The sequence below is a fragment of the Amphiprion ocellaris genome, chromosome 18 (assembly GCF_022539595.1).
Source record: "Amphiprion ocellaris isolate individual 3 ecotype Okinawa chromosome 18, ASM2253959v1, whole genome shotgun sequence".
Lineage (NCBI taxonomy): Eukaryota > Metazoa > Chordata > Actinopteri > Pomacentridae > Amphiprion > Amphiprion ocellaris.
Window position 1 is genome coordinate 21186111 of NC_072783.1, and position 141694 is coordinate 21327804.

The 141694-nt window shown below is 40.7% G+C and overlaps 10 protein-coding genes and 2 long non-coding RNA genes across 22 annotated transcripts in view; 6 read left to right on the forward strand and 6 right to left on the reverse strand.

Moving 5' to 3' along the window:
• Nucleotides 1-2907: 2907 nt before the first annotated feature.
• LOC111578316 (cAMP-dependent protein kinase type I-alpha regulatory subunit) lies at nt 2908-13818 on the reverse strand. The gene is made up of 11 exons (XM_023285003.3): nt 13664-13818; nt 11841-12049; nt 9374-9544; nt 9183-9274; nt 9031-9092; nt 8890-8936; nt 8634-8792; nt 8332-8392; nt 7990-8111; nt 6899-6980; nt 2908-5378 (listed from the first exon to the last, which is right to left on the reverse strand). Exons 2-11 carry the CDS (start codon nt 12012-12014, stop codon nt 5206-5208), a joined length of 1143 nt encoding a protein of 380 aa, XP_023140771.1. The 5' UTR covers nt 12015-12049; nt 13664-13818; the 3' UTR covers nt 2908-5205.
• Nucleotides 13819-17254: 3436 nt separating this feature from the next.
• On the forward strand, nt 17255-30505 carry LOC111578314 (WD repeat domain phosphoinositide-interacting protein 1). Its single transcript, XM_023284999.3, has 12 exons — nt 17255-17677; nt 19537-19619; nt 20621-20790; nt 20893-20989; nt 22667-22764; nt 22885-22977; nt 23055-23125; nt 24011-24118; nt 25665-25829; nt 25917-26024; nt 27303-27442; nt 29118-30505. Exons 1-12 carry the CDS (start codon nt 17601-17603, stop codon nt 29237-29239), a joined length of 1332 nt encoding a protein of 443 aa, XP_023140767.1. The 5' UTR covers nt 17255-17600; the 3' UTR covers nt 29240-30505.
• Nucleotides 29369-46504, reverse strand: arsg (arylsulfatase G). Of its 2 annotated transcripts, XM_023284996.3 has the most exons (11): nt 46349-46504; nt 41612-41845; nt 40718-40953; nt 38748-38862; nt 37768-37914; nt 34902-35110; nt 34746-34826; nt 34504-34612; nt 34190-34310; nt 33988-34078; nt 29369-32686 (listed from the first exon to the last, which is right to left on the reverse strand). In XM_023284996.3, the coding sequence occupies exons 2-11, from the start codon at nt 41830-41832 to the stop codon at nt 32406-32408; spliced, it is 1611 nt and encodes a 536-aa protein (XP_023140764.1). In that variant the 5' UTR covers nt 41833-41845; nt 46349-46504; the 3' UTR covers nt 29369-32405. The 2 variants fall into 2 exon arrangements, with proteins under 2 accessions (XP_023140764.1, XP_035810865.1); XM_035954972.2 differs by lacking the exon at nt 37768-37914.
• On the forward strand, nt 46023-53571 carry LOC111578310 (monocarboxylate transporter 7-like). 2 transcript variants are annotated; one of them, XM_023284994.3, is made up of 6 exons: nt 46023-46288; nt 48398-48638; nt 48765-48908; nt 48997-49125; nt 50129-51100; nt 52605-53571. In XM_023284994.3, the coding sequence occupies exons 2-6, from the start codon at nt 48401-48403 to the stop codon at nt 52892-52894; spliced, it is 1773 nt and encodes a 590-aa protein (XP_023140762.1). In that variant the 5' UTR covers nt 46023-46288; nt 48398-48400; the 3' UTR covers nt 52895-53571. The 2 variants fall into 2 exon arrangements, with proteins under 2 accessions (XP_023140762.1, XP_054860578.1); XM_055004603.1 differs by lacking the exon at nt 46023-46288 and adding an exon at nt 47936-48081.
• Nucleotides 53433-58747, reverse strand: LOC111578312 (archaemetzincin-2). The gene is made up of 7 exons (XM_023284997.3): nt 58609-58747; nt 56920-57208; nt 56541-56714; nt 56244-56372; nt 55870-56033; nt 55000-55176; nt 53433-54340 (listed from the first exon to the last, which is right to left on the reverse strand). Exons 2-7 carry the CDS (start codon nt 57206-57208, stop codon nt 54182-54184), a joined length of 1092 nt encoding a protein of 363 aa, XP_023140765.2. The 5' UTR covers nt 58609-58747; the 3' UTR covers nt 53433-54181.
• Nucleotides 58748-59247: 500 nt separating this feature from the next.
• si:dkey-21c1.1 (protein FAM104A-like) lies at nt 59248-62196 on the forward strand. The gene is made up of 3 exons (XM_023284998.3): nt 59248-59389; nt 59792-59897; nt 60879-62196. The coding sequence occupies exons 1-3, from the start codon at nt 59373-59375 to the stop codon at nt 61134-61136; spliced, it is 381 nt and encodes a 126-aa protein (XP_023140766.1). The 5' UTR covers nt 59248-59372; the 3' UTR covers nt 61137-62196.
• Nucleotides 62197-62244: 48 nt separating this feature from the next.
• tepsin (TEPSIN adaptor related protein complex 4 accessory protein) lies at nt 62245-71438 on the reverse strand. 4 transcript variants are annotated; one of them, XM_055004602.1, is made up of 13 exons: nt 71340-71438; nt 70826-70898; nt 69222-69313; nt 69020-69113; nt 68860-68927; nt 68679-68760; nt 66921-66992; nt 66644-66832; nt 66278-66461; nt 65501-65614; nt 65301-65379; nt 65085-65219; nt 62245-64968 (listed from the first exon to the last, which is right to left on the reverse strand). In XM_055004602.1, exons 1-13 carry the CDS (start codon nt 71376-71378, stop codon nt 64315-64317), a joined length of 1875 nt encoding a protein of 624 aa, XP_054860577.1. In that variant the 5' UTR covers nt 71379-71438; the 3' UTR covers nt 62245-64314. The 4 variants fall into 4 exon arrangements, with proteins under 4 accessions (XP_054860577.1, XP_035810864.2, XP_054860576.1 ...); XM_035954971.2 differs by having other exon boundaries at nt 66278-66464; nt 71340-71437; XM_055004601.1 differs by having other exon boundaries at nt 66644-66835; nt 71340-71437.
• On the forward strand, nt 66229-68484 carry LOC129347399 (uncharacterized). Its single transcript, XR_008599488.1, has 2 exons — nt 66229-66525; nt 66625-68484. It is a non-coding gene; the product is annotated as an uncharacterized LOC129347399 (long non-coding RNA).
• Nucleotides 71439-71609: 171 nt separating the features above from the next.
• On the forward strand, nt 71610-73610 carry ndufaf8 (NADH:ubiquinone oxidoreductase complex assembly factor 8). Its single transcript, XM_023285010.3, has 3 exons — nt 71610-71888; nt 73173-73283; nt 73363-73610. Exons 1-3 carry the CDS (start codon nt 71808-71810, stop codon nt 73381-73383), a joined length of 213 nt encoding a protein of 70 aa, XP_023140778.1. The 5' UTR covers nt 71610-71807; the 3' UTR covers nt 73384-73610.
• Nucleotides 73611-73633: 23 nt separating this feature from the next.
• slc38a10 (solute carrier family 38 member 10) lies at nt 73634-99741 on the reverse strand. 4 transcript variants are annotated; one of them, XM_023285006.3, is made up of 18 exons: nt 99546-99741; nt 99108-99354; nt 96352-96469; nt 95848-95893; nt 95513-95606; nt 94770-94913; nt 91031-91155; nt 85754-85856; nt 85165-85347; nt 83387-83498; nt 81231-81337; nt 80992-81142; nt 77994-78164; nt 77499-77912; nt 77320-77400; nt 76579-76599; nt 76010-76150; nt 73634-75905 (listed from the first exon to the last, which is right to left on the reverse strand). In XM_023285006.3, the coding sequence occupies exons 2-18, from the start codon at nt 99195-99197 to the stop codon at nt 74683-74685; spliced, it is 3324 nt and encodes a 1107-aa protein (XP_023140774.2). In that variant the 5' UTR covers nt 99198-99354; nt 99546-99741; the 3' UTR covers nt 73634-74682. The 4 variants fall into 4 exon arrangements, with proteins under 4 accessions (XP_023140774.2, XP_023140775.2, XP_035810862.2 ...); XM_023285007.3 differs by lacking the exon at nt 91031-91155 and adding an exon at nt 91928-92052 and having other exon boundaries at nt 99546-99740; XM_035954969.2 differs by lacking the exons at nt 76579-76599; nt 91031-91155 and adding an exon at nt 91928-92052 and having other exon boundaries at nt 99546-99740.
• A 15792-nt stretch (nt 99742-115533) lies between these two features.
• Nucleotides 115534-118786, reverse strand: LOC129347339 (uncharacterized). The gene is made up of 2 exons (XR_008599391.1): nt 117530-118786; nt 115534-116889 (listed from the first exon to the last, which is right to left on the reverse strand). It is a non-coding gene; the product is annotated as an uncharacterized LOC129347339 (long non-coding RNA).
• Nucleotides 118787-124565: 5779 nt separating this feature from the next.
• bahcc1b (BAH domain and coiled-coil containing 1b) overlaps nt 124566-141694 on the forward strand; it is a 68051-nt gene continuing 50922 nt past the window's right edge. Inside the window, exons 1-2 of one of the 3 annotated variants that reach the window (XM_055004294.1) lie at nt 124566-125914; nt 137224-137558. In XM_055004294.1, the coding sequence (XP_054860269.1) occupies nt 137387-137558 (172 nt within the window). In that variant the 5' untranslated portion in view covers nt 124566-125914; nt 137224-137386. Of the gene's footprint in view, nt 125915-133706; nt 133928-137223; nt 137559-141694 lie in introns of those variants that run through there. The other 2 variants (XM_035954976.2, XM_023285002.3) reach the window with 2 other exon arrangements.

A 141694-nucleotide genomic window follows, 5' to 3' on the forward strand; every position in this document is an offset into this window, starting at 1 on the left:
AAGCGCTGAAAAGCACTCACAAAAACAGCCAAACTTCTCTACAACTTGCCAAAATTGTTCTTCATGTGTTCAGTGGCGTTCGTGGGAGAGGAAACCACGAAAAAAAGAAAACATTGTTGCACATTTCAAGTTTGCAAAAGACCGCCTGGATGTTTCACAACATTTCTGGGACGGTGTTCTGTCGATTGATGAGACAAAGGTTTGGCAAAAATGCACAAGTCTATGTTTGGAGGGAAAATGGCGCCACACTGCAGCATTAAAGCTTCATCCCCAAACAGAAACACGGTGCAGAGAGCATCGTGGTTGGAGGCTGCTTTGGAATCATTGAGGGAACAATGAAATCAAACTTGTACGAGGAAATTTTACAGGAGAATGTCAGGGCGGCTGTCCATGACCTGGAGCTGAGGAGAGGCCACTAGAAGTGACTCATCAACAGCGGAGTGGAAAGTCAAGTTTTGGAAGAACCAAGTCAGAACCCTGAAGCAAACCCAATCAAGATGCTGTGGAATGACCTGAAGAGAGATGTTTAACCAAGATATCCCGGAAATATTGATGAGCTGAGTTTTGTCACGAGGCCCAGTCCAGAAATTTTCTGCATTGCTGTGAGAGTTCAATGGGGGTTGTTGTTGCTGAGGGAGGTTCTACAAATCCCTAAATTGAAGGTTCACCTACTTCTACCAGCCTGCAGTGAGTTAATACTCTGTGTTCAGACTGTAAATGAAGACAGATGTTGCCAAACAGTTTCTCACACCTAATAATGGCAAGAATAGATTTGAAACAACTGCTGATGGATTGACTGAAAAAAAAAAGCAACTGTTGTGATACAATTAAAAGCTGAAGTAATTTCTTCTTGTTATAGCTTCTCAGTTGTTAAGATATATTGTTATCCTGTGTTACATACACTACCATTTAAAAGTTTGGGCTTAGAAAGGTGCTTATTTTTGAAAGAAAAGCAGTTTTTTTTAATGAAGATCACATTAAATCAGGGGTCACCAACCTTTTTGAACCTGAGAGCAACTTCAAGGGTACTGAGTAGTACGAAGTTTGATACAAACTTCCTCAGTAGCAAACTTGTGCCATCATCTTTAAACAATAATAATAATAATGAAAATAATATGTAAAAAGACTGTCTGATCACATTTATGTTAATTATTCCGTACAATAATTATTAACAACGATTTCCACAACAATGATGGTAGGAAACACACACATACATGGAAATCTGTTCCAATATTTAATAGTCATAGGTATCCCATCTCTGAAACTTTGGTAAATATCTTTCTTGGCAGTTTTGTATGAATCAGCATATTTGCAGCATTTTGTTCAAAATCACACCAGTTACATTTCTTTGCAAATTATCACTTGTAACATTTATAGGAAATCATTAACTGTCATCAAATCAGGCTTCATTTGTGCAAACCACAAATCAACTCTTTCACATTTTGAAATGAATCCTATCACATTAGTACTAATCACCAGCATTTTTCACCAACATTGCAACATTTTTAACAGATCATAACAACAAATCATTACATGATTTCAACTAATTATTTTTCACATTTCTGTGTAATGGCACGGTGTTTTGAATGACAACATGTTACCTCTTTCTTTGTCTGTAAATGTGTGTTAGTGGGAAGCCTGGCATTGCAGAGCTTATCATGTCTTACCTTTACCTTGCAGCTCACAGTTCAGATGGTTCAGTTTCCCAGTGATGTCCGTTAAAAATGCAAGGGCAAGAATCCACTCAGTGTCCTCAAGCAGCGAGGTGTCTTCCCCTTTGGATTGCAGGAACTCTTCGATTTCGGCCAACAGTGACAAAAACGCTGCAAAACTGTTCCCCTGCTGATCCATGGGGTTTCTGTATGTAGTAACAGGTCACCATGTTCAGCTGTAAGCTCCTCCAGCAGCACCTTCAATGTCCTGGTTGTTTGGCTTTGGAGCCATTTATGATCTTCACGACACGAGTCATCACATGATCAAATCCGGCCACTTTTGTACATACATATGTCCTGCTGGTGAATGATGCAGTGGTAATGTAGGAATGTTGGGAAGTCTGGATCACCTCTGCATCGTACAATGAAGCCTGCATGGCGACCCGTCATGGAGGAGCCCCATCTGTCGTCAATGAAACAAGCTTTTCTAATGGTACATTTTTCTCCACGGAGAAACTTTTCGCCGCGTTGTAGATGTCAAAGCTGCCTTTAAGTCCCAGGCTTTTCCTGTCCGTAGTGCGCATACAGTCTATGTGCGCTACCAGGTGGCTAGTTAGCATGGAAGCTTTGTAGCGGCTAAAGTAGCATCTCTCCACATTGTGCCGCTTTGCCGACGCAATAGTCGCCCCGCAAATAGGACACACACATTTATCTTTCACTGTCGTGAAAACGAACTCTTCCTCCCAGTCATCGAGAAAATAATGTTTTCTCTTTCACTTGTCTGTCATGTTTTGGGGGTAAAAACCACATCTATCTTCCCAAAGTGTCTGCGTCCGGACGCATCAGCAGTGACGTGGTGGTTTGACATGCGCAGTGAACTTTGACTCGGACACGGTCAGAGTTCATTTACACCGAAGACATTTTTGTTAAAAAAAAAAAAAAAAATTATAATAAATATTGTAATTTAAAATCTGTATTAATGTAAGTATTTTTGATTTAAAAAGAACAGCAACTATAATTTTTTATAAGGAATTTCATGGTGACTAGTTATTTTTAGAATAGGTGTGGTGGGCAACTCACATGGTCTCTGCGGGCAACCAGGCGCCCGCGGGCACCGTGTTGACTACCCCTGCTCTATAGAGTCTGTTTGCACAACAAAAGGTTATGAATTGTGCTCAAGTCCCCTGTTCTACTTGACAAAGTGTTCCAAGTAAAATCCACTCAAGAAAAGAACGACGTCTGAGACAAAGCTGGATAATTTTTTACTTTTTTATTGCTTAAACTGCCATCTGGAACAATCTATACCAAAAGGATAAACATCTTTGCACATACAGGAGGTCAAACTAAATACAGGGTAGAATAGAAAAAGAATGGTCCTCTGATGGCCGCAGCTCTCTGCGCTGCAGGCCAAACAAACTCACTGAAGGTCGGGCTAGCAGGAGTGACTGACTACTACTGTAAGCCCAGGTTAGGTAAGCTAAGGCAAACCGGGACGATTGCAGTGTGGCTAGAAACATTTTGGACTAAAACCGATGACGCAGCTATTTACATGAAAACTTGACAAAGGTGAAACCCTCGCCCCTAACGGAGTCACGTCCTGTGGATCTGGATAAACAGGATGTGCTGTTAATGGACACAAATCCACATGTCACCACATCCACAAGGATAACCTGAGGGTTAGGGGGGAACAGATGATCAGTTTAAGTGTGAGGAAACGTATACTCATATCCATTAAGAAAAAGGTCTTCTCACCAACCTGACTACCCTGCAATCGGCACCAAAAATCAAACCTTTTTTGGGACGTACAAACGAACATCTCAATTCTAAGCGCATACAGGTGCTCTGAATGAGACGAAACAGATCATTTCTGATAACAGACAAGTGAGGCAGGAATGAAGAGTTAAGCCTATAATCCAGAACATTGTGTGATTTTGGTAAAGATCTTTTGTGGAAAAAAAAAGAATAAGAAAGAAAACATTTTATGCTATCTAAATAGTCATGAAGCAGTTAAGCGAGGGAGTAACAAATCAAATATCTGACAAAAGTTCCTGCTTCTGTACGAAGCTGCAGGCTTTTTAATACACGCTTCCATTCATACCAGATCACTGGATGCCTAAAACATCATGCCATGTAAGCATAGAGAACAGGTCACAAGCTACTCTGATGAAAAGACAGCCACCTTTTCAAATAGGCAATAAGCAATGACACTAGTTTGAAATAAATATCTGCTCGCTCTGCCCACCAGCTTGCCCACGTGAAGCTTTGATACATAAATACTTCAGATGTCCTGAAAATCCGTCTAGTTAAGTTTTTTTTTCTTCACTTCAATAAACCTGCAATTGACCCTTTTGATCTATTTTAAAAACCCATGACATTTTACACAATACAATTACATACTGTTTTGTCAGTTGACAAGAAGCATTTATTTACTTTGTGGCACTGGACACCTAAAATAGAATTTATGGAAAAATAAGTGTTTACAAAAGACAAACATATTTTTTTTAAAGATCACCATCACTCCAAACCATAAGTTTATCATTTAGTCAATGATAATAACTATGATCATTTTAACTATACTATGATAACATTTTAGATTACAAACCATAGCAGAAGAGTGACCAAGTTATTTGGTATATACTAAATAAACTGAATACTGAAATACACTTAATACTCTTTTTTTCCTTTCTTTTTATTTATATTTTTTCCTCAGAGTAGTCAAGGCAGTTCTTGTATGGTCGTTCTATCGAGTAAAAGGACAATAAGGGTGATAACTACCTCCCGCCAGAGCTCCGAATAGTCAGGGAACAGAACACGCACTGCATTTCCACGGCTATGCATCTTTGCATTGTGACATTAATCAACATTTGGCACTAGCCTGGTAGCTGCACAATAAAAAATCTTAAAGTTGTACAAGCTCTCTCAAACTAAGCAAAACAGACACGTCATTGTCTCATCATACCAATCAAAAGGTAACCGAAAAAAATGGAGCATCATATTACAGCTGAAACCTATGAACGGCTGCAATCCATATTCTTCCTGCCTTCTATGGTTTCTAGGTTCTGCTCTACTCTGTGTGTCTATTTATGCTAACTGATGTCAAAAAGGAAACTCGTAAACGGGGAATAAGCAGTCTTCACTTCAATCTACAACAGAAATCTGTAACAAATTCACCAAAAGCGCCATGTAAAGTCTGATTGTCTGTCTCATCAGTCTGAGACCCTAAAATCTTTCAGAATCTCCTGCTCTGTGTTTTAAAAGAAAGCATAACCAGCAAATACATTTATAACATAAGTAACATGTGATGTAACTGTGCCTACAAGGTAGCATACAGCAGCTGGTACAAGCGCTGGTGAATGGCTAAAAGTCACCTCTGCGTGACGTGTGGTAACAACAAAATGATCTGTGCATGGAAAAACAAAGAAGGGAGGGGGGGGAAGCAAACAGAACCAAGAAGAAAGTGACAAAAAGCAAATTGCATTGGTGGACCCTGGGTCTGAAAGGAGAGGAAGGTGAAGGGTGTGAGGAGAGGAAGAGGATGAGGAGGGCGGCTCCCTCAGACAGACAGCGACACGAAGCTGTTGTACTGTTGGATGTTACGTTTGAGTATGTCTGAGCAGGGGCCCAGAACACGCTCGAAGCGAGGCCGGTCGAGCTTGACGCACTTGAGGGGGCCGCGGGCGACCACAGTGGCAGCACGGGGGCGGTTCATCAGCAGAGCGATCTCACCTGGAAAACGCAGAAACAAAATCACATATTTGAATCTCAAAAACCAGAAATCCCCCAGTACCACAGATGCAGAATTCCTGCAAGGTATTCTTTTCTACATTCTGAAATACAACCTAAAACCTGAGGGTCTGAGACCCGAACTTGGACCTGTACAGGTTCAGATCCATGTCAGTTAGGTTCCTCTTCTATTATGACACGTTCCAGTTCCATTTAACATCATGTGTAGCTCAACACCAGAGTGGATCTAACAAGATCCAGCAGTGATCAGTTCAGAACATGACAGAAGTTCTGTGTAACGTTCAACAGTAGCCCTGTTTCTTCGGAGCTATGAAGTGAATTTGAAGTGAAATAAAATGCTTTGGAGTGGATAAGCTTGGCTGGGTAGCATCATCAGAAGGTGGTGGTATACAATACATTACACATGAGTGTAGCAAAACTAGCTGTGTGTGAAACACCTTGAAGAAGAAGAAGAATCAAATAAATTATTTCAATCAATTTCAATGCTGTTGGTGAATGAAGTGGAAAAAAAATCAGTGACGTGAATTAAATGAATTAAATGGTCACTATGGTACAGCGTATTTAAATGAAGGTGTTTCCATCTCTCATGATGTGCATTAACTCATTTTCTAAACAGTCCAAAGCAACCTCAAGTGAGTGTAAAGAGCTCTTTCAAAGTAGCTATTTCCAATCATGTTTTTTTAATAGGACCCTTCAAAAATATGCATGAAAATACACCATGGACACTAAAATAATAACAATAATAATGCTAGTAGCTGTAGCAATGAATAAGAAAATGCTATAGTTCAAAAGGCAAACGGATAAAGTTATCTTTACCATGCAAGATTCAGCAAAACTGCAAATCTGATTCTGTCATCTAGCACTGTGACAGTAAGCAGATTATTACTCTGGACTATGGGTTAGATTAGCCACGTTGTTTCAATCAGCTATTCATTCAGGAATAACAGAAAACACACAACCGGGTTACATTACATTACATGTAACGCTTTTGCATTTTGACAATTTGTAACTTAACATTAACTCATAATCATCTCGACAAATCAGTGTCTCCCAGCTGAGTTCAGATCCAACATGTCTCAGTTCTGCACATTTTTTAAATGACAGACAGGCTGGGTTCACTTCTGCATCGTACATTTCTGTTTCTTTTTAGGTTCAGGCAAATGTGAAGACTTCTGAAGTAGAGGAAAAAATTTCAAGAGCAATTCTTAAAAATTTAAAAAAAAAAAGAAAGAAAGAAAAAAAGGCTCTAATAATCTAATTCTGGTATGGCTGACCATTAATGCATTTTAACCTATATCCAAAACATAAAATAAATAAAATTCTGTAATATTTATTAACAATCACATTCTTTCAAATCATTTCTATAATGGGCCATAGACATAAAAAGCATTTTTTTGTCACATTAAATGGCGCTAGTCCACCTTCTTCCCTTTCTATTATTTAAAACAGAATAACATTAATGAATAGTGAATGAAATAAAAGACTACTGTGATAATCTTTACCAAAGTAGTCTGATGGTCCTAATCTCCCAACTTCCACAAACTCCTCGTTCTCTGAGCGACGCTGCAACACAGCTGCAGAACCCTAAAGAACACAAACACACACATCAGCTTCAGTTTCCTGAGCATTTCTAGCAGAAGTAAACATCATTTCAAATAAAAGTGCATTTTAGAAAAAGGAAATGAAGAAACAATGCATCTGATGATATCAAAATGGGCTTGAGGGAACTAGTAGCACTTTATAATATGGAATAATTTGATTTAAATTCTTGATCATTCATGACACATCCTGCATTAAGTCATTAAAGCATTACAAATTCTGCATTAGCTGCACATTATTTAAACTAAAAAAAAAGAAAATAACCAGGTTCTTGGCAAAAGTGCAAATATACTGATAATTTAGTGACATTTTAAATGTTAGTAGTTTAAAACCTTTAAGTGGGAGTAAATATAGTATTTTATTTTATGAATTTTGAATAATTTGATCAAATTAGGGTTGGAACTAACAATTGTTTCCATGATTGGTTAATCTGCTCATTATTTTCTTATTTTAATTTATTTTCTAAAATATCATAAAACTTAAACAAAAAACTTGGAGGTTCAGATGGCAGCGTTCACACTTGTTGAATTGAACAGCGCTAACAGAGCCATTCACAACCGGAGTTCATTTTAATTGAACCAAACCTGCCAAGTGTGAACATACCCTTAGAAACTGGAGCTGGAATACAGCATATTGTTACAATTTATTGTTTTTAACATCAAAATAATTAATTTTCTGTCGATAAAGAAATCTCTCATTGGACTAAACATGTCAGCTTGTTGGCAGGTAGGCAATATTTTAACATCACCACAAGAGGGCATGCATGTGTGGAAAATCATCCAACAATGAAAAGTCTGAAATAGTATTAAAGCATATGTAAATTAAAGAGATTGTAAACTCTTTCATATAACAGCCAATTACAGAGTTGATTAAATAATCAAACCAACAATGGAAAGCTTCAATTTAAAAAAAACAAACTCTTGCCTGTATGAAGACGTGTGTGTGTGTGTGTGTGTGTGTGTGAGAAAGACAGAGTTGTTAATCAAATGGATACCTCCAAAATGATGAAGAACTCATCTCCAGGTTCTCCCTGCACAACAATCTTCTGTCCGTCCTCAAACTGCACGGGCTCCAAGGCATCGGCGACTGTGAGACGCTCCCATTTGTCAAGAGACTCTGAGCAGGAGAACACAAGAAAGTTTTCAGCAGACAGACACCTTTGAAAAAAAGTCTCTTTTGAATGGTTGAACCTGCTACTGGCTCTGTTTGAAGTTGAGTTATTTTTACATGTGCTTGCAGACTATTTTAATCTCAGCACCAAACACAAATAATGAGCGTCTCTTTTTCTATTTTTAAGTTTTGGGATGAGGCAGATTTTTTTAAGAAATGAACCCACCTAAAATGGACACTTTCCTGAGGAATTCCTCGTACATCTTCCTCTTTCTCAAAGTGCTTCCCTGAAGAGAAAGACATTTTATTAGTAGTAAAAACTAATAAAATTAAACCAAACATTGCTACCTATTTGTTGACAAGTAAGAAAATAAGAAAGATGCCACGCCTAGGTATCACATTAAACGGAAATCAGACAACCACTTTGGGGTAATTAAGTTGTTACAGCAACAAAACTGTAATACAAGAACAGATTAAAAACATCCCATCAAACGTTATGAACAGAGCTACAGTAACACGTCTCCTCACCATAAGTATTCTCCTGTAGCTGTCTCTGTCGATGCCCCACAGTTTAACGTTGGTCTTGGCTCTGACTGTAGCTGCCCTCGGGGTGCCGTAGATCAGTGCCAGCTCTCCAAAGCTGCCTCCCTCCCCAATGCTGGTCACCCATTCATTGTTCACATACACCTGTCAGATTGAAAGGGTATAAAATATTACATTTCAAAGGGGACAAAAAAAGCTCAAATATTTTGTGGAAAAATATTATGTTTTTGTTAACACTCACATCCATCTCCCCTTGGTCGATAACATAGAAATTGTCACCTTCATCACCTGTGGGCAGAGAACAGTACTGTGAGAATCGCGCAAACACATGCTGCAATTTGGATTAATATTTGTCCAACTAAACTCAAAGATGTAATCCTACCCTGCAGAATGACTGTTTCCCCAGCAATATAGGTGACTGGAAACATTGCATCAAATATGTCACTGGAGAAGAACAGATTGGTGAGTTTATCAGCCGAACGTCCACATTTCATTTATAAAACTGTAAAAACAAACTCTATTTAAGACCGGTACCTCCTCTCATTGTCATCCAGGTGTGAGAAGAGCACATTCTTTTCAATAGCTTTGGCCAAGGCAGCCATTGTTTTGTAGTCTTTTGGAATGACCTTAGAAAAAAGGATGAAACAGGTGTGAAAATGGTCTTTAAAATATATCTTGGTGTAGAAACAAGTGTCACAGCTCTTCGCAGGCGTGTCTGTGTCTACCTTTCTGACATACGAGGCTGCATCCTCCTCCGTGTAAACCTCCGCACTGAAGGCTCCTCTCCGCCGGCGCCCCTTCACCACAGGGTTCATGGGCGGAGACACCTCCTCATCGCGTGAGTCTGAACGGGAACTGCTGGCCTTCTGCTGGTTCTGGATCTGCTTGGCCTCCTCCTAGAAAGGACAGAGGGGACAGAGTCAGGCTGGGAGAGGAGCACCGGCATCCCACAAAATTCCTACAGTCCAGATTGTATTTGGAAAATATTACTTGCTCTTAATGGAAAATAAAAGACAGTACATTAAGTCTTACTTTGAGTCGATTTACAAAACTACACAAAGAAACTGTCTGGGTGTCGTTGAAATCACACCATTTAGTCACAAACTCTGAAAATGGAAAGAATCCTGGGATTTTAAATTTCATGGCATCCTTGACCTAATCATGTGTGACACACAGCTCCACTAGAAAAATTAACCAAATCTAATCTTGAAATTTCATCAAAATAACTTTATTCTCACAATCACATTATTCTGCAGGCCGCATTGAAGGAAAATCGTCAAAAATAAACTATTTGCACCTATCAGATTTCATTTTTTTCAAAGTCTGCTCTCCTCATCGCAGTCAACAACGCAATAGATACTCAGCAGTGACCAAAACTTATTGGGACAAAATTCAGACACTCAACGTCAGGCTGCTTTTACATGAAGCAGGCAGGAGAAAAGTTTAGGATACAAATTAAAAATGCAATTAGTAAAATATCTATAGTATGTACAGCCACCACTTTATTCAGTATTGGTAACATGAGAAGGGATTTGGAAAAAATGAATGCTGATTCTAGATTTTACTCAATTTATTAAACAAATACCCACAGAAATTCAACTTAAATTCTTTTCTTTTCACAATTTATGGCATTTTAATTTTGTTGTACTGCACATAAGACATTTCTGAGTCCTCTCTTCTTCTAGCCATAATTGTACTGTTGCCACAGAGGTGCAGGGCATTATATGGAAGTGAAATATTAGCCTACAGTGAATAAAAATGTGACAGGACTAAATAAACACCCAGAAACTGCTTGGTGTTCAGAGGGTTAACTTGGAATGCAGCTCAGCTGAACTGAAATCAGGTGATTGACTCGGTAAATGAGCTCTGATAAATTTGGGTGAATCTAAACACACAGAAACCTCCTATGTACCTCTGCATTCATTCTGCTGCAACTGTCAGCAGGGAAATCATCAATAAATTCCATTGTTCCAGTTCCAGTGGCTGACATATGTCCGCAAGTCACATTTCTCTCTTGTTGTCATTTTGATAGAGGTTCATTTTTGCTTCATCGGCCCACAGAATGTTGTTCCTGAACTCTACTGGTTTCTCTTTGTAAACTGCAACCTACCATTTCTGTTTCTGAGGCTTGGGTTTGCATCTTGTAGTAAAACCTCTGAGCTTCAGGTCATGAAATATTATCTTCATCATTAACAAGGAAACACATTCCCCTATATCCTGCAAGGAAGTGTTGACTTGCTGTGCAGTCATGAATGTGTCTTTCGTCATCATGCACATGATTTTAATCACAAAGACTTTCTCAATCTACCTGGACATTTCCTGTTTTCTTGTTTCCCTGAGTGCACCTGCTTTCATAAAATGTACCCAACTGTCAATCATGGTAAACCATCAACCTAACAAACATTAAAACAACACACCTTAAGAAACTTTTAGAATCTAAGCCCAATTACTTTTGAATTCTTGCAATTCAGACACTATGTTTTAAAACAGCTATATTTCACACACAGTTCTTCCAGCAGTGACATAAACCTTCTCAAATCAAAGCTTAGACTTAGCATTTTGACAAAGGATCCATTTGTTTATTTAAAACCAAATGTGTTGAAACACAGTCCGAAGAATTTTTTAAAAAAGTGCAACTGTTGAAATACTTAATCTGGACTGCAGCTGCAGAAGACTAAAATGGAAAGAATAAAAGACTAAGTAGTTATGATTCAATGTTCTGGCTCCAGATACCACTTTTTTTGCAAACAATTCATAGTAACAGTAGAAACGTGACATTTCTATTGTTTATGCAGCTGTATGTTTCAATTGAAGGCATCATTTAAGTCAGGCATCACAGATTTTGCCTCATTTATAGATATTTATAGTAAATGTAGCATCCAGATTTGAACATGGCTTCTGCAAGCCCAATCCCAAGTGTATATTTACACTTTGCAAGTTCAAAATGTTGTGCAAAGCATGTGTATGTAGTGTTTGAGGAAACCATATAATTATCATCATCATATTAGTTTGACAGCTAATTACTTTGCTTTTAATGCTGCAATTTTCACCTTTTGCTACATATTTCTCAACCAAACCCTGTTCTAAGACACAAATATGTATAACAAAAATGTAGACACATGTTCATTTAAGACACAGTAAGCAAAATATACATACACACGCACACATATACACACACACACACACACTAACCTTCTCCAGCCTCTCGAAGTACTCCCTGAGGAAGGCCATGGGCCTGTCTGGCCTGGAAGTACACAGCTGGACAATGCAGTCCTTCAGCAGCTGTTGAATGTTGTGTTTCTGCACGTACTGCTCACACTCCCTCAGGCTCCGTTCCTCCTCGCTGCTCGTACTTCCAGATGCCATGACGACAACCGCAACCCTGCTCTGTGACCTCTAACCTTTGTGTTGGGGGGGGGAAAGGAGCATGACGTCAGACCATGTCCGTACAACATGAACTCGATGGGTGAACAGAGAGTGACATGGAGTAAAAGTGTCTGTGTGTCAGGATGAGAAATGGACAGACAGAAATGTGAGAAAAATAGAACCAGAGTGAGAAGGCACAGAGAGGTGGGGTGTTGTTTTGTCACTATGGAGCCTGGAGCTCCTAAATATCAGTAGCGAAAACTGGTCATATGATGTGATCACACATATCTGACAACAAACAACAAAACTAAGACAGGCATGCTGTCTGTCATGGGTTTGTTTACACAAAACTGTTTTCATTAGACTGAATAAAACCACCCATCACAGACAGAGCAGCTGGCTACAGTCAACCAATTATTACACACAAGGCCTAAATTTGGGCAAATGGTTAAATGAAGGCCAGTGAATCGATCCTCTGTAAAACAGGCCTAACCATAAAAGCAAGTGCACATGCTTGAGCTTTGAAAATTTTCAGGCCACAGTGCTGCTGCTGAGCAAAATCGCATAACGGATTTGACATCATCTGATCAGACCCTGTGATATGAATTTCTTCAGATAACACCGAGCTTGAACTAGCAGTGCAGTTTAAAACACGAAGGGCCTCTAATGCTTCTAATTCCCTGCTGCAGCCAATGTGTGCATTATAGAAGCGTAAATGAGTAAACAAGTCCTGTGGAGCAAAAACTGCAATCCATTCTGTGCCTTCAAGTGTATCATGCATCAGTATAATAGGATTCAGATAATTTCTAATCTGACAAGGCCCAAGGGAGATTACTAGCCATGTTATCGAAGATGAAGCTGGCACAGCCTTCATGCAACTAACTACCCTCGTGGTGGAAACTTGGCAGGCTGGGTTTAATCTAAACCTACCACAGGAATAACTTAGTGGTAAATGATACTGTTTTGGACCTGCTGGTATAATTTAAGAGCTACAGGCAAGAACCAGCAGGGCTCTTATGTCTTATGTAATAGGCAAGTCTTAATTAGTTCGAATGTCTTAGGTGGTTAAATATATACATAACACGTTAATTCTTCGGTGCAGCATCACCTCTGCTGTCTACTAAAAAAAAACAGGCTGTCAATTTAATTAGGGAAAACACCGCGATGCACGATGACCTTAGAGAACCGGAGACAAAAGAGTAGGTTGGAGAGTGGTTGGTAATAACGCATTAAAAGGTGTACAAATTGAGGAAATGCTGTCGCTTTTAGAGACAGTATGAAGGAAATGCCCTGTCTGTAACCGTCTAGGTCAGGAAGGCTTCACGAAAAGGCTGACGGCTACAGTCAAGTAACTTACGGCGAGCAAAATAACGCTAAAATGCCAGCTAACCAAAAATTTAACAGCTAGTAAACACCAGTTCAGATTAAAAAACACACGTTTTGTGTTTTTCGTAAACTATTTTCGGCCTGCGTAGTGTCAAACTGTGCGTCTGGTTTGATGCCTAGCTGGCTAGCTCCGTGCAAAGGCAAAGCTCTTCTCCAATGACGCCATCTTGAGTTCTATCATAAACAAACGAGAGACGGAGGAAACAAATTTCACCTATACAGAGGTCATATGTTCCACCAAACCGAACCGTGCAGGTACTTACAAGAAAGTGTAAATTCCTGCCGAGCCTCTCGATAAGCGACTCGGGATGTAGGATATTTCTCAAAACGCACCGTTACCAGATCCTCCTCCTCGCTTCGATTTTTTTCGCGAGCCCTGGACCGCTGCCCCACCGGATACAGCCGAGGACCAATCAGCGGCCGTCACTGACGTCAATTCTCCCCGTTCTGACATGTGAGCCCGTAACCCGTGGCAACCTTAAAGGAACCCGCATGCGCGGTGACGTCAAGGAAGTGGTTAAGAAATGAAAAAAAAAATCGATTCATATCTGATTTCGAAAAAAAGAAGTACGCTAACAGCAATCTCTCTGCTTATTTTGACAAACAGAAAATAAACTAACAGTTAAAGAAATCCGAACTTTATCATTAAGTAACAGCAAGCACGCCGGCCAACAAGTTCATTTATATAGTAAATAATTATTTACTGGCGTCATTCAAAGTGCTTCACAGGCCAAAGTAAAGAATGTAAAAGATAAAATGCAAAATACAGCCAAATTTAAATAAATAAATAAATTAAATTAAACCAACAAACAAAAACAACAACTGTACAGACAAGTTGAGTAAAGTGCACACATTTTTTTCAGAGAATAATCAAAACTTCTTGACTGAAACAATGGCAAAAGACAAAAGGTAAAACTATGCAAAAGATCGTGTGTATAATAAAATACAAAACACTAAAAGTTAAGAGGATAAAGGTGCAAACAGTTTTGACCAGGCTACTGTGTAATATATTTTAACACAGATTTTATTAAGTTTATTTTATCTACCTTATATTAGTTGATTTTTGAAAATATTTTTCTAACCTTTGCATTTATTAATTTTGAGTTACATTTCAGTCCATTTTATCTACATTTTATCACTTCCCTGCTGATTATTTTCTTGCTTTCCTTTTATCAAGTTTGACTGATCCTGCCTCTGGTGTTTGTTTATGATAGCCTCCCTCGGTGCCTGTTTTATCAAATTCTTTATTTACAACATTGTGTTTGTGCGGCAATATTTTATATATTGATTTTATTGCTTTTTTTTATTCATTTAATATGTAAGGCCCTTTGTGTACTTTTCATTTGTATAGATAAAGCCTGATTGATTGATTGATTGATTGATTGATAACATATAGATGTATGCACACACTGTTATGCATAAACATAACACACACACGACTACAACTTTTGACCAACGTACATTGCATTTTAGTTTCACAGTCTTCTCACTCCACATTAGTTATGACATTATTAAACAATGTTTTGAATCATGTCTTGCTCTTATTGCTCAGCCCTGGGAACAGTCACTTTGCATTTCACTGACTGTACTGTATTAGCATGTGACAAATAAAAACTCTTGAAAAACAGTGGAGCAATTAACTGCCTTTAACTTACTTTTCAAAATGGTTGCATTTGGGGTAAATCTATGTTTTGAGAGCGGGAGGCTACACAGTGGCTCGGTGGTTAGCACTGTTGCCTTGCAGCTAGAAAATAGCAGGTCCCCTGGGATCTTTCTGCATAAAGTTTGCATGTTCTCCCTGTGCATGAGTGAGTTTTCTCCGGGTTCTCCAGCTTCCTCCCACAGTCCAAAAACATACTGAGATTAACGGATAATTCTAAATTGTCCATAGGTGTAAATGTGAGTGTGATTGTTTGTCTCTATGTGTAGCTCTGTGATAGACTGGTGATCTATCCAGGGTGTCCCCTGCCTTCACCCTAAGTCAGCTGAGATAGACTCCAGCCCCCCATGACCCTAGTGAGGATTAAGCATTGTATGGGTAATGGATGGATGGATGGATGATTCTAGCAGCATGCAGCACAACAGACAGACATGATGAAATACCATTTCATCATGTCTGGCCTGAACTCTGGGCTCCACTGACTGACCAGTCTCTTCTGATCTGAGAGAAATACCAAGCATGTACTAAGCAAACATATAGTATCTCTGATACGTTTTGAGTCCAGACCATCAAGACAATTAGTAGGACCTTAAATTCAAATCTTTATTCACCTGGAAGCCGGTGCAGGGATTCAAGAATCAGAAAAATGTGTTGTCTTTTCTTGGTGTTTGTCAGTATTCTAGTGGCAACAAGTGTCTAATCGACTACTTGGAGAGGCCAATGATGAGTGCATTACAATAGTTAACTGTATAAATAATGAAAATATTAATGAATTTTTCTAAATCTTGCTTGGACACAAAGTTTCTCGGTTTAGCTTTGTTTTTAAGGTGTTGCTGACATTTAGATCCTCATCAATAATTTACACTGAAATTTTTAACATGAGTGTTAGTTTTTAGCTGCTTAAATTAAGCACTGAGCGCTAGATTTCCTTCTTAATTACCATATAATATATAGGATGAATTACAGATATGTTTTCTGTTTTCAGTGCAATAAGCCAAGTCAGGGGCGTTGTTAAACTCTTAATACGTTAGGGGCTCAGCCCAACCCAGAAATCTTTCGATTTTTAACCTGATAACTGCATCATTTTCAAATAAATTCATAGTAAAAAGAAAATGAAAAGTGAGATGCTGTGTTCTAGGCAACACAAGCTCATGCTTCTTTCTTTCTATCACAGCAAGATATGCATAGCTATACATGTAAAGAAGTGCTCTGGTGACACTTGTTTTCGAGAATTTAATTTATGGTAATTTTATTAACAGAGTCACCAACCATTTGCACAGAGAAAACATGCACATTAACTCTCAGGACCCAATACCCCAAATAACTAAAACAATAACAGCAAATATGCTGCCTGACAAGTTAAATCAATATGTAGTACAAAATAGTAGACATTAACCTTTCAAATTATGTGTAGGAAAGTACATGTAAATGTGTGTAGTTAGTGTGGATGCACAACTGCAATCACCAAACAATTCCATCTTCACTATTTTGAGGGGACACCGTTGCAGCATCCTTCACTTTGCTGCATCCAATACGATTGTTGGTTTAAAAATGTACAAACAAGCCAGAGCTGTTTCCCCCACTATAGCAGAATGATATTGAGGTGCAGTCATTCTGCACTAAACATTCATTAATATCGACAGTGTGTTTCGCATTTTTGCAAAACTGTAGACTATTGGTTTTAATCTCAGTTGTTGTTATATTGCCTTCTGGGTATCTTGCTTTTTCACTGTTAAAGCCCTTCTTTACTGAAGTACTATGTGAACCAAGTGATTATTATTATTGTTAAAAAAAGCTGTTAGATACATGTAGATGAGTAAATATACTATGTCTTTATGAAGGGTACTGGAGTATAATCCATTTTAGTTTGCTTTATACATAACAAGGTAAAATTCTTTAAAAAATCAAAACAAAACATTGGTCTAATACCACCAAAATATCTTTGTTCAGCAGCTGGACGTCCCCCTCAGGGTTGTTGATGTGTCGCTGCGCTTCATCCAATGAAATCATCAAAACAATTCCTCGTGACAAGACTGAAAGTACAACTGGCCAATCAGCAGTTTTTTCACTGAATAGGCGGGCCTTATTTGAGTGCTCGTTATTTTGCCCAATCAACCGCGGGCTATAAACAAGCTGACTAATAGAAATGCAGAATAGGCGGGCTTGACAAGTTGCTGTCAGCCAATGGCGAAGCAGCTGACAGTGACGCATCCACCCATCAGCTGTTTTTGTTTTGCTGTGTGAATATTGGAAGTTAATAACATAATAATAACAACAGAGTCGACTGACTAAAGTGAAGCGGCTCATTCCGGAGGTCTTTTCGTTTATCTCCCGCCCAGTTCGAGTCTGGGGGTTTCCCACTCGCCGTGTGATGCCCGCCAGCGGAGCCAGCCTGCCCGGACGTTCCTCTCCCTGAAGAGTGCGAGCGTGGCGCTTGGAGTCGGGGAGCAGAGGAGGGGAAGCGGGTTCCGGCGGGGATCGACCCGAGCCAAAGGCCTCCGACCTCGGCCGGCCAGAGCAGAGGGAATTCGGCGGCTCGGATGGAGTCCCAGGACGCATCGGAGGAGCCCGGAGTCCACCGAGGCTTCATCTGTGCCTCGTTTAACCAGGACACCACGTAAGCGACCTGCGGGCCCGGCCCAGCATGAACTCAATCTCTCTGATTCACCTGACTGTTGCATAATTATTTTCAGCCTGCTTTATTTTCTGGATTACGAGCAGGGAGTTGTACTAGAGCGTCCAAAATGCAGCTTCATATGCCTCCTGAAAAGTTCGAGATGAGTCACTGGGAGCTGAAAGTGAACTAGGCCACTGTGTTAATCTTCAAGGCCTGTTGAATTAAACTAGTCAGTCAGTCTTGTAGCCAGACTTCTGACTAAGACACAGTTTTAAACAATGCATTGAAAACAGGCCTGATCCAGTGTCCTGCTTCCTCACCCCTTGGATTCCTGACACCAGGCAGTATTCAATATTACATGTTAATAATTAACATACAACACTAACAAGCGATGTGCTGTTTTCTGAATGTTTCTCATTGTGCCATGTTATACACTAACAGAATGTACAAAAACCCCTACTTTTTTGCATGATTACAATCAAACACCCTCAATAAACTGATGAACCTCCAACTCAACAATGAAACTGTTAAATTTCACAGATTTGACCTAAACTATTACAATCAGACACTTTTATTTATGCCCTAATGTATGCTATGGGTTGTTAAATAACAGCCTTATTTTGGAAGAGAAATAAACTACACATGACTGTTGTGTCTGTAGTACTTTTGTTTTATTCATTCCCATGTACATTTACAATATTAACCTTTTTTACACGTAGAATTCTATAGAACCCCTCAGAGGAACTGAAAATAGCTCTTTTCTGTATTTGTGGGCTGCAGCAAACGTTTTTTTTCTAAAAATGAGAATCTACAAGACAAAGTGGAAGCTTATAAGCAGCCAGGGGAGCATTGTGAGGTCCAGCAGCAAGAATTTGGTGACAATAGACTCCTCAAGCCTTTTGTCCACTTTCTCTGACGTAGAAAATTAACTGTTAAGCTCATGTAGCACCTAAAAACTCCTGCACTGCTACTACAGAGAGGTGCAGCAAGTCTGAAAGATTCACTCTCAAGAACAATTCATCTTTGTTTGAAAAAGTCTATGCATTATGTTGGATGTAAGTTTGCCTAGTTTGTATTAAGAATTGCAGCGTTTCAGTGATGTGATGTTGTCTATCTGTTTCCTATTGTCCTGTGCTTGGAGATGATTTGAGTTTTAAATATAAGTTAACAAAGAATTCTCACACCTTGCTGGCTTCTTCAGTTACAGGTGTGCCTCCTTACATAAACATCCCCCTGAGCTCCGATTGTAAAACTAAGCAGGTGGCTAAACAGACAGCTCGGCCTTCTTATCGCTATCATGTTCTTTTCATCTTCAGCCAGATAAGATAAGGCAAGCTTCTTCAGGGCAAATGGCCATTTTTAATTGAGTTGTGTCAAACAAGATAAATCATGTTGGACGCAGCTGCCAAACACAAAAGCCTCGATCTGACCTGGCGTTCAGCTCCTCCTGACAGTTATGGCCTCATGTTGCTGTTATAGTTTGGTCAGTGATGGTTCAGTTATCAGTAGAGCTGTAAAGGAGTCACCTCAGCTCATATGAGCAAACAGGACGATCCTAAACTAGTTCCTTGATGGAAAATCGTACCATTATCATGATGTAATTCTGTGTGTTATCTGTGTGAAACCTCATCTGACTTCATGTGCTTCATAGTCATAATTTACCCTTAAAAACAGGGGTTTACAAAAGTGTTTGAAAGACAAAGCAAAAGCAGGATACTCAGAAGGCAGCAAGGGAAAATTACAGTCAACTTAAGATAAAGTTGAGTTATTTAAATCACAGTAATTGGAAATTGTAATTACAGTGTCATTAAGTTATTTTCACTTTTAAAATGGTGTGTTTGTGTGTGTTTTCACTCTAGTTCTCTGTCAGTGGGCACCAAGACCGGCTACCGGCTCTTCTCAGTCACAGCTGTGGACAAACTGGACTGCATCCATGAAGGAGGTACGATGGAAACTGTCAGAATATACGGGTTTTTGCTTATTTAAAGAAATCAGCAAGTGCATGACAACACACCAGCATCCCCTCCCTAAGATGACACAAGTCGAAGTCAACACAGCATCATCTGAGCTGTGGTCAGGATCATCTCGGTACCACAACAACTCAGACAAGCTGCAACACATTTCCTCTGCTGCACAAACAGAAGAAAGTTCAGTTAAGCAGCACTGAAAGCGAAAGTTAAGAGTCAGTTTGAGGAAATTTGAACCCACCAAACTTCTTGTTTGTCTGGCGACTGACAGTTTCTCTTCAGTAAAGTGAAGGACGCCAAGAGCTGGCAACAGCATATGATTTTACTGTAAATGCATTGTTTTTTTGTTTTTTCTTTCCCAATGTTTTTATTAGTTTTCAACTTTTATAATGAAAGGTGAACACGACAGGACAAATGATAATATACATAAAGAACATAGATCAAAACACAAATACCCATACACACCCATTCACACCTGGTAGACTTGCACCAAATGACACATATACACATATATATGTACACATACATAACCAAGTTACATGTACTTAGCATTAATAATTATAGAAAATAAAACAGTAATAGTTTGAATGTCATGTTCCTATTTTCCAAATACTATAACGTTCATATACGGTTCCCATAATTGTACAAATTCCTCCAGTTTTCCTTTGGTAATGTAAGTCAGTCTTTCCAATCCGATGCATTCTGATAGTTCTTTTCTCCATTGTTTTATAGAAGGAGCTTCCATGCTCTTCAAGTTCAAGGCGATGGCTCTTCTGGCATGCAACAGTCAAAGTCCAACACTTTAGTTTGTTTCTTAGTATATGCAAAAGCAAAATCTTTGGGATATATTCCCAGTATACAAAGTTTGGCACAAAAAGGAATCTTGACGTTAAATCTGTAAATGCATTATTAATATGAGGTTTAATGAAAGCTTCCGTATGAAATCCAGATCCAAACCCTTTCTGTTGTCTCTCAGTGGAGTGTCCCGACGTCTACATAGTGGAGCGACTGTTCTCCAGCAGTCTGGTGGTGGTGGTCAGTCTGTCCATGCCTCGGCGGATGAACGTCTACCACTTCAAGAAGGGCACAGAGATTTGTAACTACAGCTACTCCAACAACATCCTCTCAGTCAGACTCAACAGACAGGTGAGAACCTAAAGTGCAATCCTTCTTTTTTTGGGCTGTTAAATATATCACATGTTCATGTGCTGATCTCTCTCTGTCTGTTGCCGTCACGTTCCATGTCAGCGACTTGTGGTTTGCCTGGAGGAGTCCATCTACATCCACAATATCAAAGACATGAAACTACTCAAGACCCTGCTCAACACACCCACCAACCCCTCAGGTAACACTCGGGCTGTTCCACAAACATACAGGGGCAACAAAAAGTATTTGGGCACTTAAAGCCAATTTTCATACCATTTATAAGGTTGTTTCATTAAAATGATACAGAGAGAGGTGTCTGATCGATTGAAATACACATTTAGCTCAACTCTAAAGTCTTTTTTTTCCCGTTAAAATCAATAAATGTGGATGTCATTTAGGAAAGCATGAACACAAATACCCCTCTAAAATGGCACAAAAAAAGGTGATTAGGAATCATCCATTGTTAAAGTGAAGAACTGTACCCACTTTTCCAGGAGCAGCTGTGTAAACATAATGGTTTTCATGCCTCCACAATGTATTTCCCTGAATTAAAACCATTACTTTGCTGTATATTCGTCAGATCAAGAAAGAAAACTCAATCGTCCATCCTACACAGTTTGTCAAAAGGTTCTGAAAAAATGATCTTGTGACTGAGAACGGAAGGTGCAGACAGACAGCATCATAGTGCTGCTTCACCGATCAAGAATGTAAAAATACAACTGAGTTCACAAATCATTGCAGACCGGGTCAGTGAGTGTCAGTACAGAGGAAGCACTGGAAACCATTAATGGATCAAAGAATAAGACAACCAAGAATAAACCTGCAAAAAGACAAGAGCTGCTTTTTTCACGAGTCCAGATTCAACCTAAATGGATCTGATGGCAGACAGTCTGTGTGGAAAAAGCCAGGGGAGGAATTCCAACCAGATGCCAATAAGGGTTTGGTTAAAGAATGGAAGAATGGAATAAACTTGTCAGTGCTGTGGTGTGGATAAACTGAAAGCTTTGCTGTGTATAACATGAAGGAAATATTCACCACAGTCTCATCCCATGCCCAAACAGGTGGTTCTACCAGCAAAAGGATAGCAGACTAAATACTAAAACACTGTAATTGTAGTCTTTAGTGAGAGTGCTATCAGCTGTCCAAAGGCTTTTTTGTTATCATTTTGAACTATACATCATTTGATTCATAATTTCAAACCTAACAAACATCCTTATGTGGAATATTTCGCTTGACAAGTGTAATATCTCAGAAAAAAAGTTTCTCTTATCTAATTTGTTAGTGGTGGCTGAAAGGTTTTTGGGTTATTGTCTAGAATAATGTCTGTACATGTCTATTGGTTGTTAGAGTCTCTAACCAGAATCTTGGAAACAGCTACAGGTTCATCGTGAATGCTGAAGCAGAGTGTAACAATTGCACTAAAGGTTTGCTAATAGTAGCCACCAGAAGCTACTTGTCATAGAACACTCAGTACGTTTGTGGCAGATAACTGAGTTTAGCAGCTGAGCGCATTTTATTGTCTCGTGAACTCACCTTTGCATTTGCGTCACTGCTTCATACCCACTTGCCAGGAAGTACAATGCCAGTATAACCTTGTAAGAGAAAAACTCAATTAGAACTCATATGATACATTTACAAAGTATTGATAATCACTTTGTGACAAAGACAAAAAAAAAAGATTTGTGCATTTGAATGTCGGTAAAAAGTGGGCAGAAAACAAAGATGCAATGTTTCATCGGTGCAGCAAGACTGTTCTGCACAAATAACAGGCCCAGACAGATAATGTAACATAACATGAATACCACCGTGAGGAAGCAAATGGCAAAAAGAGGAAAAAAGACAGAAAACGTTCATTTTTCTCTTTACTCTCCCGTAGGTCTCTGTGCGCTCTCTGTCAACCACACTAACTCCTACCTGGCGTACCCTGGCAGCGCCACCATCGGAGAGATCACGGTCTACGACGCTAACAGCCTGGTGAGGCTTCACCAAACTCAAAAATTGCAGCTGTTGTCATGAAACTTTGAAACCCCATGGTGCTAAATGAACCCATTGTTGGTGCGGATGTCATTAAAAGCCCCTTGTTTGTCCCTTCAGAGCACTGTGACACTGATCCAGGCCCACGACAGTCCGCTGGCAGCCCTCACGTTCAATTCTTCTGGCTCTAAACTGGCCAGTGCGTCAGAGAAGGTGAGGACTTGATTCCCTTTGATCCCTCCTTCTGTTTCATCACCCAACAGTCTGTCTGACAGTGTTCTCCTCTACAGGGTACCGTCATCAGAGTGTTCAGCGTCCCAGAAGGACAGAGGCTGTTTGAATTTCGGCGAGGGATGAAAAGGTTAGCGCTCATATTTTCTTGGAGTTCAGTTGTAACTGTGGTAGACGAGATGAATTAGGACAGAGGTTAAACAAAGGTGTTGTGACAGGAAGGTTAACAGTTCAAATGACCCTCCTATTCCTTAACAGTTAAGAGCTGTGGTGAGTAAAATACTTTACTCCTTATCTGGTCAGTAGCTAATAAATGGCTGTGAATGTGCTGTTCAGCTTCCAATGTAAATGCGTGAGCATCAGTAATGTGAGTAGTAGATTCCTGGAAACATTAAACTGAAAGAAGATGATGAGCAGAGCCTGACTGATTCTGGATTTCTGGGGCCGATACCAATTTTGGAGAGTAAAAATGCCAATATTGATTTTCCCGTCGATATTAAGTTAGAGTAATATTAAGAGGGGTAAATGAGGGGGGCGTTGTTTATTATATTTCAAGCCATGTTTTTCACAAATGAGTCGGCAGCTTACTGTGAAGACACCACTTGACTCCGCACCACTGTCTGTGATCTGTACTTTGCTACATGTGCTGCAGACAGTGGTGAAAGTATTGTACACAATGAAGTCAACAAAACTGTGATCACACCATTCCTACATTATGTTCTGTACAAAAGAAGTTTTCATATCAGCACATGCTATGCCTGTACCTTTTTATCTATGACAGGCCAATATCGGCTGATAATATTATGCTCTGTTAAAGTCGTTGTCATACACACCATGCTAGCTCTCACAGTCTTGTGATCAGATTATCTAAAAAGATTGTCAGTCATTTCCGACATCAGCTAAATATTTTTAAAGTAACAGCATGCATGTCACTGAGTAATACATTACTGTGTTGTTTGTTTTTGATAAAGTGTACTGTGAAGATTTTTACTGTTTTGTCCTTTTCTTCCTCCAGATATGTTAGCATCAGTTCATTGTCCTTCAGTGCAGATGCACAGTTCCTGTGTGCCTCCAGTAACACAGAGACAGTCCATATCTTTAAACTGGAGCAACACAGTCCCAGGTAAACACACAAAGTCCTTGTTTCTTTTTTAAAAAAATTTTAAGTAACTGAAAAACCAAGTAAGACAAAATGTAAAGATAACGTTAATGCTATGCTATACAGTAACGTGGTAATACATACACTACCGTTCAAAAGTTTGGGGTCACCCAGGCAATGTCATGTTTTCCATGAAAATTCACACTTTTTTTCATGTACTAACAAAATTGCAAAAGGGTTTTCCAATCATCAATTAGCGTTTCAACACCATTAGCTAACACAATGTAGCATTAGAACACAGGAGTGATGGTTGCTGGAAATGTTCCTCTGTACCCCTATGGAGATATTCCATTAAAATCAGCTGTTTCCAGCTAGAATAGTCATTTACCACATTAACAATGTCTAGACTGCATTTCTGATTCATTTATTGTTATCTTCATTTCTTTCAAAAATAAGGACATTTCTAAGTGACTCCAAACTTTTGAACTGTAGTGTAAATGAGGTGTGATCAGAAGGTTCTGAGACTGTCTCTGGTGTGTATACATAAAAACATGCCATGTTCATGTGCGTGCAGCATACTAGAAAGAGAGCAATAACTGTCAAGAGTCAGCATGCTGCATGACATTGTGTGATCAACAGTGAAACCTGCAGGGTCTTATAACCACCGGTTAGTCCACGATTCCAGTATTGACCTCAAACTGGAGCAGCGAAGAAAATATGAATCTGTGTTAGTCAGAAACCTGGGATGAGCCTACTTTTCATTTTAAGGATCATCATTGGTGACAAGAGGTGGGTCTGTGGCTACAGCTCACAGACAAAACACTCATAATTACATTCACGAGCAGACAAAAAAAGAGGTGTGCCATGTCAGGAGTGCTGGGTGCTGTGCATGCTGTTTAGCTACAAAAATAACAATCATCACTCCCCACCTGCCTTACATACCAGATTTGGCTTTCTGCGACTTGTTCTCTTCCTCAAAATGACATCCAAGTTGAAAGGTGTTATTTTGACACTTTTTGGAACATTCAACACACATTGAAGATGGTGTATGTCATGGTTATGTGCATAAAACCACTTCTAGGTATCATTTAAATCGTCAATGACAGCAGCTGCATTGCTGTGCTAGATAATTACTTCAAACCACACAGTGGCCAAATTGAAATCAGGTGTGGTTTTTCATTTTTATTGTCACAGTCTCAAACCCTTTTGATCATACCTCATATACATAGATTGTGTAATAATTTGCAGTGACAATCAGTTGTTGTGATGAGTAGTATCCTGCCTCACTATTTGTATTCATTGTTCTCCGTTTGGATTCCCATTAACTTCCACCATGATGGCAGCTTCCCTTCCTCGGGTCCAAATGCAACAAAGCATATAAAATGAAACACAGCATATAACTCATGTAAAAAAAACAAACAAACACATTTTTATTTTGAGTCCAAATGTACATTGGTTCCAAATATTATCTTCCTTCTTGATTACAAATAATCTCTTTTCCCCATTTAGAACACAAAACTAATAATTTATTCACGTTAAACATTATCTTTTGCATCTTGTTTCATTCCAGTCGAGAGGAAGAGTCTCCAACATGGTCGGCATATGTGGGTAAAATGTTCACAGCAGCCAGCACCTACCTGCCTGCCCAGGTGTCCGACATGATGCATCAGGACCGAGCCTTCGCCACCGTACGACTCAACATGTTTGGCTTGAAGAACATATGTGCCCTGGCGACGTAAGGCAGCGCAACAGATCAGCAGCACAGGGATGTTTTTAGCAGTATCTGTGCAAGTTTGTTCACATTTTGTGTTTTGTTGATCAGGATTCAGAAACTTCCTCGTCTGCTCGTGGCGTCCTCGGATGGGTATCTTTACATCTATAATGTGGATCCACAAGATGGAGGCGAGTGTGTCCTTGTCCAAAAACACAGGTGTGTGTAGTGTAGTGCATGCTTCATAAATATCTCCATTCAAACCCTCTGAAACCCAAAATCTGTCAGCGGGTTTGAAAGGCATGTTATCTTTTTAAAAAATGACACCCATTTATCAGAATTTGTCAGTCAAAAACTGTGAAGACACAAAGAATTGTCAACTTTCCAGTGATGCTCAAACTTGTGTGTCGTTCCATTGGAAAACATAACAAAATCTCAGCATAAAATTGTAATATTTAATCAAAAATAATGTTATTCTACATTTCTCATTTTAATACTTGCCAATAAGAAACAGTCTACACTAATCAGACTCTAAAAAATTCTTGAAACAATCATGACACCATGAGGGACTCAGCTGTGAACAAAAATCAGGGGGCAAAAGTTCAGGATCCTTTTGGCTGAACTGGGTTAACTGCATACAAGTAAGAATAAAAATTTTAAAAAGTGAAATATCCATACTATATACAGTTTCCATTTTTCCAGTATTGGCAGCATTTGGAAGAATATTGTATGTTTTGATTTCAGGTTTTTCCAACAATTGCAAATTAAATAATTGAAGAAATTCAGTTTTATTTTTCTTCCTGTACGCTATTTATGGCTTTAGGCACTTAAAAGATCATTTTAAGTTCTCTCTACTTTTAGTGATGGTTGTGCTGTTCTCACAGAAGTGCATGACTTTACAGTGAAGTGAAAAATGAACCCATCATCAGTAAGAATATGACAGAAACCAAGATCAGAGGGCTGCACACACAATCAGTTTGATTTACTCAACCTGACTGTAAAGTGTGTTTAGGGTTTCAAAACTGAAATGGGAACGAAATGTGGAAGCAATCATTTGCACTGTGAAATGGCACTGTAACTAAATGTTAGAGCTAAGTTTAAGCCGACTAAATGGAAACGAAACGTTCAACTACCATTTGCATAAGTTTTAAAACATGATCAGAAAAATGCATACAACACCAGTGTGTTGGCTAAATACCCTAATTATATTATACAGAAGCATAAATTAGAAATAAAATATTATTTTATAATAAGTTTACAGTTTAATTTATCAAATTGAAACATGTTATTGCCAATGTGTAACTCTTGTACAAATCAGACAAAATCTGTCCAAATCAGTGAAAATGAGCCTTTTTAAATTGTACTTCATTTTGTTTTAGGTGCATCTTTAATCATCAGAATCTTGCAGATTGTAGCTTTAAAATGTCAGACTGGATTATGCAATGTTGCTGCAATGACTTGGGTGTCGTTAAGCCTCCGTCTGCTCTGGTCTTGTAGACTCTTCGACTTCAGCGAGGAGCAGGTGGAGCAGAAGGAGGAAGAGAACCCAGAGGATGTCCCTCCACAACCAGCCAGCCAATCATACGCTGCCACTGTGGCTCTCCCTTCAACCCCGCCCTCCTCCACCACTCTCATGGGTGAGGCCTCCCTAATCAGAAACTGATGAAAACCTCTCCAAGGTTTAACACTGGCATTCTGAGCAGGATCATAGTTTATTTTTCATGACCCACTGTGATGAAAACCAATGTTTATCCTAGAAAACTGTCCATATGGTGTCTGGCCTTCAAAATTCACAGGTTCCAAAGGAGGTGATGGTGGAGAGTTACATCTGAACCATTTTAAGACACAAAGGGATTATTTTCATGGTTAAAAGAAAAAAAAAAAAAACTTAGAAAAATGTAACTTTGTAGGACGTAAATCACTGTCTGGAGAGGGACTTTAAAGGTAGACTCAATGATTGTAATGAAATCCCACTTTTTGTCCATTTTAGAGAATATCTTCTCACAGTCTACTCAAATTCTGTTCTTTGTATGCACTGAAAAAAATCTGCTGTTTGTACAGTACCCATTCTGTAAACAAAAAAAGTGGCATGGACTGATCCAGACAACATTATTCCATCACGTCTTGTGCATAGAACGGGTTTAAAAGGGGGTGAATTGGAAAGGGAGAGATATGCGGCAGTGAGAGTGAGACTGATCGAAATATCAACAATCTTTCTCTAGACTTGAACCTTAAACTCTACTGAGCAGCGCATTTTTGTAGCTTTGATACTGTTCATGTCAGATTTTCGCTGTGGCCTGCGCTGTTGCTATGAAGCTCCTGAAACATATTTCAACCATAAAACTGGTTTGCTAACAGTTGAAAAATTCCATATCCATACAGTATAATACAGAAATACTGAAAACAAACATCCTATAAGTGATTTTAAGTCATTTTGACAATGTTAGAGGGCAAGTTTTTTTCAAAATTTGGATTCTATCCTTAATTGTTTTTTCTCAGATGACTCATATCTGGCATATATGACGTAAATAAGAATCTGTGTGGAAAAATTTCTGCACTTTTAAAATGTGAGTTATAGTAGAACAGCAATAGTTACAGTGATGCTACCTCGCAATAATACAGAAATCTTTAACAAATCCGTGGATCCAGACTATAAGCCGCATCACTGCCAAAATCTAATCACTTGGTCCCTTTATCATTTCTGACCTTCCCTAAAAAATTTAATCCAAATCCGTTATTCCGTTTTTGAGTAATGTTGCTAATATACAGACAGACGGACAAACGTACGCCAATCGTCACATACTTCCGCTGCGTTCCTTGGCAGAGTCAAAATATATGGTAGTATCTTATAGTAGCATAAGGCAACTACAATGCAAATGTTACCAACTAATACAAGTAGTCACCATGATTTATAAAGGACATTTAAAACAATGGACACTGACTGGAAGTAAAATTCTAATAGAGAAATAGGAATGTTGCCACAGAGTCACCCAACTAGTTTGAATATTAACCCTACAATTTAATATACTTTACAAATACAAATTTAGTGTGATTTCAGAATTATCATCATAATGTTAATGAATTTAGTGGTTTTGAAGTAAAGAGAGTTAAAAAAAAAAAACACTTTACTGATGATTATCAGCCCGTTAACTTTACTCAAAGAATCTTTGAAGACTAATTTTAGTTCGGTGTGAATCCAGTCAAACAACCTTTTTAACAAAGTATCAGCTGCAAGGAAGACTTCCCACAGGACACAGATGAGGATCAGTGGTACAGCGTAACAAAATCCATCTTCATCTTATTTCTTTTCAGGCTACTCTGAAGACGGCGGAGCCCAGAAGGGGGAAGTCATCCCTGAACATGAGTTTGCTGAAGGCCCAGTGTGTCTGGATGACGAGAACGAGTTTCCTCCAGTTGGCAACCAGAGTAACTGACCAAACCCAGCAACTCTCCTCCTCCCCATGAACCCCTACACAAAAATCAGACTTGCTTGTTATCAAGCAGGGAGGAAAATCTTCCTGATGTGTTCCCCTGCTGACCTCCAGTCAAATCTTGCAAGAATATTACTTCCTGGTGTCTCTTTATTCTGCGTCCCTCTCACTCTTTGTAGGGAATATAGAAAAAACAAACATTAAAACAGAGTGGAAGGTCCTCTCATTGTACAAAAAAACCAAACAAAAAACACGTACAAAACATTTGCTCTTTGCTTAGACAGATTCTGTCTGAAGAGTCCTACTGTTAACTCCCATATGATGCCATTAACAACAGTGTTAAACATGTTAAAATAACCACTGTACAGCAAGACATTTACATTATAGTTGAGCATACAGTGTGTGTTGTTGTTGGACAGTACATATGTCTGTATACTGTATATGTCCCAACAGATTATGATCATGGTAGCAATGAAATGACTGATAATAAGGAGAGAAGACAAGTCGGGCCTGCTGCTGATGTAGAGTAACCAGGGGTCAGATTCACAAGAATGCTGTTGAGATGCGTCAAACTCAACCTGAGCAGCTTCTCAACAAACCAACGTGACATGTTAAGATCGATCATTCACGTATTTCTGTCCATCAGGCCCCAGGAATTCTTCTTATCAATGGGCATTAAATGCGTCATACCTCAAGCGAGAGAAGCGGCGGTTCGCTCGAGAAGGAAAACATATTGTGTGATACACTATTTAAATCACGATACGTGCTGCAAGTATCATATGACTTGCAGATGCAGCTGTGAGGCTAATTATGGTAGCAATAGATGAGACTAAGAAACCTGCAGAGTCACAAATGTAACCTGATAGTATGTTTGGAAGCTCTGTGGGAGGAGCAGTCAGCAGCTAAATGTGAAAAGCCTGACTAAGTTACAGGTCCTTGACTTTCACCCTGAAGACCTTTTTATTTACTACATGATGCTGAATATGTTAACATGTAAGTCATTCTTATTTTTACATTGATGTATGCAAAACATTTGAAGTATTACACATCAACACATAGACTTACCATGCGTAAATATATATGGAAGATTTTTACTGTGTGTATAATGTATATATAACATTTCTATATAGTACTGTTGTAATAAGTAACATAGTAATGCCATGTGATTTGCCAAAAGGTGGCGCTGTTAGGACACCCTTAAGCTGCATTGAGCTGTTCAATTACTGGACATTGACACCAGAGACTCATTAAACCTGAGAAGTGACTCAACATGTGTAAGATGTGGGTTTGATTTTCCAAACAAACATAATTTACACTGTTAATATTTGAAAACTGTATTAAATCTCATCAAAAGTCCAACAAAATAATAACAAAGCTCCATTTGTGTGCTCCTTGTTCCCTGAAACTTAAATTGTGCATCAAACAATGTGGCTTTAGTTACATAAATAGGTGTCTATACGTTTTGGATGGTGACATAGTTTTCTTAATTTTCCTTCTGTATGCCACCAACAGATTTAAAAAGAAGGAATCAAAATGTAGACTTGCAGCATAAAATCATGCGGAAAAATGTATTAGCCATTATTTATGCAGTCTCTTCATTTTCACAGCCTCTAAAGTAATTGGACATCAGGGTCATGACCAATTGTGGCCAGCTTCCTTGTTATTTAATAACAAATTAACACTTTGAACCCCAAGCAGTTTCTGGGTATTTTTTTAAATTTTTTGTCTGCATTTGTTCTCATTGTTTAACTCCACAAAAGAGGTGTCAACATTGTATGAGATTGATGCATATTTTAGTCTTGCAGCCAAATATTTTAATATTTAGTGCATGTGTGTGACCATCACCAGCCCTCCCTGAAAGCTAAGCAGATATTCTTTATTAGAATTCCCTATTATAAGCCAGGGAGGGCAGTGCTACACCTCAGTGATGTGTGGGGGAAACAAAGAGTGGACAGGATGAACAGGGATAGAAATTAACAGGCGGTGCTATTACAATTAAAGATTGTAAGGTGGTGTATTATTCCCAACTACTAACTGCCCATCAATAAAACAGAAAGAAAAAAAATAAATTAAAAAAAGAAAACCAACACAAAAGAGAAAGAGATTCAATAAATAAATAATTAAACAAACAGTACTGAGCACCATAATTGTGATGTCTTGACAGTATAGAATAGAATAGAATAGAATAGGCCAGAAGAGGATACCAGTGAAAGAGAGAATGAGTTTAGGGTAGAGACTCTGGAGAGATTCTCAGCACATTCTGGCGGGTCCCATCATTCGCTGACAATGGGACTCGACAGTGGCTTGCCCAGTTTTGGAAAAAGACTCTCCAGACAGGTGAAATCAAGATGAACGTGTGCCAGAATGACAGTAAGAAAACAGTGTTGAGGAGGAAGGGAAGGGCAACAGATCCAAACCGATTATGTCATCGGTCAAACATGGGGGAGGCAGTGTTATGGTATGTGCATGTATGGCTGCCAGTAGAACTGGGTCACTGGTGTTTATTGATGATGTGACTGCTGATAGAAGCAGCAGGAGGAACTCTGCAGTGTATAGACCTTTACTTTCTGTTCAAATTCAGTCAAATGCTGCAGAACTGATGGGATGGTGTTTCACAGTAGAGATAGATAATGAGCCGAAAAATACAGTGAAGGCACCTAAGAGCTTCTTACAGCAAAGAAACTGAATGAAAAGGACTGAAAACTCATCCAAAGGGAGGCATTTGGTGATGCCAGTGGGCTCTAGATGATTGTTTGTTACTTTCTTTGTCTGTAATTCCTAAATTGTTAATTAAGCTGAAACTATACACTTTAATCACAACTTAAATGCATCATCTCAAATCCACTGTCGTAGTGTAGAGCTAAAATGCTAAAACCTGTCTCTGCAAAATCTTAATGATCTGACTGTTATTTCTTCCCAAACTATTGATCTCACAGAAAATGACATCAGTCACATCTCTACAAACTGGTCAGAGTTCATCTGCCTGCATCTCCTTGACCTCTCCTCTTGTTTGCACGTCTCCTGCTGCCTCTGGACATTGAACTTTCCATCGCCTTCTACAAACAAACTGCTGAGCTCATCCAGTGGAGATATTTGTCTCCACATCTGTTTGCTTCCATCTGTGAGCTTCTCTTATCAGCCCTTTGTGTGAGTGTGTGTCTTCCCACCCTCAGCCCAGCGTGCGGCATCGGCAAACAGCCTGTCTTGGATCACAGCAGGGCGCTGCTGACTTGTCCGTGCTGTAATCTGCTGTGGACACTGACTTGTCTGTGGCGATGTCCCACAGTAGCTCCTCCCTCTTGCGGGCGATCCTCTCTGCCACCGCCTGGTATTCAGGTGACTCAGCCTGCAGGGGTGTTTCCTCTGCCACGTCACGCTCCAGGTCAAATATCAGCGGCGGGTCATGGAGCTGCTGCCTGCCTGTTCCACCACCACATGCCTCCGCTGCACCTGAAATGAAACAAGGATATATGAATTAGCCTTTCTTTCCCCCACACTTTTGCTTTTCCAACATTAAAATGAAAAATGTGACGTTAGCTGTGATTTATGAGGATAGATGTCAGATATTGCAAAAAAAAAAAGTTTTAAAAAGTGCAGGTTGTGTGAACAGAGGTTATACCTATTATCATTTTGTATTCAACTGTGATGTGAACTTACTATTCTAAGCCACCAATGAGTCATAGTACATTAAATAAATGTAATTAAAGACGTGGCCACTGCATTTCGGACTTCAGACTCCTTTGTCATTCAGTAATTAACATCACAGATGCTATCACAGAATGTAACTACAAATAAAAACACAGGCTATTAACAACTACACGTGGATATTATCAATGATATCTACACCATAAATAAAGGATTTGCACATATGGAAATGCTACAAGATTTTACAGTATATTGCAATAACTATCAATCTATTATATGTATACACAGTAAGTAATGACTATTGCACATATGAAGATGCTACAGTATATTGCATAGTTATATCCTGATGTATTGTATTTAGCTGTCTTATGGCGGTTGGGTAAAAGCTGTCCCTGAATCTGCCTGTTTTGCACCTCAGGCTGCGGTACCATCTACCTGAGGGCAGGAGGGTAAACAGTTTGTCAAAAGGGTGTGAGGTGCCCCTGATTATCCTTCTTGCCCTAGACAAGCACCGCTGTTCTGCCAGTTTACCTATGGTTAGCCCCATGGCCCCAACGATCTCTGCTGCCCTCACCACCCTCTCCAGTGCCTTCCTGTCAGAGAGGTTGCTGATCTTGTGCCACAGAAAGATGCTACTGGTTAGCACACACTCTATTGTTCCTCTGTAGAAGCTGGTGAGGACAGCTGGACTCAGGTGGGCTCTCTTTAACCTGTGGTGACTACCTCATGAAGCTCATAGAGAGAATGCCAGGAGTGCACAAAGCAGTAGTCAAAGCAAAGGGTGGCTATTTTGAAGGATCTAAAATATAAAACATGTTTTGACTTCATACACACTTTTTGTTTACTACATAATTCTATTTGTGATCATTCATAGTTTTGATGCCTTCAGTGAGAATCTACAATGTAAATAGTCATGAAACTAAAGAAAAAGCATTAAATGAGAAGGTGTGTCCAAACTTTTGGCTGGTATGTACACTCCACCACAGTACTGCTAGAGAAGTTAGTTTTGTCAAACTGTTTTATTACACTAACAACATTGCACCTGTAATATGTCTGACTGTAGCGTGAGTTCTTGTGGACACGTATGAACTGTATTTGACCTGTACCTGTGATGTAGAAAGCTTTGTGTTTCCCAGTTCGAACGGTCTGTAAGTCACCATACCTCCCTGCAGCACCACTGTTAGGATGGAAGAGAAACTACAAGAAAGAAGAGGGTAAAACAACCTCAGGTCAGCTGGATAATCCCCACTGAGGACTCTAGAAAAAACACAAAATTAAATTTACAATTACAAGTTGGACTTTTTCTACCTCACGACCTGTCTGTTCATGATGCAGGAGGATGTTTGTGGCATCAATGCCATCATAACGTCGGTCTGATGGGGGAGTTACCCCTGCCAGGGACAGAAGCGTTGGGAAGATGTCCATACCACTGCATGAGGAGAAAAGTTTCTGGTAAAGGTGAAAGACTTCTCACTGGTGAGCCTCAGGAAACAGGTTTAAATCCAGTACTTGTGATTTCTCTGGATTAATGTGGCTACATACGGTAGCTACATAACTGTAGGATCTATACTATCTCTTGATGCATATGTAATGTATTTTGAGAACTATTTCAGTGTGTGTACCTGAGCAAGGCAGAGCTGGTTGTGTTTGCAGGGATCCTTCCAGGCCAGTAAGCCACTGTTGGCACCCTGTGACCTCCCTCCCAGGTGGTTCGTTTAGCTGAACCTCCACCTAACACACACGACTTCAATAAGGTGACGGTTCAAAATAAAAAATGTGTGCAGAGGCTCCAGGTACTGCCACATAACTGAACACAATTCCTACATTAAGGCAGAAAAGAACTCTAAAAGTGTATTTTTTATACCTTTGCTGGTCTGCCATTTTCCTGCGAAAGGTCCTACACTCCCTGCATACTGGCACTTCTGCTCCCAAGGACCGTTGTCACCTATATACAGATTGTGAGACTGTCTTTAAAGCTTTGTCAGAACAACATGCAGCATACTACTGCTTGCTGACTAACCAGTGAACCAGATGAGAGTGTTGTCTTTGTCCGTGTCATCAGATGCAACCTTCACCGCCCCGACCAGACTGTCCAGCTCTCGCAGACTGGCAGCGTACACTTCATCAGTGTGAGTGGTGGTGATAGGGGCATCTGGAGAGAGCGGCGGGGCCAAGGGGACGTGCATGTGAGCCAGTGCTATGTAGAGAAAATAGGGCTGACCTCGCTCCCTGGAAAGGCAATAAATAACTGTCGGAAAGCATATCCTGCGAGATGCTGCATCGAAACATTTGCACACAATTTTGGATTTTTCACAGCAACATAATACATTAATTACAGTTATCTTGAGATACACACCTACATGAAAAATATCTGTATTGGTTATACCTGAGTTTTTCCGGTTAATGGTAAGAATGTCTGCACTGACAAATCTAATATGCTGCAATTCACTTAAAGTTGCAAATACTAGAAATACCCAGCTTCTAGTCATTTTTACCACATCAGCTCATAGTGAAAACAAAGCAAAAACATATCTGACAATATTTCAAACAACATAAAGTCTGTTCTCCATGTAATAACTACATATTCTGTATTTGCTAGCATGCACGACTGGCACATAGAATACATAAAATGTAACTAAAATACATTGTACTGTTGCATATTTTGATGATAAAATCATGTCATGTGATTCCAATCACACAGAATCAAGCAGTTGTGTGTGGCGTTCATGTTTCCTGCTTTAAATTCCGTTCAGCCACTTCATTTTTTTTCAAAGGAATGTGGACTTGCCACATGGAACACAGCATTGGTCATGTGAAATAACCTCACTGAACGAAAGCCTGCATACTGTGGAGTGTTGTCAACATATGACGGATAACTGCTGCACTCATTCACATGACCTCCTCAAAGTATAGCATGAGAGCATGTTGCCTTTCACACACAGCTGCAAACAGCAGGGTTCACCGCCCTTCTCCTGTCCCCACACACACACACACACACACACACACGTGCACACGCACACGCACTTTCTGTTGTGTACTACTGACAATATTCTCATTTCATGTAGATAAATGTACAATTCTTCTGTACTCTTTGTGGAATATTTACATATAGTGAACCTAAAGGGAATGTGGTGGATTTTAGGACTATTGAGTTAATATTTTCATTGCTTTAAAAAGTAGTTAGAAGTTAAAAAATAGTAGAACCAACACAACGTTGACACACTCAACAGAAAACTATCAGCTAAGCTTTCACAAAGGACGACAGACTACACTATGCTGTACTTCTGTAATCCCACAAAAAAACTCACTATTTCATCAAAAACCCTTCAAATTACATAAAACAACCATTTCATTGCACGTAGCTGACATTATTTCATAATGATAACCATTGAAAAATGACACATTGGTGGTCAAACTCTGGGAATGATATGCCTTGTTGCCTGTTCAGTTCTTCACTTCCCATTGAATGCAGTCAAGTGCTGATGGTTATAAATGTTAGTAGAACCAGGCTTGAGTTTGGTATTCAGCTGTCATCATCTTGTTTTTTTTTCTTTCTGTAATCTCGTTGTAATGAGTGAAGGGTGGATCTGACTGAGAACTTGAAGACAACATGCACAACAATGTGGGGGTACTTGTCAAACACAAGGCAGCCCCGCCCCAAAACACACCCTGCTCTGTCGTCTATTTTACTCTAAATGGGACCATAATTTGCTAAATGACCACTACACTGTATCAAAAAAGTCTTAAAACTAACATCTGAGGCCATAAATTCATTAGGAAAATGTTTACTGAGGTAGGGTCATTTTAACATAGACTTCTATACAAAAGAAATATACACAACAGTTGCCCCTTTCTGGCAGTTAGAAAAATTGCAGGTTTGAGGCATTTCTTTATTGGCTTCACTTTTCAGACCCCGAGGCTGCACCTTTTATATACAGTCTATAGGTATTACAAGCTTGAAACACTGCCAAGAAAACAGTGACAACCATAGTTGTGCCCTTAAATGCCTTATAGAAATCAGAACAAACTACAATTAGACTGAGTAATTTTAGCAGATCTCTAAGGTGAAATAAGTGAGAGTTATGTAGCTAACAGCAAAAGACTACTCATCCTGCTCAAACCCCATCAACCCACAAATCTAGGGCCTCAGAAGTGAGGTCTGCTGTTGGACTCTTCTTGATTTACCTGATTTGAACTCCTTTGCCTAAATGTTCCACAGTACAAGCATGTCCACAAGTAATAATGTCAAAGCCGAAACATAGCTCAGATCTGTCCAGTGACAACAGCTGCACACTGACAATAACAAAATAAGACTCCAGTGTCGCACCCAAGACATTCAGATCGAGAGCCATCCTCATCAACACTGTCAGCAAATATGAACAGAGACACATTTAACAGACCAGATTTTACTCACTGCTAAATCTCCAGACAACAAACTGAAACAAATGAGAGGCTTCAGCACTGTGGAAGGAGGGCTGGTGTGGCTTAAACACACGAGTCGCACAATTTGGCTGCGCTGCTGTCCCAAAGGCCGAACACCTAGTCATACACAGCATATTTGCACTGCAGCTGTCAGTCAACAACTAATACAGGTCATTCCCACAGACAGCAGTCAGGTTTGAGGTTATACAGGGTTGCTGTTATGATTAAGTGTCATTAGTGTAACTTTGTGATTTACAGTTTCAATATATGCATAATGACTTCCAGTCCGAGTCTCAATCCTCATGACTTCTAATAATTGTATGTCAAATGTTACTCCGTATGGTGCGGTGGAAGAATGGTGATGTTTTGTCACATTATTTAAATTGTTTGGTATATAGCACACAGATTCAACAGCCTAAAATATATTCATTTTCATACAGTGTATCTTTGCAGCTGTGCTATACCTTGCATTGTGGATAATCCTAAGCGCAGCAGATTTGTATTGTTCTGTTAGCGTCCACAGGTCAAGCGGCTGCTCCACAATACTGCTGTTTTCAATCAGAGGAAGGCCCAGCTTGGAATAACAGCCTCCATGTACGCTCCTCTTCAATCTAGAGTATGATAACGGTACAGTATAACAACATAATAAGTGGTGTGTTTGTGTGAATGAGGCCAAGAAGTAATTACAGGACTTGGAATTATCTAGGGTGTTGTACTGAGTTAGGGTGTGCCCTGATTAGACTGGTTTGGCAGCTGATACTATGGACATTACATACAGCTGTAGCTATTGTGAACTTTTAATTGCCCCCTGGGGACAAATGAAGTTTTCTGAATCTGAATCTAGGACAGGTAGTACAATAAGCTTGTTTGGTAAATCACATGTGGGTTATGGCTTCTTAGACACAAAAATACTTCACATACATTCGCCATTATGGTTTATCTTACAAAATAAAGTGTTGGAATCGGTAACACAATGTCCTTCAGCTTCTTTTAAAATATAAAATACCAACAGCACGATAGACGTTAATGGACGGAGAAAATTTGAGTCACGCACTTTAAATTGCATCCATTTAACTTTCAAACACTAATCTTTATATTTCGGGCTGCACAGTGGCTTGGTGGTTAGCACTTTTGCCTTGCAGCTTGAAGATCCCCAGTTCGCATCCCCGCCTTCCTGGGATCTTTCTGCATGGAGTTTGCATGGTCTCCCTGTGCTTGCGTGGGTTTTCTTCAGGTTGTCTGGCTTCCTCCCACAGTCCAAAAACATGCTCAGGTTAATTGGTATTTCACAACTGTCCATAGGTGTAAAGGTGAGTATGATTGCTTGTCTGTATATGTAGAGCTGCGATAATCTGGCAACCTATCCAGGGTGTCCCCTGCTTTCACCCTAAGTCACCTGGGATAGACTCCAAGCCCCCTGCGACCCTAATGAGGATTAACTGACCTGATTACTTGAGGTCCAGATGGGTCACAGGGGAGACACTGGGGCAGATTGTATCCTGGCATGTCAGTACAGCCCATATCATTACTGTAGGGAATACCTAAATAGTAGTCGAAACCTGTCCAAGACACAAGGAAAATGTTACAAATACTCAAATATATTGTTATAAACTTGGCGGTGTAAAGTAAAAGCTGTTAAGATATGAAGACATTTACTTCTGCCATTCCTCATGCTTACCAACAACTAGATAGCCTTCCAGCTTTACAACAGGTAAGAATTTTACTGAACTGCTCCATTTCAACTGAAAAACCAACACTTGTCCGGCAAAAAATTTGCATAATCTCAACCTTTGTTGCAGCTACTTCCAGGTGAGGCATTCAGAAATATCAGTGAACTCACAGTTCTCCAGGTTCATTTACTTTCTAGAGCTATTTCTGCTAACTCTGAAATGTCTCAGCCATGAGCAAAACACGCCAAATGTTCTGCTGTTGGCTACAAGAGTGAACAAATGAGTCTTCGTGCACACCCAGCATCTGAGAAACTGAGCATTCAGTTCATTCCTTTTGTTATTGACAGCAATGTCACCACAATAAAATGAAAATAATTAGTGTTAGCATGTCGCCCGGCTAATGTGGCTAACATTACCATTAGCTTTTTTCAAAGCTCTGTGGAATTTTTAAAGCTGGCAGACATTCAGAGATGGTGGAAACTTTAAGAGTGATTTAAAATCAATAAAGAAGGCCTGTCTGGGTTACAGTCGCTTGTTGTGCTTCAGTGCATCTTAAACCCAACTGGTGCTTCCATCTCATGGCTTCTCCCCTGCTCTCTGTGCTCACATATACTGTATTTTAGTACAGTTCAATTCCCAATAAAGCTGTTCTCATTTACATTGTTTCATTTCCTGTTATTCTGACAAAGGAACGAGTATGAAATAGAGACTGAAACACATTAACCAGAGGTCATTTCATTGTCATGTCCAAGCAGCCGCTCTGCACCATGAAGCTACTGATTTTATCACAAAATGTTACCAGGCACAAGAGCTGTGTGGTGAATTCAGCAATATTTCCATTTGGGGAGTATTAGTGTTAGTGGGGGATGGATGTTGAATCAGGTGCAAGTGCAGTGATTCACAAGACACAGCTGGAAGGAGTGTGCGATTAGTGTTTCTGTTTAGTCTGCTCCCTGCAGTGAAGTTGATGGACTTGTTCACTCAATGTGGCTGGAAAGGCCTGGAAAGTCAAACTGACGCTGTAAAACTGAACTGGAGAGATACAGGATTGTACGATAGAAACGTGTTTGCTAGTATCTCAGTGCTGTATGTAACATATGGAAATGCAGATTTATGTTTTACATCCTTCAACAGGTAAATACATTTCTGTATGTTTGTGTCAGAGTAATTTGTCACCACGAGTGCTGCGATCATTTTACAAATCCTGAACACTGGAGTGTTACCTTACAGTAGTTTCAGATTTTGATTTGTCAGTAGTGTATGTGTATACATTATCAACATGACTATCATTTTTTGTTTTGTTTCTTACTTTCTTAAAAGTCATCCTATTAAACAGTAGTTTGCAGCTGTGGTGGGCACCTTTCCTCACAGGGTTTACTGTGGTTTCAAACAGATGTTATTTATTGTCACCTGTATAAAGTTGTTTGCTTGTAATATAGGTTAACCAAATGATACCAAGAAGATGACAGAAGCAAAAGCGCTAACAATATATGGGATATGTTTGATGTGTTCATTCCTGTACAGGAAAAGAAACTGTTTATAGCTGAAACTAATTGCTATTGATTATACATTTTGATGAGGTGGGTATTTTTATATATTTTATGCTAAAAAGAAATAGAAATTTATTGATTATTTTTCTCTGTTAAAGTTGAACCAGTTTTTTCCAAATCTTTTCGGGGAATTTCTGCCTGATCTGGGGTTGTCATGTCCAGATGTGGGGTATAAATGTCAAGCTCCCACCTACCTCTGTTAGTTGGACTGTATGGTTCATTGTGTCCGAGATGCCATTTCCCGATCATAGCGGTGTAATATCCTTCCTTCTTCAGTAGCTGAGGCAATGTAACTTCAGACAGAGGCAGACCGGCTACAGAATTCACTGCAAAGTTATGAGTCACCCCATTTCTCAGGCCATAGCGGCCTGTCAGGATAGCAGCACGGGACGGAGAGCATGTCGAGGCTGGAGAGTGGAAGTCTGTGAATCTGGAAAAAGAATGTTTTTACACAGAAATGACAGTTGTTGACCTAATCATTAAATTATGGAAAAAGTCCTGTCATTGGACATGCAATCTCTCTCTCTAAAGAATAAATGAAATTCTCAACCCTGTAAAAAAAAATCTATTTTTTTAAATCAATTTTAACTGCAATTTTAATCATTTAATTCTACCTATAAAGAAAAAAAGGGAGTCCAAAACTACAAATAACATCCACATAAAAATATGTAACTTTATAAATGGCAATTTGCTCTTTTACAACATATAATTCCGCTATGTTTTCGATTTAATAGGCAAACAATATTTGGTTATTTTACAAACATTTGCAGTCATTTGAAAGAAAAAAAAATATATTAAAACTTTAAAATTTGGATTTAAAAAAAATATTATTTTAAACATTTTCCCTGTTCTGCTATATTACATATAATATCTAGTAAAATCACAGAAATATTAATTTACTGGTAAATCTGGTAGGATGACACTCTATTATTGTATTTAAATCAGCTACCAATGTCAATATATTTCAGATATTTGCAGTTATTTATACAGGTTTTATAGTTTCTGAATATTTTAACATATATTTTCTGGCATCCTTGCTGCCACACTTTCACTGTTGTTTTACAGATGTTTTTTTTTTTACAGCGTACCTTAGTCCTTGCTGTGCCATCAGGTTGAGGCAAGGTGTGTTGTTGGCTTTCTCTTCAGGCTGATTAGCATCCAGGTCGCCCCAGCCGATATCATCTGTCAGTACGATGATGAAATTGGGCTTCTTATCGTGAACACTGGCTCCATGCTGGGACACTGAGTGGAGCAGTAGCCCACACAGCAACACTCCAGATACAAGCAGCTGGGTCAAGCCCACTGCCATTTTGGTTCGAAACCTGAAAAAGGGTTACACAGGTTTCACTTAAAGTGCACATAAACACACTTTGAGCCTAATGCTACATACTAGATGTAATATTAAAGTCATCAAATTTTAAAGTTATAATATATGCATAACATCGACTAAGACGTGGAAAAGGCATTTTGTAACTGTAACCAAAATATGTGAAACAACTGAAAAACTGCATTATTCACCTCACCAGCTAGCTCTATTACACTGCGTATACAAGGAAAATGAATTGTATTTGGATGAGCAGTGCAATCATTTTTCCAGAAAACATGAACCTCTTGAAGAGATAGATATACCACTGTCAACTAAAACAGCTTGCCACAGATTATATCATATATATATATATTAATATGATAGGTGTATTGCATGGGAGTTGTAGTGAAGTGAACATGCATGTGAGATCAAATCTGTATTTTGCTAATGGCAGATCCTAGTTTATAACTGATTGTAAAGGCTTGCAGCTGAAGCTGTAGGTGATATTAGATAGCTGCTGCAACACTTCTATGATACACTGAGACTGCTGTTAATCCGCAGACATATATGTCATCACATGCAGTAGGTTCAAACTCCTGGGCTCAAGCATGTCATGGTAAGTTTAGTTTTCTCTGAAAAACTAAATGCTTTTTTTTACAGTTTATACTTTCTGGTAAAAATATGGTGATTGCTAGGATTTATTTTTTAAGGTACGGCTAGCTGGACACTAAAATTGATATTACATATGAGTGTTATAATATTATGGCCCAGCATGTGCAGCTGGGGGACACCCTGTCTGATACTGTGGTCAGTAATGTAGGAGCTCCCCAGGGCACTGTCCTGTCTCCTTTCCTGTTCACCCTGTACACCTCTGATTTCCAGTACAGCTCAGGTCCTGCCACCTGCAGAAGTTCTCTGATGACTCTGCAGTGGTGGGGTGTATCAGGGATGGACAGGAGTTGGAGTACAGGTCACTGATTGCAGACTTTGTGGAGTGGTCCTAGGCAAATCATCTGCTCCTGAATGTGGACAAGACCAGGGAGCTGGTCATTGACTTGAGGAGGAAGAGGACACCAGTGGAGCCCATCACCATCCAGGGCTCAGAGGTGGAGATAGTGGACTGTTACAAGTACCTGGGAGTCCTCGTGAACAACAGACTGGACTGGAAGGACAACTGTAACGCTGTGTACAAGAAGGGCATGAGCAGACTCTACTTCCTGAGGAAGCTCAGGTCTTTTAATGTGTGCAGTAAACTGCTGGAGATCTTCTACCAGTCTGTGGTCTCCAGCGCCCTGTACTTCGCTGTGGTCTGCTGGGGCAGCAGCATCACTAAAAGGGACATTTCTCAGATTGACAAACTGATCTGTAAAGCTGGACAGGTGGTTGGCTGTAAGCTGGAGACATGTGTGACAGTGAGGGACAGGAGGACACTGGACAAACTGCTCTCCATCATGGACCATCCTGCTCACCCACTCCACCGGACTGTAGAGGGGCAAAGGAGCTCCTTCTCCAACAGACTCTTACAGCTGTGCTGTCACAGTGAGCTACAGGAGCACATTCATACCATACTCTATACAGCTGTACAATAACTCCCCACTCTGTTATAGATAGATAACTCACTCATTTATGTCAATACTCGTGTGTAAACTGGCACTGCATTATAGCTACCTGTTCCATATTGTAAATTCCTAATATTATTCCTAATTCTTCTATTTTGTAATGTGTATATCCTACTATTGTATAATTCTATTGCTGTTCTCTGGTCTATTTAAGATTACTGTTCTGAGCTACTGTGACAACAAAATTTCCCTTGTGGATGAATAAAGTCTCTCTAAGTCTAACCATTTAATGTGCAACAAATCCATGAGTTGTGCTTGATCTTTAAAAGGGAAGAGATGGAACTCAGCTCCAACTTGAAGCTCTGATGGACACAGACAGGTCAGGCTAGAAAGATACAACCACTTACAAAAAAATGCTTCTTCTTCTACACGTACACACACTAACAAAGATAGAGCTACTTCTACACATCTCAACTAACAATGGAATAACACAAACTGGTAGAAAGCGGGACAAAGTTTGCAGGAGGGCTCTTCTTACAGGGTGCGGCTCCTGGGGATTGGACAAATCGTGTGCCAAGAGATATGGACATATCTGTGCACCAACAAATGGGAGAACTAAGCCTAAACCATGGTTTATCCCCACCTTTAGCCAATCACATTTCAATATTTGAATTATATATTTGTGTTCTATAACCAATCACATTTCACCATACTGTATAAAATGTTCTGTTGATATCAGACTTTATCCTTTTCTGGGGGGCTGTTCCAAACAGAACAGGTCTTTGTACAAGATTATTTTCAGACATTGATATTAGAAAATAAACAGCCTAATTGGAGAGAAGTAGTTTGTCTTCTATCTCAAAAAACGAACACGCTTAACATGATCTTTAGAAAACTTCTGTCAATTTTTAAAGTGAAAAGACAATAACACGACCCATGATGATCTACGCCATTTTATTTCTTCTTCTTATTTATCTTGCATAATCGCGTTGATGACCATGCTTTTCCACTTTTCTCTGTCATACATTGAATGTAGTACAGTGTTGGCATTCAATATATTTGTCCAATCTTTGATGTTGTCAATATATTTCATTCTCTGGCGTCCTTTTGCTTTCTTCCCTTCTATTTTGCCTGTTATTGCAAGATTCTCTATGCTATTCCTCCTCATCACGTCCTAGGAATTTAATTTTTCTCGATTTAATGGTTGCCAGCATTGTTCTTTTCGCATTTGCTCTCATAAGCACCAATTCATTGGTTACTCTTTCTACCCACAATACCTTAAGCATTCTTCGTAGGAACCACGCTTCCGCTGTCTGGAGTCTCTTCTGCATATTGTTTGATACTGTCCACATTTCGTATCTATACAAGATTGACCAGATGTAGCATCTGAGGATTCTTAGTTTTAGTTCCATTTTATTACATGATCTTGAAGAACAGAGGAAAATTTTAAAAAATAGAAGAGTAAATAAAAATAGACTTAAGGGGGATTTATAATTTGTGTCGTCCCAAAAACCACATGTGAAATACAAAGTTTGTAAATTTCAAAACTATGTTATTATATATTTGCATTAAAGGTTTTTCATGTACTACAGCCTGAAGACACTGAATGATGTGGACTGTTGAGCTGCAATGACAGAGTGCAGTATTTGACTAAGATAACGATCAGATATTACGAAAATTAAAAAAGGACATAAAAAAGGATATGACCTTTGGTAACAATATAAATGGGCAGAGGTTTTGTTTGAACTTTCAGAGGGTTTGCATTTATTCGAGGCTGAAGGTCATCTGGCAAAAAATTTTGAGCGCCAAACACTTTATTTTTTGCATTATGGTCCATTTTTATCCACCAGCTTGTTTTCTTTGCATGCATCTGTATTGTTGACTCTCTTTAAGGAACCCTATAGCAGGTTTTCTCTATTTTTCCACATTTATAAAGAGGTGGATGTGTCCCATTTGTCGTCTCCAAAATCTACTCTATCAAAGAGAAAGTTTTTTTTTTTCATCCCAATTTTATGTATTTGAATAAAAGTTTCTCATGCATTAAAGTCTTAAATCAAACACAAACTCTGTTGGTCACTTTCTAAAGCATCACACTCTAAAAAATGTTGTTTGGCCTGAACAATAAATGAATTTTAAAAAAAAAAAGAATTAGTGCAACAGTTTGCATCAGTTTTTTTTAAATTATGCCAATTTCTAATGACCAACAATCAGACTACATAACGTTAAAAGAACTAGCTATTACAATACAATCACAAGTATTTTTAACGATCAGTCTTAACCATCTGACATTGTCCAACCATGCGAAGATAAGGGTGGAATAAGAAATCGTGAAAATTAGTACATTATCAACTCAATTTTATTGTGCTGCTTCAATTTAGTTTTAAATCAAGTAACAGGAATTTGAGTTTAAATTACACATAACACTAAGTTTATGCAAGTATCAACATTACTACATCAACGCAAACCAGAAAAATAGCGTTTGCTACTTGAGTAGTTTATCTAAATAAGTAAAATTTTATCTTTTACAGTGCATGTAATTAACTTTTTAGAGTGCGACCAATCCTGAACAACTGTACACCCGGTGTTATAGGAGTGTGCGTGTGGGGGGGGGACGGATACCACGGTGAAAGAACTGGCTGCAACCAGATCTGTTTAACCCCACTCCCTGCCTCCCTCCTCCTCGTGTCCGTTCATGAATGTGAGCTGTGTCACACACAGGGTGGCGGTGTGTGTAGGTCGGTGTGTGTCTGTGTTACCGTGTTTTAGGGGAAAATGTGCATCTTTACTACGTCAACTCTAGCGGCTTAGTGACGGAGCAGCGCGCGACACAGCAGGATTTACCGGCGGCGGTTCGAGCCACGGAGGGAACATTTCCGTGAGAAAGTCGCTGCCGCTCACAGGTGAGACACAAACTGTAGCAGTGAAGTAACGAGAGGTTCAGTGGTGTCCGGGTGTGTTACCTGCGGGTGAAACCACTCCGCCGGGAGGTCTGGAGGTAAACACGCGGCTCAGAGAGCAGACAATGGGTCACTAACAAAGCGCGTGTGAGCGAGAGCAGCCGATGTAGTGCCTGACTTCAGCAGCGGCACAAGGACCTACGCAGCGTAACGGCTGCTGGCCAACATTAGCAACAAACTCCTCCTACCGAGTCCATTTACACGCACAGGTAGTGGTGTTCTGATATAAACCGGCTAGTTAATTAAACTCATTAACAAGACGAAGTAACACAACATCGTTAATAATTTCAATATGTGTGTGTGTGGCCAGTTGACAGTCAGTGATTTCCACAACCACCCATATCACAAGGAGATGTGCTCTGAAGTTTATTCTTTCTTTTAGCTAAGAGACATTGATATTTATTTACGCTCACCCCTTTACGATCTCATTTCTTCTCCATTCTGATGCTCAGTTTGAACGTCAGCAAGTTGTCGACCACATCTACATACCTAAATGTATTGAGTTGCGGCCATGTGATTGGCTGATTCGCTATTTGTGTTAACAAGCAACTGAACAGGTGTATCTAATAAAGTGGCCGGTGAGTTTAAATTTGTGAACTTCTAACTGGATAGTCACAACATGTGTTTCAAGCAGATTATCCAATTATGTCATGCAGAAATTATTGTATCTAATACCTTTGTGTTGACTTGCCAAGTGTTGATTTTTGTCTGAGGCAATTCTGTTTGTTTGTTCTTGATGATATTCATGTTCACTTAATAACTGCGTTAATTAAAATGTTATGGCAAGTGTGCAGAACTGCACAAGTGTTTATTTTTCTTCCACACATGGCATGTAATATGTGAAGTCAGCTGTATAAAAAGGGAGTATTTACACCTGCTTAACATACCAGTGCAGCTTACCAAAGCAACCGCCCATTGTGAAATTTTTACAAAAACTAGGGGGAAAGAATTACACAACCGTTTTCTAAGTCTAGAGGTGAAACAAAACACAGTGCAGAGTATGAAACTAACATAGATAGAGTCTCCTGGGAAACCCTAAAGAAATCATCAGAAGAATGTAGGAACCTATCGCCCCAAACAGCACTAAACAAAAGTTAAAACCAGGTCAAATATATATTTTTAAGTCATCTGGATGGTGTTAAAGGTACTTTAATTTAAACATTTATTCTGTATCCAAGACAATACCATATTGCTATGAGTTGGTGGTTGTGCATCTTTCTTTTGTCTGATCTTTAAAAACTATCCTGTGTTTAAGTTTGCTGAAGATTAAAAACTGAAGTTGCAAAAGGGATAAATAGTTTGTGTTATCCCACATGCTGAAAACTGTAAAGCAAAAAGGCTGATGGACACAAGAAAGCTGTGTGACCCCAGTGTTATTTTACCCAGAACTGGGGCTAAGAGATCAGTTAATAAGTTATAAATCTACTCCTAAACTTGCAATAGCCACTGATGCACAAAATGCTAGAAACATCTGAGTTTACCCGACTGACCCCCCCACTGCATTAATAATTGATTAGGCCCACCCTTGTACTGACAGAGGCTGAATTTCAACTACTGCTGCTTTTTCCTCCTGACCATCTTTGGTTACAGCGCTGACAGTGTTGGTGCATTAGACAGAAGGATGCACAGAACCACTTTATTTAAAAGGTGTGCAGCTACAGACAGAAGGCTAAGAGACACAGGAGGACCAGATCAGCTCCATTACTGGTGCTCTGCTGTGAGCTGCCAGTTATCAGGTCAGCTCATTGTGTAGCTAAAGGCTGTTAGCAGGTTTATTACCTCTAATCTAACGTGTGATGAGAAGAGAAGCAGCTCAGAAGAGTAACTCAGGCTTCGTCACAGCTGTGAAAACACAAGCTGATGTGTGTCCAAATCGCTACACAGGACGGAGGCTGATGCAGGATGGTGTTTGTGATTTTTTTTTTCTTGCCAGCCAGTTTTGTGCTTTTCTTAAAGTTAGTGATCTAGTCAAAGTATGCACATTTGAGTCCTTAATAGTTTATATTTAAAAGTCCTAACTGTACTCACTAAACCTGCTGTTTCTCTTTACAGGCCATGGCACCGTGTGGAGGCATGAGAATACGATTCCTGGGGCCCAGTGTGTACTCCAAGGCCCCTGACGGAGGCTGGGGATGGGTGATCGCTGTGGCCTTTTTCCTGGTGGAAGCTTTCACATATGGCACCATCAAGAGCTTTGGCATCTTCCTCCAGGACCTGATGAAGGATTTCAGAGAGACCAACAGTCGGGTCTCCTGGATCGTTTCCATCTGTGTGTTTGTCATGACCTTCAACGGTAATTACAGCTGCTGCAGTTAGCAACCCTGCAACAACAAGTTTAGACTAGAAATTGAAATGACAATGAAGTTGTGAGCATTGTTGCACGATAGTTGATACTAAACAACAATCTGTTTATCCTCAGCTCCCCTCTCCTCTGTGATGACTAACCGCTTTGGTTTCCAAGTGGTCGTCATGACTGGAGGGTTACTTATTTCCTCGGGTACCATCGCCACCAGCTTCACCAGCTCCATTAATCAAATGTACATCACCTATGGGATAGTTGCAGGTATTACTTTGGTTACTTTCCCCTATAATTCTTTGTTCTTTAGCAGTTTCTGTATGTGAAATATGTGCTTGTCTTTTTAACTGTGCAGGCCTAGGCTACTGTTTGACCTTCCTGCCCACTGTGACCATCCTTTCCCAGTACTTTGACCGCAGACGATCTCTAGTTATAGCTGTGGCTTCTACTGGAGAGGCCTTGTCGATGTTTGCCCTGGCACCAGGTGAGAGCAAGAGCCGCCACTGACGAACCAGTTGATTTTGAAATTTCTCTAAAATGTTGGCAGTATTTTTGCTACGATTCATTCACTCAATCACTAATCATCTAATTCTTTTTTTTTGAAGATAGCAGCAATTTTAAATAATGTATCAGTGAGTCACAGCATTGCTTTGACATGTCTTAACATGAATATGGGCACTGTAGATTACTTAATCATTCCCAGAAACACCATCCAACTGCCATAAACGCCATCTGAATATAGTTACTAACACTTTTGCTGTTTGTCTAGTGTCTGACAAAAACTACAGTTGCCTGCTGTTCCAGGAAATGATTTAGTCTCTGTTTAACATAACTATTTTAAAATCACTATTTATAATTTGAGGTGTCTTCAACCTGCCTCCTTTTTAATGGCCAGCAGGAGGTGATGAATCTGTTTGCATAAAAAAGTTGTATAGAAGTCTGTTAGAAAATGACCGACTTTTCACTTCATGTGTTACCTCAATAAACATTTTCCTGATTAGTTCATGTTCTCAATTGACAGTTTCAAGTCTCCTTCAATACAGCAAGTTGTTCATTTATTAAAATATGGTTCTATTTAGTGTAAAATAGAGGACAAAGTGGGGCATATTTTAAGGTGGGACTACCTTCTGATTGACTAGTTGCTACCTTATGAATGTTGAAAGCCTTCTTGAGGTCTTAGCCTTCAGCTAAATTCCAAACTCAAGTCTTCAGAACAGTAGTCCTCAAACGCACGAGTGGCGTCATGTACAGTCTATGACTAAGAGCCACAGAAAGCTACAGAGACGCAGACAACAGACTGCTATTTTTAGGTCTTTGTTGCCTAGCTAGTTGTACATGGAACAAAACCAAGATCATGTGCACTGTTTACTTTAATTTCTACTCTTCCAGAAGCCTAAATACAGGTCAGATCTTGAACATTACCTACATGACGCTACTTATGCCATTTTGTTGGCCACAAAAACTGAGTATCTCCTCTTGTCTCTTAGCCTTTTCTGCGTTAAGGGACCATATTGGCTGGCGACATACGCTGGCTGTGATAGGAGCTCTGCAAAGCATCATCATCGTCTGTGGTGCGCTGCTTCGTCCAATCATTATCAAACCCAGAGGGACCACCATGACAGAGGTTGACACATCGTCCCCAAAAGAACTAGAAGCCCTCACTACACAAAAGAATGCAGAGGGCACAAACCCAGAGGACTCTGTGATGAAGGACAACGAGCTAACCAGAGTCTCTGTGAGCACTGGAGACTCTGGTGTCCAGTCTCTAAAGGACATCGACAGCAGCATCCCAGAGGAGGATACGTTATTGCGCAAAGAAGCGAGGTCAGAGGCAGAACAGAGAGATGTGGAAAACATTAAGGTAGAGATTAAACACTCTGCAGAAAAAGATGAAACGGACAGAGATGCAGAAAAACAAGTGCTGAACAGTGGAGAAAACAAATCCGATAATGAAAAGCTTTCTGCAAAGAAGCCTAAACTCTTGGATTTCTCCATCCTCAAAGAGTGCAGCTTCATTTTATACTCTCTGTTCGGACTATTTGCCACTCTGGGCTTCTTCGCTCCTCAGCTCTACATCATTGAGCTGAGCGTGAGTCGAGGTGTTGAACGGGATCGCGCTGCCTACATGCTCTCCACCATGGCTGTGGCTGAAATCTTAGGCCGATTCTTCATCGGGTGGGTCCTGATGCGGGAGCGGCTCAGGACCAGGAAGCTTCTTGTGCTTCTGGGATGTGTGATTGCAATGACTATGGATCTGGTAGGATTTGCTTTGGTTACAGAGTTTTACGGCCTGGCTGTGTGCTGTGCTGTGTACGGGTTCTTTATGGGAACACTGGCCTGTACCCACATCCCCATGCTGGCTGAGGACGATGTGGTGGGGATAGAGAGGATGTCTTCAGCTGCTGGTGTCTATGTGTTCATCCATAGCTTTGCTGGCCTGGCTGGACCACCACTTGGAGGTGAGAGGAATGATTTGGATGTCAAATTTACAAGACGTAGTGCCCAAGATTCAACTTTACCACAGCTTTTATCTCCTGATCACAAAGGAAGCTTTATTTTGTGATGACAAAAATCAAATTTTGGTTATATTACTGATGAAGATCACGCATTTTTATATTTTGCATACATACATCTGGATAGTTTATTGATTGAATGCAGTAACCATGTGAATATTGTACAAGGGAGTGAAAATTTTCACAGATGTTGAGTTTTAACAGCTACAAGAGATTCTGATATATACCTCATATGTGATTTCTACACTGAAATCGTAATCCAGAATTTCAGATTTATCACTTGTTACAATGTAAGAGCTGTTGTCTGTGTCTTAAAACAAAACTTCTATAAAATTTTTGAGAGATATAAAAAGTAGAATTTAGGAGCCTTCCTTCGTAGTAACTCCCATGTGTTGCCAACTCTACACCTTTCCGTTAGTGTGGGCTTATAGTAGGCTGTTTTTACATTTAATAGATATGTACTGTAAATATTCATAGTCAAATTGTATTGGCCAAAAAGAACATTTTAGATATCTACAATGGCATTCTCCCCAGTGCAAATAATGCCACTTTTTCTACTCGTGTGTATGCTGTTTCTCACTACAGATATCTGCACTGTGCATTGCAGATATCTGCAGCTGAATTATGACTACTACTGTTTCCAGCTTCTCATCTCTACAGTTTTTTCTGACTAGTCATACTTTTACGTCAAAATGTCTTTCATTTCCCTCAATTCAACACTGTGCTTTTAGATATCTTAAATTAAGTTTTAACTAGTCAGAATTGTCTAGTAGATATCCTGCACTGGAATTCTGCCAATTGAAAATGATCTTTGGAATGAAAGAATTTGATGTAGTGAAATGACATTGCAGATGTCTCTAGTTAAGTCAGAAGCTACTGCCTTTCAAACAGAAATGTACAGCAGCCACACTGAAAAATCATTTTTGGCTAACATTAGAGAACAGGACTTCAGTGTTCTGAGCCCCTCCATAGTTCATCATAAGTCTTCAAATCTGTCTGGAAGCAACAAAAAAAAAAGTGCAATAAGTTGTAAATTTCAACTACAGGTCTCTAATGAATGAAGCTCTTGTTCTGCGCAAATCCCATGTTGAAAAGCTCGAGATTATCCACAACAGCAACGCTTCTCCTAACACTGCTGAAATGTTTCGATGACTATGACTAGTCATAATAATGTTGGAGATATCTGCAACTATTTTTTTGAATCACAAAAATGAATTATTGACATTTTTAACTAGCTGCAGTGTAAAATGTTGATTGTGGTTAGTCAAACTCAGGTCATAAATTTAAAAACAGCTTGCTGTGTGGGCTGGATTTTAAAAAGGTGTTCAAGCCCAATTTTAGGCAGCCTTGGTGGCATCACTACTACATCGTTAAGGTTACTTTGTCAGCCGCCTGCAGAGCCACAGAACACATCGTACAACTGGATTCACGTCTTCTTTTATCTCTCCAGGAGCGCTGGTGGATGTGACTAAGAACTATGGATCAGCCTTCTACTCCTGTGCAGCCGGCATGGCGCTGAGCGCTCTGTTCCTGGGTTTGGTGAGACCTGCTAAGAGAGGACTGCTCTGTAGGAGGAGAAAACAATCTGAAGACGTACATGAAAGGACCGTGGCCTGTAAGGAACAGAGTGAAGAGCAAAAACTGGACAAAACTAACAGTCCAAATGAATCCGATGCCAACTTTGACAACAATCAGGCGGAGGCTACAAGAGATGTCGAGGAGGTTATACGCTTTGCTTGAGCTGATATATAATAAGGATAATAAAAGGGTCAAGCCATATAAGGGTAAAAGGTGAAGACTACTGCAGGCAGACTGCTGAAGTGACCGTGGAGAGAAAGACCAACACTAAGTGCTTAATATCTGCCATTGTAGATCTGGTTTCTGAGAGATATCTTGAGAACTTGCAGATCGCAAGCTGTATGTAGCAATTGTGCCTTAATTACCTAATGCACCCAACAGTGTTTTCACATGAAGTCAATATCAATAAGATCAAAATGATTTAATTTATCTTTAAGTAAGCGTATTATATAGTCTTGCTGTAATGTACAGTGGCCTGGAAGGTTTGGACCTGTTCAGAATGAACCAGAAGTGATGCATCGTAAATGGGGATGCCGTAGATATTCCAAAGAGATGAAACACTGATACTTGATAATTGCCTGCTGGTGATCAACACTATAATGACAGACCAGAAAAACTGTGACCTAAAATAGCTGCAAGAACACTGAGCTGCACAGATTCTATAACACTTGTCATAGAAAACACATGAAACTCAGGACTGTGCGATTGAAAGTGTTCATTTTTAATCACACTGTTTTCAAGTTGACAGTGCACTGGTATGTACTATGGGATGTCAGACTCAAACTATTTTTGTAATGAAAATGTGTTGAATTACAGTAAAGCAACAATTAAATACTGAATTATGTGTAACTTCTTTTTTTAAGTTTATTTTTAGAGCCATTTAGTGCTCACGTATTTGTCAAACCATCATAACCTCAGAACTCAGAAACAGCAACAGAAAAATAAAAGTCACTATCAGATGATATGATCCTGTCCCAGCTCTACACCTCAACCAAAAATAATATTCTATATTATCTATATTAAACTGAATGTTACTGTTATTTATATAGCGAATTTAAAATAGCAGACATTGGACTAAAGTGCTTTCTAGTAGAAAAAACAAACATTACGAATTTAGCTAACAAGGGTAAATATTAAGGTTAAGACCCGACAACACAGATTTACCATTAAAACTTCAACCATTTTTAACTTCATGGGAAAACAGATTCCCAGTGTCACCATGTCACCATGTTTTAATCAATACAATTAAATATGTAATTGTTTTTACTGCAGACAGGCAAGACCTCAAACCAAACACTATGAGTAGATCCAGTAGTCACTTTTAAACAAGATTCTGCTCAGCAAACGGCAACAGAAACAAAATATATGACATTTCTGATTATGAGCTTCATGTAATTTTTGATATCTGCATCTGTTCCATTATTCAGAGTCGTGGCCAAGTACTACAGTTCACCTGTTTCCAGTTTCCAGTCTGTCCAAACACCTGCGGAGCCACTGTTGGGATGTGTGAAAGGCTTCAGTGGGTTTAGGAAAGCATGTTGCAGGATGAGAGGCCGTCTCTGGTCCTGATGTTTGGCTCCGATCCTCCTCCATCCAATGCAATAAGGCCTGTTAAACACAAACACTGGCTTACTAAAAAGTACAAAACAAACCCAACACCTGTGGGTGAATTACAAAAATGAACGTGGGAGGAATTCTCATAAAAACTGCTCTAGTTCTTCATCTACCTTTAAGTATTTTCAATTAGTGTAGGTGATTCTTACATTATTGCTGTTATAAAGGAGTTTGTGATACAGAACAAAAAACACCCAAACACTTCACTGAGACAACATTGTGTGCTCATTGGAACTGAAAGACACATCTATGGTTAAAATTCAAGCTGTCATTGTGAAATATGTTTTTAAGTATTTACTAACTCAGCACATTGAGGCTAAGATTCAGTCTGCTTTAAGGACCCTGTGAACTCGGGCATGTCAAGCAGCTGGGAACATTCTCGATGTTACTAGAAAGCTTGTTGAAATAATCAGGATTACTTTGACATGTGATACATGAACTCATGACCCAGAGCTACGTTAGCGAATATGATCTTGTACTATTCCTGTTAGTGTTTCTCTGAACCTGTGCTACAGAATCTAAGTTAGAGAAGACAATCAGGCGATGCTTGTTAGTCTATCTTAATTAGAACTTAACAGAAAAGGGGAAAAACTCTAGAAACACAAATACTTTTCCCTACAAGTGGGCGCTGTAGTGTAAGTTAGCTTTATTACCTTGTATCTTTCCGCTATTTTGAAGCCGACTGAGACGTGTATTTTGCGGAGGCAGATGGGACAGAAATCCAATGGCCTGCGATCAGACTCCTCAAGGTGGTTGGAGCCCTGCATGACGCAATTCAACCACTGGCAATGCCCGATTCCAAACATATGACCAATCTCATGGGTCATGGTCTGGAAAGAAACATCTGACATTACAACACACACTTACAAGCAGGCCGGAAGTGGCATGTTTTATTCAGCAGCAATGTGTGCTTTAACTGTCTGAACCCCAAAACTCGCTGGTGGGTTCTTGAATCATCGGAATCCCACTACTTTTTTCAGCCAGAAACGGTAAAAAAAACATACAAACGTACATAGAGAATCATGAGAATTTCAACTTTCCTCCAGTCCTGGTGCTAATAATGTGACCTACTGTTCTGTCTTTGATCTAGCAGACAACTACGGAAACAAATTAAAAATGTAAGTAGTAAACTGACTACAGTATTAGTCACACATGTGGCCACTTGAAAAAATGTTGTACATGTTAATCAAAGGTCTTTTAGTTTCGTACAATATATAATCAAAAAAATTTGTTCTTTTTCTTTTATGATTTATGGCATTATGACTTTGCTGTACTACACAAAATATGTATTTTATTCCTCTCTAATTCTTGACATGGTTGTGCTGTTTCCACTATTGACAGACTTTATATTGCAGTAAAAAATGCAGTAAAAAATGAGCAACAATGTGATAAGAAAAACAAACTGCTCAGGATTCAGAGGGTTAATCAGCAGCACTGATCAAAGTGGACAGATAGATGACCTCAAAAAACACTCAAAGGTTCATAGTACCAAAACTGAGCGAGTGGAGAAGTTTCTTAACAACCTTGCAGGATCGAAGCAGCAGAGTGCTGGTGATGGGGGGAGTGTAATACCCCTCAAACACAGAATAGTCCCCCCGCCTTGGCTGGATCCGTTTCTTCAGCCTCCCAGCATAACCTCTGGTGTAGAAGTTGTCATCATATCTGGCAAAACTGAAAACTCCCATTCCTGTAATGAGGACACAGAAAACAAATCTCTCCTGTGTTGCAATGAATTCTACTTTAGCACCACCTACTGGCTATTTAGGCACATTACATCATCAGAGGCAGTGGATACGATTGGCTAAATTTTCTACCATTTTACTGCTCAAGATATTTTTTATAGATTGTCTTCCTCACTACTATTTTATTATTTCACATAGTTTTAAATAAACCTCACCCATACTGAGAGAAGCCTGTCCAAAAACAAAGTTCCAGGAGTCTTCGGGGTAGAGGTCAATCATTGTGATTCCAACAATACAAAACGCATCTTTTGGTTTCTTGTTTCCCAGAAATCGTAGCAGGTCACCTAAATGTCAACAATAAATAATAATTACAACACAAATCACTCCAGTCCGGATTTACATTGCTGCATTTTTACTGTCAAATCTCCTGTTTTGCTACATTAAAAACATCCGAAACCCTACAGTGAAAACAGAACAATGGAGGCAAGACTGAGAGGAAAACTAAGAGTTACCAGTGAGGATCTGAAGGTTATTTGAGTTACTGTTAACCCTGAAAGAGCATCCTGTTTCAGACACAGTGACTGCTGGCAGCAATTTGACAGAAAGCCCGTAGAAGAAGGCCTGGCAGTAATCTCTGAGCCACTCCACATACTGGTCTGTCAGAGCCCCCACTTCTCCAAATGAACCTACAACAAATAGATAGAGTACAGTAAGGACAAGCAACCATGAGACCTGCTGCAGTTGGAATCCAGAAAAGCTAACACTTAACACATAAAAGATCTGAAAGCTAATGCACACCCCGAGGACATTTTCACAAGTCAACACACACACACTCCACTAAAGTTAAAGACAACACGACACTCTTGACACACTAGACCCAATCATACTGACCTATTGTTTGAATATAAATAGTATTGTGACTTGCATCAGGCGTCCTTCGATAAGAGTCTCTGTAGAAACTCTCAAAATCTTGAGGCTCCTCAGGATGAGCAGAGATCCAGTCTGAGTCAGAGTGTACAGTGATGGGTTGGAAAAGGGAACCCGGCTGCCCTGAGTGGAATCCTTCCTCCAGAAGACACCTTTCTTCCTTTGTGTATTTACTGTAAATTTTGGCTAAATCCTTAGAATTAGAGACCAAAGCCGTGCGGAGTTCCTCTGCAGTGTGTTGGATCACCTTCATCTGCAGGAAAGACACACAGCATTAACATGGTTACTAATGAAATCAAGGTGAACCTGATTTTCATATTACATACAGATATTGGTTCCTTTTTGGTACTTGCCAGAAAGTTTTAAAAAACTTTAGACTACATCAGTGGTCTTGTTAGGTCTTGGAATCCAAAGCTAGAGCACTGTATGTTCTACGAATAGCCCTGGATCCCAAAAATATTAATCACTGGAAAATTAGCCCTGCATCTTTTCACCTGTCATTCCGATCATGCATCAGAGCCCTCAAAAATAAGATGATATAACTGATTAAAAACTTGATGTTTTCTGTTCCTCAGTGTTTCATTCAAGCAGAAGATCTACCTGTCACTCGCTCATTTTGTGTGAGCAAGTGAGAGACAACACACAGGTTGCAGGACTAATTTACTAAGGCAAGACTTGAAGACTGTAAATGTAAGAAGCTTTTTGAAAAAGAAAAAGGCATTAAGAAAACGGGGCACAGCTGAGGCTAGAGGAGGTGGAGGAAGCTATCTCCTGCTGGATAAGTTGTCATTAGTTGAAACATGGACAGAGTTTTCTGAGGAGGGTTGAATTTCGCTGGATTTTGGTTGATTTTATGTGAATGTTCTTTAAGAAAATCTTAGAAGTTTTACTGATATATATATGTAATCACTTTAGATATTTTTAGGATTTTTTTGGAAGATTTTTACTATTTTTTTGAAAATATTTACAAGAATTTTCTTGAAAAATTTGGGGAATTTTTATTTAAATAAAATTTTTAAGGGAAACTTTTAAGGAATTATTGGAATTTTCTTCCTAAGGGTTTTGCAAAAATTCAGAAATTTGGGGATTTTTTTTTTCCGAATTTTTGGATTTTTTTAAGACAAGGAAACAATATTTTTTGGTGCCCGTAAATGAGGACAACATGAGGATTAAGGCTATTTGAAACAACTTCCTGCTTACTAGCTACCTTTTAAAATTTAGATTCGATTCAGATTCAGACAACTTTATTTGTCCCCAGGGGGCAATTAAAAAGGCACGTAGAGCAGGCAATCCAACAATGACGTAATAAAGAGAGGGATAAATATATACAAATCTAGCAAGTAATATAAGAATAAACATTTTAAAAAGAGAGAAATAAGACAAAAAACACAGCTTAGTAACATATTAATGCAAATATGTCATACATAGTGCAAATACGAATGAAAGTGGGGCAATATGGCAATGAGGTAGATACAAGAATACAAGAATATATCACGGTAGCAGAATATATCACGGTAAATGTTCAAAAATGTAGTCAGCATACAAGTTGCAACACTTTTGTTCGATAACAGAAGCACCTGCCCGTAAAACTTCTCTTTTACAACAAGTTATATTCCCTAAATACCTGTGAAAAAGCTAAAGAACTGAAAATACCTTTCAGCAGCAGAGACTAGTGCGCCATGATGTTGACACCGGAAGCCGTTTCCGCTGACGTCATGTAAACAGAGAGGCGGAGCCAATATTAGCAAAGAATAGCTCACAGTGCTGTGGTGCACCCGGTGACTCCCGAGTCTCAGTCAAGTTACTTCAAGTAACGGTAAAATCCAATTTATCTCCAATTTACATATCTAGCTCACTGTATCTGACTGTTGTCAAATACAGACAACAGTTCACTGCGATTAACGGCACAAGTGGACGGATACGAAAGCGGAAGAACTTTCTGTTTAGCATAGTGCAGCAGCTAAAGTAGTTAGCTTGACAAGTAGCAGTTAGAGCGTTAGCAGCCAGCAGGCTAGCTCGCTCCCTTCTCTGCTGTCATGCCTGGAGCTCCTCGAGATTTCACTGCGTAAACGAGAACACCTAGCAGTTAGCTTGCTAGCTTTCACACGTCCAGCAGCAGTTTGTACCCACACCGAGAAGGGGGGACTGTACTTGGAGCGGTGACAGGTCTGAACTAAGGCACAGCGGAGGGTTGGTGCTTTGCTACGGGGACTTGACTCTTCAGCCGGCTGGACATATCTCACTCACACCGCCTGGACTTCCCGGTGAAATGAGGGACAGCTTGAATTACTGAGCTTCTGCGAAACGGTCGTGGAGCCGTAACACTGCCAAAGCTTTAATATAAGACATCTCAGCCCAGCTGACAAGGAGTGTCAACCTTTCTCTTTGCCAAAAAGACATTCGTCAAGACTGCAGATATGCTGACTGACAACAGGTAACGGGGCAAAGCCATTTTCACAATCTTACTAATAAAGGGTGATTATTACATATAAAATGACGATGATCAGTTATGTCACTATAATGCAACATAGTGGATAAATAACATACTGCAGTAATTAAAATCCAAGACAAACGCCTATATAATGGAATCTAACAGTGCAGGATAAAGACCCCAGTGAAGATATGTTAATCAGTGTGTCCTCCTAATGGGAGTGCCACATGCCTGATCATGTAACTGCCCGAGTGTGTGTGTGTTGCTATTTTTGGTTCCTCTTCATGTTCTCCTTCTGATACTCAGCCTCTCTCCGCCCAGTCTCTCTCCCCGCCCCCGCCCTGCATCATTTATGTCACACACCCTCTCGGTTTCTTCCATTTTTGATATCTCTGATTTGCACAGGAAACGACACCATAGTTGTGACAGCGAGGAAGACCAACAGCTGAGACCACAGGCCAAGAGGTCAGGAGGGGATCCCAGCCTGCTAGTGTCCGATTTGGACTCAGAGGTGAGACTGAGTTGATGTTTGACCACCACACGGACACTGGTTTGCCCAGTTTTTTTTTTGCAGGCTGTGTGGTGAAACGTCTGAAGTCTTTCTGCTCTCGTTATGTATTCCACCAGCAGCCATTTAGAGCCTGTGACGGCAAACCTACATGTTCATGCCAGGAATCTTGGGCTCATCTTTGAGTCAGCTCTGAAATTTGACAAACAGAATAACTCTGTGGTAAAAGGATGCTACTTTCAAATGAAGAGCATTGCTGAATTGAGATCCATTCTCTGCATGAATGACATAAAGACTGACTGCATTATTTTCTCAAGACATCAGACGTGTACTAGCATACCTGAACTGCCTATCTGTTCAATACAGAATTAATTATAAGGCTATTTTATTATTTTATAAAGCCCTGCATGAGTTGACATCTGGGTGCATTTCAGAATTTCTCTGGCCCTACTCTAACTCCAGGCCTCTTAGACCCTCAGAACAGCTGCTTTTAACTGTTCTGTGATCAATCATGGTGGTTAAGAGGAGATTCTGAATTGCATTACCGGCTCCAGAGCTTTGGAACAGCCCTCCTGTTTCAATCATATGTTCCTGCATCCATTGACGTCTTTAAGTAAATGTTCAAGATGCACATGTTTTTACTGGCTTTTAAGTAATTCTCCTGTCTTGCTTCTTTGTAGCTATTTTTGTCGCTGCCTGACTAATAACATGTTCAACACTTAAGTTAGCTTGGGTTGTTTAAAATGTACTGTATAAATGAACTTGATTCACTCTGATATTCTGTGTCTTTGGGCTCATAATGTAAAGGCCATTGCCATTTCCAGATAGAGCAAGCAACTCTGCATCATGCATATAAATACATGTGACTCTGCAATGCATATGCAATGCACCACTGTCAGTAAAAGCTCAGAATATTTTATTTACAGCTTCTGCATCCATCCATGAAGCTGCTCTTCAGACCTGATCTCTGTTCTGTATTTGCAGTCTTCCAGCAGCGACAGCAGTAATGGGATCAGTAGTCCAGAGAGAGCAATAGTGGCCACGGCCAGGCCATGCATACACAGCCAGAACAACTGCATCACCCAGCACACCCTCAGCCCAAAGCCTGAAGACTCTGCCAGCTCCTTGCAGCATGGTTTCCATGGTGACGGGAGAAGTGTCTCTTACGACTACATCAACAGAGTCCTGAGGGAGGCGCACTTCAGCAGTCTGCAGACCAGAGGGCGTCCAGGCTCGACATGACCGTGACCTCTGACCCCTCTCCTGACCTTTTAGTCCCTCACCCATCAGTGCCGGTGCTTCCGGCACGATGGCTCCTCCTGAAAGCCTCAAGCGACACACTCGGGTCAGGGGTGAGGGGATGACGTGGGGAGGTTTACAGATTTTGGGCACAACGGCTCATCCCCACCTAACATGTACCATTTGTTAAGACCATAAGCACATCCGCCTTTCCATGGCCCAGCCACTGTGGTTTTTTGTGCAGTATTGATGTGTGTGTGTGTTTGTGCGTGTGTGTGTGCACGCACCCTGTGCACTTTATAAAGAGGTATCACTCTCTTTACATGCGTGCGTTGATGTGTGGACATTTTCATTGGTGCTAATCACAAGAAAAGTGTGATGATGATGATCCAAAGTGCTTGCAAAACTAAATAAAGCTAAGCACTTTACTCAATAATTCCTTCTGTTTACTCTCGACTGGAGAAGTCAGTCGCATGTTTGTATCCGTGAGGAGGAAGTTGTAGTGATCGCGTTCCAAAAGTAAGTTGCCGGAGGCCAACGGACTCACTTATTAGAACAATCCAGTTAAAGAATATTTTAGGCCTTATTTGCTTTCTCTAGCCAAAGTCATAAAGTTAGCAAACACTGCTATTTGCAGTTATTTTCACTGTCGAAATGAATCTAAAAAGTCTAGTTGTGGTAGTTCAGTGGGTTCACAGTAATGGAGCAGTTTCTCCATGAGCCTCGCCACCAAAATCCAACCTTAGATTAGACCCGGGTTAATTATAGAGACGTGAGCAGGCGCTGGAGTCTGCAGCTCAGGCAGTCATAGGCTCAGTACAGTCCTGACAAAAACAAGCCCTCAGAAAGGGTGTCCAAAATGTTTTAAAACCGGATGTTTACTTCTGTAACATTTTACACATTGTGTATCTGTGTGTCATAAGCCTGTCAGCCATACTTGTTTATGGATGGTTTAATACGACCAGTACACTGTGTTGCAAATAAAACGAGATGTGAAAGGGATTCATTTGTTATGTAACTTTCCGAATCATTTGACATTGAAATAAAGTGTTGCTAAACGTGATGCCTGCGACATGTCACATCTAAATACAGAACATCAAGACCTCTGTAGTAGTTGGTGCTGTTACAAAAATACAGCGGGTTTTATTGTTTTTCAGCATGTTGAACAGCATGCCTTGTGTTCACTGAAACAAAATACATCAGTGGTGTTCATTATAGTACCAGCAGGGTGGATTACCATTTGGGTGTGTAGTTTGTGTTTTGTTCAGTAGTCAACACTGCAGTGCAGTACGTAACCAAAGAAACAGCGAAGGCAATATCCTTTGATGACTTGAGAAACCACTTACTAAGTTGCAGATATTTGCAGTATGCCTACTGCAGATGTTTTATCACACACAGTTCCATATATTAATTATGCACACAGAGTATGTCAATAATTAATTCCTGCATTCGTCCCCCCCATCAGTTTTTATTCATGCACTCTATAACTCTCATGGGTACACTTCAATCAATACAGGTTAGACTTAATAAATAATTTGTAAAGTAAGACTCATAACATTTACACTGACATAATAGCTTAGTACCAAAAATAATGGAAGACAACTCTCATTTTAGGTTTGACTTCATAAGAAAAGCAACTGTAGTGCAAAATTACAAATTGAGGGTCTCTCCCTCAGAGGTTCAGGACGTGCTGCAGAGGTTTAAGTTGTTACTTAAAAGAAATCCTGAGATAAAGCGACCTTCAGTGCTGCCTTACAAAGCCAAAACGCAGCATCTACACATTTGATCATGAGATCATACATGAATCTGACGTTTTACTTAACGCTATAGACATGAATATGCCACAGAAGTGTGTCATTTTTGTGAGTAAAGAGAATAAATAAACATTTGAACAATCCTACAACTGCTAGTTACTACTAGCTGGAGAAAAGGCCTCAGCTCAAGCAAACTTTTTTCTGTTTCTTCTATTTTGATGCTCCAACCAGGAACTCACGTTCTCTATCTCAGTAAAAATACTGTCAAAAGTCAAAGTTCTGCACTGAAAATTAGGTAAACATTTAAAAGTATTATTGCAAAATGTACCTAGAATGTTAAAAGAAAAAGTGCTTGAAGCAGTAAAAAACTTATTATATAATCAAATTATCTTTACTTATGCATGAATTTTACAGTGGAACTCATTTTGAACAATTTTTTACATTATTGCAACTAATGATTATTTTCATTGTTTATTAATGTACTAATTATTTTCTCCATTAATCGACTGATTATTTCATTTGTAAAAATTCTACAGTGACTAGTTGATCAATCAACTAATAATTTCACTTCAGCTGTACTTGTAAAACCTGTTGGGTAGCTTACTTTAAAAAAAAACAAGATCATTTTATAATCTCTGCACATGTTCAGTTACTGCAAGGTAATGAGATGTCGGATAAATGTAGTCATGAAAAGACTCCGGTCAAGAACAATCACCTCAAATGTGTTCTTGAGTACAGTACTTTAGTAAGTGCACTGAATTACAATACACTACAGGCTCCAACATTTTAGTAAACAGGTTTATAAATAATGCAACAGTTGCATGACATAAACTAGCCGCCTCGGACTACAGTAAAATGCTGTTTTTTTGTTTGTTTTTTTACTATTTTTCTCATAGCCACCATATTATACTTGAATTCTTTAAATAAAAGATGATAATTAATTGGTTTTTAGAAAGTTTAAAATTGAGGTTTTACACCATAATGGCTACAGTTTTGGATAAAAGCCTTTAAGCCATTTATCTCACTGCTCTTGTAGTTACTGTTCTCTGACTTTGTAAGGCAGAATAATAACCTCTAGTTCAAGACAACCATACGTGTTAAATACTGTCACGAAATGAAACCTCAGCCAACTATCAACAGAGTCCCTTAAATAACAGTTTCAGGGCTTCTCATACTGACAGTGGACTGCTCTGGTGCAGTTTAAATGAGTTCTAAATCTCCCTCTCATGACCCATTTGGCTGCTAAAAACCGGCTTCTGAGGAGGCACACAGATAAGAGAAAAACCAAACAGAATGTTAATCTGCTTTCTATATATAGTTACAACCTAACAGGTCGGATCTTGGTTTAAAGTTAAACAGATTTCTCAAAGGATACACACGATGACATCATTGGTTTAAAGTTGCGGCTCTAAAAGGTTGGTCAGCGGTCAAAAGTTGAGAAATGAGAAAGCTGAAACTGCCTGACTGCTAGTAGATGCGACGGAATTGCAAATCGAGGGAGCGTCCTCGGTGGTTTCTATGCAAGTCGTAGATGAGTTCACTGAACAGTCAGAGTCCTGCACAGTTTGGTTTTCCCTTAAGTTGCCTTCTGTTTTGTCCGACTCTGTTTGGGAGGTTTCCCTTTCGAGCAGCGGCCTCCCTTTGGTCACCAGCTCCATGCCTCTGAACAGGGACAGTCTGCTCCGATGGGCCACATCGCTCTGGGCCTCGCATGACGGAGGGGGGCTTTTGTCTCTGATAACCTGTGGATCTTCTGTAATCGGTTTAACCTCAGCAGTCCTGACTGGCTGCACCTGATTTTCCACTAATTCTCGCTCCTCATTACCGTCTTCCATCAGCTCCCCTGTGGAGCAGCTCTGGTCCAGACTAGAGGGGGAACATGGACGATTTGGCAGCGAGGTGACATCTGCAGGTGAGCTGTCAGGCTGATAAAGTTGCAGGTTTTCAGCCGAGTGTTTTGGTACTAAACCGTCAGAGTATGTAGATGTGTGATTAATCGTTGGTTGATGGTTACTGTTCACTGCATCCTGCCTGCTAGAAGGTGGAGGTCCGCCCATCAGAGCCTCAAATTGTCGCAAGATCTGGTAAGAGGAGATAAGCACAAAAAAAAAAAAAAAAATGCACCGTCACTTCAAGTATTTTCCAGTTTTGTCTTATCAGTCTGCACAGTGTGTAGCTTCCTGCTTCTGCCTCTTACCTTGGTGGCTTTGTTTGCCACGGGTCCTGGAGGCCCGTCACTCAGCTGGCGAAGTCTACGCTGTGTAGCTCCAAACATTTGTTCCAAAGACAGGAGGTCAGAAGTCATGAGGCATGCGACCGCACACAGAGCCCGCTGCAGAAATGCAGAAACACCGTCAGAGAAAATGTACAATTCCAAAAAGAAAATTCAGATCAATCGGTGAATCACTGTTACCATCTTAACGGTATATGAAGGATCTTGAAGCTTGCTTGAGAGTAGCTCAACCACGACCTCACAGTTAAGAATGAAGCATCTGGCAAGTGAAGGAAGACAGAAATCAGCCGCAAATCTCCAAAAATTCTAAACAAACCACTTTCTAAAAGAAGAATCAGCCCATGTTGCTGTATTCTCAGTGTGACTACAGATCCACTGACTCTTTGATGAAGACTTGGCTCTCCTCTCTGGACAGGAAAACTCTGGAGCCTTCAGTCAGTCTGTTGATGAGGGCCGTCTCCTGACCACAGTCCCCCAACTGCAGGGCTTCCACCCTGCACACCATCATATGAGAGGAGAATTACAATGAAGGCCGAGAAAGTGACAATCTTACACTTATATGGCTTAAAATCTATTAACCATAGAACCAAGAAAAGTGACATCGCTGCTGTAAAATTAGAAAAGTTTAAGTTGCCATAGTTACAGTGACGCCGTGCCGCTATCTCGCAATGATACAGAAATTTTTTAACAAATCCATGGATCCAGACTATAAGCCACATCACTGCCAAAATCTAATCACTTTGTCCTTGTGTTATTTCTGACCTTCCCTGAAAATTTCATCCAAATCTGTTAATCCGTTTTTGAGTAATGCTGCTAACAGACAGACAGACAGAACGCAAATAGTCACATAACTCAGCATAATCAGAGAAATCCAAGTTTTGTTTCTTCATTTTTCATGATTTATGACAGTATAACTCCAACATACTGCACAAAAGACATGTTGGAATTTTCTCTACTTCCTGTCATGGTTGTGCTGGAAACATACAGGACTTTATATTGCAGTGTAAAATGAGCCCCAGTGAGTAAAAAGGCGACAGGAGGAAAATGTGAAACATATAAACGACAAACAGGACTTTCAGAGCTGAATCTAGCAGCTCTCACGTGCCATCACATTCGGCTGAAAACTGCTGAATCTACAGGCCGGCTTTGCCACTGACCGTTCTGATAGGTCCCCACTGCTCTCTCTGCTGGCCCCTGATTGGCTCCCTGTTCCAGCTGACTTGCTGCCCACAGACGCCCTGCTGTTGGCAGCGATGTCCTGAGAGGAGTTGTGAGAGGAGCTGTTGCCGCTGTCCGTCTCCTCCCAGCCGCCTCCTACCTGCCCTGGACACCGCTTGGTCACTGCTGTGGGGAACACACACATGGTAGTCTGAGACGCCATTTAAAGGAAGTTTTATGAACACAGGTTGTATTTACCTCTTTTCACTTCAAGAATGATCAACATATGTCATTTTGCCTACTTTTTTTGTGACCTTTATGACACACAGCAAATGTTTTTATGCAGAATCTGAAGAAACTCTGACCTTTTGGTCCACAAGCAGGCAGGTTGTAGGCACACGCTGGCACGGCCACCTCTATGGGTGCAGAAGGCGCCACCACGGCCCGGTAATGGTTGTCATGGAGACGGATGCCCTGGTGCTCAGTCGGGGGGAGGACAGCACTGGCCACTACCTCAGCAGCTTTCTGGATCTTATCCAGTATTGAGTCGCTGCCTACTGGAAGGTACAGAGATTGCAGAGAAACAAAATTTACACACAGAACATTTTGATTTGTGCGTACGGTGAAGTGTGCGTCGCTCACCTGTCGCCTGTTTCCCTGGACTGTATCCAAATCCCTGCATTCCTGACCTGTGGGAAGATGCCGATCCCATACCTGAGCAGAAAGACACAGAGGATCTATTGTACTCAGCGAAATACGACGACTGAGAATCTGATGTACCTGACTGAAAAGACTAAAAGCTCTTCTCATATTAGTTCATTACATGGTAACTGAAGTCAGGTCTATCAGTTGGCCAGGTGATGTATAGCGGTGCTTTTCAAGGTCCACACCGAACTGGACCTGCTCTACAATACGTTACAAAGTGTACCGATTCCTGTTTTGAAATGCATTTTGAAAGGCATGCTATTTTTAAAAGAAAAAAAACCATCAAAGTTACAGCATTTATCAGAGCCATAACCTGTAAAAACCGAAAGAATCATTGGATTTTCACATTTCTGCTGGTTCTTGAACTACTTACCTGTGGCATGAAAAAAAAAACTCAACCAAATCTAAGCTTAAAATCTTGATATTCAACAAAATCAGATTCATTTACATGCCATATTTAAAAATTCACAATCTTTTTGCGTTAAACAGATTTAGTAAAAAAAAAAAATAAAATTCTGTTCACTATTTTGAAATACGCTTTCTATCGATCGAGATTTTTACAGCAAGATAAATGTGATTTTAATTGTGATTTATTTTCTTAATGTTGACTGCAAAGGTCACACTTTAATGTCACACCAGAGAATGAGTGTCTCGTTTTCAATTTCTGCAATTTGTGTCAATGTAAGAATATATTTGAGTCAGAAATAAATAAGGACTACAACTGTGTGAGCTGCATCTGCCTCGGATTCATGCTGGTTGAACAACAAGTGGTGTGATGTTTGTGTTATAATCAGAGTTCAGGAGGTCAGACTGACTGCAGGTAAACAGAATGTATGTATCTGGACTGTCTTGAACTAGCCTTGTTATAACTTGTTATAAAGTTAGAAGTAAGTTGATTTTTATTTTGTTATCACCAGTTGTTCCAGACCTCTGCCCCTGATTAAGAATCAGGCGTGGAAATACATTTGATGAACAGTGTTTTCACATAGAGAATACACAGGAACAGGGGGCCAAAAAAGTTGGATTTGGTTTGGAATTATTAATATACACAAATTTATCAAGCCTTATATCTAATTTTCTGTTCAGAAATGACACAAGGACCAACTGATTAGATTTTGGCAGTGATGCGGCTTATAGTCTGGATCCATGGATTTGTTCAAGATTTCTGCATCATTGCGAGATAGTGGCACGCCGTCACTGTAACTATGACAACAAGTGAACGCTACATCAGCTGCCTGCTGATGATCACATGATTGCGATCCTGCTACAAATCCACCACTGCAGACCACAAATTTTTTAAAGATTTCATCTGTCGGAAATACTGTATATAAGCACTGCACTATCTGAGGGCTTTTCTTGTTTTTGAGGTGGAATCAAGTATTATTGGTGCAGCTTCAGTCCTCAGATCCTTTGCATTATGCCACATGGAAAGCGTGAGCTACTACATGTAATGTGATTCCCAGTACAGCTACTGTATGTCCAATTTCAATCATAGCAGATATCAAAATAAAGTCAGTGAGAACAAAAAAAAAAAAAACAATGAGCCTAAACAGATTTTGTGAGGAATTCTAATCATTTTAAACTATTTGACGCTGGCTTGGGTTCAATAAATTGCTAAACAATCCTACATGACAATGTTATTTATCAATGAGTAATATGTATGGTCATCATCATTAAGTTATTTCCTTTACTCACCCATTGTTGGGGGAGCAAGGCTGAGCGGAGAGATGCCACTTCTAGTGGAAATTGCATCTGTGAAAAGTAACCGGGCTACTTCCTGTAAATGAGTACAAAACAATATATTATTCTACCTAGCGCAGATGTGTAATCAACTTTATATTATTGAGAGGATGACAATTTACAGCCTATGTTTTACCTGTGCTGTATTCCTAACTTTCTGGTACAGCGCTGTGCCGTGGATGGGATCAGGAGGCCCACTGTAAACTACACAAACAACGTGAATATTCATGTAACCAAGCGGCCACAGAGTGATGAGCGGGAAATGACGCTAAAAGCACAAGTGCCTGATGTCTTACCTGATGCTTGCTGGATGAAGGTGGAGTTCCGTCTGAGTTCTGTGAGGAAATAATTTGAGCCATGACCACAGAGATGGACAAAGATCTTCAGCACCTGACACGGCAGAAGCAACAACACAACATTAAGTTATTCACAGCCAGGAGTGAAAGGAAAAAAATTAAAGCAACTCTACACGTTGTGGACACTGAGAACTGCTCTCACCTTAAGTTTGACATGACAGGACTCCACTTGTAGCCTCTCCAGCAGGTATTCTAACAAACACTGACCACAACCTGAAGACTCATGAGAGATTTCTACAGTGATGATGGTTAAGCGTAAAATACTTCAATTAGATAAAACCCCCATTTGATATAGCAGTGAAGACATTATAATGTGATAAACATTTTTAAGACATTAATACATATATTGCTTATTTTTTCTTGTTTTTATTTTTGGATTTTGTTTGCTTTTGTATTTAAAGCAAAAAAAACCAACTACAAAGTGATTTTATTGTGGACGCTTGGATTAGTTTAGGGTATTTTGAGAATAAGATTCGACTTGAAGTGCGATCCTCCACTTGAAAGTTCAATAAGTTTTTACATGAAAATTTGCACACAATATATTTCTTTATTACTGCACTGCACTTTCCTAACCCTTTGGTACCAGTAAGGGAAAATTCATGGGCTTCAGTTAATCGAAAATGTTACTGCTCGGCTTTTAACTCATTCCACTAGAAGTGACCGCATCACTCCAGTTCCTTACATTGGTTGTGAGTTAGTTTTAGAGTTGATTACAAAATATTATCATTTGTTTTAATTCCGTACACGGCATGTGTGGTCTTTAAACCCATCTTGAGTCTGATCGCTGTTTGAGATCCTTTGGCAGGAACCTTCTTACTATTCCTGAACCTCGTTTTGTAAACAGAGGTGATCAGGCCTTTGCTGTTTGTGCCCTTGTGTTAAGAAACTGCCTCCCAGAGGATCTCAGAGCAGCAACATCATTGTCTTTGAAGTCTAAATTCCCTGATTTCAGTTTCTGTAAATTCAGTATTTTCTGGCTACTTTACTACTTTATGACAGTAAAATGAATATCTGGGGACAACAAAAGACATTCACCCTATTGGGCTCTGGGAAGCACTGGTTGACACGTACGTACTGGTACGTCTTTTTCTAACACTTCATAGACCATACTAACTATTTGAATAATCGAGACAATAAGCAACAGATTAATCGACAATGGAAATAAGTTTTTGTTGCAGTCCTGCTATCTACTATGTCAGTCTACTTGTTTCTTTTTCATTTGCATTATGGTTGGTTTTGTTCTTCTATATATTTGGTGTTTTGCCTGCTTGGTTTTAGCCCTATATTTGTATTTTTACTTTGTGCAACACCTTCAAGTTTGGATTTATAATGGTGCCATATAAACAAGGTTATCATTAATATTATTATTATTGATATGACAATAACAATAATAACACATTTTATTTAAAGCACCTTACAAGGAGCTTCACAGAGGCATAAAAATCAACAGTAATTAAAAACTATACAATAAAAATATCAATAACAAGAATAAAACAAAGAACAACAAAGAGGTGTGGCACAGTGAGGTTAGTGTGTGAGGGGGTATGCAGTCCTGAACAGGTGAGTTTTGATTTTGGATTTGAAAATTGGGAGGGTCTGGGGGTCGTGAGTTCCAAAGCTGGGGAGCAGAGCGGCTGAAGGCTCTGCTCCCCATGGTGATATTACTTGTACAGCCTTCAGAGGTTACAGAGACCAGCCGCTGTGAGATTGCTTACTAAACCACAACAGAAAGCTGCCAAAGGATACTTCCAATCTCTTGGAACAGGTAGCCAGGACAGGGGTTTTCATCATCTGCTGTAGCCTTCATCAGGGTTGGCACCTTAAATAGGTAGATCAGATGATGAACAAAAGTCTAGATGGCAAAGTTAGCACCAAATCTTGTTCCACATAACACCTGCACTGAACACAAGCCATTTATCAGCTTGATTAACAGTGAAACAGACTCTGACACGACTACAAACTTGGCATGACACCAGGGTGTGCCAGTTCAGTTTACCACAAACTGAGGGTTACACCAGTGTCCAGTGACTGTCTGCTGATTTCAACCTCTAAATGAAACAACCCGACATGTCCAGTAAAACACAACAAGCAATCACTAATTATGTTTGATCATGCTGTTAGCTAGCAGGCTAACAGCAAGCTATGGTCTCGCATAGCTTAACTGATTCAAACGTACATGTCAGAGCTACCTCGTACTCCACATGCTTCTTGTAACTGCTAATAGTTTTGTCAGGAAGTAAGGACTGTAAACATGACTTACTTTCTGCAGAAAAGCTAACCGTTCCATGAACGTTGCCATGATTTAGCAGTCCTAGCTGCGGGTTACTCATCTTCCTCTCGGGGCTACGAGTGGAGGGCGGGGCTCGACCTGACAGCAAGCCAATCACAGAGCATCAGGCAGCAAGCCTCAAGACTATTGGTGCTCTGGTTCCCCTTGAGGTCGGAAAACAGCGAATCAACTTCTGGATAGCAGCAACGACCCCTTTCATTGACAGAGGGATGAACGAATCCTATTTGGACATATTGTCCCGGACGTTTAATTGACGACAGGGTCAACAATATGGCGCTGTCCGTAGTTTATGTGTTTACCACATCTGCTGGTTGATATGTAATTTTTTATTTACATGTGTTTAGCAAAACTGAAGCAGCGCTGGCTTTGGACTTATCTATTCTTCTTTACTGTTGCCCTTAAAAACCAAAGGACTTGTGTTAGTGTCCGAGCAGCACCATGTCTGGGTCTAATGTATGGAGTCGCACCCGGGAGAGATTGAGAATTTTCCCCGAACTTTTAGCGCAGTGTGCGGACGAGGTAAGCTGTGACACGGGAGGGTTGGTGGGGTACTGCAGGGTGAAATGAGCTGTGGACGTCCTGAACTCAAAAACGACTCTATTTAGGTTAAAAGTCAGTCCATTTAGGTTCCTATCCGCTGTCTGTAGCAGTGTTGCTCCACAGGTAAAAACCCACTATATAGCTTTCAAATCATTGTACTGCTGTGAGGTTTATACAGTATACAGAGGAGGTGCCAAATTATATGCCTTATAATGCAAATAGAGAGACATAAATGGGTATATTTAGACTTTTGGATCCAGTTGTGTAACTATGAATATACTTGTTTTTTGCTTTTTTAAAAATGGACTTTTACAATATATTTAGACAAGGGTTTAGTTTTGGGCAAATAGGTTGAATTTTGCTGTCATTACTCAATATACTGTGGAGTTACACAGTAAAAAGCAGCTTCAAATAATGAAACAAACCATAAATTGTAAAATAAATAAGACTATTTAGATGAATGAACAATAGATCAGCATTAGAATAATGAAATATTACATTGACAGACAAATATGCTACATGCCTAAAATCCTTAATTGGTGTTTCTTGTTATGGATTTTTAAGGGGTGATGCCAATTATTAGGGATCAAAGAATACAAAACTTTGTTTATTTGGGTTTTACATACTGAAAAGTGCATTTTTTCAACATTTAACCTTCAGTGATTGGGTATTATATTTGATATGTAACTACTGAAGACCACAGAGCAGTGACTACAGATTGAAAGTATTGCATTATACCTAAAGTTGCACATTTATAAATTAACTTATGCAGAATTGGCTGTAAAATGTAACAGTAGCTAAAAAATATTGAATCCTTACACATCAAGTATACTGAATGAAAATACAAATCCAGTATTTTTATTCAATTCTATCATAGGTGGGCACGTATTTACTACACATGGCATCTATCTACAATAAAATGGATGTCATGAAACAACCAAGCACGGACTGTATTAGAAATAATAATGGGCAAGTTTGAAAAGGGTCATAAACCACAAAATCATAATTTAGGCCATTTTGGTGAAGTTGGCTGACATTTTGGAAGATAAGATTATGTTGTTGAACATCTAGAAACTATTTCTTGGACAACAAATGTTGGAGTTGTGGAGCGTATTTATATGTATTTGCAAGCGTCTTGAGACAATCTGAATTCGTTGCTATATAAATAAAATTTAATTGAATTTTCCACAGAAAGGGGAAAGTGAAAAAAGACAGTGGTATATCTGGTATGTCTTTTGTTAATGCCAAACGTGTGTGATTCAGGCAGCGGTGTACGGAAAGTGTGTAGCAGCGACCACAACAGGCAAACAGGAGCTGAAGAAGGATCTGTGTGTCAAAGAGTTTGAAGCACTGAAGACCTGCTTTACAAATGCAGTAAGTCACAAAGCAGTATTCCTGGTAGTGTTTTTACTGGACACAGTGGTGATTGATTCCCTTACTATTTGAATTACAGGCCAAGAAGAGAGCCAAGTGAATAGGAGCTGCCCAGACTTTGTAGGAGCAGCAAATTCAGTGGACCAGCTTGAACAGTTTATGCCTGTGGAGCAGACCTCACTTTCCAACCTCATTGGCTGGAAATATTTCCTGTCTTGACTGCATGTTGTCGCAGTAGAGATAAACCATGAAGCGCTGCCACATTCTGTAATATGCAACACTGAAACAATTATGTAATATAGAGAATAAAATGTTTCTGTCTGTTTATATTGTTTGAACACAGAGCAACATTCATGGTATAGATCTTTTGTTTCTTTATTCTTATCAGCATAATGTACAGAAATACCAGGCACATAGAAAAATAGTCAGAAAAATAGCCTCTTGTACAAAGCAAAGGTCCTAAGTGTTAAGTGCCAACCGTTGAAGGAATTCTCAGAGGACACAGATTACTAAAAGACGCTACAAACTCAGCCCAGATTCCCTTCCTCCATCCTCATCACAATCATATTTTATCATCATTACTGTACTGTTTACAGTAAGAGGCTTGGTGAAAGAAAGACCGCAAATTGAGGAAAAACTACACGTTTTGTTTTAAGAAAACAGCAGTACTGCAGCATATAGACTGGAAGGCACTGATAAATCTACAAGGAAGAGATACTGAAGGTGGAATGATTAATAACTACAGATCCAGATGGTCTGGATCGAGCTGCTTCGTTGTCCACAGTTGACCAGACAGTAAGGCTACATTTATATACCTCGTAGCTCCAGCACAGGGCTGAATTCAGTTACCTTCATTTGAAAGTATAATGAAACAACACATATCGACGGGCCTGAACCCACATTACATTCAATGTGTAGTAAACATAGGTTCTAAGAAACCCTAGCCATGGATCACAGCTAAACGGATTTATAATATTTACATGTCAATGTAACAGAAGCACACTGACAAAAAATCAGCACAGAAGGCAATAAAACAGACAGCTTCTACAAAGAGGCGGACTCAAGCTGGTGAATGAAAAAAGGGAATTAAAGTGACGTCAAAGATTTGCCCTGTCAAAACACTCCATAGAATGGTATTTGCATAGATGTATATACATTTCAGCACTGACCTCTTTGAAATTCTACGCTCTGAAGACAAAAATAAGTTAATATTTACATACACTTTTGCTCTTTGATATAGACTTTGGATTACTTGCAGCGTACACAGTATCAAGATAGACAAAATGCTCCCGTCCATAAGGCCAGAGAGAATGTAAGGCAACAGCATTGGTCCACAGATGAGGGGTTCTGCAGGTGAGAGTGTGTGTCGTCCAACCATTAAATCATGAGAGTGTGTGTGTTATTTGGCTCCATCGTCCTCTGACGCTTGCTTAATCTGCCGTGAGTGCACCATTGCCCCGGCCAGGAGCTGCTGCTCCAGGGCGGCGTGCAGGTCTGAGCCCCCGAGCTCCAGCAGGGGCTCCAGCCCAGGAACCCCCCTAGGCACCCCGCTGTCCTCCAGGGGGCCGTCGGCCTCTCTAGGTCCCAGTGCCCTCCGCCTCCGCCTCAGATCCGTGTCTCCCTGGTCCCTGACCTTCTCGTGGGAGCCCTGGGGGCGAGCCTCATCTCTGACAGCCCCGTCTTCCCCACCTTCTCTGGGGTCTTCCTCAGCAGCAGCTTTCTCTTTGAGGTCTCGTCCTCCTTTCTTCAAAGCTTCACCATCTTCTCTCTCACCCCCCTGTGCAGCGTTCTTGGCTTCTATGGCTTGCTCCAGCTGGGCCTGCCTCTCCCGAGCCTCCTCCTCCTGCTGCTCTTTCAATGCTCTCTCAAGTATTTCATTGTCTGCTTTGTGCAGCTCCTGCTGGACTCTCTCTTGTGCAGCTTTCTCCTGTGCAAGTTTCTCCTTTGCTTTTTCCTTCTCCAGCTCCTGTTCTCTGATCAGCTTCTCTCTCCTCTCCCTGTCCAGTCGCTCTTTTTCTGCCCTCGCCAGAGCTTCTTTCTCCTTCTCTAACTCCTGTTGCTTGGCCAGCTTTTCCTGTCTCTCCCTCTCCATTTCTCTTTCTACCCTTGCTTGCACTTCTTTGTCCATCTTCTCTCTCTCTGCTCTCTCCTTCTCCTCCTGTTCTTTGGCCAGCTTTTCCTTCATTTCCCTCTCAAGCTGTGCTTTTTCCACTCTGGCCTGAACTTCTCTCTCTATCTTTTCATTTTTAAGATTTTCAATTGCCTCTTTTTCTTTATCTAGGCTTTTTTCTTCAACTTTCAGCTGAGCTACCTGATCATTTTGAAGTACAGGCTGAATGTCCTCAGGTCTTTTCTTTCCCAGTGGCACTCCCCTCGCCCCCAGCTCACTCTGGTGATGAGATTCTCCTCCAGGTACAACATTGTCATCCTCCTTGTAAGCTGCGGCAGCAGCTACTTTAGCAACCTTAACTTCAGCAGCGTTATCCACAACCTGAGCGTGATTCTGGTCCTGCGGAGCACCAGCTACCTCCTCCTTACCAGACTCTTTGGGCTTTGCTGCTCCACCTTCCACCCCTTCTGGTTCCTGGTTCCCTTTTTCTGCCTCACTTTCAGCAGCAGCCCCTTTAAATTGTAAAGACATATTTCAATTAAATTGTACACTTCCACCAGTATCTGTGCTCTCTGTTGAGTGTCTAATCTGCAAAAGAGAATGTGTAAATACGTACCAGCAGGTTGTTTCTGGTGGATTTCCTTGTGTTGTTCTTCTATCACAGCCAGTAGTTTCGCCTGCTGGTCAAGAAGTCTCTTCTGTTGCACCTGCTGCTCCTTGATCACCTGCAGTAGGACCGCGTGATCGAGTTGGCCCTCTACATGGACACAAAAACAGTGAATTAAAATAAGTAACAACCTGCTCAGACAAAGGTGCATTAGTTAGGAAGCTTAGTTAGGCTGGTATAGGGCCAGTCTCTAAGTAAGAAGGGGAAGAAGGGAAGTAGACAATATTGCACTATTTATGGAAACACACATCTCTAAATTGTTGCTTTCAACATAAACTGGAATGGGCAGTAATGGGCAGCTGTGGAGACACACAAACTATGTTAGGGGGGAAAGTGAGTGGGTGACTTCTACACTGGCACATTATTTATTAATAAATCATTTAGTTAGAGGTATATCCAGTACATATTGCACATAAATGCAATTATCAATAAAACAAATAAGGCCAACTGTGTGAATGTTGGAAAATTTGAGTGACAGACGGAGATAAAGAGAAGAAAAGGCAAGAGAGAATTCATACCTGCCACCAGCTTTTTAATCACTGTGATAGGAGTCCGCAAGAGAGAGAAAGAAAAAAAAGGGGTAAAGATGGAGAAGGAGAGAGCAAAAGTAAACAACAGAAGTCAACAAAAGCTAAAAAAGACTGAGAGCATCAGGCCAAGTCAAGAAGTAAAAGAAAGACATCTGTCCTGTGTTTTACACCATCAAAAAAAGGCACAATAAGCAAAAACAGATCACTGAGATGCGATATGTAAGATAAAACAAGCAAAGTGGGATGAGAAATAGAGAACTACACAGTACATAGCAGGGCACAGCCAGAATTAGCCAATTAAATTAAAAAATATACTAAAACATCTATTCAATAATGAAACCGATGGAGTTCAAAATAAACAGTGTAAGCACTTTATTCACTGGTGCAACCTTCCTTAAAACCCTCCATCTCTGTATTTAAATTCCTACATTTTCAAGAACACGTTCTAACTTTCATGCTGAGCAGAATCTAACCGTTGGTCAGAGTCCTGTACTACGAAACAGCCTGTAAGGTTATCAAGCTAACTTCAGGTTTAATTCTTGGTTTTCTGCACCACAACTATGAATAGAAAATAATTTCCTGAAGCTATATTTTAAATGAAATAATATTCAACCAATTGCAAGAATTAAAAATCTGAAATATTTACCACTAACTACCACAGAGTTTCCCTGGGTGAAGGTCAGGATTTGATAGCTGCTAAGTGAATGACTGTGTTCCCACTCTACTTACCCTCCATCTTCTCGTCTGCTGTATCTTTGCTTTCTGCAGCTGGAGCCTCGTCTGCAGCATGACGACGCTCTCCTTCAGGAGCTGAAAGATCATCGAATATCACAATGTCAGTGTTGCACTTTCCTCTGTTTCTCCACCTGGTCGCCTTAAAGTACACCAACAGAGCTTCAAACACTCACCTTTCCCTGCAGCATCTTGAGCTTTGCCCGCTTTATCGACTTGCAGTTCAGCCGCCTGATTGGCCATCACAGCTGCATTCCCGGCTTGAGGATCTTTAACAGGATTCTTCTCCACCTCCTTTAGCGGGACGACGTCATGCTTTTTCTCCAACAACTCATTGGACAAGACCTCGCCTCCACCCAAGTCCACTTCCTCTTTCCTCACCGCAACCCCTGCAGGTTTCTCGTCCTTTTTGTCGTCGACCTTCACGGGGAGTCCTCCACCTTGCTCCCTATCCTTTACGGGTTCTTCCTCAGCAGGTTGGTTCTTGTCCTCCTGGAGCTCTTCGTTGTTCTTTCTTGTGTCTACTTTGACCTCGTCGTGAGGGATGGGTGGTTCGTGCCGGTGGGCCTCTCCCTCTGGCACGGCGACACCTGGGAGAACAGAAAACACTCATTCCACACAGTTCAAGATCCAGTTAGCATTCCTGTTTTCGGTTCAGATTCATTCCTTACCGGCACCAGGACGATCCAACTGCACCTCTTCCTCCTTCTTAACCTCGGGTACATCGACTGGTCCTTTAATCTGCGGGGGCTCAGCCTCGTCCCTCTCCGCAGGTTGTATCGCCTCCGCAGGTGGATGGTCAGGCTTTTCTACTTCCACGGGCTTCTTGTTTGCGGGGTTGTCTGTTTGGAGACACAAAATGTAACCTATTTCAACACAGACTGCTGCTTCTGGAAATCACGTTACTGTAGTAGGAAAGCCGACGTATTCCCAAACTGTGATCCCTAACAACTAAAGCTCAAGACATGGGATATCCATCATTGTTGGCTTAAAGTGACAGCATTCTGTCATTCAGGCATAGGTCACTGCTACGCTAACATTCTCAACGGCTTCGTCCAAACATATCCAAGACAATGATGGAAACATATATTTGCCAGATGCGACCTTGACCAGCACATCAAGGTTGAAGGAGCTACTAATACGCCAGAGACTTAAACTAATACCAAGCTTATCAACATGGAGGACAGGATCGGTCAGGATCTATGACTAATAAATGACACTGTGTACTTTTCGTCAGTTCACAGGTGAGTTGTCACAGTTTCTAAGCTACAGTTAAATCATTTGTTCCATAGCAGCTGTCTTCATGTTGAGCCTGGATCTCCATCACAGCTGTCAGGATATTATTTACTGTACAGGTCCAATCTGTTTATTAAATTCAGTTTTTGTTGTGACATATTTTCACTGTAGTCACCCAATAGGTCAAACAGATATGTTTCTATGACCACATATAGAACATGACCTTGCTTATCATTAAAGTAACCATCAAAGCCACGTTTCTCATCAGATGCGAGTTCCTGTCTGTTAATTTGACGCATGCAGTTCAGACTTGGGCCATGTTGAAATTGATGCAGATTTACACTGTAGCTCTACACTGCAGTCATCAAATCTGTCACTGTGTGGTTTGGATCAGCCACACAGCAGGACAGAAACAGACTGCAGCGCACAGTACGGACTGTAGAGAGCATCACTGGAGCCCCCCTGCCCTCCATCCAGGAACTGTACTCCACGAGAACCAGGAAGAGGGAACATCATCAGAAACCCCACTTACCCTGGATATAAACGGCTTTCCCCCCTCCCTTCTGGCAGGCGCTACGGAGCCATGTACACTAAGACGACCAGACACAAGGGAAGCTTCTTCCCCACTGCCATCACCCTAATAAACAGCTGAGCCATTCCTCCACACCTGTACAATAGACAGTATTCCAATGGATATGTACAGTATTTTTTGCACAATGAACAGCATTCTCTGCTTTTTGCACTGCATCATCACGAAGCAATTATCATTTTGCACTACTGTGTTTATATATTCCTTTCTAGCTTGTAAATATCTGTTTTTATTGTGTTATATGTATTTTTATCACTGCTATTTTTTTCTTTCTATAGTTTCTCTTTTTAATATTCTCTTTCCATATTCCTAGGGCGACACCAACAGCCGAAACCAAATTCCTTGCATGTTGTGTACGTACTTGGCCATTAAAGCTGATTCTGATTTGTTGCCAGGTCCGCCATAATAAGTTTGATGTGGCGACTTTTACAAAAGAGGGAGCATGGTGCTCATTCAGACATTCAGCTGCTGTAAGATTAACTGAAAGCAGGCATGAGCGAGTAACCGTTTTACCACCAGAATATTTGCACTTGTGTTTAGCATTGTTGCTAGCAGACTTTTTACACAGACTATAATTTGAAAAACTATGAGACAAATTACTGCAGTTAAATTAATAAACCATAAATGTGCCATCTCATTTATTTTAGCATTTCCTCTTGTCTGGTAAAAATGAAATTACCTTATAGTATTGCATTATATTTATCACTAGCCTTGCAACTTACTCTTTATTTTCTTGTACAGTGGTGTTTATTGAGGACATTAACTTGTGGTATTAAAATACATTAACAGCCAGGAATATTTCACTGTGCATACTGTCAGTTGTGACTATTTTCCAGCTGTTGATTTCTTCATGAGTAGATCCACTAGGTGGCAGCAAACACTGAAAATGGCACCAGTGGTTGATGTAACAGATGAGGGAAACCAACACGGAGAGAACAGGAGAAGAATAAAAATTGAAACTAACAAACAGGAAGCAGGTGTAGTTTGGAGGAAAGATTGTAGAAAAAAATCTACTAATCAGAAAAAAAGAGTTTCCTGCTGACAGGTTAGAGCAAGAAGAAAATGTGGTGTAAGAAGAGAAAAAGACAGTGAAAAGTGAGGATGAGGTACTGTCAGGACTCCCTCCACACTCTAAACTCTAAAACTGAAAACATTAAGTCAAAAGGAGTCTCATCTCCATTTGTTCCGTCTCTCCCCAAACCCATATCACCCCCTTCTCTTTATACAAACCAGAGCTTGCAGGCATTTTATAGCTGCCACATGAGATACAGGGGGAGAAGAGGGGGGAGAGACAATGTATTTTGGGGGGAAGGGGTGGCAGGAGAAATGAACAGAGGTAGAGGGGTGGAGAGAAATTGCTGGAGTTTGAAGGGCATCAATCTCGCTTCATCAATGTCAAGCACTCAGCGCTGCTTTCAGATATTATCAAGAGGTTATCTCCTCACCCTGCCTGTCTGTCTATCAGTCACTCTGTCTGTCTGCATCTTTTCTTCTCAGCCAGATAAAAGAAAGCCTTTCTTCTGCTGTGGCTTTGTGCTTTTGTTTTAGTCTCACTGGCCCCTTGCTACTGGTTCACATTCTCTTTACGCTGCTCTTTTAGGGTGCTGCAGTAGTCCATGACTTTGAAAATAAAACAAGAAATAAACATGTCTCTCGTACTGCTGGCGCCTTTTACATGAAATAATTACATGCAGCGCCGCTGTCCAATCTCAGACGCTATAGACAACCCTGGCTCCGGCCCGTTGAGGTAAATGTTTCCATGGCTCATTAGTAAACCACTTTCATCTACAGTCCATCAAGTGGGTAAGTGATTGCCAGCCATTAGAGAAAGTCATGATCTTTACCGTGCAGTTCAGGGAGGTCTGGTAGCAGCGGGCCGTTCCTGTCACGTGCAGGAGGCGGCGGCTGAACTCTGGTGCTGGTGCTCCTGGCCGAAATGGAGAGGGTGGTAAAGGTGCTGATCAGCAGGATGCCCAGACCAACACAAAGCACCAGCTACGCAACAGAGAGAGAAGAACAACAGGTTAGAAACATATTTTTACTTATTAAAAGAGCAGAAGAGTGCAAATTCAGACTACGCAACCTGAGCAATGATGCCATTCTTCTGGATCTTTCTGTAGATGAGAGCAGGACATATGAAGCAGATGAGGCTGCCCATGGTGGCTCCAGTCAGACCCAGAATGGTTTCCACTAAAGAGAGAAAAACAGTAACTATAAAACTGTAGAGCACTAATACCAACCAATTTCAGTTCCTACTTTTACACAAGGGGTAATGCTGCATTTGTCAGTGAGTATGTGTTAGATATGTTGAAATAATGACCAAACATAAATGGATAAATAGGGGAAATAGTGAACTAAAAGCAGGCAAGGGCTGAAATACAGGTTGCAATCAAAATATTGGAATGTGTGTGCAACATGTGAGAGCAGTAACTGTCACAATAGCATGTGACATTGAGCGATGAACATCACAAACTACATTATAAATGTTTCTGTGACCACTGGTGGAAGTGTATTTGCAAAGGACTGGAGGATTGTGGTGGGTCTGCAGCTACCACCAGGAGAAGAAACAGGAGTTTTTCACAGTGGAAGAGCACCACAATCTCCAAAACCGATGTCAGGAGTGCACCAGAAGCTTGCACTTTGTTCACTTCAACATTCACAGGGTTTTGCTCCAGGAATTAGTCACCTAGCACTTGGCTGTGAGGAGTCTGAGGGAGAATATTTGGCGCAAATGACCTGAACTGTGGCACAGTTGGGTGAATACCCACAGGATTTTAGGCCACAACAAAAGCCATCACTCCCCACCTGCCCTACTCATTGGATTTGGCACCCTGCAACATTTTTATCATCCCAAACAATGAAATTCAAGTTGAAGGGTCGCCGTTTTGACACAGTGGAGAAGATTTCAATGGTGAATGACATGCTTAACGGGATTTCCACGGAACAGAAGTGCTGCAGAAGCACTTGGAGCAGTGTATTGTTACACAGTGATAGTGTGGCAGCAAAATTTAAATAAGGTAAGTGTTTTCATTTTTGTAGGCACAGTTTTAGGATGTTTTGCTAACCCTCGTATTTAGCAAAAAGCAGAAACAGCTTGAGCAATGCATAATAAACTGTGACACATAAGCAGTTTAAATAATTAGCTTAAGGTAATGGAATAAAGTAATGAATAATGTCGGACGATCCAGCCTTCTCCTTTCCAAGTACTGCAGACAAAGCAAATGAAAAAGCAAACTGTGTTCACTGTGTAAAACACGGCACCGACGCTGCCAGAGGTGAGGAGTTTGTATCCCACTGCATGCACTGTTTCCTATCTCTTCTGCTATACAGGAAGAAAAAAAAAACTCCCCAGATCCAAGCTCCTTATCGCTAGCTACATTCATACCTGCCTCTGCCATTCACAAGCACCTGCCCAGTCCCATGCAGCCTCCATCCATGGCACGCTGCTCCTGGCAGCAGCGAGCCCTGGCCCCACCCATCCCTCTGTGGACCGGCCGGCTGGGCGTCAGGCCCGGAAACCCATCGTTCATCCAGAGGACGGACACCATATTGTTTCCCTCAGATTTAGTGTCCATCCTCCCCAGGGTCCTTACCTCCCTTCTCCTCAGTCTATTAGTCTGATTAGATACACAGAGAGCCAGCCAAACCTGCCGTGTGTGCGTGTGTGTGTGTGTGTGTGTGTGTGTGTACGTCTGTGTCCACCCAATCAAAAGTTTAACAAACAGCGACAGTATAAAAGGAGGAATAAAACATAAACTAATGCCAACCTTTACATCTCCACCATTTTGGAGCCGTTTGTGAGCGGACAGACCGACTTGAAGAAGCTGACAGGGAGCCAGTATTGGTGCGTACGTTGACATGTGTGTGTGTGTTTGTGTGAGCGTGTGAGAGAGTCTGGGAAAATAATAGCCCTATCTTCCTGTCTGCCCATCTAAAAGGAGATAAAAGTTAGGGTCCTGATTTAAGGACTGTGTTAGAGTGTGACAGTCACTGACTCGTAAAGTCACATTCACACACGTCGTAAAGCTCCCCAGCTACTCCGCCCACATAAAGGAACACATGCACCTTAAAGACCTCCAGTGAGCTGCGCACATAGACACACACACATAACTGTAGTCCATTCAATCCAGGCCCAATTGTTCTCTCACACACACACACACACACACACACACACACACACACACACACACACACACACACACACACACACACACACACACACACAGACAGAGGATGTACCGTTGGGGATGAGAATGCCTCCCAGCATGGTGCCAAACACAATGCAGAGGGTGATCATCTTGAAGCGCAGAGGAGGCATGTAACCTCCGGCAGCGAATGTCCCATCCTTCTGCTGTAAGACGGAAACGGAAATGTGAGAAAGAAAAGAAATGACAAAAAGCGGGAAAAAAATCCAGCACTGACTGACAGTTTCCAATTTAAAAAAACTGAATCAATTTCTTTTATTCAAAACATGCGCTGATTTTGTCTTCATACACACACCTTGTACCACATAGTGTTTCAGATTCATATCTTGTGGCTACACCAATTCTTGTGAACAATATTAACGTCCAGTACAGTCTTGATCTGACTGATTATTAATCCAAAAGGCTTCACATATAGGTGTCACAGCAGGTGCTTCCGCTGGTCTCTGTTTACATGCAACAGATTGTCCAACTCCTCTACAGAGAGCATAAGAGTCTCTATGTAACGTGCTAGATGAAAGGGTTGAAATGAGTACGTATAAAAGGAAATAATGAGAGATGTTAGTATGCTGAATTCAGCCAACAACTACCAGAATGTGGGGTTGGAGGTAATTTAATATCAGTGTTTCCCATTATTAGCTCGGCTGGGACGGGAAACGCACTAATTTGCAAAGTTTCATAATGAACTGAAATACAGAAATGTTCAAATGAAGCGTATCAAGAATGCTACGTCTCAGTTTGATAACTGTAAACATCCATGAACTACAGACACTGGATAATTTATTACAACTGATAAAACCGACAAAGAATATGACGCTTTCAAGAAGCACTTTGTCTTAGGAATAAATATGTCCGGAAGGTTCTGTTTAGTAAAGCAGAGAGACACCATCATAATGTTGCATGAGCTTTCCTTTTCTAGGGGCACCAAACACAGCTCACAATATTTGGATGACTGTTTTACTGAAATATGGGCCTAATTTGCCAATTTATGGCTTAATAAAGAACCTTGATTACCTCCGTCAGCTTGGATTTTACTGTGGCTGTGGCTCCTTACTGGTAACATTACTTCTCACACACTCCTAACATAACAAGGACCCCTGGCCCTACGTCACACCCATGTTACCCCACAAAGCCACTTACCTAATTGTTAGGTATTTATGTGAGACAAAGTAATCAAAGCAGATAAAATATTTGCATTGGGACACCTTGTATACAGATCCAACTGCACTGTGTGCCCACTAACTGCGGTGATTAGTTTTTTGGCAACAACAACACACAACGAAACTTCCAGGGAGCGTTCCAGGAGCGCTTGGAGCAGCGCATCATAGACACGTAAAATAAGCTTACCGTAATTTACAATAAATTGATTGATTGATTACCTCTGTCAGCATGCACTTCACTGTGGCTACATGCTGGAAACATTACTTCTTACACACTCAACACACTGAGAGTCAATCACTTTCCACAACGACGACCCACTGGACCTGACTGTTAGGCTTTCATTTGGGACATGTGCAATTAAAATATTTGCAGTGGAACACCTTATGCACAGCATTATTTGATGATTTATTGAAATTTAAATGAATTTAGTAGCAATTTGTTGAACAAAACAGAATCAAAATCTAACTTTGTGGGAAACACTGTGTTAGTACACACACATGGCTGAACAGGAAGAAATTTCACATCAAAGAACAACTACCAAATTGATTTTCAACCACATAAACAAGCACGATTTGTCTGCCCTACGGAACATGTAAACTGTTCCCAGATTTTATGCATTTTGTACGCGGAGAGCGTGTGAGTATTTGAGCTGACCTGCTGCTCAAAAAGCATGGTGTTGATAGCCTGGCGGCAGGGCAGGATCATCATGGGAAATCCGACGGCCACAGACATCATAAAGCCCACACGGATCATCTCTGTCACCAGGTTGGATGGAAAATTCATCAGCACGTTTCCTGCAATGTTCTCCGTGAAGCTGACGTAGCCAAAGAAACCCACCTGGTTAGGAGAGAAACGGGGGGAGCCGAAGCAAAAAGAAGAAAATAATATAGAAGACAATGTTTTTTTTGCAACTGTGCGCACGTTAATAAAACATCTGCTGTGCCGTCACATGAAGCTTTCAAAACTCTTTTCGTGCCAGAATTAAAGTCAAATTTTACCACTGATGGAAATATAAAAATAGCTGGATTTCTTTAGAAGAGTAACACTGAGGCATTAAAGGCTGTAACTGAATTGATTCACTTTTTAAAACACTGATCTGAAGAAAGTAAAAAAAAAAAAAAGATCGGGGTAAGTAGATACTGTAGCGTCACAAAATCACAAGGTTTCATTGTGGCAGCAGCGACAGGGAGGCAGAGGCGTGAACGACGGTGGCTGGCGTGTGTGGAAGTGCGATTCCACTCACAGTGATGTAGAAGATGGTGACTACGTGGAGGGCCGAGGTGAAGATGGTGCTCATGCGTTTGACTGACGGCTCGTCCAGGCTGTCGTAGGTCGGCAGCACCTGCCTGCGAGAGACAAGCAGCCCAAAAACACACTCGGCATGCCGCATGACACAAGACCACACTGCTGCTGCTGCTGTGCGTATTCATGTGCTGTCTGATTTAGACAAATGCTCCTATAGGAAGTGAGACTTTACCATCCCGGTGCTGGGAGGGAGGTCAAGAAAAATAATCTCACAGATGTTCTATGAATGGAATTTGTCTTTTTTTTTCTATTCAGACAGCTGACAATATGACAGTCTTCATAGCTACTTACTTCAGATTTGGTAGTGGAAACTGCTCTGTAAAGCTCTTTAATGAGGAGCCATATGGGGGCCCATTTGTGCTGCTCAGTAATCAAATGATGCATCTCTTTCTCCATGTCTTTGTCAGCATCCCACTCACGTCACTACTTCTGTTGTTTAGCCCATTAAAATTTCAACACTGTAATGCCACCATCACTAATAACATTTCAGATTAAGATTTGTATTGTCTACTTAGCTGTAGTGCAACTTCTATCTTCACTGACTGTAAAAGTTATTCATAGCAGCTTATTAACCTGCAGTCCCCTTCCAACTTTCACAAACGTCCTTTAACAGAATCAAAAAACAAAACACAACTTGCTCTATTTTTTTGAGTTAAAGAGCTCATATTATGCTTTTTTCCCCCTTTAGTGTGCTAGTGCATCTACACCAAAGTGAGTTATTCTTTCCAACAGAAAACCCCGCTCCTCTCCAGCCAGAGACACCTGATTTGAATTCCATACTTTTCTGCTGTTACTTATCTACTTCACCACGTAACACATTTTCATAACGCCTACCTAGTGGCTAGATCGACACAGCCATAAACAAAGAATGAACAATTTCCTTGTAGTCCACCATTATTTTCTCACTATTTCTTCTCGATCTACAACCCTCTGCCTGCAGTCAGAGATCTGGGGTTACGATAAGTAACCAGCACTGCCTCGCTGACCAATCACAGCAGACTGGGCTGTTCTGTAGGTGGGCCTTAAAGAGACAGGAAGTAAACAGGAGCATTTCAGTCAGAGGAAGAGAAGAAATGCTGCAATATTGTGCAGTAGAAGAAAAACTTTTTTTTTTTTTTTTTTTTACATTAAAGCATGACAACATACTCTAATACACCGTAAAAATAATGTGACAAACCTGTAAATGTGCATAATATGAGCGCTTTAAGATTTGTATTCTCTACTGAGCTATAGTCCAACTTCTTTCTTCTTAAAGTTGCTTGTGGTAAACTGTACTAATCTAAAGTTGCTTGAAAGTCAATCAACCAGATTAAAAAAACAAGGCATGGTTCATTTTGTTGTGAGAAAATACAATATCACACCTGCAAGGTCAACAAACAATTTAGCATTTTTATTTAAGTTTATATTCCGAAATGACTGCTCTCTTACTCATGTACTTTTGCTGTTTTTTCTCTCAGTTCCATTTTTATATTCATTTATCAACTGTTTCATTATCATTCAATAAGCACGTCTGTGATAAAGAAATCATTCAGTTGATTACTGAACACAGAAACAGGCCTTTAAACCCTTATATCAAGCAATCCAGACAAAAAAAAATGCATTAAAATACAAATTGTGTGTCTGACAGTCCATGCACATGAATGCAACAGGCTTTTCAGCATGAAGCACATTTTCATGTCAATACACGTTCATATTAATTCACTAACAATTTATGGTTCCAAATTTTAAAATGGGAGTAGATGAAAGTGATGTAATGGCAGCGGGGGTGAAGAGCTGTATCTAGGAAGTGTTTGTCTGCATACCAGTGTGTGCATGTGTGTGTGTGTGTGTGTGACACAGAAAAGGTGACAGTAGTCAAGGCTGGCTGAGGGTAAACCTGAGTTCGTCTGTCTGTCTGTCTGTCTGTCTGTCTGTCTGTCTGTCTGTCTGTCTGTCTGTCTGTCTGTCTGTCCACCCAGGCGTCTATCTGCTTCTGTTACTTCCTGCTCTGTGCTAGAAAGAGAGTGTGGGAGTGTGGAGGGGACCATTGGCACATTAACCAGTGAATTTACAGGCTTTATATATAGCAGCGAGTGCCTGACAGGTTTTAGAGCGTTATAAACTTTCTTGGCAGACTCTTTTTGTTCACCTTCTTTCTCTCTCTGTCTCTCTCTCTCTCATACATGTAAAAGGAATAACCACAGAGCAGAAATGAGAACACTCTCTGGCTCCTGTTCTCTTTTTTCCTTTCTCTCTCTTTCACACACTCTGGTTTTACTAGTGAGCACTGTCCCACGATGCTATTCCTTGACGCTTGTTTAATCGGCAAACCAGTAAATCTTATAGCCAAGGTTAAATAAAACGGTATATTGTAAGTGCGCAGCTGAAGCATCTAATGGTCACTCAATAGTCCTGACTCAGAGGCTAATGTCCTCTGTCCTTAAACAGAGGAAATATGATAAAGTCTTTAAAGTGAATGCGAGGACGCATGTGAAGCAGATATTGTCATAAACTTGAAAACAAACTGACAGTAGCATCACAGAGGGACACTTCTGCCACACACGGTTTTCTTATGTCCCTCCACTTTGAGCTAACTGCTCCTCGCTAGTCAAACGTTCAGCCAAAAAACAACAGGGCCAGCTCCCATCCCATCATAATGGTGATGTTAAGTAATGTTTTAACTGAAAGTAAACACGTTTCATGAATGTAATAAAAATCCAATGTGCTGAGAGCTGTTTAATCAGCCTGTGAATACATCAGCGTGTCTGTAAGATGGCGCCGGTCCAATGTGTTGATTAGTGGTTTGGCTTAAGCTGCCTGCCGCCTAACGGAGCGCTTGCCTCGCTCAGCCTGACCACAGGCCAAGAAATCGCCCTGCCAAATATCACTCAGCACTACTAGTGGGACCCTGCGCACAAAACACACATGCATAAACACATACAAGCACATACTTTCTTCATGTGTTGCATCACATGCACACCTCACTTGCTAATGAACAGGCCCGCCGTGTCATAATGTTATGTTGGCTTCGTGCGATTACATTAATTAAAGTCCTGTTTCGGTCTCAAGGCTACAGTCGCTCCTATCACTTACCTCACTCGCTCTCACACAAACAAAACCATACACCGCCACCACCCCAAACATCCGGCCCCTAATGACCTCACCACAACACTCCCTACATCCCTCCGCAGCCCTGCGTTCAAAATCAAAGTCAAACTTTGGTCTGCAGAGATCCCATTAGACACTTCACAACCCTGCAAACCCAGAGCAAGCACTGGAGGACAGGACAGAAGACAACAGAGCATGCAGATGGGTGAAAATGGATGAACTAATGAACAGAACAAAGAAGCTGTGATCAGTGAAAATATAGTAGTGTGATTTCTGCATTCATTGTGCGGTACGTTAAAAGATGCAAAGACTTTGGCGAGAAATATTGAATATTTACATGCTAGGTACACCTCTAAGTATCTCGTATGTTACGGCTTGTAATGTTTCTAGAGCAGGGCTGTAGTCTCCAGGTTGACTGATTGGTCGATATGCTCCCAGTTCTCATTGGATAAACAATCGGCAGTGTTACTTTCATAAGGACAAAAGAAGCAACAGGTTGACAGCAGGATACCTGTGAACTCACCTAACCTAATGGAGACTTGTAGGCCTAACTCCTTTAACACCTCCAAGCTATTTGAGCCCATGTTAAAGAAGTTGCCAGTGTGGCCTAAACTCAAGTGTAAACTCTGCAAACAGCACTTTGTATGTCACAGCTCAACAACCAACATGGCATATCATCTAAAAACGTGTTATATACCTCAATATTTCTTGTGCTGGGATCATATGAATGAAATTATATAAAGATGTGCAAGTGCACATTGGTCTGCCACAAGTCTGTTGTTATTTCAGTTCAAAATTAAGAGCCTGAAATAATTTAATATGCTGCAAATATTAGCTTTTTATGCCTAATTACAATAAATTTATGAGGTACTGTGCACTCAGGGTACTGTAGCAAATGCAGCAGTAGAGTAAATATGATTTCAGTTGACCAAGATTTTCCTCGATTGATTATAGCTCTGCATTAGAATTACTTTAACACCACAAAACTCATCTTTGTGTGTCAAACAAACACATGTAGAGTTTTCTAAATGAAAACAACCTGTTTCTACCTTAAAGTGACTTGAATGTAACTACACACTGTTCCTTCCTTCAGAATGTGCAGCTCCATGAAGCTCTTGCCTCTCTCTCTCTATCCACCCCTTCACACTCATGGCAGCTCGAGCACTCCAGCTCACCTACAGCTCTGCTCAAACACTATAAAGCTACTCTGCACTACACAACGGCAAGTTGCCATATTGCAGAAATTCAGCCGTAAGTGTTCGACCCTGGATCCAATTGTAAAGGAGAAAAATGACACTGAAAGCCAAACTCTGCAAGCTGACAAGACTGGTTCCTGAGGTTTGTGAAATATGAAGTCTGAGTCAACGATTTAGAGACTGGAGACTGCAGCTTCAAGGAAAAAAATGTTTAACTATGGTGCTGACTGCTTATTTCACCAATGACGTGTCTTCTAGCATACAAATAACCATACGGCCATGCTAACAAGGTAACAAAAGCACACTTGATTTTCACTAAATGGATCTTTAATTCACTTAAGAATTTGTCTACACTGATTCGACGTTTTTTTGTTTTGTTTTGTTTTTTTCAGGGAATTCAAACTCTAGTTTTTGTAACTATAATGCAGCCACTTTATTTCATTTTCAACATCTACTTTTGCTAACAGCTAAACTGTGTTTTTTCTTATTATATCAGAAATAAACAGGAGTAGTGTGGACAAAAAAGCAGTTTAAGTTTGTGGTTATTTCGTAAAAGGTCAGACCCGACAGTGGAGCAGATTGTAAAAAGCACATTAGCGAAATATGCCGCTTTCCTTTGCAGCTACGGATGCCTTATCGACCATCCCATCTCCACCACAAATCTGTGTTGCTCTTCCCAAACCCTCCACTGTGGCTTCAAGCAATGTGGTAAGCGTACATGCACTGATTGTGACATTTGCTCAGCATCTACATGCAGCAATGAAAGACTTAATTCACTGTGTCACTGAGTGGAAAAGCCGGGATTTGCCCGGCACATGTTTTACAGACTACTGTCAGATTTTCCCTCTTCCACGTCAATGAGCTTCCAACTTGTTTGACGTTACTTTCATTACATGATCCAGTGCGAGTGGAGGGGCGTGAGGAGTACTTACGACTGACAGGCGAAGGCCATCCCACAGATGGGGAGACAGCGAAACACACCCTCCCAGCGCACCACAGTGACCTGCCCTAGCCACCAGCCGCTGAGCAGCCCGTGTTTGAACGAGGACAGCACCATCTGAGGGGAAGGAGGCGGGGAGGGGGGGGAGGAGGAGGAGGAGGAGGAGGGGAGTTACAGCCCAAACCAAATGAAGACAAGTGAAGGGAGGAGGGTGGGGAGAGAGCACGAGGAGAGGAGGGAGGCTGCACCCATGCTGACGGCTCACAGACAGATAATGACAGTAATGAATGAGGAGAGAAAACCGAAGAAAATGAAGAAAGGGAAACAACAAAAGAGACGTGACAGGAAACCCCACTCTGAACAAAAAACCTGTCAGACCTGAAAAAAAGCTGAGCAATGAATAAAAGTGAAATCATAAATTTGACAAAAAGTAAGGAGGCCTATGAAGGGGGGAGCTATCTAGACAACCTCACAGGTTTTTCGTCAGCATGTGTTTCCTTCGTCTTGCTCCTTTCGTTACCTGACAGAATCCCAAAAAGAGAGTCGAACCCTCCAGCCGGCCACACCCAGGCTGCTCATCAAACGTGAAACTTCCACCTCGCTATGTTACTACACTTCCCTGCCTTATTACTACTGCCACCAAAGACACACACACACACACACACACACACAGTCACAGTCACAGAGCTCAAATGGCTCAGACCAAACCAGGAGTAAAGGTGAAGCATGGGGATGACTGAGAAGAGTCAGGTAGGTTGGAGGGGGAGGAGGGTTTAAGGAGTGTAAAGTTGCAGGGGGGAAACACTAGGCTTCCTTCACTCTCCATCCCCCTCCACTGCCCTTACGGTGGTGTATTTTCGGGGGGTGGTTTCCATTGGTTTTTACTTACGGGTGACAGCAGAAGGTTGTGGCGATAATGGGCAGGCACTGAATGACGCCTTTCAAGCGCCACAGGTGAACCTGCTCCACCCAGGAGCCCGAGATTATGCCGTAGCGCAGGGACGACAACACTATCTATGGCACCGGAAGCAGAAACAGCAGTGGGGAAAGAGGGGTGTGAACAGAAAGGTGAAGAGGAGGAGTGGGGGTAGTAAAGGTGGGTGAGGAGAGGGGCAGAAGGACAAGATGGAAAAAGAGGAGAGAGGTAAAGAAGCACAACGAAGAGGAAGGAAAAGAGGGGAACAAAAAAGGGTAGGATGAAAGGAGGAAGGGAAGGAGATACATCACTGTTAGCGGGTTAGGGGTCTGGGCCGGGCCGGGATCGAAAGCCGGACACACACCACACCAGTGCTCCAGGGTATCAGCATGCTACAGAACTAAAAGTCAAAGAGAGACTGCAAACTGTGAAGTCTGTGGAAGCAGCAGAAAACAGCCACACACCAACCGTGGGTGCAAACTTTAAAGAGCAAATGAGCTAAATCACAAGAGGTAGAAAACTGCTGCTGGACTGTACCTGGATCTGATCAAATATCTAAATCCATGAGCTGTGAGGGATTTGTGTGTCCAGTTCTGCTGCAGTACTGAACCCTGAGTGGTGTACCAGTTGATACTTTTGTAGGTAAATGTGTGTCGTCTTCGAATAATTGCAAGAATACTGACAGCAAGTGTTTTGGAATATGTTTAGCTGCTCAAAAAGAGCTCGATGTTGGACTGATGCCTATTGAGAAGAGACTATTTTCGGCATTTGCACTACCACAAAAACGTACCTGCAGGGCTGCTTTCAAAACGACATGCACAGAAGAAGAAAAAAATGTTTCTTTTAATCAGAAAAATAAATTGTAACTATTTTATATTAACCTGCTATACCCCAAAAACCACCAGCTGATTTGAAATGTATGTTGGCTTTTTCAAAAAAACAAAATGCCAATTACAACATTATACCATAAACTGCAAAAACAATTAGGATCATTTAACTTCTAATTTTCTAACTGTCTTTGAACTGCTCATCTGTGATGAGAAAAATCCTATTTCGTCAAAATCATTGTATTCTACACGTCTCCTTTAGAAATTCTCCTCATGTAAACTGTTCTGTATTATGTGAAATGCATTTGACGAGTTTAAATGTGACATACAAGTTTTCTTTTTGTAAAAAAAAAAAAACAAAAAAAAGGAGCATATATAGAAAGACAATTTCCTTTACTCCAACTGACCATCTAACCTCCATTTACTTTGTACTTATAATGTCTCTAGTGGCCACTTCCAACAAGTGTCTTCCCAGGGGAGAGCCTTTGTTTCAGCCTGTAAAGAGCAGTGCAGCAACTGTTTTCTGTCTGAAGGGATTTAGTGCAGATTTGCTCTTTAAACACAGGAGCAAGACAATATTGTGTTGGTAAGGAAGGCATAGTTCTGTACAATGGAGCAAACAAGGAAGGATTAACACATAAAACAACAGCATAACTTCTGTCCAAACAATATTCTGAAAATCACAAGTTAAAAGTCTGTAGCTTTTACTGTGTATGAAGTACTGTGTCTTTACGGAAGAAAGCTAAAATAAAGAATAGAGTTCAGGAAAACACATAACACACAAAAAAACATAAATGCATGAGCAAAATGCCTGTAAGTACTGCATTTATAAGTAAATGTAATATTCAAAATGCTTTACGTGGAGGATGCTGTGTGACTAAAGTACTTCTGAGACGTGCATTTCTTCCTGTTAATCTGACGGCATCTGAATGTGTCAGCTTCATGTCTGAATGAGAATTTTTCTGTAATAGTCACTTAGTGGCACTTTTACTAAGCTGGACCTCGTAACATTTACATATCGCTGTCAAATTAGGATGTATCCTGCGTTGTGTGAAGCATTTAAGGAGGGCTGTTTCCACACTTCAGTACCAATAATAGTCCATAAACATCACATGCACAGAAGACAAAGTTTGCGTGCCTTTAGTTGTCGGAAACGCACACACTGTCCTTTCATATATTTTGCCTCATTCACTTGGTAGTACAATCCATCTATTACAAACTGAAATGTGAGTAAAAACTTGACTGCAGCGAGTCTGTAATAGGTCAGATTAACAAGACTCTTCTGGGTTTTAACAAAACATTAACAGGAGCTGAAGTTTAGATTGTTGCTTCCAGCTGTTTGTAGGAGTCTTACTAAAGTCTAAATATTTTTCTGTCATATCAATCTGCACAGTAGGCTGTTGTGCATGGATGCTTCCTAGCCTATATTTGACCTCTGTGAAAATAAAGCAACTCTCAAACTATAGCAATAAGTAGCCTAGTAACAATGACAGCACATTATATGGTACCATAGGTTGGTATAGTCAGATAAATAATCATTACTCATGTACAAAGTTTTAATGTTTAGGAAATTATGAATAACCTATTACTTATCTGGACAGTTTGCTGCTATTGGTTTAGATTTAGTCTTTTTTTCATTAGTACAATATTATGCATTATACGTCATCTGGTGTATTGTCCAAATGTCCGAAGACAGAACACCGTCACTTTAGCAGAAAGATGAAGCCATGCAGTTACATATCCCATGTCTGAAAAGCGCTTATAATTACTGATAAATTACCACAAAGGTGTTTAATCTTACAGATGCTTTTAATATATCGATTGCCTATCTTAACACACAGCAAAAGCAAGTCAAATATTTCTATGTTTTCAGGTGAGAATTCTGCCTCACACATTTTGATTGTCGAGCTTTCTAACCAAAGCCCAAGTGTTTCTGCTGCAGCCAACTCAGATGCATCAAGTGTAGCTGACTGTGTTGATGCTCTCACCGTGAACATGAAGAGGGTGTAGAACATGAGGGCCATCGCTGAGAAGGACTGGATGGACGACATCATGTTCCTCTGCAGACTCAGAGGGAGGACGATGAACAGCGACACAACGATCAGCAGCAGCACACGAAAACTGCCTGTAACCTTTACAGAAAAGAATGAAAGAATAATAATAAACTTATGCTGAGACTAGATTTTTTCCTACTATTGCACTTGACTGTTAGTTGAGTGAAGCCCTGTTAATCTTGACAGGGTTTTCGGCTAAACTGGACTGAACGGCAGGATGTGTTTACACAGAGCAGTCAGGAAAAAAGTATGGAAACAAATTCAAAGTGGTGTGAGGTGCAGTAATAAGTGATGTTATGTAGTAGTATTATATGTAGTCATCTTTTGTTTTTTTACAGAATTAGTTACACCTGTGGGCACATGTAAAATGCTGCACATGATTATTCCAATTTTTTTAAATTTTGTAAAATGATTGGTGATATTATAACTTGGCTATACTGAAAAAAAATACATTTTTGAGCTCTCTATATATTTAGCCACAGTTTGCTTTCATAGAGGTGCAGATTTTTATATGGCAGTCTGTAAATATTGGAACAGGTTGGTGTTCAGAGGGGTGATTTATTATTGTTTTTTTGGGTTACAAAACATTAACCAGTGGAGAAAACGCATAACTTGATCATGATGTTAAGAAATGTGCAGACTGACAGATTGATGCCCCCAAATAATGATTCTCAGACCTGTAAACCCAACAGCTGAGCGAAGAAATTTGAGCCCAAATCAGCGATGACAACATAGAAGGCAATACAGGTCCCCAACATCAAACCGATCATACTGCAGGGACAGAGAGAGAGATGAAGACATGATTATTATGAGAGTGAAATATTTTGAAATTAATCTATTTAATTTTTTTTATTGATCCCACATGTGTTAAACCAATGCCCTTTAAAAAATTATCCAATAGTCTAAAATCTCTAACATTTATTTGCAGAAAATAAAACAGCCAAATAGTAGAAATAGATCAGATTCAACTTTAACGTTGCTTGCACAGTTGGGAATAAATAATGAAACTCACCTCGTCTCCACCAGCATTTTTCCTGGTTTCCCATAAGCATGGAACGCTACACAGAGAGGAGCGACATCAATGTGAAAAAGACGAAGACAAACAGACGGCAGCGTCCTAAAAATAGCCGGATCAAACTAGCATGACTAGCGCTTATCTAGCAGTTACAACACATTGGTCTGTAACTGTATGAACAACAATCCAGCAGCTTAAACTTAAATCTGACAGACTCTTGTTCACTGTCTTTTTCTGCAGTTAAAACCATTTTAAGTGTCTCAGTGGTTATCGCTGCTACTGCTTAGCCCCATCTTCTTCCTCTACTTTACACAAGCACTGGCTTTTGTTTCATTTCTTGCAAAAAGGTGACTTTTCCCTGAACATCTTGTCAGATATTGAGCACCGAGAACAACCAATTGCAAATATTTTACAAACTGTAAGCTGAATTACTATTATAGTGTCAGTAAATAAGACAAGATAAAGTAACATTTCTTTATGCTTGTTACTACTTGAACTCACCCAGTCCGGCATAGGTCCTTCGTTTGGTGTTGCTGGCTGTGTGGACCAGGAACATGCAGGACTTGTGGGTCATCCATGAGCAGAAGAACAACAGCAGAGTTCCCAGAACGATTCCACACTGTGAGAGGACAGAGAGAGAGTTATACCACATCTATAGTCTTGTGCATGCCTGGTGACTTGCTAAACTATTTTGTCTACATTTAGTCTTCAAAAATAAATAGGGAGGAAAAATATTTGCTGGTTTTACATTAAATGTTCCTCAAAAAAGACTTTGACACAAAACACAGCAGTCTATGATAATTCAGAAAAAGTCTTACACACATTTTAACATATAAAAAAAGTACCTTATCGCTTTACAGGGTATCCAGAACAAAAAATACACAGACCTGACAGAAATATTAAGTGTTTTCATGACTGATGCTTATACTGATTATTAGTTACCAAGGAAACAAGTTACCACCATTTAGAAACGATATGCATTTGAAGTAAAAATCAAAGCCTATGTCAAAATGTAGAGTAGCACAGTATTACTCATGATTTCTATCCAATCAGACAGTGCTGTGTGCTAGATATTGCTAAAAACCACAACGTGACAAGACAGAGATGCGGCTGCATCAGAACCAAAGCAGCACATTTTTAAACAAGAAAAGCACTCAGAGAGCACAGTACTCTGCCAAGACTGCTCACTCGTATGATTTCTGACAGATAAGACCTGATAAGTCCGCCGCGGTGGATCAGTAGTAGGATTGCAATCATGTGATCGTCAGCAGGCAGCGTTTACTTGTTGTCATAGTTACAGTGACACCTTGCCAATCTCACAAAGACAGAGAAATCTTTAACAAATCCATGGATCCAGACTGTAAGCTGCATCACTGCCAAAATCTAATCAGGTGATCCTTGTGGCATTTCTGACCTTCCCTGAAAATTTCATCCAAATCTGTGAGTCCGTTTTTCAGTAATGCTGCGTACAGACAGACAGAATAACAAACGGACAGACAAACGTATGCCGATCGTCACACAACTCCACCGCGTTCCTTGGCAGAGTAATTAATTGACTTTATCAGGGATGAGTTCAAATGAATAATGATTCTCCGACAAATGCTGAGTATCAGATCCAATAACCGGTCGACCCCTACTATCCACCTGCAGTTTGGTAAATCAGTTTAAACAAAGACAGGAACGCAACAATTAGCTTCAGAAGACTATGGGACAAGAATTACTGGAGAGCTGTGCCAAAACACTGCATGGTCAGAGAAAGGTTCCAATTTATGCATGTGATGCTAAATATGACAAATTTCCACTGTCATTTTTAGTAGAAAAGTACAATAACTAAGTTAAAAATGCTTAGAATATCACAGAAAATGTAATAATTAATATTTTTTGTACGAGTGGCTGTGAGCAAGAAAGCAGGCTGAAACATAATCTGACGACAATCCCAAGAATTCCTCACCCTTTTGTTTTGACATATTTTACACAAAAATAATAGAAGGTGACACCTTTCCCTGTAATGGTACTTCAGAAGAACTTCTGAAAACACTGAAGGCTTCATATTTCTAGCAACGCCTCCATAACAATGTCTTGAAATAGTTCAAGAGGAAGAGCAAATAATTCCTGATGTAGTCTCACAACAGATGATGAATGGAGATGCTGTTCATGTACAACCAAGCATTCACTGACTGTAAGAGGAAGCTGCCAAGCTATAAAGTAACACAGTGTATTCATCAAGCAAATTTCTCCTCACATTAATGCCCTTGTGCAGTGTTACCAAAAACACTCCGAGGCCAAAATGAAGCACACTGTCATCAGTATCAAGATGCAGGTCAGTTGCTGTCTAAAGATGCTGTAGTTTATTTTATACTGAGATGTGTGTATATTGGCTTTTCCAGCCCATCTACATCACTGATGGTAAACCTAATACAAAGAACACATCTCTAGAAACTTCAACATTTCCCCAATTCATGATTAACTCCAATTATTATTTTGGCGTACTACAGCACAAGCATTTGTACTTCAAGTGTGACAGATTGTATGTTTTTTCTATGACTGACTGTACGTAGAATTATGACAAGTTTTCAAAGATATCATACACTACCGTTCAAAACTTTTTGGTCACCCAGGCAATTTCATGTTTTCCATGAAAACTCACGCTTTTATTCATGTGCTAACATAACTGCACAAGGGTTTTCTAATCATCAATTAGCCTTTCAACATCATTAGCTAACACAGTGTAGCATTAGAACACAGGAGTGATGGTTGCTGGAAATGTTCCTCTGTACCGCTATGTAGATATTCCTTTAAAAATCAGCCGTTTCCAGCTAGAATAGTCATTTACCACATTAACAATGTCTAGATTGTATTTCTGATTAATTCAATGTCATCTTCCTTGAAAAAATGCTTTTCTTCCAAAAAAAGGACACTTCTAAGTGACCCCAAACTTTTTACGGTAGTGTATATTTATATGGTTTTATGTTTCTTATCATCTGCCTTTTTCCACTGTTACAGTCAGTCGGTATTTATTCTGTAAAATGTGTGCACTTATTCAACTTGTTAGCATTGTTGTCGATTTAATAAATGGCAATAATTCAATTACATCCTGGTTTATAATGTATTTTATCTTTTGCATTTTTTTTCACTTTGCCTTGAATAAGGCAGCTCTATTTTTATTTATTTATTTATTTATTTTTTAAGCTAACTAACGGATGTAAAACTTCTCCCGCCACTGTCAGAATAAAGGATTCGGGCTGCAGGTGACCCACCTGTTTGAAGCAGAAGGGCATGGTGAGCACACTGACTCCCACGATGCTGTTCACCACATTCATGATTAGGCCCCAGTTTGACGCCGTCATTTTGACCCACTGAGCGAGGCTTCGTCCTTTCGGTAAGAAAATGTCAAAATTCACGGAGACAGCAGCACATTGGAAGCTGAGCGTCACCGTCTAATCTCTGGTCCGCAGTGGACTATACTCCGGGTGTGTTTTCCTTCGCTATCAATGACGTGGCGCTCTGGGGGGAAACACAGAGTTTAACATTTGACATATTCTCACTTTTTTGTTGTTTTATTAAAACACCCACTAATAAATTACTCACAAAACGCCAAAGTAAATGTACAAAAATACACAACAACATGCCATAAATATTATAGCTTTTAGCCGGAGAGCTAACTCGGGTAACCGTTGGTAGTTTCCTTAGCTCACCTTTCTCTCTGTGCGCCCTCCGCCTCGCTGCCCTGTTTACGTTATCATCGGTAATTCTGTGACATTAAACGGCCGTTTATCGCTGAAAAGTTGCGTTTTTCGTACGTGTATAAGCCACAAAGTTGACAGAAACTCGGTTTAAGATGATAATAACAACCTGGGTGTTTTTCTGAACGCGTATCCAGGAAGTAGAGCTTATAGTCGAGGAGGAGAGAGAAGACAACTCAGTCTGTTGGTTTCAGGACCGTGGAAATATTTGGGCGCCTGCTAGCGGCCATTTTCCGTTTATATTTTACTGGAGCTGGACAGGAAAACAAGATTCCAAGCCCGTTTTCTCCTTTCCAGTTTACTCTTATGCACAGACTTTCTTTTTTAAGTCACTTCTAACTTGGTTGCCACTCGTAAAGCCTCGAAGGAGCTAAATATATTTACTCAGAACCCCTTTAAGGTAGGCCTAAATACTTTCCACACTTACTTCACCATGGACTATGTATTTTACCTACTTTGTTCCTTTTAATGTAACTTTATTCCTCCTAAACTGCATTTCAGACGTTATTATTGTGCCCTTTACTGCCCCACGTTTATCCAACAGCTAAGGTTAAAAAAATAGATAATTTTCCCATCGAAATATCTTAGGTGATTTTGTTTTAATGCTCAAGGCCTGGAGAAGTTATCCAAGTAGCCATTATTTAACAACAACAACATTTTTTTTTTTAACCAAAACCCTTAAAAAATGTGCACAAAATACTGTGTAGCATTTATGTTATTTCTTTTTTCTACCCCATTAATTATCTCACTAGCCGTTGGATTTGTCTTGTGACCCTTTGGAGGTTCCCGACCTCCAGGTTGGGAACAACTGGACCTCTGGTGGAAAGTACACAATACTCTGCTTAAGGTAAACTTGGAGTACTGCTACTTGAGTATTTCCATTTTGTCCCACTTTCCAGTTCCTCTTTACTACATCTCAGAAGGAAATATTGTATTTTCTCATCCACTTTATTTACCTTCCAGCATTAATTACTTTTAAGATGGATACTTGTCACAATCAATAATAAGCATTTAGATGCAGAGCACATTTAGAGATTAAATCAGGGGTTTCTATCTTTCTGGCTTCTTACAAACAGCAGTGTGCACTCAGGGTCATATTTCAGATGTTTATGAGTTGTTAACAGCTCCAAGAAATAGTGTTTTTTTTCTCTCTCTCTCTAGAGTTCTCACATGGGTTCACTTCGGTGGATGTTTAAATGATCCAATCTCACCAAAAGTCAAAGATTAGAGATAAAGTCCAAAAACTGAGAACAGATTTGTGTATCAGAGCTTTCGTTCTTCGCCAATTAATCAATGTGACAATTTATCTTCAGGCCTGCATAGAATTTTTTTTTCTTTTTCTTCTTTTTACAATATGAGTATTTTAATGTTGCTATTTTTGTTGATCATGCTTTTGTAGCTTTCCCCCGTATGTTTTTTTTTTTTTTTTACCTGAAATTGTGTGTTTTTATATTGTTGTTTTTAAACATTGACTTAACTAAAGGACCAAAGTACTTCGTCCACCACTAACCAGCTCTGTAATGATAACAACATCAACAGACAAGCTTGAATCCTGTTTTTCCAGAGGCCTCAGATATTCCCTTCAGGAAGGGGAAACAAGCAACAAAAGACTAAAACAGAGCAGACCTAACGTGGATGACGTCGGAGAAAATATTCAGCCTTGCACCTGAAACGTTGCTGGCAGTGGCCCGGTTTTGTTTCCGTTAGCTAAAATGCCTGCCTGGTGCCCTCTCTGATAGATGACTATTGTGTTGTTTGACCAGGAAAGAGAAGAAGGAGCCTCGGGTTGGATGGGGGGGTTGACCTGAGAGCTCTCCCCCCAGCCGGGTCTGCTGTCCCCCAAGGATGAAGGATTTTCAGAAGCAGGGATGTGATGAGGCTTTGAGAGGCAAAGAAGGGGAATTCTGAACTGTCGAAAGGTATGTGTGCATATCTAAGGAATTTGTTCATTCTGTTAGTATCACGTTCATCGTCTTTCCTCTAAAACACCCTTTTACTTGAATATGTGCACAATTCCTCTTTAATCTTACATATTTGTACAGTTTTTATCCTTACAGAATTTCTTTTTTTTTAACTTTTCAATCTTATTTTTTCATGTTTTCTTTTTCACTATTTGAGTTTATTAACCTTGTTTCTCAACCCTCCCCAAAAGCACTCTGACTTCTACGTAGATGATATAAATAATGTTTATTGTCATTTTGTGTGCATGTGTGTATGAGCACGTGTGTGTATGTGCATATGTGTATGATCAGAAAGGTTAAGACAGGAAAACCCTGGCCATTGTGCACCAGTGACCCCTCAAAATCAATGTGACAGACCGGTTGATTGGCTGGAGGGTCCTGTCTCTCTGCACCTAATCCCTCAAGGTAGACCCTCAGCCAGGCCTGCTGCGCTCATAAGTGTGTGTGTGTGTGTGCACACGGATGTATCTGCGCTTGTATGTGTGTCTTTCTGCACCTAATCCCTCAAGATAGAGCAAAGGCCATGGGATGGGGTATTAGTGCAGTTACAGGGGGTCAGGCCAGCTTGTGTGAATGTGTGTGTGTGAGACAGAAAGCGAGAGAGAGCTGGAGTGCGAGCACTACTCCACAGTAGTCCAATTAGACTGCAGAGTGCCCATGTATTTCTATGGGACTCAGTTATGTGTGGAGGTAGTAGTGGGTTTTAGAGAGGGTAAATGGGAGGGGGGAAATTTTAGGGCAGATTTGGAGGATAACCCAGTTGGGGTGAAATTAGACGCAGGCATCTGGATTTGACCCCGGGCCCTCAGCATGACCCCAGGTCAGTGAAGGGTCACGGGGCACAAAGCAGAGCGCTGACCCTGCACAGGTCAAGCATGCGGGCGACTGAAAGGACGCCTTTGTGGGGTTTGGCATGCTCACTATTTCCCATGAGCACCAGGGGACTGTGTCTGCCCAGGAAACTGGACCGGAGAGTGGGCCAGACGAAGTGTGTGTGTGTGTGTGTGTGTGTGTTCCTGTGTGTGTAGATGGAAACCATAATTGATTTTTGTTTATATTTATATTTCTGCTTGTTTGCCTTATGATTATCACTGACTGAAGGTCATCGTTTATCCTGATTTTTATTCACTGCTGCAGGACTTGGTATGTGTTTGTTTTAGTGCATTTTGGGAAGACTTTGGTGGGCTGAAAGCTGTTAGGTAAAAACCTTGCAATTCCAAATCATGTTTTAAGTTCCACTTGTAGAATCCCGTTAGTTTTTAAAAAAAAAAAAAAAAATCATCCACCACATGGGCTTATTCCTTTTTATGTTCAATTCTGCATTTTACTAGTGTCTGGATAGTTGACATTTTAAAGATACATGTTTTTTTTTTGTTTTTTTTTAACTTCTGTTTGTGTTTATGTCAAGGAGAGAGATATGGCTTAGATTTTTAGATATGCCTGTGGTTGTTTCTTGTGTACATCTGTTAGCGCCTCCTTAATGAGCGCATGCACGCTGCCTCCAGTCCTGTGTGTGGCCCTCAGAGAGGCAGAGAGAAGCCCTCTGCTCCAGTAATCACATTTAATTACGCACCAGCATTAGATGGCCTATGAATAGGGTTTTTAGGCAGGCCTCTCACACAGAAATTGGCTGCATCCAGCTGAACATTGCCCACCTTTGTCCTGCCCATCCCACTATATTCTATTAAGACTTTGTCATTTGACCATCATCAAAGCACTATGGTCTAGCACTAACAACTACCATACTAATGCTACACATTAAAAATGGGAAGGTAAAGGGAACAATAGGCGTTTTCTTGGCTGAACGGCTAGCGTCTGCCCCATTAATGAAGCAAATGGACCACACATTAGACTCCATCTACAATTGCATAGCACCTAGAATCACAGATAAAGGATGTATAGTCTCAAGAAAATCCTCCACATCTGCTTATCAGAGGTCTAAGCAAAAATCAGAGGGTGCTTCGTTTAGAGAGGAGAAGTGGAATTTACTTTGTTAATCTCCAGGGGGAATTCTTTGTGCTGTTAAATCAATTTGGAAGCAGAGCATTTTTAAGATGATAGGGGATTTTGCGTCGCAGAGAGGAAGATGCCAAGTCACCATCTGCACCGCTCGGCTCTCTGTGCATGCATGTGCAGTGTGTGTTTACGTATTAATATCGACATTAATCACCGTGTTTACATGCAGGAGGAATTCACAGGCAACCTGGTTTTGGGTCAACACATGTAAACGTCACAGTTTGAATAGTTTACACTCTAAATTAAACACGTTACTGTGGCATGAAAACATTTTAGAGCTCTTATTTTATTAGTGTTTGCCAATACACCCTCCAAAAGCATTATGGGTACCCTTTCGAATTTATTCCCTGTTTTGCTGTATTTTTTGGTAGCTATGGAGATCAAGATATTATTGCTGTTTTTCTTATTACCTGGCATATCCAAAAGGCCAGTTAAAACAACAGCCAGCTGCATATATACGCTACTGTTCAAAAGTTTGGGGTCACTTAGAAATGTCCTTATTTTTGAAAGAAAAGCAATTTTTTTTCAATGAAGATAACATTAAATTAATCAGAATTACAGTCTAGACATTCTTAATGTGATAAATGACTATTCTAGCTGGAAACGGCTGATTTTTAATGGAATATCTGCATAGGGGTACAGAGGAACATTTCCAGCAACCATCACTCCTGTGTTCTAATGCTACATTGTGTTAGTTAATGGTGCTGAAAGGCTAGTTGATGATTAGAAAATCCTTGTGTAATTATATTAGCACATGAATAAAAGTGTGAGTTTTCATGAAAAACATGAAATTGCCTGGTAACCCCAAACTTTTGAATGGTAGTGTATATGGTGTTGGCAACTTTACTCTATTGTAAAATATTGTACAGCCTCTTTTTCCCAGTGAAACTTTCTGTAGTCTTGGAGTAACTCACAGCACTAATAACATCTCATCACTTTGAATGTTTATTGTGTTTAATTGACTTCCCTTGACAGCAAACAAGACAAATTTTCTACTTTGAGACGCATGCACACACACACACACACCGTCTCTGAGATAGTGCCCAAACTGACCATAAATCCAGTGTGTTTTTAAAAGACCAGACTCATAAAGAGAAGAGGTGACAGAGCAGCACTGATGGGTCAATATGGCCCCCATTCTGACAGTAAATGAGCCACATATACACCATCTATGTACACACACAGCATATACTGAACACCCACACACTTGCATTTGCATGAGAACATTCTCAATCAGATTCATATGTGCATATCGCATACATATCTAACCAGTCACACATACAGTGCATACAGAAGCACATAATGTGCAGTACGTACGCTCCTGCATGTGTGTGTATCAAAACACACACACAGGGCTAGTGTGTTGTGAATGGTGTGTTTGACTGGAACAGAATGACTGTGGGGATTCATGCTGGGTTTCCTCTATTAAACTCTGCAATAAGGCTCACTGTGTATGAGAGTGCTGACATCCCTGCCCACCTCAATGATCTACAGCCTGTGTGTGCACGCTAAATTCTCTACCTGTTCCCAGTGATCTATAGCTCCAGGGGATTTTATATTCCATATATGAACATTTGTGTGCATTTGTGTGTGTTTAAATCAATGTTTGCGAGTGAGCGTATCCACATGGGCGTGCAGCTGCATGCTTCACAGCCTCGGTTTGCAAAGGTTTGGGGTTTGGCACACAGAGGGAGGGAATTCCTTCAGATTTGGACCGAGACAGAGGAGGGTCTCAGTGGTGACTCCGAACTGCTGCAAACCTTGGATGGGGGAGTGATAATTTACAGTCCGAGTGGGCCGCCACTGAAGGGGACTCAGTAAAGTGGTGGAAACGGGCCGGCCCGTATATCTCCCAGTAATTGACGGTGTTTGAGCCCAGTGCAGAGTTCAGAGCCAGGAGACACGGTGTTATCCCAGGTTCTCCTCAGGTTCCCCCACTGCTCCTTTCTCTCTGGCTCTTTGCGGCTGCTCGGCCAGAAACGGGCTTTTCATTTGAAACGCTGCTTTATGTGGCTCGCTGGTGCCAGTAGCATCATTAGGATTTTAGGAGTGGTACTTATCACATGAACAGCCAGGTCCTTACCCAGCGAATATTAGGATTATTCCTGCTTTTTTTATGGCTTTGTTGATTTATTACAGAAAGAGACAGAAAAGACAGGACCCTGAACGCCCTTCACAAATCCAGTAAACAGCCTTGTATGATACAGTCCAGACTGAAAAACTTGACATGTTTTAAAATGTACTTAGTGTGTTCTGTGCACAGAATGTGAGAAAAATTTTCCAAACCACCAAAGAAAAAAAAAAAGAGATGACACATGATGGGAAAGCAGGAGTAATTCAACATTAAAGTAGTGAGCTGAAAGAATCTGGAATGGAGAGTTTGTCACGTTTGCTTTCAACTCTGTTGACCATTTTCAAATCATACAAAGAAGAATTGTACGCATTGAAGCGAATACTGCAGCATCAGCAGAGAAAGCAAAAGTGAGCGATTTGGAAATGTTCATAGTAGATTTTTTTTTTTGGAAGTTGTTCTCTTTTGTCTTAGAACCTACACAAAATTATTGTTTAGCAGTCCAGTGAGTAAAAATATGATAATTGCACAAGAAAACAAAGAGGAAATCCAATTTAAGTAAATAATGTTAAAAAATGGAATTTTAGGGAAATAATGCAGAACATAGCAAAAACAAAACCAAACAACTGTTCCTAGTTTGTTTTAACAGTGAAACTTGAAACAGTGTGTTTTTCACATGTGACAAGGAACCACACATTTGCCTAGCACTGGTTATTGCATTTTTAGAAATAATACTAATAACTCCATTAATAAAATTTTAAAAATGTGGGTGATGTGAAAGTGGATTATACAGAATAATCAGATCAATTTATCTTAAAAAAACACCTAACAGATAAAAGGTTTATTCTATATTTTCACTTAGCACCATAAACAAAATTTTACTCACTTCTGCCACTTTAAACTAAACGTTGAAATCTCAGAAGCAAATAAAACATGAGAAAATAATACCAAAATTACATATTTTTTTCGAATTTGCACTATTCTATGGATTTCATGTCTAGGATGTTGAGGCTTCAATATAACAAATTTGAGCAAAGATCATAGGTTACATTCAAACCCACAACTTTAAATATATATTGATAACTTCACACTAGGATAGAAAAAAGTTGACTGATGATACAAATTTTAAGTTGCAACTGCTGTTTTCTCCTCCGCGTCTCTTGCAATTTGTTCATCTCTTACCATGTGCGTGTGTGTGCATATATATGTGTGTGTGTGTGTGTGTGTGTGTGTGTGTGTGTGTGTTCAGCCCCCAACCCCATAAACAGGAAATATCTCTTAAATCCCAGCAAATAAGACACAGGCATTCACTTGTCAGCACAAATTATGGCCTGACTTTCACAGTTATGGATGTTATCTCAGTCCAGGAAACTTACACGTATACAAACACCTCAAACTACACTCATGAAGATTCATTTCCAGGGATTCTAATGTGAAATTCTTTTAATTGATGTAGCATCAAGACTCGCAAGGCTTACTCACAGTCATATAGTCTCCTACATAGTTTTCCACATTCCTCCCATTTCTTTTTTTTTCTTGAAGGATATACTATCCTTTTTCCCTCTCTCCCTTTTCACATGCCTTCCCCGCCTCTACTTGTTCTCCCTTCCTCTTCCTTTCTTCTGTTCTCATCGAAATTCAGCTGTGTAATTCCCTCTCCGAGGACACCATTGATCTCTCCCTTCCTGCATGTTTGAGAAACACTGGGCGGGCAAAGCTCGGATTTTAGCGTCAGAGAAGAGCGGTGGGGAGACAGTAGTGAGCGGAGAAGGACGAAGAAGAGAGGGAAGACAGAAGTGAACTAGAGAGAAACAGGAAGCAGAGAGAGAAAGCTGAAAAGGGGGAGAGAAGAGAAAAAGGAGGAAGGGGGAGGCAGAAGAGAGCCAGACCCCCTCTATAGTGGCTGGAGAAGAAAAGACACGGGCTTCCCTCGTGATCGCATCTTCCGCCCCTCTTTTTGAAGCACAGAGAGACAAGAGAGCAGCTATTTACTGGAGCCCACACATAATGGCCACTTTTATTTACTTTCATCCATTTAGCTTCTGCCAAGGACCCTCTAGTGTGTGGGCCAAAAACAGAAACCCAAGGTGTTTCACAAAGTACCAGAGTCCCCTCTGTGTGTGTGTGTGTGTGTGTGTGTGTGTGTGTGTGTGTGTGTGTGTGTGTGTACGCGTACGCGTGCACGTGTGCGTTCTATTTATTTACCTAAAACCATCCACAAAACAAACAGCAGAAGCGATAAGCTCAACATGTGGCCATATTTATATCTGACCTGCGTTCGATCCTCCTTCAGGCCAGGCCACATCCACACACAAAGGCCACTGCTTTGACATCAGAAAGGTCACTAGGACTATCCAGGCGGGGATGGAGCTGACCCCTCTGTCCTGAGGCGAGCCTGATGACCAACCAGTCCTCAGCACCACTCCTCTCCTCGTAGTTCACTGCTGACCTTTAAGAGACTTTCATTGCTACCAGACGTCAGATAAACTGCAGCTCATCAGGAAAATCCAGTCATATTTATAGAATCCCTTTTGCTGTTTGCAAGTTAGGCTTTCTTCCATGAATTTTCGTTTGCTTGGTTATTTCTTCATATACAACTTTCAGTTTAAGCCCTGTGGGTCTAATTAATCCTCAAAGCTACAAAAAGCTATTTGAGTTTTCTAAAATCGCAATTCTTTCACAGATCAAATTTAAACAAATTCACTTAAAATATATAAAATACTGCTTTGATATATTGCATTAAAGTAATATTTTTATATTATTTAAGTATTTATTTTGCATTCAGATTTCAGTTTTTAGTTATTTTCTGCCCGTAAAAACAAGTCCAAAATGTCAGCAGAGCAAATATTTTAAACCTCAAAACATTGCTTTCATTTTAATGACAGTACTATTTTTTAAATATATTGTACTGCTCATTAATCAAGGAAGTCGGTCTGAACAGTTAGCTGAAAAATATCCAAAATGTATCAAAAAATCTAAATTACAATGTGGCTAAGTGCAATATCCAAATCAGAGGTGCTGCAACATTTTAAACAATGTGTAACCAAATACCATAGATGAAGTACTGTTGTATCACACTGAGATGCCCCAGTCTATAAATCATGTTCTTCAGAAATAAAGGAACATTCTTGTTCAGTAGAGACCACAGCAGAAATTACAGCACAATTTGTGGAAAAGAATTGCAAAAATGATCATTTCCACTAAAATTGTGGCTCATGTCATACAATGGCAATATGTGTTAAAATGATTGCAGTGTGACTTTTTGTGCATATCTTTATGCCTACCAAGAAAACAAAGAGAATTTTCTCAACATTTTAATCCCTCAGTGTAAATTCACTGATGAATAGTGACATTATCAGGACTGTAGTCAGGATTTTAGAAACCATGACATGAATGGCAATTCCTACAATTCAACTCTGCTCCCTCTGAATTTTTTGACTTGCTCAGACTCCAAAAATAATGTCTGCAATAATAATTTAATTTATTAACATATTCATTTAATTCATCTATTTAACTACTGTGTTATATTTTATGTCAAGTGTTATTTATTTTCCTGAAAATACACATTTAAATAGCAACATAACCTGGAATTAAAAGTTTACACACACTTTGTGCAATTTTCAGTTGCGCTGTGTAAACTACCCTCATCAAAAACACAGTTTACATGACATTATTTTCTTTATTTACTTAAAATTTTCAAATATGTTTAAACTGGTCACTGTCTTTAATCTGTTGTTCAAAGATAAAGTAGGACAAACTCTATACGTAAAGAATTTGATAAATAAACTTTTTAAACCTAATAAACCTTTCCTCTGCTTTCTGTATGTAAGCCTAGAGTTTCTCATTTTCAACTAATGTGATTGTAACATCACTGTTCAATTTCTCACTTCTCACACACTCATCAGACGCTTTACCTCTGAAACTGCATCTGGTGTGTGACTGATCATCCCGCTCAAGCTTGTTTCCTCACTGCAAAAAGAGAAGCTACTTTCTCTCAAATGAAGCTCACAAGGGGCTGATCACAAGACGGAGCAGCTTGTGTGTCGCTCGCTCTTCCTCTTCCTGCCTCGTTGTTCTGTGTGTATGTCTGTGTGTGTGTGTGTGTGTGTGTGTGTGTCTGCTGACAGTACAGTGACGGATGCCCCTCTTGCCCTGTGCTTGATGCCTTTAGGTAGGGGCCTCTGAGCCTCCTGCATTCAAAAACAAATAAGCTGCCACATAAAGATCATCCCTCATTTCTTCTCAAGTCACTCAGATCCTCACCCCCTGACACACACAAAGATTCACCAATCACTAACATACCTCCTTTTTAAAGCATCCCGTCCTCTCTGTGTTGCTAACACACACACACACACACACACCCAGGCATGCACCAGAGGCTAACATCTGTAAGGGATTTGTACAGTGAGATGATACCCAATAATAAATAATGTGAACATTTGAAACTCATTTCGGTCCCCCTCTGCGCGACCCCAAACAAGGTCAGCGGAAAGAGTGTATGTGTGTGTTTGGAGGAGAAAGGAAGAGCGAGACCCTGCGTGCACATTTACACTCTATTGGTGTATTATGCATGCATGTCTACGATATGACGAATCCCAGAATCCCACAGGTGTTCCCAATTCCCATTTACTGCACTGACCTCTCCTCAGTGTCCCCTCTCTCACCCTTCACCATTTCCCCTTGAAGTACAGAAAAAAAACACTCTCCATCAAATCTCACCTCCTCTGCAGACTTTTAATCATAGGATCCTTTAATTGGTTTGGTTAATAAGATTCAGATGATTCGGGATCTTTCTTCCCTTCAGAGTGTGGTTTGGTATGTGGCCAGTAGGGGAGGCTGTGGCACATCCTTTGCATCCCATAACACAAAACCAGCTGATCTTGCTGGTCAGAGGTCAGCAGACAGCCTCTGAGAAGCACCAGGCGTTCCAGTTGAGCTGATTCAGAATTTAACAGACAAAAACCTGAAGAAAGGCGGAGACGGGAGGGGGAGTGTGAAGTCAGTGCAGTGGTTGAAGTTTACACTGACAGAGGATGTGACTCTTCATCTGTCCTCCTCCTCCTCCAGCCTTTGACCTCCACCTCCTCCTCCTCTGGCCTGTTGCATATTTTGTTGTTGTCATGGCAGCAGAGGTTTGTTTGAGATGGTCCGTTATGTCACCTGACCTCACTCTGAACCCACACACACAATTCCAGAGTGATGTCGTCTCAAACACCTTCAAATGAAGCGTCGTCTTTCGGCAGCGATGTCGTGTGTGCATGTCATTCTGTTTTATGGGTGTGCGTCGGAACATATATGTGTGACTTTAGAGGAATGTAGAGAGGCGGAAACTCAATCGAGTGTGTGTGTGTGTGCTTTGTCTTTTTCAGTTCCACATAGGTGAGGATGGGGGAGAAAAGAAGAGAGGCAGGGAATGGTAGCATATGACAGGTACGTCAGCCAGGGGTGAAGGAAGAGGGAACAAATCTGACCCTGTCACACACCTACACACACAAGTAAACGCACACACCTTCACATCTGGTTTGGTCATCGGTCCACTTCTCAGTGGATGTGCCCGCTCCTCCAACACACACAAACACACACATTAATTCCCCCTGTAGCGCTGCTCCTCACCCCTTTCTCTATCACTGGCAAAGTAAACCCACCATGTGAGAATGATGAATGGGCTATTCTGCACCGGAAGCACACGTTAGAAACCCCCTGTCACCATGGCCCTGCTGCACACACACACACACACACACACACACACACACACACACACACACACACACACACACACACACACACACACCTGCACACACATTCAATACTCCCTCCCTTGCGTTCTCTAACCCTGTCCAGTCTGCTATCCTCTCTCCTCCTCCTCTTTCTCCCCTGGCGACCTCCTTCCTGGTCGCCACATCTACTCTCTCCGCACACACACGATCCTGATATGTGTGTGTGTGTGTGTGTGTGTGAGGCTAATACAGAGAGTGTAGTGTCTTGTCGATGGTGTCCAGTGTCACACACACACCTGCAGGTCATGTGCTTGTGTTTATTGTGTGCTTTGTGTGAGTAGATGCATTTAAATTCTCTGTAGGTTTGCGTGTGTGTGTGTGTGTGTGTGTGTGTGTGTGTGTGTGTGTGTGTGTGTGTGTGTGTGTGTGTTGAGGTGAAGGCTAAAGGATTATGTTCCACTAATGAAAGCCAAATAGTTCAAAGATTTCCATTTAAAATCTTTATTTAAAAAAATAAAGCATGATGTTGAACATATATTTTTAAATTTAAAACAGAAATAAACAGCATACATTTCATGCAACATAATGTCAGTTTAGCAATGCAAATGACAAATTTCATCCATCTTTTCGTCAGCTATAGACATCACATAGTTGATCTGAAATCAGCCAAGGGAAATGTTGAAACTCCAGGTGGTCCACAACCAATTAAATAAAGCTCCTTTTTGAAATGCGCACACACTCAAAAGAAGCCCTCTAGATGTGTGTGTGTGTGTGTGTGTGTGTGTGTGTGTGTGTGTGTGTGTGTGTGTGTGTGTGTGTGTGTGTGTGTGTGTGTGTGTGTGTGTGTGTGTGTGTGTATATATATATATATATATTCCACAAACTCCAGCCTAATGTTGAAAAAAGGGAGAAAGAAACAAGTTTCATTTGCTGTTGAAACATTTGTAGTGGAATTAAACATATGGATGCCACAGGCAAAGTGAGGGCTGGAATATATTAGAGCTGCACAATGTTACACTAACCCTCCAGTATCTTACACCGCTCCGAGAGATTAATGGAATAAAGAGGATGGGGGGGGTGAGTGAGTGAGTGAGTTAGCGTTCGTCTGTCTTTCTCAGGACACTGCAAAATCAATATTTTGCCATGATACACAGCTCTCACTTTTGGCCATATACATCCAGATATACCCATCAAAACCTAAATATTACGTCCCCTGTACTCCAGTCTGACTTCAAAGTTAATTACACACATCTGTTTGAAATTGTAGTATTTGATTTGTTTATGAATCTGCTCATTTGAGGTTTTCCATTTTTATAATAAAACCCAACCGACATTGTCTCGAAATAGGTTTTGTACACACTCCTGCAAAGTGTAAGTGGGTCGTCATGCCTCACTTTACAGATAATATTTTGCACCCAGTTCCAACACGTTTGGTCCCATCACGCTGGTGTCGGAGCAAAATGCTGGAATGATTTTTCTCTTCTATAAAATTAAAAGCATGGCGAGGTAATTGGGAAAGGCTTGTATGAGAAAGTGTCAGTGTTTAGAAAGAGAAGGGGAAATAAGGAATGTGCAGATACACTCTCAAATGAATAGTGGGCTTGTTGTTTTATGCTGTCAGTAAGGAGAGAATTGAACTATGCGTTGAATGTCTCAAGGGAAGTAGAGCCTGATGGGAGGAGTAGCTCACCAGCCACGTCTTGAGTTTAAAGTTTGCATGATTATGGATCAGTTCGAAAAGGAGGAAAAAAATGCTGTTAACATAACCAAAAATAAATCATATTTTCAAAAAAAGTCATCATGGCTTTCACTTCTCCTTCAGAGGTCTTATGAGCTCATATAACCGACATCAGTGTGATACCATTCACTGTGATATTTGCTATGAATATGAGTCATAAAAAGAGTTTTGTGGTTTGATGCTCAACATATTTACACACCCACCAGAAGAAATCTATCATATTAAATGAATGTGTGTAGTTTCATCAGCTAGTGTCAAATTATTATGGCCTATAATTAATTATATTTTCAACATGAAATAATAAAATAAATATTGTCCTTTCTTTATATATATATATATATATATATATATATATATATATATATATATATATATATATATATATATATGTTGTTCCTATTGTGGTTTTGGTTTGAGCAGGATGTAAAAGACATTGAGGCAGCAAGCCAGTGCTGAAAATTTTGATTATCTGATGATCAAACCAGCTGATAAGTGACGCTTAAGTGAAATTCATTGATTAAATTTGGAGCAGGATTCACACAATAGTCAGTCAGGGATCAGTCAGATGATAATTCATCAGTCACCGCAGATTTATGCAGAATATTGTATTACTTTTATTCACATGTCTGTTAAGTGATTGTTTAAGCTGCAAAATCAATTGAATTTGTGTTTTACTCTCAAAAATGCACACTTGCCGCAGTTCAGCAGTATTAGCAGACACATTTTATGAGACTAGGATGCCGCCTCAAAACTATTATTGATTAAACCTCATTATTCTTTATTTTTCTTAGGTGTCCTCATTTACCCTCTTCCAAATCTCATGCAACCAACATACTTGTGATGTTTGGCTGAATATGCAGCAGCAAGAAGTATATTAAAACAGTTTAGGAGTTTTAAGATACACTCTGATTTATTTTCAAAGTCACCACATAATTGTCTAAATTGAATACACGTGAATGACTGCGAATATGTTTGAAAAATGTTTAAAATGAGTTCACGTGGTTTTGTTCTCCTCTACTGTTTACTGCTAAACCATCTTTTGCCATGTACTAATTTCACGCTAGACGGCCACAAAATTATTCAGCATTCTCGCAATATGAGAAAAAAGTCCCACATACATTTTTATTTTGCAGTGGCCGTCCTCTCTCTCTCTCTGGGTAACAATGTGGCAATTTAACCCATGTAGCAGTTTGACCTTAAACACACGCTTTTAGAGACAAACCTGGTTATTTGAGCAAGAATTTCCTAACAAAGGCACACAGACAGTTGCCCCTCCTGGAGTAAATTTGGTAAATTTGGCCTATGCATATTTTACATAACGATTCTGCCTATTATTGCAATTTCAGAGATCCTACAGTGTGAGAACGACGACCAATTTATCATTCATTGCGGTAAATCGCAGCGGAGACTGCATTTAATTGAGTTTGTATTGTATTTCGTAGCTGGGTGCCTTCTCGCTATAGGGTAGGGTGGTGGTGGTGGTGGGGAGGGGGATCTCTCTCTGGCCATCCCAGTGCAGCGGGGGCTGAGAGAGGAGGGGTGGAGGGAAGAGGAGAGGAGGGGGGCCCCTCACCACCACCTCACCCCCTACCTCACCCCTCCTCCTCTCAGCTCCGCCTCTGTCTTACAAAACAATCAACTGGTAGTGAAAATGGGCACGTAAAGTGGAGCAACAACAGGCTGCATATTCGCATTCTCCAAACACCAAAGTGGCTCCACTTTATGTATAAAAACCATTTTACATGAAAAAGTAGGTAAACAATTGTAACCTCCGTTGTGACGTAAATACACAAAGTTACTTCAATGTTTTTGTGATTTTTTTTTTTTGTGTTATTGCCAGCCCGCGCTCAGCTGTGTGAGTTATCACAGGCGCACTGCTCCGGTTTGCAGATCTGACTCTGTTGTATTCCACTTCATGGGCCCACCACTTTGTTAATTTGCGCCTTAATTGCCCACGATGCAATTATGGAGATATGGATGGTCTGCACGACGCCCATCAGTGCTGCGGGAGGACCGTGCAGGCCGTTAAATCAACTCCTTGACACCCTGAAAAAGTCCCCGACGAAACTTGCTGTTTGTGGCTGTTAAAAGCACCTCGCCAAGCTCAGCGGGGACACATCCCAGCATGCTCCACTGCTGTGGGTCCATCGCAACCCCCTTTATCCACCCTGTACTGACAAGAGTGCGTTTTAAAAATGTAAAGCTACATTCAATACAAAACCATCAGCTGCACATTTCTCTGAAGTTTGCATAACGCACAGTCACGCACACAAAGCTGTGATGTTTGTCTTGCAAATTTTACACTAATTCAGGCAGACCTGCAACGATTATGCACAATGATACACACTCAGAGGCCACAAGTGACAATATAACACGTCTAATTGTTGTAATTGCTTCATGAATATTCATTGTGACGCAAAGAACAAAAACGATAAAACGCTTTTTGTAAAAGTGAGCTTTAATGAAGTTAGGAATGCTTTTTGGAATAAACAGCGATATTGCGAGAATGTTTCATAAGCAGGCACTTTTCACGTAAAAACAAGAAAAAATGCAAAAAAAAAAAACAACAGCACGCAGTAATATAAGCAGCAGTCTCAAATATGTATGCTAATAAAATGAATATGTAGCTTTATTTCAACACAAACTAGAAGGTGACTGAAAAGAATCTATTAAAATTATTAGCAATGTAATTATTTACTTGTATGTTTGAGGTTTCTCTAGAGCATTATTCCCTAAATTAATTTAATAATGAAGAAACACATTTAATTAATTTATATGACTGTTTTATTTTATTGCATTTTAAAAATTCAAAAAAGTCACTCAATTCAAAGTACATAAACAGTACACTTCTTTATTTTAATGGTTAAACTATTTAGGTAAAAACGTATCTTAAATTCTACTTATATTTTAGTACATAATTTTTTTATTTGACATTAATTTATTGTTGTTAATATTGGGGACTCTGTAGCAGCTTCCATCGTCTAACACACACCTGCATGTAAAGAATGCAGCCTTCCTGCTGTCTGCCTGCTGTAACATTAATACTCCGTGTTTGTCCGACGACAGTATTTTTGGCCTGTGAGTCTGTCTTGTAATTGTTGTTATTGCTATTATCGCCTCATCGTGCTGCCACACGAGAGCTGCCCGTCCTGCTGCAGTCACTTTGAATTAACTTCACCAACACTGAAATTTCTCACTCACTCCAGCATGCAAAAAAACCACACAAAAAAACAGAAAACAAAACGCATGCATTTCTCACTGGATCTCAGCCAAACGCACCTCAGCACAGACGCGCACTTAGAGCTGTTTACAACATCACGTTATTCAACCAAACTCCCAAGTATCCTGGTGTGTTGACGGTGGAACAAATGAACGCAGAGAGGAGAACGGAACGCTGGCTTTTGTCAAAAATATTCAAATGGAATGACCAAAACTGCGAATAAGATAATAAGGATAATATGTTTGCATTTTAATGAGCTGCTGTGGTACACGCTGTGATGATTAGTAGAACTAAAAGCGTGTTCTTCAAAGTGAGCAGACTAGTCCATTGTATGTAATTATGTAAAGCAGGCCTGCTCCTGCAGCCAGCCTGTAATTTTAGATTTTTCTCAAGCCTGTACACTTTAATAAATAGATGCAACATCAGATCAGACAACAAGAAGCTAAAAGAGAATTCCCTCAAATTAAATATTTTAGTGTGGAAAAAATACGATGAAATCATGCTGTTTGGGAAATGAAACACTGCTTTGCTTCTGGTGTCAAATTCGCTGAAGGTTATTGTGTAAATCTTGTTCTGTTTAATGAAAAAAAAACAGTAGAATTATTTAGTTAGTTTCCTACATTCACCATAATTTAAAAATGATAAATTTGAACATTTATTAGCCTACTTAAGTACATATTACACGAGTTTAAATTTGGGTTAAAAATAAAGGCAGTGGTAATAAGACATCTGTACACACACACACACACACTCACACACACAAAGGATCTCAACATGGCGATTGTGTGTCGCCTATCAAGCCTGTGATCGATTTAGTTTTTATGTCCTAAAATAATTAAACTAAACGTATAACATTTAAATCCATTCATGCTTTTAAAAACTGAAATTGTACGTTTCTTTCAGATTGCAGCTCCTATTAAGTTCAAGTTAGATATTTAACCAACATTACATCTAAATATATATGTCTAGCTTTTTCTGTTTGGCACATTTTAGGTGTGGGTTAAATATATTTCCAGTTTTACATTGCGTAATTATAATAAATAATTGTGCATGTAATTTATATCACTTATACTTTTTTGTTTGGATTTTCTACTTAAAATCTTTCTTGTTTGGTACAGAAAACACAGTCACAATTATTTTAAGTCTCCACCTTGCTAATCTACAGCTGCTTGCTGTTAATAATTTACCAAAAATGAATATTAAAATTTCTCACCTTTGCAACAAAATTATATATATATATTTAAAAAGAATAGATGGCGCGTTAGAGGTTCCGTCCAGATTTCTTGTTTTCCTCAGTCCATGCTCTTCTCAGGCAGACAGACTGTGTAACATGAGAAGGCAGGACGGGCTGCAGCCCTCCTGCAGCAAAAACACATCTCATATGCAAAGAAGGCTTTTGAAAATGGCGCCCCAGCAAACGCCTCCCTGTCAGTGTGGAGCGGGAGGGAGGCGAGGGGGCGTGCCATGTGCGCCGTGTTGCGCGCAATGGGGCTGTAGCCTCTGCTCCCGTGTCGGTTGTAGTATCTGGATATGAAACCGTCCCCGGTATTCGGCGGCATCAGCCTCATATGTTGAACCCCCTACCCCCCCCACCTTCACCCTCCTCTTCTTCTCGTCAACAGCACGTCGGTACAACCACCGGAGAGACGCGTCGTGTCATTACGCACCGAATAAAAGCGCACTTCTCCGGCATTCGTGGCTTTCCAAGCTCCCCCCATCCCCCTTCTTCTTCTTCCCTCTCCCTCTCTCTGTCTCTCTCTCTCTCTCTTCAAAAACACGGAGCAGTTTCCCGTTTCTTCCGCGACTTTCACCGGCAAATCGAGCCTCGTCGTGCACTCGCAGACTCTCTTTCCGTCTCTGTTCGTTCGTGACCGCTCTGGCGCAAAACGAACCGTCTGCACACCGCCGCCATTCCGTTGCGCAGGCAGGCAGGCTGCCCGTGTAACCGCGCAGTCTAGCCAGCAGCTGAGGCTTCCAGGGGAGAGTTGTGAAGAGGGGAGCTCTCTCTCTCTCACCCTCTGCCTCTCTCTCTTTCTCTCCCTCCTTCCCTTCCTTCCCTCAACGGCGGAGCGGCGGCGAGGGAGAAGAAAAAAGGAGGAGGAGGGAGAAGGAGGGGGAAACCCACGCTGATAGCTGGAGGGAGCCCCAGCGCGTTCAGCCTGTGTGTGTGTGTGTGTGTGTGTGTGTGTGTGTGTGTGTGTGTGTGTGTGTGTGTGTGTGTGTGTGTGCGTGCGTGCGTGTGTGTGCGTGCGTGCGCGCGCATTATAATCGTTGCTAGGAAATCCTTTCTGTTGGTGTGTGAGGGAGGACCTACAAGCAGGATGAGAAGGCAGCTGCAGTTAAAAAAAAATGAGAAAACAGAAATCCTCTGCAAAATGATATCAACTTTTAATCTCTTTCAAATATAGTTTTTTTTCTCCTCTTTTTGTGAACGGCTGAGGAGTCTGCATGGTATGTGCTCTCTTATGTTTCAGCGCATTTGCGTTTGTATGCACATGTGCAGCTGTGTGTTAATTCACACACATACTGGAGTCTTGAAATAGGCTGCTTCATCCATAGTGAAGGAATTGATTCAGTGCAGTGTGTGTGTGTGTGTGTGTGTGTGTGTGTGTGTGTGTGTGTGTGTGTGTGTGTGTGTGTGTGGTTACTGGTGGTATTTTCAGATAAATCACTCTCGGCTTGCAGAACAGTCAGTCCTCACCTATGTAAACGCACCCCTGAGGGCAACAGATTTATCTGCAAGAAGACGGTTCACCTCCCTCACTCACGCGCTCATGCACAGAGTTAACCCTCCCCCCTTTTTTCCCTCCCTCTGTTACCCCCTTTCCCCTCAGCATGGAGATGGATGGCCCATGTCCCCTTTGTCTAGATGCAAATGGACTTTAACCCCGAATTAATGGATAACTCCCTAGAAAGGCCTAATAATGCTTGGCTCACACTATGTCCACGCACACACGCTCACTGGCAGCCTTCTTTAGACATATTGAGTTCCTCTGTGCAACATTTACACTATGCATCATGTTTATGAGCAGCAACACCTGTCAGTAAACCAGTAACTTGCTACTCTTGTACATTAGCTACCATTAATTACCAAACTAGTGTTATTTAAGGTTTTCTCCACAAAGAGTACTTTAAAAATTAAAGCAAAGTCGCCTGAGGGGAATTTCATAAACCACACAACCACTGTGACCAACCTTTTCTTCACAACAGTAAATGAAATTTGGTAAGCAAACTGGCTGAGTTTTTCCACCTTCCTTTATATCCCCCTGTAACACAGAAATATCACATTGTTGTAATTCTATTTTCGTTTTATGTGCGGACATTTGAACTTTTGGGCCTGTTTTATCCTGTGCTGAACACACGAGATGATGACAGACGCTGGGATTTAACATGGTGCTGGGTGCAGGAATAGGGATGTAGATATGATCCCCCATTAGCTGTGGCGCCTTGCTGCTCCGCAACATTACCACGGCACTAAAATTTTATTTTAGTACCCCGCTCGCTCAGGTTGATCAACAGAAGAGGGGGGCTCGGAAGAGAAAGGCAAGATGGAAAACCTCAAAGTGGGTGTGTTGTGTATTTAGGAGTGAGTGTATGTGCAAGCACTTGTTATATTTTGTGAACAATAAACCCACTTCCTCCATGTATACCTGTCACCCCTGAGCGCAGTCAATGAAACACCCCCATTTGCTTCATGTCAAGAGCAGACTGCATTACCACGGATGTAAAAATTCATCTGGAGAAGAGGCCACTTGTTGCTGCAGATGACGATAGCTGGCTGGAGAGAGAGAATAGGGAGGGGGTAGGAGAGGTAGAACAATTTCACCCAAGTAAGATGGATGTTTTAATGCATCAGCTTCATGTAAAATCCCCCGCAACATGCCATATAAACATATCTGTCGTTATGAATGTGGATGATATTGGAGGAGGAAGGTGGTGAAGAGCTGTCATTTGTGTAGAAAGAGGCGGGGAAAGCTGTAGCAATGTGTGTGTCCGCAGGGAGAAATCCACATGTATACAAAATGTGAAGCATAGATTTTATAATTTTATTTTTCTGTTGCAGAAGTTAGTGATTTTAAACGTTCTATTGTATATTCACAAAATGAACAAATGGATCTCTATGTGGTAGATAGAGTAGCTCTGGGCAGATGAAACCAGAGAGCAATTCAGGGCTTCCTTAGACTAGCCTTGGGTTAAAATAAAAGCAGTCACAGAGCAATTGTAATTATAGTAACTATAAATTTATTTCTTTCCCCAAATGTTACTCTTTGTAGTCTTTCATCAGCCTCTGGTATTGCCACACTGGGTCAGTCTCATGATCAACACAGCGTGCATACACAAGCTACTGTTGTTGTTGAGAAAGATGGCTGCAGAAGGAGCTTTGTACAGACACTTCCTGATCATACACCTGCAGCAGCATCAGTCCACAGCTGCACTGCAGCTACTGCACCTGTGTTCACCTTGATGTTTACTTTCTATTGCATTCTGAATTTAAAAATTTCAGTTGCATAAAATATGCAGTTCTGCCAAATGAACACCCAATGTCCCATAGTCTCCCCTGATTAAGTTTTAATGCTGATCTGAGATTTCTACTATGACAACATTTGTGTTTTTTATAGCCAGAGAAGCAAGGGACTTGAAACTGTAGATTTGTTAAACCCTAAAATCCTCACATAGTGTTGTGAACAAACTCTGGTGCAATCGCAGTGCTTTAACAGATTCTTCCTTTGATAATTTCACACTCATGAGACCTGACACATTTGCCTTTTTTTACATTTTAGGAAAAAAAAATATAGAATGTGTCCACTTCCTGAACAGTCCATGTCCAGCTCTGGGACATGTTCTGGTAAAGTGATTGATATTCTGTTGATATTTAGTTTTAATAACCACATCAGTGCATATTTGAAGCGAGACATTTGGGTCAGACTAGAGGCCATAAAGAAAAGACCAAATAAGAGATAACATTAAAGAGAGCAAAAAAGAAAGGAATGATAGAGTTGAAGTGAGTTGGCCCTTTTGTAGTTTGAACTGATTGGATCAGTGTTGAGCCGACCTCTGACCTCCCTGGCGGACTAAAAATGGGTTTCGACACACACTTCCCTTTTCTTCTCCCAGGCAACAGCCAATGCGGAGATCATCTGACTTTCCGGGCCGGCCATGCCAAGCCGCGTGATTCCGCTGCAGATGTGAAGAGAAGGGGGGAAAAATTATAAAGATTGGAAGAGGAATAAGGGCTAGGGGATGACATGAAGAACAAGCAAACACGTCAGCAGACAGTGAGGAGAGGGTGGGGGTCACAAAGCTAGCTTTGTTTCGGTTCTGGCTGCTACATTAGCAGCTGCAATAAAAAAGCTTAGAGAAAAGAGGATGGATGGACGATGGCATGAAAGGGTGAATGGCCTGGCATGACGTTTAAGAGATGTCTCTGTTTGTCACTTCAGCGCTCTGTGTTTTAATGCTGCTTCATAGAATATGCATACAGGCCATAACTTGTATTGAGAGACCAAGACCTACATGGCAGATTCAAGATAAAGGCACCACTGTGTGTCCAGTGATGTAACACTCTTTTATGACTGATATGCATTACAATATGAGAGCAAAGATGAAAGAATTTAGTGCTTTGGCAAGAAGTCACATCCCAGAATGCTTTGCTCTCTTAGCTCACCCGTTTGTGACCATCTCAGTTATTCAGCTCGGCTCACCTATGGGGTCACTGGGCCTCTATAAACGTGGGGCAGTGTACAGTCTTGTGTGTGTGCGCGTGTGTGTTGTGCACTTACCCGTGGGGCAAACTACCTCCGTTCTCCAAAAATCACATGACCATGTAAACTGTAGAAACCGGCACCGTCTTTAGGTCCAGTGGCACCTTGAAGTGTTTTTCATTTGCCAAAGAGGAGCTGGCCTCAAATTGGAAACAGAGACAGGTTTAACGTCTGATTCTTAACCTATCACAGCTGTGTCACACACACAACACACACACACAAATATCAGGCGTCCACCTACACACACATGTGCAGGCGAGCTGTCTCTGAACACAGTTAAGAATGAGCAACTGTATTACACCACAGCAAATTAGAAGCATCACATCTAGAGACAAAATCTCAAACATTTGTCCACATTTATCAATACTGCCATATGTGCACAACATCATGATGGGCTTAAAAGCTTGTCAGAAACACACGCCAAATGCTGTAAAGGACAAGTATTGTCTTTTCTGCAGCTGCTACATTTTGTAATGAATTTTACAGATGTTTCCTATGTAAACATGTTTACTACATAATGATATACACTGTGAAATTCTTATAAATAACTTAGAATACAACGCTATTTAAAGATTTTCACACCCACTGAACATAGAATGCGTAGCGCTCAAGAAAAAAAGGGATGTTTTAGTGCCACGAGAAACATCGCTCCAACAGGTGCTAATGCTCAGTATGTGGGGGAATCCATGAGTGAAAGCCACCTGACACCTCTGATAGTATCTTATTGAGGTGTGTTTACCCAACACTGGCAGAGTGTGGAGCAGACAGGGCCCAGACCATTCAGGGGTTTCACTGTAAAGTGGTCTTGTTGGGGATTGTTCTAATGACGAGGGAAGGTTTGCATTTCAGGTTGCAGGCGTCAATTCGAAAGCAACAGAACTGCCCTTTGTCAGATCTGAGATGACTGGATAGATGGATAACTGGTTGGTCTGAGTTTAGTTTGTAAGCACACTTCTATAACAGCTAAATCTTTGGAAGAAAGACGAAGACCAGAGGCATCTCAACTAGGATGTCTTGTGGAAGAGCTGAGACACATTTAGCCATTGAGGAAGCTGTTGAGTGAGATATGAAGCAGACGTCATTTTTAAGTTACAGGTATTCTGTTTTTGAATATTATTAAATTCCAACCACCAGAACACAGCATGTGTGCAGAAAAAGGGAACCTGGTAAACCACTGAATACTTTCCAGGAAAAGTTGTGATCATAAGGTTTTATAGGGTGGGTTAGAGAGACATTATCAGTAGACTGTGATTGTTGGTGGTCATTTTTAGGATGTACTTTGTAAAAACACTTGATTTTCCTAGAAATTTTTCAACGAAAACACAGGCCATATATTTGCAAAACAAGTCCCAGGAGCTTGTAAATGTTTCATTAAATTAGTTTGTAATACAAATGAGCATTAAACTTGCCTAATAATAGTGGAATATTGTATCTTATGAAACATCCTTTCTTATTGTGACTTTAATGTCAACGTAAAATAGTTTGACCATAGAGACAAACTGCATGACCCACAATGCAACAGTAGGCCATTACAGAGACAAATGAAGGTCATGTTCCTTGGTGGGTGGGGTATGCTGTGACCCACCCACTTCCCCTTCCCATAAATCCTTACAAAGGCAAAGCCAAAACCATACTGGAAGGATTTATGTATATATTGTTGCTTTTGGTCTTGAGAATAGATTCTATTTTTCAACACTGTGATGAGGGCAGCAGCGGTTTGGAAAAGTCATAACAGAATTACTTAGCTTGAACTTGGAGTTTCTTCAAGTGGATTTGCCTACTGGGGCTGGTAAAGCATATTTCTTGTTGTGAGATGGAAATGTCTGCTGTCACATTGTCAAAGCTTTTTATGTCTCTGTTCAGTCCACTGACACCCAGAGAGCTTACTGTGGCATCAGGTCACATATTTGTGTCTTGGGTCGCTATTTTTGGCCTCTGGACTACAATGCTTCTGGTTTTGGTTTGTTGGAATATCAAACAAGTACAAAAAAAATCATAAATTTACAAATTTACCAATTTCAAAGTACAGAAAATATGGTCTGCATACCACAGCAGTTAATTAGATTTTGATTTGTTTATAATTTCCAAGAATACATTTACTAAATTCAGGACAACAGCTTATAAAAAATGTAGAGAGAAACCCACAACGAGTAAACCCGTGCAGGCTAATTACAGCTGTTACGCTGCGCTGTAGTGGGGTGAGTTGAAATAAATTAAAAGAAACCTGTTCCTCATTTTTGCCGGAGACACCCAGGACCCGCCCTTCGGGGCGCCTGGAGGTCCCCGCACCCCAGTTTGAGGATCCCCTCCTCCATCCTCCCGTTCAAACCCACGGGGCTGTCGGCCCTGCTTCTGCCCTGGACGCGGTGATGCAGGGGTTAACGTGGTGACGTGGTGCTCCTGAAGCGGTGACCCGCGGGGCAGCCAGTGGGGGCTGCAGGGGGAGAAGAGGAGAAAGCCGAGGTTGAGGTCCTGTTTGGGAAGGAGGGCAGGAGACACCGGCAACCACCGCAATTATTGCTCTGCGATTATTTCCAAGCTCCAGCTCGCAGACTTCGCTTCTTCCGCATTCATCTCCAGCCTGCGCCTCATTTGTTTTCCGCAGAAGTGTCCGCTTTATCAATGAAACCCGAAAGGAAGGCTGAGTTTGCATTTGTACGTTGTCACTGCACTGATGTTTGAAATCGTTGTTTTTTAAATCCAGGTCGACACAGCGAAGCAGACTGAGATCTGTCTCTCTCGAGCGAGAACTGGAGATAAATTCACTTTTACGCACAAACTTGTCTGGACCGTTTGGACTCGATCAAAGGCTGCGGGGCAAACGCGCAGAAATGCCACGGACTCTTTAACGCCTGTGCTAAATGTTTATGGCGCTCTTACAATTGAAGCCGTGTGTGCACGGCAGTGTTTGCCTGCACCGGTCGGTCGGTCGGTCATCCTCAGAACAAAATGCCTGTGAAACTCTGGACAGGAGCAATATATACATACACACACATATACAGCAGGCGTTGATGTAGGTAGTGGTGAATTTTAAAAAGGTGGGTAAACTGTGACCTCCAGGCGGTAATTAGGCCTATCATTTGCCAAACAACCGCCACTATAAACAAATATCACTTAGATTTCCAGTGGACTGATTGCTCCTTTTCATGGCAGACTATTCCACAAATAAAACTAGGAGTTTGGTGTGGTCTGCCTTCCATTACAGCACAGCTGTAGGTTAAACGCGTGGACCTAAAACCTTCATCAAAACTTGTTGAGGAGGTGAGAGGCAGTTTGGTGTAAAATCTCGTACTGAACATCAGAGAGATCCATGTGGAAAGAGTGATTGGCCTCCTGCTCCACCTTCATGCATAGAACCGGTTCAGCACACTCACAAATGAAAACAAAACTGGTGCTGGTCAGAGGGGGGGAAATGTGCGAGTGTTTTGGTGCGTAAAATGTGTGTGAAGCCAATTTTAGTGGAGCCTACACCTTTGTTGGTGGGGACAGGAGTGGGTGTACTTCTGGTGTGTTACTCATAAGCACGCCTGATGATGTCCCTTTGCCCCCTCCCCTGATTAAAAAAAGAAAACAGAAAATGCAAGTAAGCTTCCAGTCCAGACGAGAGTGCATGGGAAGGAGAGAGAGAGTGGGAGAGAGAGAAAGGGAGAGTTTCTCCATCAATTTTCTGTTTAATACCAGCGCTTCAGCTCCATTGTGGGAGAGAGAGGACGCGTCGTCCAGACATAAATTTGCTATTATACAGCTTCACGGAGACTCGCATCCACAGGATCCGGCGCATGTAGTCGGGGAAAAAAAATCCCTCGGTGGATAAATTCAGCAAAAAGAGTTAACGTGTAAGTAAGCAAGCGGAGCACTATTTAAGTCCATACATTTGAATGCGCATTGGTTTGGAGAGCGCGTAGAAGCAGGATTTAATCAAGTTCTCAAGGTTTGGGAGGAAGAAAGACTCTCTGGTTGTTTTCCAGTTTAACGCCTTAATCTGTGCGCTACAGCTGTTTATTAGGGAGGTGTTATTTTGTAGGCTGTAGTCTACGTTTAATTATTGTCAGTGTAATTCATTTAATTTTTTAAAATGTATACATTTATTTAAATTTACTGCATTTTCACTGAGTTTGACATGTAATTTGCAAAAAGTCTTGATTTTTGTTTGAACCTAAACGTCTCCATAACGGGTTTAAGCTCCAGTGTCCAGCCTGTGCGCATGAAGTTATTTATCTGCTTGCTTTATGGGCAGTGATTATGCGATTTAGCCCAGTTCTCTTTATTTTGAACTGAAACATGCAACAACTTGGTGTAACTGGCATTATGTGCGTTCAAAAAATGTGGATATTTTGTCTTTTGTAAAGTAAAAGTCTGACAGCAGACTAGTACAGACGGATGTATGCTTTATGACTTCCATAAGTCAGCATGCAGTATATAGATAATATAAGAAAGTTTGTCAGTTGGGGCCTCGGAGTTGGGGGGTGGGGGGGTGTAATGACACACACACACACACACACACACACACACACACACACACACACACACACACACACACACACACACACACTGAAGCACATACTCCCTTTAGTTGAGCAGAGTTGGGTGTAATAGTTTGTCAGGCTTACTTCTCTTATATTAAGTTACACGGTAAAACTGTATAAGGATCGGCCCACTGAGCTGCTGTTTATCTCCCTCTCTGTCTCTCTCACATGAACACACAAAGAGCTTTGGCAACATGTTGGCAAAAGCTCTCTGATTTCTGACTTAGTTTGATAAAGTGGCAGTAAAGACAAAGGTTGTGTAGTTGACTGATCCTGGATTTAGATATTGATGCAGGGATTTATTTTTCCTTCTTTCCACCTTTCTTTTCTTTTATCTTTTCTTTTTAAAATTCCCACCTACACTACTTTGCATTACCATTAAGCCAATACTTTTATTTTTCATAAATAACTTGATTTATTTATTCATACAGCTACAAACATTTAAAGATTAAGCTATGTATTTGCAGTCTAATTTATAAATAATTGTGGTTGACATGATCAAGTCAAATCAAATACAGTCTTCATGCTCATGCGCAAAGTTTCTTAATTTTGAAATTGACTTTACACACTGGAACTTTAGAGCTGCAGAAAAGAAAAACTTTTTCAGTTTCAGTGTGCATTGAATATCTTTTTAAATTCTTGACGCTTAAGCACAGATATTTTATTTTGTTTCATTCTTTTTTTAAATTTTTTAAAATTTATGGAATAACACACATTGCATAAATGTCCCCAAATCTGCTAAAATTATACAGTAAATTCCCGGATGGATGCAATTTACTGCAATTATAAAACCGTTTTACTGTGTACAGACTCTACAAGCAATAAAATGGTATCATTCTGGACAGCATGGTTATTGGACACATGGTTTACAATGCAGCCATGATTGTAGTTACTTCTTTTCTTTTTAGTTTTAAAAGTTAAACTTTATTTGACACAGTAGGTTATTCAGTATCAAATGTGAAAAGATCTTTAGCCTAAATCAATTTTTTTTTTATTGAGAAGTTATACAAATTCAAAGATGTCTTTTGAGGCTTTGTGGAATCTTAAACCAGCAAATAAGGACAAAATCCAAGAGACTTGATGACTCCTTATTCCAAAAAGGTTTGCCAGTGTTGAAAGTTTTCTAAACCCTTAAAGCACAATCTGTCTTACTGTTAAAGTCATGCAAACTAAGTCTCTGTTTCTGGTGAAGGAATCAGTTGAGTTTATTACAAAGGTCAGGTGACCTCTTGACCCCATGACCTGTCCTGGAGATGGCCTACTCAGCGTCATATTAACAGATTTTGGCTTGTGTTGTTTAGCAATTTTATTTTATGATCTTCTTGCAGAAATAAAACACACACACACACAAAGATGTTTTCATTTTCGAGTGTGTGCATGTTGGCAGTGGAGGAGGAGAAGGAAGTGTTGTCAAAATCTTGGAAGACAAATAGGGAAAATGAGGTGGCATCGGGCTGAGGTGGTCTGTGGCACAACGCACGCACGACGTATTTAATCCCATTATTTGCGTGTATAGTATCAGCGTTTCATAGCTGCTACAACTCAGCTCTCCTCCCGTCTGAATATAAGCTCGCATTGCCAACAGCGCACTGGACAGAACGATATGGCTGTTTATGTTCAAATGGTAATGATAATTAAAGCCTCCACCTGCGTATTTTGATGGCCTATAAATAGATACTGGTGCTTTCATGTCATCCATACAGGCCTGCTGGTGGTTCCAGCCGGATATATGGCTGTGTGACAGGTACTAATTTGGTGCCCAAGCTATTCCCTCTGCCACCATCATCATCACCATCATCATCTTCCTCTGCTGCACTATCATCTTCGATCTGGAGGCATGTGCCTTTTGCATGGCAGTATGCCTTGCTTCACAGTGCAAGTCTTCTTTTTTATTATTTATTTTTCATGCCAACCGTTTAATATTTGCTGACCCGTTGTGAGGCTCCTCTCCAGCCTATCTGTCAGGATGATCAGAAATAGCAGCCTCTGTCCTGCACACACAGAGAAGAAAAGGTCATGTTGTTTTTGTGTCCAGTCAACTTCTGACTTCATCACGTCTTCTTCTGTCTTTGTGGTCGACAGTGTTGTTTGTTTGAGGTTGATATTTGCAATGTGTTGGCCACCAAGAAAAAAGGAGAGGTTTCTCTACCCACACCACCGCTGCTACATGCTCAGAGCGCACAGAGCAGCCTTGTTTTTCGTAACACAGTCCAAAGCTTGGCAGTGCTACGTTTCTTTTTATGCTTTAATATGGCTCTATTGTCTCCTGGGGTTGCACCACCTTAGATAGCCGGGCGTCTCCCTGCTGAATGACCCTGTTTAGAAATTCTCATCATTAAAGGGCTATCAGAAATATCTGGTAAGAATAGGATGGTTGCCCTGTATGGAGGGCCTCCCGTGGAGACAGCTCTCCATTTGGACCTCGTTTAAAAAACAGCCTTGCCAATGTGTTTCCCGTTGACTGTGAATTATATATGTATATTTTAAAATGTGGTCGTATTTAGGAAGTTTATTCAATTAATTTTAGGAGAACAGCGCTGCGCACTTAAGCTATGCACTTTTTAATGCGCAGTCCGAAAAAGCAACGCTGAACTTATGCTTGTCACAAAATTATGCGCTATGCAGCCTGGAAACAAAAAGATCTGAGAATAACCTATAAATAATGCTGGCAGGGCAGTATTTGTTTTTCATTCAAGTTGTGACAACCGCAAACGCCGAGCAGGAGCAGGAGCATGGGGAGAGAGCTGCCTCGGTGTGGCCGCGGCTAGACGGCAAGACAACGGCGAGAGTCTCGCAGCGCTTCTAGATCTGGTGTGCAGGGACGAAAGGAGAGGAGAGAGAAAGAGAGAGAGGAGCAGAAAAAAACGGGGAAGAAGGAAGCGAAGAAGGGAAGGTGGAAAGTGTCAGTCAGGAACGCTTCATTGCTCGAGGACAATCCGTGCGCAGGACCGGTCTGTTTCAAGAGCAATCAGTCAATCCGCATTAATTACCCCCCTCCCCTCCTCCTCCTCCTCCTCCTCCTCTTCCTCACCCCTCCTCCCCCACTGTATAGGGTAGCTTGCGCTGCTGGCACACGGACCCGAGGAGGACTGGGGTGCTTGTGTTATGCTTTCTCTGCGCGCACACACACATCCACGCACCCAGCCCCCCACCTTTTTAAGTGAAAAAGAACCAATAAAAATCAAGCAATAAAAGGCTTTTCCTTGTCACTAAATAAATTAAATGCAGATTTCTGTTTTAAGTGGCGGAGCCCCTTTTGTGAGCTGCGGAACAGGATTCTTTATTGTGCCTCTGTCATTAGTGCTGAGGACAACACTGTCGGACCGAGGGAGGGGGGAGTCAGTTCATTTAGTATATATATATATATATATATATATATATATATATATATATATATATATATATATATATATATATATATATATATATATATATATATATATATATATATATATATATAGTCTTACAATCCGCTGTATGGGTATTGCATTGTATATACCCTGTCAACATTTCCTGGCATTGGTTCATGACAGGTCCTAAGCTGCTGGAATCAAGAAAAATGGCAGCACTCATTTTTCTCTTTTACTGTGAAGGTTGATGGAAAACACAAAAAACTATGCTCTTCCTTTACATCACTGTTTTTGCAGTATTAATAGCTGGGAACTGTGATTTTTGCATGAAACTGCAAACCTGTTGGTTAGAATAACATAGATGTCACATGCATTATATATTTTAATACTCCCCCCACCCCCCGGTTTTTAAATAATTAATCATTTTAATTTCCTCTTATTGAGTATGTACAAATAAACACACAACCCACATATTTTGGTGCAGGAATAGACCCAGATTTCTTAATGTTTGTGTCACCTTAATGGACCTTAATGCATACATTATAATTCAGAGGTGTCTTGCTGTCTATATATAGAGAAGACTTCGTGTTATTAAAATATCAGCAGTGGAAGCGTGCACAAAAATCTGCAAATATGAGCTTTTTTGTGTATAGGCTACTGTGTGTGTGGGTGTGTGTGTGTGTGTGTGTGTGTGTGTGTGTATGGACACGTGGTGGCTGAAGCTCATTGCAGAGCGCATGCAGGGTTTGGACATGCAGGCTGCTATGTGAATTGGAAAAGACGGTAACGATTATCTAATTACAGACCTGATAAATCTGCTCGCTTTGGCGTTATTTGATTTGAATTATATATGTATCAGATAATTTCAATTTATAGATGAAAGCCTGCCTTTTTATTTAATTTTATTTCTTTATTGTGCTCTGCTTACATACTGTTTTGTAAGCCGTGTCAGCTGCAAACCAGCTTGGGACGCTACTATATTTTTCCAGTGTGTTTTGTTTGGGGTTGGACCAAAGATATAAGGAGAGACTGTGTTTTAACATGAAAGGACATCAGTTAGAATATATGCTTGCTTATGAGGTGCATGTTTGACTTCAGCTAAAAAACATACAGGCTGTAAGGATTTGCAAACATGCATTATGACTATTTGTACATCTGACAAACAAATGTATACATTTTATATATATATTGTTTGTAGTTCATATCTTTTCAAATATTTTTTATTTGTCATCTTTATTTTCAGGTGTGTTTTTTTTCAGTATCAAGAAATAAAAATCTCTAAATACGATCTCTTCGCCCTTTAGATAAAATTAATAAGCTAATTTATAATAACCGACCTACCGTTTAAGCTCCTGCGTAAACCTGGGAACGTCCACTTAATTATTAAATCATTGGCAATAAAAAAGTTAAGTTTGACACTGAAAGCGCAGCAGCACAGTGAGAGTCGAGTCCCGAGGATCCAATACTGCCACTGCTGTACCGTTTAGGTGAGAAAATGTTACACTTGTGCTTCTTAACAAACCTATACGACCGTCTCCTTTGTCGACCAAAACTTTTCTCCATCCACATTTGTGCAAAAAAGAAAAAGGGTGAGCTCCCTCTCGGCAGCCGTTTCCCGCTTCTGTTCTCTCCTCCATTTTCTAAACACAAAGTTGTTATTGCACCATTCCTGCGAATCTTAGCCTCTACATTTAATACAACGTGTAATTTCCCCCCTTTTACCGTATTCCCTTTGATTTAGTCACTCTTGACTCTCCTTTTGCTCTGGGGCCAACGGGGTTCGCCGTGGGGGGGCGCCTTGAAACCGCCCCTCCTTATCTCCTTTCATCGTTCAGCGCGGGGCCGCCTTGAAACCGCAGGGGCAGTAATTGCTTTTTTCAGGCAGCCCAGTGCGGACTGGCCAGCAGCCAATCAGAGCCTTGTTTACACTCGGTGATTGACAGCGCTCTGGCAGGCTGCCAGCCAATCAGGAGCGTCGCAGGGCTGAAAAAAGCCCCGAGTTTTAACCCTTTGCTTCCACGTATAAACAAAACCGGACGGGGAATATTAGCCTATAGCAGCTCATATATTTCGACATGGAAACACACAAGCCCATATCCTTCCACTTTTAATTGGCTAAATTAGTGAACCGTGCGCAGGGCTAACCCCGAGGACAGTAATGCTTTCAAATTACGCAGTGATTCAATTTGCCCGTGTGAGTGTGTGCGTGCGCGCGTGACAGAGAGTGAGGGGAACAGAGACAGGTAAACAGACACAGTCATGAAATACAAAAACACTGGATATACTGTAGCCTGTGTTGTTGATATAGGCTACATGTAACCTTTCTACGTCTCCAATAATAGGAACTTTATTAACCCTTTCTCTAGATTAACCTAGCCGTGTCGTTTCACAGATTACTTTATGTATATTTGAAATATTGGAGGATTTAAATAGCTAGCAATTGTCCGAAAAGGTTTTGGCTTTATGAGTGAAGCAGACAGTTAAATTTGATTTGTGCTATTCCAAGAATCTCAGTGGACAAATTATCTATATCAAATTTACATTTGACTTTAGGCCTACTCTTTACTGACTTGAAACGCTTTTTTCTTTCTTATTTCAGTTTTTTTTTCTTTTTAGCCCTTGAATTTTCTTCGTATTTCTGTTTCCAGTTATGCACCAAAACTCCAAGTCATATTCCTCATATATGAAAACCTACTGGGTAGGGAATTGATTTAGATTAATTATAGGTCTCAAACTTCTCCTATCTTAAGAAGGATTTTGTGCAAAATGCACTGCGAGATATTCGATGTCCAGTAAATCAGACACCGATTCTACTTTTCACATTCCACTTTTATTAGCCATATTTTTTATAGTCTTCTATTTATATACTTATAAGTGTATATATTGTAATACTGAAGACATTACTCATGCATCTTTAATATTTATATATCTTGCATAGTCAGTCATTGCTCATACTGTGTATTTTAGCGCATTCTTGCTGCTCTACTGTTTTGCGTTGCACTGCGCTCTTACTGCTTCTTTAGCACATCTGGTTAGATGCAAAACTGCACTAGTTGTCTTAGTACTCTGCAGTTACAATAAAGTTGAATCTAATCTAATCTAATCTTCTAATAAGGATTTATTTAGCAAAACATGTGCAGTGGGGGCAAGCGTAAAAGCGGATCTCCCCAAAGGAGCATCAATAAAACTATCACATCATCGCTGTCACACAGCAAAAATAACGACATAGCAGTGAGAGCGCAGGCAGCATTTGAACTCGACTGCAGCGGGATCACACAGAATGGGCTAGATGCTGTTTGCTCTCCGCCAGCGATCAGGAGAAAAAAAGAGACGCAGGCAGCGCCGGTTCCTCTCCTCTCTCCGCACCGAACAGCGCCGAGCTGTGCGCCCTGTCTCCTCGCATTTGCTTGCGCACGCAGCGCGCCGAGGGTTGCAAATCAAACGCCCGCCGTTTCGCTCCGCGGCTCCAGCGGCCTCCTCATTGGCTCGGAGCGGCAACCAATGGCAGCGTGTGTTTGCCGTCGAAGGGGGTGGTAGTAGTTGTGTGCGTGTGTGTGCGTATGTATGTGTGTGTGGTAGAAAAGGGTAGGGTGGGGGCGGAGGTGGGGGGAGCGCCTCACGGGCACGCTTTCACATTGTCGTTCTCAAACCAATAGGCCTGCGCGTCCACCCCTCCCCGCACACACACCCCTTCAACCTCAACCTCCTCCTCCTCCTCCTCCTCCTCCTCGTCCTCCACCCGGCGTGTCTGAGTCTCTGGTTGCATGAACGAGCCTCGATTCACTACAAGCCTGAACTTCTACGATGCGTCTCTCCCATACCTCAACTGACTGCACACCACAGTCTGCAGCAGCATAGGATGTAATCAATCCCACATGTTTCATCTCTGCGACTCGGGGATTTTCACTTTGAATATTTTTGTACTTTTTCTTTCATTACACCCTACTCGCCATACAATGGATATAACTTACCAGTAAGTAGAGAATTATTTTACAGCTGTGTTTTGTCATCTTTAGCGAACGGCGCTTTTAGCTCAAGTCTGTCATTCAAGAGAATGATTTAAATTCACCGATTTATTTAAATGGAGATACACCTAATTTACAAAACACCCCGTTACCCACTGTCATACCTTTAGAGAATATAATGCAAGCTGGTTAGTGCTCTGTGTAGTTTGCAGAATGACAATCTAAAGACATCACTCATCCTGTAACTGCATTAAAGCAACAGATCTCACCTTTTTTAAAATTTATTTATTTATTTATTTATTTTTGCAGTATTTTTGAATGATTCATTTCATTCTCGCTGTGTCCTCTCCTGTCCAGCGTGCACGGCTGAGCTGTCCACGATATGTGTCACTTCTTGATGTTACATCCAAATTACTTGTGTTTCTAATTCATTCGGGACAAAAACAAAACACAAAAAACCCTGTGCTTTCCAGCGATCCTCGTAGCGCCGGGTTTTAGAGATTGTAAATTGTAGATTATTTTCTTTGTTAGTTCGCTATTGTGTGTGTGTTCGAGTGTGTGTGTTCGAGAGGGGAGGGAGACGGAGAGGTTTTATTGCAAGCTGCAGTGCTCCCTCGGTATGAAGGCTGTGCTGACGCCGGGCTGTCTTCGACACAGCCGGGCTTGTCTCTCCTGTTTATCCGGCCTTTGAATATCCAGATTTAGTGCGCTGGTTATGCTTTGTGACTTTTCTTTATTGGAAAATTGTTGAGGGTAATGAGTTTGCCTCAGAACCCAAGAGCCACTTCAAAAGTCTTTTATTTTTTAACTCAAATGCGCCCACATTTATGATTGAATAGATTTCTGCTCAAATGACACAAAAGGTTGTTTTTTAAATTATTTTGTTTGAGATCGAACAGACAACAATTCTTTGCGGATATGCTGGTTTTTGTGTTAAGTTCATGTAATGTCATCTTGACCAGCAGTGGTTACTTTTGTAGAGGGGGATTTTCGTCTGACGATAGTTTGACCCTTTGCAGGGCAACGATGGTGGAGGTGTGTGTGTGTGTGTGTGTGTGTTTGGGAGGTGTGTGTAGAAGGTCTGGGGGATTCTGCGTAGAGTGGAAGGAAGACTGAACACCTTCTACGTATGAAACACACACACACACAGTCACACGCTCACACACACCATCTCTCACACTACAAGCAGATCCAAAAGATCATTTTCCCAAACTGTTACGCGCGATCTGCTCACGTCGTTTTGTTTGCGTGGCGTGCGATAACACGGGATTTAGATTCAGGTTGTTAAATGCAGCCTGAGTGGCTCTCTGTTGACGTGGAATGTAAACACGCAGGACGTGTGTTTACGGCCTGAAAATTTAAAAATGTATAGACAAATGTCAGACGAGAGTGGTTTATGATTGATGTCCCGTAGAGAAGGGCCATTGTTTCTCACAGCCTAGGGGACAGGAGAGTCCATTTTGCCTTCCCTGTGCGCTTGCAGTAGCCTGCGCTCCTTTCCCTCATTTTTTGCCTCTTGCTGTCGACTAGATGTGGTCAAAACAGATAACGTGGTTCCCGCAAATAAACAACAACAAAAAAAAAGCTAATTAAATAATTTAAATGCATTTGCAGTTTGGCTAGATATTCTTATTCTAGAGCTTAGGAGACTTCACGAAAACATTTGCAGGGTCTGTCAGAGCTGCGCAACTTGGGAGATTTTTTCCCTCTTAAAGAAAATACAATTCCTGAAAGTTGGAGTCCTTGAGCAATCTGTGTGAGTGGGTGTGTGTGTGTTAAAGACGACTTGAAATATCCGAGCTTATGCAGGCTATATTCCTCTGCACTTCATAAGCCCCTGGTCCACCAGAGCATTTGATATTTTCTTTGTTCCTTTATCGTTGGTTCCTGGGAGGTGCTATCAGCATCTACAGAGTGCTAGATGGACGTGCCATGCATTGAAAGGCCTAATAGATGGACTGCTGCTGAGGTGTGTTTGGGGAACGCAGGCACCCAGATCTCCCTATATGAGCATCACAGGGAGCCCTATTTAAGTAAATGACCTGGGCTATGAGGTATACATATAAAGTCGATGATTTCCTAGTCTATTTCGCTGTTTATTGCCTCACTCTTTGGCACCGGAGCATAAAGGTGATTTGATTTGTGTTTGTGATTACAGTGTAGCCCATACATATACAGTATATGCAGCAGAGATGCATGGTGTGTGCCATTGTCAGGAGGCGAGGGGGCTGCTGACTTGATAGAAATAACTGTTTCATCGTCGTTTCCATTAATAAGCATCAACCACAAATAATAATCCTGATTACAGTGGTGAGAACTGCAAGAAGTCCAACAGCGGTGGTGAAATAACTTGTGTAAATTTATGGAAGAAAAAAAAACAGCCAGTCAGATTTAGTTTATAAAAGCTACACAGCAAACACTATAGACCTAGTGTGACTACTGGACTTTACATCAATCCCTATATAGGTGTCTTTTAAAATTAAAAAAATTAAGAATATGTTTTACTCCAGAGTGACACAACCATACATGTGTGAACAGGGGATCCGATTTTATGGCAAATACGTGAAGGAATAAATCAATTTACATAAATCCTTGAATGGAAGCAGAAGTGTGTGTATTTCTTTCAATTTGCGGCTCTATTGGGATTTAGATTTTGGTCACCATAAAGATAAAAAAAAACTGTGTTTTTTTGCGTTCGTGCTGTGTGCAGATGGTTTTCTTGATATTTTAGTGCAAAAGCCCCGAGGTTCAGTCTGTTTATGACCAGTCCTCGTTGTGTCTAAAGACTTAACAACTCCTTCATCGGAAGAGACTTTTTTTTTTTTTTTTTTTTTTACCGCTGTGAACTCTTGTACTGTGTCTGCATCATTTGTTTGTACCTGAGCCAAATCTCCCCTTTCCTTTCCATTCTTTTCGCTGATAAAGAAAGCTCCCGTGTGCGTTATTTGCATCGTGTTTGGTCACAGGATGAAGGAGGTGGGTGAGGAGGAGGGGTGAGTGTAAGGGGGAGATTCCTCTGTTGGGGTGCAGGGTAAATCCACATCAACTCAGTTCACCCACCTTTTTCATCCACAGGGCAGACTTTACGCACCTTTCCGAGCTGGTATAAATCGCCTTTAAAAGTAACACAGAAGATCGTTGCCAAAGTAGTTCAGATTATATGTAAATGTGGGCTTTTTGTGACTTTTCAATTGCTTTTTGTGTGTATTGTGCTTGTTTGTCTAAACATAAACAGTGACTGTCTCTCAGTTCAGCATTTATTATTGTCAGCGCCTTGACTTGTCTCCTGCTCTCTCTTTTGTAGGACATGACGGGGACTCAGTTTCTACCCTGCAAAGCCAAAACTCCGCTCAAAGCGAGGGGAGCCCGAAGTTCATAAAAGGGATTATTTGCATCTGGGTGCCTGAGAAAACCTTCGGTGCCTCCGGATTTTACTTTGGATTTGGGATTTATCGGTTCTCGTCGGGATGGAAAGCCGAGATTTCGCTCCTCCGCACCACCTCCTGACGGAGCGGAGCGCTTTGGTTCACAGCGCCGCGTCTCGGATGGCGCCAGGCGGCCACGGCTCCGTGCAGCACCCCGCACACTTCCAGCCCGGAAAATACTACTCATCCCATCTCTCCATGGGTCCGCACTCAGGTTTGTTGTGAATGCACTTCTTTTGCGTGTATGAATGACAAGTGTGGGTTAAAAGAACAAAGCACAACAAAACCATGCACTCTCTTTTGTCTGAAACATATGTTTTCCATATTGCAACCTTGGGAAACCTTGAAGCTCTTTAGGATTTAACGTGGAAGGGAATTGCTCTGACTTTGTTGAAATTTAGAAATTAGCAACCAGGCGCAGGCATCTTCAAGAGTTTTATGTTTTACTTTATTTAATGAACTGTTTATGGCGCAGCTGCTTGCTGTGCGTAATACACGAAAATAAATATAACATGTCAGTGTAGTCTCACATAAAAGCAAAAAGATGAAATACACAGAGGAAATTTGCCTTCCTTTTGCAAATTAGATTAACTTTAAATTTACAACTTAGGTCATCCTCACTTTTTTGGTTTGTTTTAAACCTCTCAAGAATTTTGCAATATTCCAGGGTTATTTGTTTTTTTTTTTTTCAAACAGGAATTATTGGGTGTTTCTATAGTGGCATAATCTTGTCATAGATTTATATGGTTTCATCAATTAGTGAAGTACTAATCGTTGCCATTTGATGTAATTAATTAGAATCGGGTTATTCCAGCGCTTATATTTCCCATTAAACAATAAATTAAAGCTATTAGCTGAGCCAGTTTCTGTGCAGTGTCTCCTCCTTCATGTGTGGTTCCGTTGGGGATGGAGCTGGTTTGGTGTCGGTGGGTTCCAGAGAGCGCACGCTGGTTTGTTCTGGTCACAAACCGGGAGTCCAGGGGTGAGGTGGGAGGTGGGGGAGTGAAAGGGAGCTCATGGCTAGTAGAGGTGCGGGTAATACCAGAAAATCCGGTTTCTATATTGAGCGGGGACGTGACGGGGTGCGAATGGGTTGACAGTGCATGCATTAGATTTAACAAGTAGCTTTGGTATCCTGTCTCAATAGGGGAGGTGTGTGTGTGTGTGTGTGTGTGTGTGTGTGTGTGTGTGTGTGTGTGTGTGTGTGTGTGTGTGTGTGTGTGTGTGCGTGCATGCGTGCGTGTACGCGCGCTGCCGCTCGTGTGTGTGCGTGTGGAGAAAAAGCTTTTGCTCCAAATCACAGTCTTCATACATACTGGACCAAAACGTGTCCGATGAGAAATCTCATTAATTATCGTTTGTAAATGCTCAGAGTTCTTTGAAGAGACGCACAAACTCGGACATATGAATAATACCGTTGTGTGTTGCATCCACACATCCTCTGTCTCCACTTATTTCGATGTTCAATAGTTTTACACAACGGTAAATGTTGTTTAAATTTTGAAACAAAATACACAATTTCCACACTTTTTTTTTGAAGAATATAAAGTGAGCCATTTTGATATTTCCTGTTCGCCAGGCTCTGATTCTAGTCTTGACTTTACATGAAGAGAACGTGACTCTCAAACACTAGGTTCATATTTTTTATCAGCTTGCCTTGTCTCAGACATACACTGTCATGTGAGCAACTACATTTGTAAGTCTCAGAATCTGTAATTTTGCTGTGAGTGTAATGTGTTTGTTTTCAGCCCACTTTATAGGCTTTGCATTTTTTCTGTTAATGTTTTATAACATAGAGCATGCAAGATTAATAGTGCAAGATTTATATTTATTATTTTTTATAATTTAGAGCTTTTAAAAATATAATCTAAAATGAAGCATATTTAATTGACAAAAAGTGAAATTAATGTGTTTGTGCAAAGGCAATTTGAACTAAATGCATTTTTTCTGAAAAACATATGCTCTACAGTCTGACACTTATTAAGTAATTTACATAATTACTGTTATACATTGTGCTATATTCAAAATATATTATAAAATACCTACATGGCAAGAATTTATTTTATAGCGATAAAACATTTTATATATTTTATGTGACATTTAGCTGCCTCTCTCCTTTAAATTCAGCTTAAAAGACTTAAGCGAAAAAAGACAGCCATGTCATTTTTAAACCTGTGACAAACAATCATCTAACCTGCGTAAGGATTTAAATACCACTTTGACTGATATTGCTGCTCGCTGACATGCATTATGGCCCAATTTAAAAATGATTCTGTAATGCTGAAAGGGGGAATAAGCATAGTAATGCAGGGTGATAATGCTATTGAAATATATTCAAGAGGGCCTCTCACTGGGTCTCAAGGTGCATGACACTGTATTGAGATTCCAGATATCCAGACTCTCCATGCATGTCCCTTATGGGGTTTTGACTGACATGATGGGCATAGAGGATTGTTGTTTTGGGATGGGGGTTGGGGTATGTGTGTGTGCATGCATGTGTGTGTGTTTGCTGGGAGGTTAGGATGAGGGTTACCTTTGTCCTTGCCCCCCTTAGAGATTCAGAAAGCTGTATGCCTGGCCCTAGGCCTCGGCACAGGGGGTAGATATGATGTGGAGTTGGCCATAGCAAGACAGGAGGGGGGGCTATGACAGGGGTTTGTTTCAGATCCTCGAGACACACACACACACACACACACACATGCACACACATTTTACAGTCTTACACTACCAAACTGGGTGTATCACTTACAGAAATTCAAAGTTAAAAAAAAGAGACTCCCCTCATTCTCCCATTTCTTCATATCCTGGAAAACCTGCAATCCATCAATTTGCTGAAGCCTCTTATTTAGATCAGCATGGTGTCTGCTTGAATGCGGTCGCGCTTGACAAGGTGATGGAATGACAGACGCATACCAACGCCATAAGACTCAGCCCCATTTGATAAAACCCCACAATGATATTACACAGGCGTTTAGATTACTGATAGGAGCAGTGGGAAAGCCTTTGTCTCTGTCTGTCTGTCTTGCTCTCTTTCCCCTCCCATTTTCACCGCTTTGCTTTTATTCCAGTTTCTCTCTCCTTCTCTTTCTTCCCTTTTCTGTGATGTAGCCTCTGGGCAGTAGTTGTGCAAGTGCGTGCATACATATGTGTGTTTGTGTGTGTGTGATTAGGGTTAGGTTTAGCCTGCAGTAGCACAGGTGTGCAGTATTATGGAGGGCGTGGCAGCGCTTGTCATTGAACAGGTGTGTTACTTCCCAGACAGCAGACGGTTTTTGTTTACATGATTGTGTGTGTGTGTGTGTGTGTGTTTGTGTGTGACCTAGTAATACAGACAGAAAGAGTTTAGTTCATGTTAGGTGTGCACGCATGCACAGCTGCACACATTCACACACTTGGAAGGGTTTCTATCTTCAGCTGCTTGTGTTTCTGGCTTTGAAAAAGTAATAATTCCTAATCATAATGTTTTAGTTAGACTAGATAACCTCTCGGTCACTTCTCTCTTTCTCTCTGGTCTCTTTGGCCTTTCTCTCCTGACCTTTTTCTTCTTCTTATCCCCTTCTTTCTCCCCATGTTCAGTCTTGTTAGTGAAGCACAAGCTCCTGCAGTTAAATTCAGCATATCTCTCTTCTAAATGTGTGTGTAGCTGCATGTGTGTGTGTTGCATGCAGACGCCCTGTCCATTCATCACGATGCTGTCAGTAATATCTCTCCTCTCTTGGAAGTTTCTCTTCTTTGGCTTTGATCGTCACGGCAGCAAAGATGAGACACACCCCTTCACCCTCCTACCTGCACACACCTTCACACACAAAACAACTCACAGGGCATGGAAAGAGAGGATGTGTATACATGAGTCTGGTTTCTGTGCATGTGTGTGTGCTTGTGGAATCTGGTTTGTAGTTCAGATATGCATTGGTGTGTGAGCGTCTGCATCTTTTTTATGTTAAAAGGTGAAGGGAAGCCCTATATAGATAAAGAAAGAAAGGCAGAGAAAAGAAAAGAAAAGCAATGATGGATGGAGTGGAGGAAGGAGGAGGAGAGGGGGTTGAAGTGGGGGTGTGAGGGGGGCTGAGGGAGTAGATAGGCTGAATGTTTCCACCTGGTTGGTAATCCAGTCAGATTACCACCGCCTGACAGCACCCACTGGCCGTCATCCCCGACTCCTCAGCCTGGCATCTCCTCTGCCTCTCAGGAGTGTGAGTGAGTGAAAGCGAGAGAGAGGAGATGCTTGCATCTGTGTGTGTGTGTGTGTGTGTGTGTGTGTGTGTGTGTGTGTGTGTGTGTGTGTGGGAGATGAGTCAGCAGTGGACAGATCCACCCCACCCCTCCTCCACCTTACTAACACTTCCCAGG

Excerpts from the sequence above, each read along its gene's own strand:
- si:dkey-21c1.1 (XM_023284998.3), top strand. Across the intron at positions 59,898-60,878 it reads TGTCCGATTTGGACTCAGAG|TCTTCCAGCAGCGACAGCAG; the intron begins GTGAGACTGAGT and ends CTGTATTTGCAG.
- ndufaf8 (XM_023285010.3), top strand. The coding sequence starts at position 71,808 with ATGTCTGGGTCTAATGTATGGAGTCGCACCCGGGAGAGATTGAGAATT. Across the intron at positions 71,889-73,172 it reads TAGCGCAGTGTGCGGACGAG|GCAGCGGTGTACGGAAAGTG; the intron begins GTAAGCTGTGAC and ends TGTGTGATTCAG. Across the intron at positions 73,284-73,362 it reads AGACCTGCTTTACAAATGCA|GCCAAGAAGAGAGCCAAGTG; the intron begins GTAAGTCACAAA and ends TTTGAATTACAG.
- LOC111578310 (XM_023284994.3), top strand. The coding sequence starts at position 48,401 with ATGGCACCGTGTGGAGGCATGAGAATACGATTCCTGGGGCCCAGTGTG. Across the intron at positions 49,126-50,128 it reads GATGTTTGCCCTGGCACCAG|CCTTTTCTGCGTTAAGGGAC; the intron begins GTGAGAGCAAGA and ends CTTGTCTCTTAG. Across the intron at positions 51,101-52,604 it reads GGCTGGACCACCACTTGGAG|GAGCGCTGGTGGATGTGACT; the intron begins GTGAGAGGAATG and ends TTATCTCTCCAG.
- LOC111578316 (XM_023285003.3), bottom strand. The coding sequence starts at position 12,014 with ATGGCATCTGGAAGTACGAGCAGCGAGGAGGAACGGAGCCTGAGGGAG. Across the intron at positions 9,275-9,373 it reads CAGCCTCGTATGTCAGAAAG|GTCATTCCAAAAGACTACAA; the intron begins GTAGACACAGAC and ends CTTTTTTCTAAG. Across the intron at positions 8,393-8,633 it reads GCTACAGGAGAATACTTATG|GGAAGCACTTTGAGAAAGAG; the intron begins GTGAGGAGACGT and ends CTTTCTCTTCAG.
- LOC111578312 (XM_023284997.3), bottom strand. The coding sequence starts at position 57,208 with ATGAAGGTGATCCAACACACTGCAGAGGAACTCCGCACGGCTTTGGTC. Across the intron at positions 56,715-56,919 it reads TATTTATATTCAAACAATAG|GTTCATTTGGAGAAGTGGGG; the intron begins GTCAGTATGATT and ends TATTTGTTGTAG. Across the intron at positions 56,373-56,540 it reads TAACCTTCAGATCCTCACTG|GTGACCTGCTACGATTTCTG; the intron begins GTAACTCTTAGT and ends GTTGACATTTAG.
- slc38a10 (XM_023285006.3), bottom strand. The coding sequence starts at position 99,197 with ATGACGGCGTCAAACTGGGGCCTAATCATGAATGTGGTGAACAGCATC. Across the intron at positions 85,857-91,030 it reads ATGGCCTTCGCCTGTCAGTC|GCAGGTGCTGCCGACCTACG; the intron begins GTAAGTACTCCT and ends TGTCTCTCGCAG. Across the intron at positions 78,165-80,991 it reads AGACCTCCCTGAACTGCACG|ACAACCCCGCAAACAAGAAG; the intron begins GTAAAGATCATG and ends GTCTCCAAACAG.
- arsg (XM_023284996.3), bottom strand. The coding sequence starts at position 41,832 with ATGGCAGTGGGCTTGACCCAGCTGCTTGTATCTGGAGTGTTGCTGTGT. Across the intron at positions 38,863-40,717 it reads ATACAGTCCAACTAACAGAG|GTTTCGACTACTATTTAGGT; the intron begins GTAGGTGGGAGC and ends TGTCTTGGACAG. Across the intron at positions 37,915-38,747 it reads TCTGGACCTCAAGTAATCAG|ATTGAAGAGGAGCGTACATG; the intron begins GTCAGTTAATCC and ends ATCATACTCTAG.
- tepsin (XM_023285011.3), bottom strand. The coding sequence starts at position 71,378 with ATGGCAACGTTCATGGAACGGTTAGCTTTTCTGCAGAAA. Across the intron at positions 69,314-70,825 it reads CCTGTTCCAAGAGATTGGAA|AAATCTCTCATGAGTCTTCA; the intron begins GTATCCTTTGGC and ends TCATCACTGTAG. Across the intron at positions 65,615-66,277 it reads AGTGGGGACCTATCAGAACG|GGTGGAAGCCCTGCAGTTGG; the intron begins GTCAGTGGCAAA and ends GATGGTGTGCAG.
- LOC111578314 (XM_023284999.3), top strand. The coding sequence starts at position 17,601 with ATGGAGTCCCAGGACGCATCGGAGGAGCCCGGAGTCCACCGAGGCTTC. Across the intron at positions 20,791-20,892 it reads CAGTCAGACTCAACAGACAG|CGACTTGTGGTTTGCCTGGA; the intron begins GTGAGAACCTAA and ends GTTCCATGTCAG. Across the intron at positions 26,025-27,302 it reads GTCCTTGTCCAAAAACACAG|ACTCTTCGACTTCAGCGAGG; the intron begins GTGTGTGTAGTG and ends CTGGTCTTGTAG.